General features: G+C 43.2%; 4 protein-coding genes across 7 annotated transcripts; 3 read left to right on the top strand and 1 right to left on the bottom strand.

Moving 5' to 3' along the window:
• Positions 1–9,768: 9,768 nt before the first annotated feature.
• Positions 9,769–24,739, top strand: LOC106570532 (coiled-coil domain-containing protein 126). 2 transcript variants are annotated; one of them, XM_014142964.3, is made up of 4 exons: positions 9,769–10,064; positions 20,801–20,916; positions 21,055–21,431; positions 21,605–24,739. In XM_014142964.3, exons 3-4 carry the CDS (start codon positions 21,206–21,208, stop codon positions 21,850–21,852), a joined length of 474 nt encoding a protein of 157 aa, XP_013998439.1. In that variant the 5' UTR covers positions 9,769–10,064; positions 20,801–20,916; positions 21,055–21,205; the 3' UTR covers positions 21,853–24,739. The 2 variants fall into 2 exon arrangements, with proteins under 2 accessions (XP_013998439.1, XP_013998438.1); XM_014142963.3 differs by lacking the exon at positions 9,769–10,064 and adding an exon at positions 10,092–10,591 and having other exon boundaries at positions 20,801–21,431.
• Positions 24,740–25,867: 1,128 nt separating this feature from the next.
• On the top strand, positions 25,868–36,373 carry LOC106570531 (transformer-2 protein homolog alpha). Its single transcript, XM_014142960.3, has 9 exons — positions 25,868–26,039; positions 27,547–27,674; positions 27,794–27,938; positions 28,449–28,508; positions 28,687–28,875; positions 29,919–30,034; positions 34,871–35,053; positions 35,534–35,604; positions 35,747–36,373. The coding sequence occupies exons 1-9, from the start codon at positions 26,004–26,006 to the stop codon at positions 35,755–35,757; spliced, it is 939 nt and encodes a 312-aa protein (XP_013998435.1). The 5' UTR covers positions 25,868–26,003; the 3' UTR covers positions 35,758–36,373.
• Positions 36,374–50,788: 14,415 nt separating this feature from the next.
• LOC106570533 (insulin-like growth factor 2 mRNA-binding protein 3) lies at positions 50,789–91,152 on the top strand. Of its 2 annotated transcripts, XM_014142965.3 has the most exons (17): positions 50,789–51,634; positions 52,562–52,622; positions 61,059–61,107; positions 65,926–65,977; positions 66,142–66,205; positions 70,303–70,584; positions 71,108–71,242; positions 71,418–71,540; positions 80,071–80,206; positions 80,475–80,609; positions 80,841–80,909; positions 83,229–83,354; positions 83,460–83,498; positions 83,727–83,801; positions 84,081–84,212; positions 84,347–84,460; positions 88,027–91,152. In XM_014142965.3, the coding sequence occupies exons 1-17, from the start codon at positions 51,460–51,462 to the stop codon at positions 88,129–88,131; spliced, it is 1,872 nt and encodes a 623-aa protein (XP_013998440.1). In that variant the 5' UTR covers positions 50,789–51,459; the 3' UTR covers positions 88,132–91,152. The 2 variants fall into 2 exon arrangements, with proteins under 2 accessions (XP_013998440.1, XP_013998441.1); XM_014142966.3 differs by lacking the exon at positions 80,841–80,909 and having other exon boundaries at positions 50,791–51,634.
• A 2,896-nt stretch (positions 91,153–94,048) lies between these two features.
• Positions 94,049–114,910, bottom strand: LOC100380457 (glycoprotein (transmembrane) nmb). 2 transcript variants are annotated; one of them, XM_014142929.3, is made up of 12 exons: positions 114,714–114,910; positions 113,835–113,972; positions 113,566–113,730; positions 110,391–110,564; positions 109,437–109,598; positions 102,584–102,874; positions 102,293–102,358; positions 101,833–102,162; positions 101,419–101,524; positions 101,035–101,261; positions 95,126–95,216; positions 94,049–94,785 (listed from the first exon to the last, which is right to left on the bottom strand). In XM_014142929.3, the coding sequence occupies exons 1-12, from the start codon at positions 114,781–114,783 to the stop codon at positions 94,632–94,634; spliced, it is 1,974 nt and encodes a 657-aa protein (XP_013998404.1). In that variant the 5' UTR covers positions 114,784–114,910; the 3' UTR covers positions 94,049–94,631.
• Positions 114,911–116,286: the final 1,376 nt, after the last annotated feature.

The raw sequence follows: 116,286 nt of genomic DNA, 5'->3' as shown, positions 1-116,286 counted from the left end.
AGTGACACAGTGTTTGTTGGTAGTTTCAAACAAATCTACCACCTCACACATGGTTATGGGCTTCAAAAAAGAAGAGACTTGTACCATGTCAGATATAGAGTTGAAATGTATTACATTTTTATTTTGCATCCCGATATTGAACTTTATAACAAACGTTTGACAGAGAAACACAAGATGTTCTGCTTTTGTTTTAAAATAATGTTTATTAATTATGAAATTATGAATAATCTTAACATTCCACCAATGAGGCCACTAGGTCATTTGACTGCAGGAAAAGGCTGCAATGTAACTGACTCCCTAAAAATATTATTATTATTATTATTTATTTTTTAAACGGACCCCTATATCTGCCAGTGAGACACACAGGGAATACTGAGGGGTTCAGAGGTTGATGTATAGGGGGATGGTGTGTGTGCATGCAGACCTACGTGTGTCTATGTTCTATGTGTGTGAATATTCCAACCTGTGTGTCTCTTTGGTAAGGAATGTGTAGACTCTAGACAGTAAATGAATGTGTAGACAGATAGGTCTAGACTCTAGACAGTAAATGAATGTGTAGACACATAGGTCTAGACTCTAGACAGTAAATGAATGTGTAGACACATAGGTCTAGACTCTAGACAGTAAATGAATGTGTAGACACATAGGTCTAGACTCTAGACAGTAAATGAATGTGTAGACACATAGGTCTTGACTCCAGACACATTACACCTGAACAGAATTTATTTGAAGGTTAATGCATCTTTTTACAGAGTTATTCAAGGTGAATCAAAGCATTATAAAGCACTTTGTTATTTGCGTCAGTCCCAAGGGGCTTGAAGGAAGTGATTGGTTAGTGTTGGAGGTTTAACTACTACACGGAAGTTCCAGTGGTGTTTAAACACTCCATTGTGTGAGAATGGAAGGCTCGTGTTCGAGTCCAAGCATTTTACATTTTAGTGCCTTGCTCAAGCGCATATCAACAGATTCTTCACCCAGTCAGCTTGGGAATTCAAACCAGCGACCATTCAGTTACTGTCCCAATGCTCTTAACCTCTAGACTACCTGCTACCTACACATATACTTTTAAAGGTACTCCACTCCATCAACTTGACTTGTTTCTGTCTGTCTTCCACCCACTCATTGTCTATCCATTCTACACCCTCTTCTCCCGTATCCCTCAGTCCCAGCCTGCTGTCCCAGCTACTCCTCTGCAGAAGTGGGCAACAAAGATCGGGTCCCTCTCTTCTAGAATGTGCGTGCAGGAAACTGTTCCTCTCCTCCTCACTCCATGACTCAAACAATTGGGTCCAGAGGCGCAGTTGGCACTCTAAGAGTTTTGGTGGGCAGTCCTTAACCTGTAGCGTTTTGAGAGTGGCGGGGGCTCTCTGCCTGCCGCTGAGTTCAGAGAGGTACAAGATAGGTTCTCCAAGCTGGGAGGCACTGAACCCTGTGGTACTGACAGAAAGTCTGCCAGGCTGGGTGAAGACGAGCTGGACTGTGTGCAGAGCCAACCCTGTCCAGCAGTGTTAGCTGTTTCCAGTGTGTTGTTCGTGATATTGAGATAGCATGTGTTGCTGGACAGGGTACCAGCAGCTGGGGGCATCATGCCAGGGGGCTGCTGGTTTGAGCCTTGATTGACATGGAAGAACCAAGACATCTTGCACTGTTTTTTTACAACATTCTTCTTATTTGCAGCCTGTTGCAACATAAGACGTGAGGTTGAGTTGAGTTTCTGCACCACTGCCCTTAATCTTGACAAAATGCGCACAGACAGACGCACACACACACACACACACACACACACACACACACACACACACACACACACACACACACACACACACACACACACACACACACACACACACACACACACACACACACACACACACACACACACACTGATGCTGACATTGAGGTCTAATCATTAGTTCTTCCCAACACTAACATTATTATACTTGACTGCACAAACACACAGAACCTTATTCTGTGACTCACACCTTTATCACTCTCTCAAGTCTTCTTCCTCTCTTCTACATATTCCTGTCCTCATTCTCGCCTCTCTCCTTTGTGTGTTACTGTGTATTTTTAATTATTCATGTCCATATCTCTTCCTGTTCCTGTTACTCTCCTTTCTTGTTATTTAAAAAAAAAATTGAGGTTTTTAAGGAGAGAGGGGGCTTAGTATGCGTCTCAAATGGCACCCTATTTTCTACATAGTGCTCTACTTTTGATCAGAGCCCTATGGGCCGTATATGGCCCTGGTCAAAAATGTTGCACTTTATAGGGAATAGGGTGTCATTTGGGATGCAGACCTTCTGTGTGAGGTAGAGAATCGACAGAGATAGCAGTGGATCAACTGGCTTCTAATCTACAGGCTCAGTCTGGCACTAAGGAAACGCCACAGTGCCTGTCCTCTCTCTCTCTCACTCTCTCTCTCTCTGTCTCTCAACTTTCTCTCTCTCTCTAGCTCTGTCTTTCACCTTTTCTCTCTCTCTTTCTCTCTAGCGCTGACTTTCTGTCTCTTTTTCTCTCTCTCTATGTCTCTCTCTCTCTCCCCACCAGTCTGCCTCTCCCTTTACCTTACGTTCTCTCTCTCTCTCACTCTACTCTGTCTCACTCTCTATCATCTTTTTCTATCTCAAGTCAGAGAGCATCTCATTCCTTGATTTTGTGTCTACACATTTGAGTATCACCTCCAATCAGAGGTCGCATAATCATACTTCCTTACCGGTACTTTATTGTTTCTACCTGGTCCTTGTTTTCCAACTGTTGAGACGCTACCTTGATTGTCTGAGTAGAACTGAAGTGTGTATGTTGGTTTTGGCCTTCAGTCATACACAGTTTCTGCATATTCAACAAGCTCTCACAGTCTCACTGCAGAATTAGACGTTTATCCACATTCTCCAAACGTAAAATTCCAAAGTGTTTTTGTTGCTCCTGCTGCTCTGTATCTTTCCATTTCTCCAAATGTCCAATTTTTAAGTTAAGGGTTAAGTTTAGGCACTCATTCTGAATGGTTAAGGTAAGGGTTAAAGTTCGGCAAGGGTTAAAATATTCAGTTTAGGCACTCATTCTGAATGGTTAAGGTAAGGGTTAAAGTTCGGCAAGGGTTAAAATATTCAGTTTAGGCAGTCATTCTGAATGGTTAAGGTAAGGGTTAAAGTTCGGCAAGGGTTAAAATATTCAGTTTAGGCAGTCATTCTGAATGGTTACGGTAAGGGTTAAGGTGTGGGATAGGGTTAAAACCAGTGTCCACGACTGGGATCGAAAACGCAACCTTCTGATCCAGAGTCATGAGATCCAGATTCATGGGATTACGCCTATCCACCACCCCCGTCAAAACCCAAGCCACTGTTGCCCCTAGTGGCCAGTTTTGAAGGCATTTCCCGACATCCTCAGGACATGGATAGATGTCCAATTCTTAAGTCAATCTTGAACGATCTGGCTGTGCATACTAGGAGTGTTGTGGGTGGGTGGGAGTTTTGGGGGAGCTGTGTGTGTGTGTGTGTGTGTGTGTGTGTGTGTGTGTGTGTGTGTGTGTGTGTGTGTGGTGTGGTGTGTGTGTGTGTGTGTGTGTGTGTGTGTGTGTGTGTGTGCTCTTTGGTAGTCAGCCACTGTTTTTACACAGCTGGACGATGTAGCGTTCTCTTTAACTCCAGAACTTTCTTTAACTCCAGAACGCAGTGAATAAAAGAAACACTCCTTTAGTCCTCATCATTCCTTCACGCTTTTCCTCCATCCCTCCATCCCATTTTTTTACATTTACATTTGAGTCATTTAGCAGACGCTCTTATTCAGAGTGATTTACAGGAGCAATTAGGGTTACATTGCCTTCAGAAAGTATTCATACCCCTTGACTGATTCCACATTTTGTTGTGTTACAGCCTGAATTCAAAATGGATTAAATAATTTTTTTCTCTCACCCATTTACACTCAATACTCCGTAATGACAAACTGAGAACATGTTTTTAGACATTTTTGCTAATTTATTGGAAAGGAAATACAGAAATATCTCATTTACATAAGTATTCACACTCCTGCGTCAATAATTCCAGCTGTGAGTATTTTTGGGTAAGTCTCTAAGAGCTTTCCACACCTGGATTGGGCAACATTGGCCCATTACTCTCTTAGAAAATCTTCAAGCGCTGTCAAATTGGCTACCTGCAACCCTATCCTCCACCCCCTATCTCTACCCTCTCTCCTCCATCTATTCTCATATCCTTCAAAGATCCTGAAAACAGAGGTGGTGATCAACAGACTAAAGACAAGCAGCCCCCCCCCATGAAATTATAGCATTTTCGATTTTCAAGTTTCTTCATTACAAAATCTAAGCTTTGTGCAGGGGTTTTGATGTGTTGTCCTTTTGTTGTGACAAATCTATGTGTCTGAGAAAGAAATACAAACCAAAGTTTCTTAGACAGAGAAAGCATTGTAAAACATAAAATCATCCTGTCCCTACAATGTTGACATAGCCATGTTGGTCTCTTTCCTCAGAATAGAAAATAGATTAGGAGGACAGAAAATGGACAAGTCCCTCCTAAGATTTGGGATATGGGCTGAATTGTTCAAAGCAATGGCTTGATTAGTTGTGTGTTGCCTCACTTCATGAGGTTCTTTAATTCTGTAAGAGTGGAACATTGGAGTTGATGATCATTGGTTAGTGAGATGGTGGATGTTTCACGTATTATGACCTTTTTTATGCTGACTGTCAAGTCTTAACTATTCTTATAATTGATGTTACACTCTTCGAACCATCCAAACAGCACGTCAAATTATTTCCCTCAGCTTTCCCTCTCCTTTCTCTCCTCCATGTTAAAATGTCTCCAATTAAACCTGCATGTTACGGCATGTCGTGTTCTATGGAGTGTTTACCTTCTGAGTAATTGCCCTCTTAATCTCTTATTGTTGCTGTCTGTTTCCAGGTGAAGGGCCCTGTCAATCAAAATGGTTGTGGTTCCCATGGCAATAGGGGAGTAGAAGTAGTCATCCTCTTCTTCAGTTGATGACCAAAGTCAATACTCACCAATTAGCTTTCAGCCACGAGTAGGGTTGCTATGGCGAGCCAATTACACTTAACAGGGTAGGCCTAGCCATGCCAGACTCATTTTGTCCTCCCCGTTCCAAAATAACTTGGTTATCTTTTTCTCTCTCTCGCTCTTTCCCTTAAGTTTGTGATGTGGACAGGCACATTATGTTGATGTTAGGTCAAGTAGTCTTATTCTGTGATTGTTATTCGTAAGAGAAACATCTCTCTCTCTCTGTGTGTGTGTGTGTGTGTGTGTGTGTGTGTGTGTGTGTGTGTGTGTGTGTGTGTGTGTGTGTGTGTGTGTGTGTGTGTGTGTGTGTGTGTGTGTGTGTGTGTGTGTGTGTGTGTGTGTGTGTGTGTGTGGCAGATATTCCTGTCATCACACACATTAAATCAAAGTGGCAGCTTTCAGACAGGATCTCTTCCACCGGCTTCCTCTTCGGTCCCACACCAGGAGGACACAGGTGCAACCATACCATCCCACTAACACCCCCACCACACTACCCTCCACTAACACCTGTTCAACACACACACACACGAGAGACACAACTAAACAGGTGACTGCCAGGATGACGACACATGGACACGTGTGATGTGACCATGTTCAGTGTTGCAGCCGCACCAATCAGAGATTGATCCAGTGTGACTTGGCCCCACGCCTGACAAGTAGAGAACATTTGAGTGGGCGTCTGTGTTGTTGAGATCCTCGTTAATCTGAATCTTTACTAAAACCTTAAATGTTGCCTGTAAAGGAACATTGATTGTTTCTCCATTTAAACTTTGGATTAAACCTATTTTCATTAACACTGATCTGCCGAGAATAATTAGATTCATTAATCCTAACATCTATCTGCATATTGAAATTAACTGTATTGTCACGGTGGCTCTTCTGAAATACAGTATAATTTTCATTTTATTCTGTTTACCACATTTGTGTGTCATTGAATCTTTTAAATATTTCCAGAGCTGTGTGTGGATTCGTCATCAACTGGTCTGTGTGCAGTTTGATCTATTTAGAGAAACAGTATGAGATTTTTTGTATGTAGAGTATGCATATGGTCTACCTACTGTGTATACAGCGGCAAACTATAGGAATTTGTCAGACATTTTATGTAGAAACCTTTCTATATACTGTAGATTCCAAAGGACTGAACAAATCAATATCCCAAGATTTGTTTCCCAAATGGCTCCCTAAACCCTATATAGTGCACTACTTTTAACCAGAGCCCATAGGGCCCTATGGAAGACTATGGGCTTTGTTCATAAGTAGTGCACTATATAGGGAATAGGGTGCCATTTGGGACGCAGGATACGGTATCTATCAGAGTAGACAATACCGCCCCTATGGACTGGAGTACGGCATCCTGATAACCATGATCAATAAAATGAATGCATTCTCCATATCCTGGTTTTGAACAGTACAGCGCAGGTCAGTGGAGGCTGCTGAGGGGGATGACGGCTCTTAATAATGGCTGGAATGGAACAAATGGAATGGAATCAAACCATTTGATACCATTCCACTCATTAACATGAGCCCATCCTCCCCAAATAAGGTGCCACCAACCCCCTGTGGTGCAGGTAGAGACAGTGTTATTTTGTAAGGTGAAACTATCAAATGAAGGCAACAACAAAAAACGGAGAACGAGGTTGAAGTGGGAGGCGGGTAAGTTTAAGACTCAACATGGCTTTCAAACTTTATTCTGAATCGAACCAATTGTACGTCGCCCTATGGGACTCCCAATCACGGCCGGTTGTGATACAGCCTGGATTTGAACCAGGGTGTCTGTAGTGACGCCTCAAGCACCGAGATGCAGTGCCTTAGAATTTTTTTTATAAAAACATGTTTTTGCTTTGTCATTATGGGGTATTGTGTGTTGATTGATGAGGGGAAAAAACGATTTAATATGTTTTATAATCAGGCTGTAACATAACAAAATGCAGAAAAAGTAAAGTGGTCTGAGTATTTTCCGACGGCACTACATGTTGTGTAGTATGCTGTTAGTAGCCCATGTGCCTCACCATAATAATTTGGTCCCTTTTTCACCTCTTAATTTCACCAACTGTTCTCACTTGGTGGTGCACATGTAGTCTATAGCCTGTTTTAGAGAAATGTAATCATCAAATTTTGTAAGAGCTTTCATTGTCTGCTTATCTGCCCCCTTTATTTATCATACGGTTCTGACTTGGTGTACAATGAGAATACTGTAAGAACAGCCCATGTTCTGAATTCTGTCACTGTACATTTCAAATGTGCTGAACAAATAGTTATATTGATTGTGTCCATCCTAGCTCGCTCATTAAAGGCTTAATCGAAATTACGGATTGCCTCTTGTCCGCTCGTCGTCCCCTTATGCCATAGTTTGTACATCTCAATTGTCAGTAGAAACCACATTTGTTTAAAGAATTTAGACATATCAGCTGTGGGTTTTTTTAAAGGCAGAAAAGGAGGCTGAATGAACTGTTTTGCTGCCAGACTAGGCTCCGCTGAAAGCCAGGTGTAGCAGTGGTAAGGTGTTGGGACTGCTGTTGGGATTCTGCTGTTGGGACAGCTTTATGTAGGCCTTAACAGTTTGTGGGCACCGTTTATCACCGTTATAGTGAAATTAATGTACTGTTTAGTGTTGTGTAGTGGCTTTGCTGGCATGCATCTAAAAAAAAATGTTTTAGTTTGCCCCACCAAGATTTCCTTGCTAAAATCGCCACTGGATACAGAAACTGGATGAGTATCACATAACATTTTTCAGTCATTAATTTACATATCATGTGCTTATTTGAGTGCCACGTTTACAAAGAAGTAGTATATACTATTTGTCTGGGTAACAAGACCTGAGTAATTCAGCATCACAAGATATCTGTTGTACAACAAAAAGTGGCATCTGTAGTTAATAGATTGTCAATGAATTGTTCCGTTATTTGCTGTTTTGCACTGCTCACTCTAAATTCAACTACATACAGTATCAGTTAAAAGTTTGGACACACCTACTCATTCAAGGGTTTTTCTTTATTTGTACTATTTTCTACATTGTAGAATAATAGTGAAGACATCAAAACTATGAGATAACACATATGGAAGCATGTAGTAACCAAAAAAGTGTTTTAAAAAATCAAAATATATTTCATATTTGAGATTCTTCAAAGTAGCCACTCTTTTGCTTGATGACAGCTTTGCACACTCTTGGCATTCTCTCATTCTCTCTGCTTCCTTGATTTCTACTCTGGTCTAAACTTCACTTCTTTTCTATCTTTAAAGCAGTGTGCTACAGTTCTCTGCTGCACTCCAGTGTTTCATTAGAGAATTGTACTCCTCTCCCTCTCCTGGTAGCGTCTCTCGAAGTAGGCCATGTGTTCCTCCTCTCTGGTCCTCAGGTCAGACAGAGCCCTGGTCAGAGAGCTCTCCTCTACACATCAGAGGGAAACATGCACCATTAAATGAACGGAATACATCTATAATGAGACTAATTTAATCTCTGTTTAGGATCTCTATAGGATATATATGATCTATAACAGGAAACCCTGTTATATATCCAATAGGAGCGGCAGGTAGCCTAGTGGTTAGAGCGTTGGACTGGTAACCGAAAGATTGCAAGATTGAATCCCCGAGGTGACAAGTTAAAAATCAGTCGTTCTGCCCCTGAACAAGGCAGTTAACCCACTGTTCCTAGGCTGTCATTGAAAATAAGAATTTGTTCTTAACTGACTTGCCTAGTTAAATAAAGGTAAAATTAAAAAATATGGTAGACTATTAGACATTCACACCACAGGAGGCTGCTGAGGGGAGAGCAGCTCATGTGAATGGCTGTTTATGAGCTGTTCTTCCCTCAGCAGCCTCCTCTGGTGTGAATGTCTAATAGTCCACCATATAGGATAGTACTTTGGCATCAGTATTCTATTCCACTGATTCCGCTCCAGCCATTACCACGAGCTCGTTCTCCCCAATTAAGGTGCCACCAAACTCCTGTGATTCACTCTCCAAAGCTCATGATCTCAACTTCATAATTATTCACCTATGTAGTCCAATTAGATTGATCTGCTGATAAAGGGAAGGAAACAAGGAATGGAGGGAGGAAGGCTGTAAAATACACTGACTCCAAACAAAATGGACTTGGTGAAATTTTACATACAAGGGATGTGTGCACTTTCTAAATTGTCTGAACTGAAGGCAAACATAACAAAGCAAATAGCCTTATAAAGTCAGTGAGGTGACAGAAGGAAATTCCAGCAGTAATCCAGGATGAATATAATCCTAGAATAAATGTTATTTGGCAAAACAAACATTCTGTACTCCAGATAGTCCTCCACTGCCTTCGATGGAGTCTTGTCAAGACATCCTCTCCATCACTCAAGTTTTTAGATACTGTTTTAGCTAGATTTTGTTGTAAAATCCATCTGCTCCTCGAATGAAGTCCTGTGCTCACATACCTTCAGCACATGACGTTCACGTTGTTAAGCAATGGCAACGGTCTCTACCAATGGTCTCTGCACCTTTCCCCCTTTCCTTTCTCCCACCATTGATTTAGGATTGTGGGCGCAGGTACCTTGGTTTACCTATACCTCATCTACCAGTCTGTCAAATAAACCATCTAACAATTTCTTTCCAAAACGCTTACACTTTTGAATTTGAACTTGTTTAATGTTTTTTTTCTCAATTTAGCACCGTGATGATAAGGGTGGATGAGCACACTGGACACATTGACCACACACTTGCATGCATGTTTATGAGCAATACATTTCCCACAAATCCCTACAGCAAACAGTGACTCGTGATGACGCAGAACACAACACGAGGAGAAACCGGCTGAACTCGCGAACGAATAAAAAAAAATCCTAGACATGCAAACAATTATACAATGTCATTTTTACTTCAGAACTGGCTATTTGTTTCAGTTACATTGCTTATGAAGATTATTGAATTGTTAGAACCCGTGCTAGCAGAAGCATAATCTTGATAGTGGCATTTCGGTATCTGCCCGGTGCACTCATCTGTTCTCCGTTTTGGAATGGGATTGCAGACTGACGTTTTGAACAGCACAGTGACTCAAATTAACATATCCAGGTAATATAACGTTCATTTATTTTTATAAGGATTTGATAAAAGGCAATGAAATACTGTTTGAGGTGTGAGCCAACTTTGTGGATGTCTGATTTGACACTGGGGCACCTATCCTGTTCGATGAACTATGTCAAGACTAGCTAGCGCCAGCCATGTTGACGTCAGGCACGCTAGCAACAAGCTAGGCTAGCAGCTAACTCTGAGCACTGGAAGCTAGTTATCTATAGTTTTCTAGAAATCTAGCTGTCTGACTAACGGTTAAGCTATCTCTACTAATATCAAGCTGAAACGTATGTCTTTGTCAAACGGTTGTGAAGTATGAGTTATTAGTTAACATGCGAGTTGGGTAGCTATGTCTTCGGACTCAAAGTTGAGTCTTGAGGCTCAACGTCTAGTTATTTTATATCAAGTTGAGTCATCAAATTTGTTACTCGAGTCCACACCTCTGGGAAATACTAATATTAAAGGTTGATGGCAGTGGGTAACCAACAAATAGACTGCAGTCTCCTTGTCCATAGACTGCTTTCAAGGTAAGGACACAAATATTTTGTGAACTCTCTCTTTAAAATAGGTCTGGAAGAAAATCCTGCTTGTTCTCCAGGAGGTTTGGCCAACCCTGATCAATGTTTCTAGTGCTGGGTGTTTGAAAATGTTCTTGTTATAACAATTCATTTGTCAAAATTACCCATCCTTAAAGAACAGTCTAATGAATATCAATATTCAGGTGGTTTCTGCCCACTAGTTGAAGATCCTTGCTGTCATCTGACTCTACATAGACCAAGTATGATGTGTATATGAGTTGAGTCCACCTACCATCTCTACCTAGCATGTGCACACTATTAAAATGTCAAATTATATTTGAGGCCTGGGGCATTTAATATCCAATGCTTATTTGTAGGACTTATTCAAAACTGTCTGTGAATGGCTGCTAAAAACAGCCTCATATAATTCATTTTCAAAGACAAGTTGGCATATCAGATTTCATATATGTGATTACACTGGCTAAATTGGGAAGAAGTGGAATAATAAAATACTGTAAGTGTAGGGAATAACAGTGTTATTGCTGACAAGTACACTGATTGCCCTTTTTATTGTAGCCCACTGTTAAGAATGAGAATTGTTCCACTGATCAAACTAAATAAAGTAAATTGTTAATAAAAGCTCCTGAAGATGACAAATCTGCCCCTATGCCCTAATCAAATATTTTTTTCTAGTTATTGTCCTCCCTCTAGAATCAAACTTACACTTTTGGGTTCTCAATCTGTTTGATTTTCATAGTTCCAAATCAGGTCACCCTACCAAACTTCCCTGCTAAAACAGACTGTAGGTCTGTCTGCTGCTTTTTCATTGTCACAGTCTAAATGGCAATCACCAAAAGAGGGGACTAATGCAAGTGTGGACTTTAGTACATGCTATCAAAAGGCAGAATTCTGCAATAGGGATGGGAGTAACAGCAACCTCATTTTGTTGACAACATTGTACATAAAACAGCTCTACCGTGCTGTTTTTTTTTACAGTTTTATCAACTCAGCGGAGAATGTTCTCTCTCTCCATTCAGCTCCACTCTAATCTTGAGGAGTGTTTCTTTAAAATGCACATCCAATCCCATTGATCCCTTACATAACTAGACCAATCATATGCTTCATGTTCCACGGTTCATAGTGCTATGGCAAGACAGGACAATGATAGAGGTTCCACTCGTGGTGTTAAATTGCAGATGCTCCGATTTCAAAAATTATTTGGAGCACAGATGAAATGTTAACACAGTATACAAATGGACACATTAGAAAAATAAAAGCAGTACTTTTCAATGCATGAGAAGATGGTCAAATGCGTGTCTCACAGCCAATGAGTGAGAGTTGGCAGCTCTGATAACAATGCTTGACAGACAGATCAAATTGTATTTGTCACATGCTTTGTAGACTAACAGTGAAATGCTTACTTACTGGTCCTTTTACAACAATGTAGGGTTAAAGACCACAGTAAATTAGTTTTCAGTTTAGGATATTTAGAGTTTGCTCATCAATACCTCTTCGACGGAAGGTCCAAGGATGATTAGGGTGATAAATCTAGAATCGGATGACTATAGAGAGCAAGGTACAGCCAAAATGTTGTTGTTTTACTTCGTTTTCAAAGTGACTATGCTAGTTTCAGTGGTTGAATATTACACACTGGTGGCTAAGGGACTGTCTTAAAAGTGCAATCAGCCAAACCTGCTGTTTACAGAAACTACATTTTTGTCTCAATTAAATTATCTAGAGATCTTAAACCAACTATGTTTTTACCTTTTAAGAGCGGTCAAGGAACCCATCGCACTTGTCTGTAGATCTGTAGCTCATATCGACAGTGAACTATTGCAAATTAGACTTATTACAGGAAATAATGTAAAATTTGTGAAATGAAAAAGGGCAATTCTAATGGGTGTACTATGGAGGAGGGATGTCAGTGACCAACTAAGTTATTTTAGATGTATATGTCATTTGGATTGGCAGCTATTGAACATTAGATCTGTATATGAATTAATAACCACGGCTATAATAAGGGAAATATTTTTTTTATTTAAATCACAGGTGAGGAATTTTGAAAAAAAGAAAAGCTGTACCTTTGATAAGAGAGGTCAAGGAAACCAATACACTTGTTTGTTCATCTGTAACTCATAGACAGTGAGCTGTTGAATATATCAGGAAATATTCATGTCAAATTGAGCGAATTGACGAGCGAACTCCGAATATTGAAAGTAAAAACACATTTACTGTGGTGAGTTAAAGATGAGCTAAAAATATAAATAGTGACACGGTAAATAACGAATAAAAATAACATGACTATATATAGGGAGTACAAGCATTCAGTCGATTTGCAGGAGTACAAACAAGGTAATTGTGACTAGCAGCAGCATATGTGGTTAGGTGAAGTGGACAGCATATCTTATTGCATCCTTCCCCCTCACATGTCCACTTTTTGTATGAACACTAACATAAGTGGAACAGACTTGCTGTCCGAAGTTGATATTGTGCTTTTGTAAAGAACAATGTAGGATAGCCTATGGGTTTGTTTTAGTTGTGGACAATATTAACAAAAAAATTATCACGATATTTCCGGAAGATAACGATAGAATATCATGATATACCGTACAATTAAAAAGAAATTATGAGCACTTCAAATTTTAATGAATGACAAAATATTGCTTTTAACCTTATAGAAACAGAAAGGGGGCATTGCATATTTTTTTACTTCTGTGGTAAAACTGTGCAAACATGAAACATAAACAAAGCTACATGGAGTAAAATCAAATACAAAAATATTTTAAGTACTCAGGATGTAAAGAAAATGTAAACTTTTTTCACTTTTTCAGGCCAAATATAAGAAGTGCAGTCTTTTTTTCAGCATAACACTGGTCATTATGAATTCAAGTTGTAAACCTTTTCAAACTAACTTCTTCAAGCATTAACCAAACAGTCTGTATGTTTCTCAGTTCACCATGTAACAATTCACTGCAGTTCAGTGCCGTGTCAGGGACACCAGCCTTTTGACAGTTTCTGGCTTCAAAGTTGCCCTGTGAGCACATTGCCCCCAGTGCTAAATGCTCTCTGAGGGCCAACTTGTGGCAGGGAGGCATAGGTATTTCTTTGTGGGAAGTTGGATGCGTGGACTCGCCACCACTCCAAAGGCTCAGCCTCACTGTCTGCTGCCATCATCAGAGTGTAGCTGTCCAGCTCTTGCTCAATGACCTGTCTCTGGGTTCTTAAGACCGGTGCACTACTGGTTTTCTTAAAAAAGGCTCTTCTTGGACTTTATTTACTGATTGTGGAGCAGTGGCAGCTTCTTTCTCACTCTGGTCCTCTTCAAGAGAGAAGTCTCCCACAGTTGTGTTCCCCACCAGGAGGGCTTCTGTCTCGGAGGCAGCTCTCACGTTCACCTCCACCAGCTTCTCAGTGATCATGTAGGTGGTCATGAACCTTGGGTCCAGAAAGGTAGCCATGGTGAGCAGCTCTACTGTTTCAGGGTCGGTGTATTTGTCATTCAGGTAATTGAGGATCATCATCTTAATCTCTCGGGTCAGTTTGGCTTCGCCCTCATTTGATTTCAGAATCTCCGTCTTGACGAAATGGAGGCCCAGCTTCAGATAGGACACACCCACGTATGTCTCTCCTGACAGGGCATCTGGAATCCTGGAGGGGCGTAAGTGCTGCCGTGACAGATTCTAAGACCACAATGTCTTGCCAGGAGTGTGCAGGGTACCGTGTTTTTTTTGTCTGCTGCCAGGACTTGTGTGATTGTCTTTTCCTGCTCCAGGACACTTTCCATCATCTGCAGTGGAGATCCCCACCTTGTCGGGGATTCCGTGATGGGCTTGTGGAGGGCAGGCTCAGTTTATCCTGTGCACTTGTCAGGGCCTTCTGCTTCTTCCAACTATAGGAAAATGTGCTGACCACTTTCTCACACAGTCCTGTGGAAACCCGAGGTTTGTTTTGGACACTCCTCTCTAAAAAATAAAAAGGTGAACAATTATTACATATGAATCACAATTATTCAATAGAAATAACTTTACATCTGCTGTAATTACAATTTACAGCATGGACACTTGGCGTGATTACAAATTTAATCCATCTATAGATTTACATACAACTGTTGTGATTAAGAGAGCTATGTTCCTTTAGAAAATGGGATCATTTATTGAGTAGGCTATTTATTATTGAAAGAGGATAGATTCATATATTTAAACCCATAGGCCAATGTATCAATTCTAAATAAAAGGGAAAGGGGGATACCTAGTCAGTTGTACAACTGAATGCATTCGACTGAAATGTGAAAAGCAATGTAATCCATGTAATGTTTGGATATTGCACACATTTACAAAATATTATAGATTTGCATAGCTGTATATATTCGGCTTAACGTATAAGAAGGATCAGGCAGTGTAGTCAGCTATTTATATTTTTATTTTACCTTTATTTAACTAGGCAAGTCAGTTATTTTCAATGACGGCCTAGGAACAGTGGGTTAACTGCCTTGTTCAGGGGCAGAACGACAGATTTTTACCTTGTCAGCTCGGGGATTCGAGTTTGCAACCTTTCAATTACTAGTCCAATGCTCTAACCACTAGGCTTCCTGCCGCCCCAGCTAAAACTTTAAACAGAGATAAGGAATACAATAGTTTATCCCGCATTTTAAGTTGTTGTTTTTAAGTTATTTTATTTTTCTACCTAGCTCTGTGTTTTGGACGTTGAAACTTACCAATAACATTGTAGCCTGTGTCCGAAACACCCTAGTCTTGTCCATTTGTTCAGCTCCAATGCTTTGACCATGTTCGATCCGCTGTTGGTAGTCATACATACTTGACGCAACTCTTTTAAGCCCCAGGATGAAAGTGCCTCCCTCAGCCCAGCTGCAATTATTTCTCAGGTGTGGTCATCTGGGAAATAAGATGAATGTAATGTAATGAATTGTGAGGCTAATGTATGGCTCTGTGGTCCGGCTTGACCATAAGTCGGCAGTGATAGAGAAGAATGCAGCGTTACGGATTCCATTGGTAACTCTGTCACAACATTCTTTGAGTTCTGTCACAACATTCTTTGAGTTCTGGTAGACATGTTTTGCTGAAGTATTTACGGCTCGGGATCTCGTATCTTGGGTCCAGAGTTCGAATCAACTTTCTGAAACTGTCTTAATCCACAGTTTGAATTGGTTCCATGTCTTTCACAATGTGATATGTAATTGCACTCGTTATCTCATTCCACTTCTTGCTCTTCTTGTCAGGAAGTACCACTAACAAATTCTGCCTTGAGTGATATCTGAGTGCAGGTCTGTCTTGAAGATGTCTTGGGACTTGCTCCGCTGCTCCGGGGTTTGTTGCACGTATTCTGATCGATTCTTCATATTCGCGCACATGCAGGGTTTTTAGGTGGTGAAAAAGATTGCAGTTTCCACCTTTGGCTAGCACAATGCATCGACACAATTTACACAGAACCTTTTGTTGGTCGAGGTCGGATAACTTAAAGCCAACCCAGTTCCAAACGACAGAGGCCCCCTTTTCTCAAACCAATTGTTCTTCGCCGTCCTGCAAATCATCCTCAGTAGCGTTATTTTCCTTGTCTTCAGTCATCCTCAATTCTTGTTTACACTTTTGCGCTTGTTCTTCGGACACTTTTGCTAACGAAAGGAGTTTATTTCACTAAATGTTCGCTTACTCTGCAGTTGCGCATGCTTGTTTGTTGACTTTGATTGGCAGGCAGATAGCGTGTAACGACCATGTTTCTAGTTTGTTTTCTTTGCTAAAGAAGGCTATGTTTTTAGTAGGAGAGAGACTGAACTAGCCCACAAGGCTGTATCACTCGACTGAAATGTTCAACTAAACAAAAACGGCTTATTTCATAAATTAATAAATGTTTCATGATATGTACGATGTGGCAAAATCCATATCATGGCAGAACGTCATACTGATATTCACATTGATACCAGTATACCGCCCACCCCTAGTTTGGTTCTGAATTAATTTACTACTACAGTTGCATGATTACAATTTATTATGCCTTGATATCAACATGAAGTTCTCCCCTTCATCCAGGAAACCACATATTCCCATGAAAGCAGTAAGAGATGGATCAGGACTTTTGCACTCTCATCTATTGTCGTCAGGAACGTCATGCAATAAAATAGCCATGTCAAAAAGTCACAAAATGCTAGTTAGTCTCCTAGGATTTTGTGGTTGTAGGGCTTATAGCATGGCTATTCCAATGCGTTGCCTTTCCTAGCCCAATATTGGACTAAAGGAGCCAAACGTCAGTCCCAAGGACCTTACATGTTCTGTTTAAATGGCGAATCAGCTCTGGAAGCCAAAACAGCCAAATACTCCATCTAAACGTGGATGATTCTCAATTGCTGTACGGTTCAAGAAACATGAATCCCTGTACTTTCATATCACATTAAAATCATTTCACTAATGCAAAATGCACACTGTTTTAAAACAGTTGCTGCCGACGGTAGTTTTCAGTGACAACATGCTTGTGACGTCTGTCTTGCGTTTACACACAGATGTTCGGAGGCGCAAATAGCTAATTAGCACAGGTATATCAATTAGAGGTCGACCGATTAATCGGAATGGCGGAATGACGGAAGATAACATGTTTGGCCGAATCAAGAACGAAGATAATTTCGCCAAGTTTGGTTGAAAATTCTTTGTGCTAAGCCAAACAGTGCATATCTTTTAATGGCTAATGGACCATCACATTAGCCCGTTACAATCTGCTAGTCAGGCCGTTCCTGTTCCTATGGCCACCCTGTGAGGCCTCTGAAAGGGCTTAACGGTAGCTTGTCATCACCCCCCCAACCCAAGTTGTTTTGCCTGCTGTACTGTCTGTATCAGTGTGGCCGGTACCATAGAGGTCACAGGAAGGGCATGTGTGTAACAGTACACTGAACCTGAGCTTCTCTTGTTGTTTTCATCATTTATTCCCCTCCGTTCAGTGTCCCTTATCTACTCCCTCAATAGGATGTCACTCCCACACTCATGGAACCGCAGAGAAATAATTAAAGCATTGACAGAACTGCTGTGAAAAGTGAGAGATGATTATTTTATGTCAGTTTTACCTGCATGTATTATGCAGTCTTGATTTAGAAAATGAAAGTAACCTATATATATATATATATCACTGTCTGTATTAGAAAATAGGCCTACTGGGCTTCCCGAGTGGCGCAGTGGTCTAAGGCACTGCATCGCAGTGTTGCGGCATCACTACAGACTGGGGTTTGATCCCAGGCTGTGTCATTACCGGCTGTGACTTGAAGTCCTATAGGGCGGCGCACAATTGGCACAGCGTTGTCCAGGTTTGGGAGAGTTTGGCCAGGGGGGCTTTACTTGGCTCATCACGCTCTAGCGACTGCTTGTGCCTGCAGGCTGACCTCTGTCGTCAGTTGAACTGGGTTTTCTCCGACACATTGGCGTCCGGGTTAAGCGAGCGGGTGTTAAGAAGCGCCGTTTGACAGGTCATGTTTCAGAGGACACATGACTAGGACTGTGGCGGTCATGAAATGTTGTCAGTCGGTGATTGTCAAGCAAATAACTGTCGGTCTCATGGTAATTAACATAAACACATTTAGCATCTCCTGGCTTCCTCACAGCCTACCTTTGGAACAACTACACTTTAAAAAGTCTAATAAATCCATGTAATATAGCCTACACCATCACAATAAATACATTATTTATTTTAGACAGGTCTAAAGAAGCATGATATGAAGAAAATGTTGTCTATTTCAGAAGAACAGAATAGCGTACTCTGAGTTGTGCTTATGTTAGGTCCTGATCTGGCTATGCCAAATGGCTGTGGGCTACACTAGTTCATTTAGCAGACAAGATTTCCTTAGAGTCCAGTGGCATTATTTTATAGTATGAAGAATACAATTGAACAAAGCTGAATAAAATAAAGGGTATTTTCTCCAAACGGTTTAAGGAAGTGCGAGGTTGAGAGGTTAACAAAGTAATAAGTATTCCTATAAGTTTAATTTAGAGTTATTAATGTTATTAATATAACTTTAGTTATTGAACAAACGTTGGGCTATATGTTTATATGTTTAATACATTGGAAGGCTGCATGATGCGATGATTTGAAAAAAGTTGCTTGAAAGACAAGAACTCTGCTTTGTTTTTTGCACAGTCACTCATTCACAATTTGACAAGCACATGATAATGCCTAGAATTTCACGACGGCATCCCCTTCATGTGGCCGTAATGCACCCTAACAAATCCATGCCTTTTGCGGCCAGTGGCCGTTTTGCGCTTCTTCCTGAGTGCTGCGGTCTCCATCACGTGATCGGGTCTTTCTCACAGGCTACAAGTGAAGACGTACACATTGGGGACGCAGCTGCGTGGGTCCTTAATCCAATTCCGAGGTGCCTATTGAAGAACAGCAAAAGCACTAGCCTATGTCAATCTACTATCCCCCATAGTACAAAGGTCGACCTATTCTGTGCGAGAAATAAATATTCCAAACATAGTCTGGGACAGTTGTGGGATTCGATAGATCCCAAATTAATACAACCACTAGCATAAAAAAAATAACATTTTATGCAATGTGGCTGAAAAATGAATGTTTAGCTTAAAATGTTGATAAACTATTAGGCTATTTCGTCACGTTATAAGCACAGCAATGCGCACATAGTAGTAGGCTATAAGTGTGAATGTTCCATTATTATAAAGGTGCATTGTTATGGTGAAAATTGTCTTCCCCAAACTTGACTTACACTCTGCTTATATATGCCAGTTAGGCTCTACACTCCTTGTAAAGCAGATTAATGTGCTTAAAGTTATTTGGCCACTTTAGTTGTGATACAAACCTTATTAATTTAAAACATATAAGCCTATGGGCTAGGCTACATGAGCTGTACGACTATGATTCGAAAAGTCGCAAAGAAAGGCATTGTTTTTTATGCTGGGCATCATTCACAAGTGATAGGCTAATACTGTCACCCATCAGACTATTCTTGATTTAAACTTGTCTTTACATATACTAAATATATGTGTGAAATGTGTCTTGATTTAGAATTGACCATTATCACGCACCTGTATCGAAACAGGATCAGCGGGGAAAAATACATGTCATCTATGCACTTAAATAGCGAAATGGTGGGCGCTTTTCCCCGTGAATTAGTTTCATGCCAGCCAGGTAGGCTATACTCCTGTTGTGAATATAAGCAATGTGCTTAATAGGAAAGTTGAGAATTTAATATAGTAGGCCTAGCCTATATAAAGCTGATCCTCCTATTTCTAGTAGAGGCCATCACTCTGTTTTCTCCTGCAATTGCATAGCCTATTGGAATGTTGCGCAACATGAGCTCATGGGCTCTCATGAAGTGTTTGATTAGATTTTTTTTTCGAAGACATTTGCATTGATGTCAGAGTGATTTAGAGGGACAATAGAGTGCTGAATACCAGGCAGTTAGCACGTTTGGTAGGCCACTAATGACCATTTGCAGCATCAGAGCTTGAGAAGCCTAATTACCGTGACTAAACGGTCACTTGGAATTTGACTGCCTTCATGACTCGTGACCGCCAATGTGTGGCAGTAATACGGTCACCGCAACAGCCCTACGCATGACCCGACCTTCGTCTCCCCCAAGCCCAAGTTGCAGTGATGAGACAATCACGAAATTGGGAAGAAAAAGTGGTAAAATAGGCCTACTACAGAGAGAGGTGATTTTGCCCTGTTCATAATCCATAGATCTAGGCCAGGGGTTTATGCTATGGGGAGAAACATTTAGAATGTAGGCTAAATATAATGTATAGTGCGGCTGTCATGAATTCCAAGTCCGCACAACAGAGCATCGTTTAAGTTCTACTACATTCATTTATTTCTACAGCCTCATGAGTGGTGCAATACAGATAAAAATGCCATTAACTGAGTTGTTTCTTCTACATTTTAGTCATTTAGCAGACGCTCTTGTCCAGAGCGACTTACAGGAGCAATTAGGGTTAAGTGCCTTTCTGGACAGATTTTTCACCCAGTCGGCTCGGGGATTCGAAACAGCTACCTTTCGGTTACTGGCCCAACGCTCTTAACCACTAGGCTACCTGCCTGTCAAAGACATCTGTTCAACACAGTGCTTTCTTTCTGAAGTACGTTACACAACATTGATGTGCCCTTCTGAACCCGGCCCAGATTTCTGATTGTGTCTTGGTGTCATAAATTCTCCACAGATTGAAACATGACACGGATGACTCGCGTGTTTCTGTCTCTCTCTTTCAGATCCTCCCTCTCTGAATGACTCAGGCAGCTATGTATGTGTTTGGGCCCCATGGTTGACTGCCAGGTTTGGGCCCCATGGTTGACTGCCAGGTTTGGGCCCCATGGTTGGCTGCTAGGTTTGTATAGTGTTCTACTCCTCCAACCCCAGCCCTATATCCCCCAGTCCTAACCCCTTAGCCCTGTGTCATTATTTTGCCTCACTAGCCTGAGCTCCACACACTACTAGCCCCAAACCCTTAACCCTTTGCCTCCAGATCGCTCTCCTTTCTTTCCTAACACCAGCCACCTCCAGACCCAGTACCAGCCCCAAGCCCCTCTCCCAACCCTGTTCTTCCAGTCCCACCCTCTATCACCCAGACCCCTACCCCTCTCCCCTGGCCCAGCCCCACATCCAGCCCCAGTACCATGCTGGGGAGGAACATGTCCCAGAAGCTGAGCGTGCTGCTGATCATCATGGGGCTGGCGTGGGGGCTCATGTTGCTGCTCTACACCGGGCAGCAGCCACACCACCAGAGCAGTGGCGAGCTGCATCAACAGATCCTGGAGCTGAGCCGGCGCTATGTCAAGGTGCTCACCGAGGAGAACCAGAATGCACCGGGAGGACCGCAGGGCACCTCCATGGCTGGTTACGGTAAGGGTTGCTTTAGAGCTAGAGAAAAGTCCAGAAGCCACCATTTACTGTTTTGTTGTGGCGCTGGAAATGAGGAAACACTCATCTACTACTTAAACAAAACTACTTACCACATTCTACTTGAACCAAACAAATTGTTTTATATTTTAATTATCTTTCTCTCACACACACAGCTGATCTGAAGAGGACCATAGCGGTGTTGTTGGACGACATCCTGACGCGCCTGGTCAAGCTGGAGGGGAAGATTGAGCTGGTGGCCAACACTTCAGTCACTAACTCCTCCCATCCTGCAGTGGGTGCCCTGGGCTCAGCTCCAGTTGCCTTACACAAAGCCAGCAAACAGGACACGCCAGGCAACCACCGTCTGGAAACCGCTCGCATCCCTCCACACACAGCCAACAGAGCTCGGCCAGGGGTATAGTAGGTTGGGTAGCGATTGAGGCCCTGTTCAAGTACTTTACAAGTACATCCTTTCTTCATAAGATGGTCACTGATCTAATAAGGTTGGTAGGGTGGTAACTCTCATTTCACTTGTCTATTAATTTACAGATCAGTGATTATCTCAAGGGAGCAAGGAAAGATATATATATATATATATATATATATATATATATATATATATATATATATATATATATATATATTCCAGATCATTTAAACCTAACCCTGAGAAAGGACTGACTGCCTGTTCATTTCCAATAACTACATGGCTGATTTCAATTTTTTTATGAAGACATTTTAGCACCTTTTTTAATACTTTCAGTCATGGACTCTCTTAGACTTGAATTTTAGCTTCCCTTTTTTAATGGTTTCATCATGGATGGGTCTAGAAACTGCGGATGTCTTTGAGGATGTCTGTGGGCAACAACATAGCATCAACAATAGTAGAGGAAATAGACAAAGGTCTATACTCTGTAGTGTCTTCAAGAAAGCTGATGAAGGTGAATGGCACTCCCACCCGGATATGACTTACCTCGGACATACTGCCTGCCAATTTGCAATACTGCTTCTAATCCCATCTATATCAGAATGCTGAACTCAAAAATGTTCTCATGGTAGTTTGGGAAATGTTTTGTAGTTTGCAGCAGCTCCTGGTGTGTGTGTGTGTGTGTAATCAAATAAAACATTTAAATAATAATTTAGCCGTTGTACAGTAGACTTTAAAAGGATAAAAGTGATGATCCAAAGAATGTTATTTGCACTCTCCTTGAAAGCTTGAGAAATGTGCTTTTACTTTGACTGAGTGATGATTTTAGAGTATGTGTATAACATGTCGAATGTAACTGTCGATAAGCGGATGATGACCAAGTGATTGCTATTGCTCAATTCCAACTCCAACTTTCCCCTTCGTCACTCCCCAGACTGTTAGTCCTTGTCGATTTCCCTTTGCAGATCAGAATGGTTAGGACCAGGGGGTTTTCTGACCTGACCAGTAAAAACTCCTATCCCAATCAATGTACAACCTGCTTTTGTCTCAATTTAGCCCTCTGAGGGAGTTGCTTGCCTATTGCTTACACATATCAGTTCCTTTAGTCTGAGATCACATTACACAGTGACTGTTTGGGGAAGCCCTAAAAGATAGTGGGCTAGCCCAATCTTTGTGTTTTTTTTACTTATGGGAGTGCCTTTCTATGGCACACGCGTACCCCTTTAATACAAACCATGGGCTGCCTCCAGATTCTCCACTGTTTCAGAAGCGTGCACTTGGAACACTCCCTGTCATGGATTTAAAAGCATTGGATTGGTTTAAGCAAAACCCAAGATCAGCATTCAGGGGCAACTTCACACAGCACCCTTGTTTGACAAGACAATGGCAAGTTGGCCAAAGCAGAAACCCACTGGAGATCCCAAATTATATTTTTAATAGATGGGTTTGTAGTTTAACAAAACTGACACGTGCACAATAGTTTACAATGTTTATTAAATGCATAAATAAAGTTTAACAATGAGCACTTGTCTATCAAATGCATAGTTACAGTTGTTGGTTAGCTAGCTAGTGAATTTGAGCCATATTAGCATAGACGTGACATCAGTGAAAACACCTCAAAACAAGACATGGTATCAAGAACAAGATAAAACTAGCTGAAACTAGCCACTTACGTTTCCCCACATGGTAGTTAATTGTCATTGTTGCGAGCTATCTGGCCATCCAGAATCGCAACGACACATGGACTTCTGTTTGGAGCGATTTCAGTGCCAACGGAAACTATTTGAATTCAATATTTTTTTATTTAGATATTGAATTTGAAGCCAATATTTTTGAATTTGTAATGCACAAATTGAATAATTGAATTCATAAATTGAACTTGTATTTCATGATTTGAAAGTTAATTGAATTAATATTGCATTCAGTTTTAAAATTCAATTGAATTCAAATTCAATATTTATATATTCAGTTTCAGTATCAATATGGTAAATATTGCATGCATTGTCTATCAAGTTTACAAACTATAATTTCTAGTTGACCAAAGTTTCATATTCAAATTCTCAGATTCAGTTCCCTCAATTCAGATTCAAACCAGAGACGACATCCAGTACTTTGCATGCAAGGAATGGTAGAAGAAAACAAATATAATCAAACACGCAAAACAATGTGATTATTGTGGACTACAGGAAAAGGAGGGCAGAACAGGCAGGGCTGTAGTGGAGCGGGTTGAGAGTTTCAAGTTCCTTGGTGTCCACATCACCAACAAACTATCATGGTCCAAACACACCAAGACAGTCGTGAAGAGGGCACGAAAACACATTTTCCCCTTCAGGAGACTGAAAAGATGTGGCATGGGTCCCCAGATCCTCAAAAAGTTATACAGGTGCACCGTCGAGAGCATCCTGACCGGTTGCTTCACCGCCTGGTATGGCAACTGCTTGGCATCTGAACGTAGGGAGCTACACAGGCTAGTGTGTATGGCCCAATACATTAATGGGGCCAAGCTTCCTGCCATCCAGGACCTATATACTAGGCGTGTCAGAGGAAGGCCCATAAAACTGTCAGACTCCAGTCACCCAAGTCATAGACTGTTCTCTCAGCTACCGCACGGCAAGCTGTACCGGAGCACCAAGTCTAGGTCTAAAAGGTTTCTTTACAGCTTCTACCCCCAAACCATAAGACTGCTGAACAATTAATCAAATGGCCATCCGGACTATTTACATTGAACCCCCTTTGTTTTTATACTGCTGCTACGTGCTGTTTATTATAACTTTACCCCTACCTGCGTGTACAAATTACCTCGACTAACCTGTACACCCATACATTGACTCATTATTGTTATGTAATTTTGTGTTACAATAAAAATATTTTTTTTACTTTAGTTAATACTTAACTCTATTTCTAGAACTGCATTGTTGGTTAAGGGCTTGTAAATAAGCATTTCACAGTAATACATATGTTGTATTTGACTCTTAAACATGTTTTGGGTGTTTTCTGAAGCCAATGTGGCATGTTGAATGAAATTTCTTAATATGAATTTGGCTCTGCCGTTTGGGCTATAAGCTATTATGTCCAATTCCTGAAAGTGAATCCTCTCTGGAACATGGTCGTGCCTTCTGTTCCCCTCTATATTAGAAGGGAGTGTGACAAAAATGTAAATTGACCGCATAACAGTATAGTTGAATAGCACTTCTAAGGATAGCTATTCCACTCCCTATTTAATCTTGCTCTTGTGAATGACTGGGTTCGAACCGGGTCTCCTACATGTCTCAAGACTGTGTTAGCCCATTTAGCTAATGGGCTAACACAGTCATTCACAAGAGCACTATAGGGATGAGATTCCCAACTGGTTGCAACCTTGTTCAGTCAATCCATGTGATAATTTGACCCCTTTTAATTATTTCATGTATTCATTAGACCCCGAGAATAAAATGAGGTGACATGAAATGCTTAGTAAAATACTTATCTGAAATGTGTCTTAACTGACTGATGTTTGCATTGTGTACTATTTTCCTGTTCCTATTTCTTGAGTTTTGTATTCAAAACTGAGAGACAAATATCCATCAATGGTCAAATGGGTAGAGTTGCAATGGCTTACTATGGTACACATTTGATGACCATGTGGGCCATACAGCAATGGACACTATTGTAATACCATAGCTACATCTCAAATCAAATTGTATTTGTCACATGCTTAAAAAAAAAGACTTGTTTTATTTATTTTTTAACTGCTTTGTTAGTTAGGGGCTCATAAGTTGTAGTCGGCGCATGTGACTAATACAATTTGATTTGATTTTGCTTCATAAACAATCGGTTTAGACTAACAGTGCAATGCTTACTTACGGGCCCTTCCCAACAATGCTGAGGAGAAAAATAATAACACGAGGAATTAGTACACAATGATTAGCGATAACTTGGCTAGTCAAGGTTCTCAGTTGATTGTCATTCATAGCTTGCATTTGGATGGACTACGTTTCAAAAAGGCGTGGCAGGAATCACGATGACGTCGGCACAGTCTTCAGTTTATAAACAAACTGCAGTCGCCGCCATCTTATTACACCGCGAGAAAGACAAGCACAAAGGAGGACGCTATTATTTTGTCTGAAAACGTAGCGCGCTATATCGTTAGCTATTCTAATTACAAAATGAGTGACCTAGAGGATGGACACTTTGATGGACGAGTAAGTATTAACTTGCAACGGAAACCAAAATCATGTCTTATCGTTCCTCTCTTTTGCTGACATAGCTAGCTAACGTTAGCTAGTTACGGTTATTATCAGTGTATTCGTTAGTAAGTTAACGCGGTGGCTTGCTAGATAATTTGCGAGTTGAGTTGGTAATTTAAAATAAAAAGTAGCTAGATGGCAACTTAAAATGTTCCTCACACAATTGTAAGATTGCTGGGCTAACGAGATGAACAACATATTTCTTCAAAATTAAACAGATTAGCTACCTAGCTAACGTTACCTTTAGCTATTTGTTGCCAGCTGAACAATACAATAGCTTGCAAGCTAACTTCCATAGCTAAGTGGCTAACGACGTTATCGGACATGACGCTACCGGTAGCGTCAATGCAACGTTATACACGTTACAAAGATACGCTAGCTAACGTTAGCTGTTGCTAGGTTCTAGCTAGCTCCCAGGTAAGTTTGGTGGAAGCCTTTGTCGCAAAAGTAAGTTGCAGTCAAGCAATCGGAGCTTCAAGCCACTTCCTGTAGTGTAACTAAATAAGTTAGCGGTAGCTAGTGGTGAGACAGAACTGTTATCTCACAATGTTAATTTACTCGGTGTGCTACAACTATGTATTGCAGAAAGAAAAAAATATGTATTGCAGTGTACCTCTTGAAAAGTTGTAGTCATCATTACTGAACCCTTCTGAGATGTAGGGTAATACAACATTTCTGCAAGTCAAGTACTTGTCCTGCTACAGATACTGTATACATTATTTAACGAAAGATCTTATTTTTCTATAAATTCATGATCTTTAATTTTATTAAATGTTCTTTTTTCATTAAGGTTAATGATCGTGAAGGATTTGAAGAGTTTTATCCAAGAATGTGGAAGAAAATATCCAAGAATAAACGAAGCCTTATGAAAAACAGTTACAGAGCAGAACATAGATGTGGGAAGGGGAAAATCAATGAAACTGGAAGATTGGTGGTCAGATATAGAAGCGCTTGCAGTATGTATGACTAAAGGTGAAAATTGTTTCTATTTGGGGAAGAGAGAACCCGGAATCAGAAAATGAAAACTGAAAAAAGAAGAACGACGAAGAACAGTAGAATTCCTGAGAGAAAGAAGTAGAGTATATAAAGAAACTGGAAGAAAGAATGAATGTGTCCCTAGGTTAAGTAAATGTATGGTATATGTTCCAAGTGTCTTTACACTACTATGCTCCCTTTCTATAGATAAAACATGCATGATGACTTTAGTTTGACCCAGGTAGAAGAAACGAGACATGGCATTTGTTAACATTATGACAGGGTTCTAGCAAATTATTATTCCAATTGAAGACTTTTTTTGTTGTTGCTTTTCTATCACATGTAATAGATGTGGTGGAGCGCTAACCTTTTCCTCCACAGTGTATGTGCTCTAGTTGTGTATGTCTGACTTTGAACAGTTGCTTGTCTGTTCCTGTGTGTGTAAGTAAGAGCGGGCCTTTTTAACATGCGGTTACTGTAACATTAGGACTCTCGCTCCCCATCCAAATCGGACCGTGGCAGTCCTGTTCGGGTCAAGTCGGAGAGCAGATCTGGCTCCCCGAGCCCATCCCGCGTTGCTAAACACTCAGAGTCTCGGTCCCGCTCTAAGTCCAGGTGAGCCTGTCCTCCTGTTATTGGAACCCCCACTTCCTATCTCATTGATTCCATTCTCTTTGTGAAGGGTAATGTCAAATTGTGCTTTTGCTTAACTTGACACTAAATCCTTTCTCCAGGTCTCACTCTCGTAGGCACTCTAACCGCCGGTACAGCCGCTCTCGCTCCCCCTCCAACCGGAAGAAGTCCCGCTCCTACAGCCCGGAATACCGAAAGAAGAAGAGCCAGAGTGCATCGCCTAACCGCCGCCGCCCCAGCAGCAGGGTGAGTGACACATCATTTACAGGTCAAAGGTCAGGGTCTGGCTGCTGATGGGGGTAAAGCAGTACTTCCCAACCTTCTCCTCCTGACGTTTCAGATATTTGTTGTAGCCCTAAACTGGCACACCTTATTCAACTAGTTAAGGGCTTGTTGAATAAGTTAACTGGTTAAACCAGGTGGGCCAGTTTAGGGATACAACAGGTATGTTAAACATCAGCTCGTTACCAAGAACACGGTTGGGAAACCCTGTGCTAGAGGGACCGCTGTGTTGTATAGAAAATACAATTGTCAGATGTGTTTTATGGCTTGCAGCTGCTTTATGGGATTTGATTAAGGTGTGTGTATGTAGTTTATGGTAGGAATGTTTGACACAGTTTGATGTATAGGTAGCATGTTAATTTACCAGTTAGTATTCCTATGCTGCTCCTGTCCTGACCCCTCTTGTATTGTTTGTTACAGGAAACAGAATGTGACGTATTTAATAACCCCTTTTATTAACTCACCCTCCAATAGAGCCATGACTTCAGAAAAGAGACATTCAGTCAGGGAGCAGGAGGTGGTGAGGATGCCAGGGTATGTACATCTTCTTACTGTAATACCTTCTGCCTTCTACATAGTGTTTTAACACAGTGGGCCACAGTGTGTGTGTGACAGAGAGACGAAGAGTGTGAGGGCAGAGATGGCATGCTACACCTAGTGGATGGTAATGTTCATATCAGCTGCTGTGAACTCTGATCCCTTTGACCTCCAGGCGAACCCTGACCCCAACCAGTGTCTGGGGGTGTTTGGACTGAGCTTGTACACCACGGAGAAGGACCTGAGGGAGGTATTTGGCCGGTACGGCCCTTTGGCTGGGGTTAATGTGGTCTATGACCAGCGCACCGGGCGCTCCCGTGGCTTCGCCTTCGTCTACTTCGAGAGGATCGCCGATTCCAAGGAGGTATGGGACAAACAGTCTGGGCCTCTTTCTCAGATTAGTTTTTCCTCGACTATTGCATTCTATCTCCTTGTCTTCTCAACTGTGTGTCCGAGGCCCTTCCACTCAGAACTTATCCAATGGATTTTGAGAAGGTGAGAATGCCAGGAATCAAGAAAAGATTGATTGAGAAAGAGCCATGGATTAGGAAGCATATGATGGGTCCTATTTAAAATGAATTTTGTTATAAGAAGTAATGCTGTTGATCATGTTGTGATACACCTAAGAACCGATGGTAACTTTGCTTTTGGTGCCATCAATGGCCTTATTCCTCGGTTCTTAAAGATGTAACATTTTCAATAAGCCTGTTATGCTAATTCGCCTGGAACCATTGATATTGTACACTGACTAGTCTGTACACTAGTTTTGTTTTCATGTTGTGTAAAGTGTGATTACTCATAAGCACCACCTGGTGTCAGTCTTGCCACTCACATGAAGTGGTACAAGTGACACGAGGAACTCATCACTGTAATGAAGGTTAATACCAGAGGCCCAACATGGCGAGACCTCTGGGAATGCTTGCGAAGCAGACTGGGGTTTGAGAAGTGAAGTTATTCCTTAGTTCTTCATTTTAACCATCTAAAGGCACAACCTAGGTTTGAGCCAATGTCTTAAGTAGCTGAACATGTTATTACTCCAACCTCCTAAAAGTTACACTGTCATCAAAAATGACTTTCTTGCGTGCCTTTGATGCGCAGTTCGGCGTGAGACAACCGTTTGCCCTGTTGACTTGTTTCTACACATGAGCTTAGCTAGCCACTGTCGCCTTGACATCGCCTACACTGCGTCTATTGGAGAAGCAGTGTCTACATATCTTCATACTGAATCATCTTTGGTTCAGCGTTGGACCAATGGGATGGTTCGATCTGTGCTCAGTATGAACACACATTAAACCGTTTCAATTTTTTACCTCAAACTTTCCCTGTACATGTAGAACCCATGAGATGGAGCTCATTTTCAGTGACTGATTTTTAAACCGCTGTCTTTTTGTACCTCTGTTTCCCTAGGCAATGGAGCGGGCCAACGGTATGGAGCTGGATGGGAGACGTATTAGAGTGGACTTCTCTATCACCAAGAGGGCCCACACCCCTACGCCTGGCATCTACATGGGCCGACCCACACAGTAAGTATAGGATGGTGAATCTCTGCTCATTGTGTGGTTTTATGCAGATTTCCATCTCTCTTGCTGTAACTATTTCTCTCGTGTGTATTGCTGTTTTATCTTCTTGGATGGCCTGGTGTGAAGTGGTGATATTGGGGGATGACTTAGTTTATTGTTCTGGTGTGAAGTGGTGATACTGGGGATAGGATGACTTAGTTTATTGTCCTGGTGTGAAGTGGTGATACTGGGGATAGGATGACTTAGTTTATTGTCCTGGTGTGAAGTGGTGATACTGGGGATAGGATGACTTAGTTTATTGTCCTGGTGTGAAGTGGTGATATTGGGGGATGACTTAGTTTATTGTTCTGGTGTGAAGTGGTGATACTGGGGATAGGATGACTTAGTTTATTGTTCTGGTGTGAAGTGGTGATACTGGGGATAGGATGACTTAGTTTATTGTTCTGGTGTGAAGTGGTGATACTGGGGATAGGATGACTTAGTTTATTGTCCTGGTGTGAAGTGGTGATACTGGGGATAGGATGACTTAGTTTATTGTCCTGGTGTGAAGTGGTGATACTGGGGATAGGATGACTTAGTTTATTGTCCTGGTGTGAAGTGGTGATACTGGGGATAGGATGACTTAGTTTATTGTCCTAGTGTGAAGTGGTGATACTGGGGATAGGATGACTTAGTTTATTGTCCTGGTGTGAAGTGGTGATACTGGGGATAGGATGACTTAGTTTATTGTCCTGGTGATACTGGGGGATAGGATGACTTAGTTTATTGTCCTGGTGATACTGGGGGATAGGATGACTTAGTTTATTGTCCTGGTGATACTGGGGGATAGGATGACTTAGTTTATTGTCCTGGTGTGAAGTGGTGATACTGGGGATAGGATGACTTAGTTTATTGTCCTGGTGTGAAGTGGTGATACTGGGGGGGATGACTTAGTTTATTGTCCTGGTGTGAAGTGGTGATACTGGGGGGGATGACTTAGTTTATTGTCCTGGTGTGAAATGGTGATACTGGGGGATGACTTAGTTTATTGTCCTGGTGATACTGGGGGGTGACTTAGTTTATTGTCCTGGTGATACTGGGGGATAGGATGACTTAGTTTAATGTCCTGGTGATACTGGGGGATAGGATGACTTAGTTTATTGTCCTGGTGATACTGGGGATAGGATGACTTAGTTTATTGTCCTGGTGTGAAGTGGTGATACTGGGGATAGGATGACTTAGTTTATTGTCCTGGTGATACTGGGGGATAGGATGACTTAGTTTATTGTCCTGGTGATACTGGGGGATAGGATGACTTAGTTTATTGTCCTGGTGATACTGGGGGATAGGATGACTTAGTTTATTGTCCTGGTGATACTGGGGGATAGGATGACTTAGTTTAATGTCCTGGTGATACTGGGGATAGGATGACTTAGTTTATTGTCCTGGTGTGAAGTGGTGATACTGGGGATAGGATGACTTAGTTTATTGTCCTGGTGATACTGGGGGATAGGATGACTTAGTTTATTGTCCTGGTGCGAAGTGGTGATACTGGGGGATGACTTAGTTTATTGTCCTGGTGTGAAGTGGTGATACTGGGGGATAGGATGACTTAGTTTATTGTCCTGGTGTGAAGTGGTGATACTGGGCATAGGATGACTTAGTTTATTGTCCTGGTGTGAAGTGGTGATACTGGGGGATGACTTAGTTTATTGTCCTGGTGTGAAGTGGCGATACTGGGGGATGACTTAGTTTATTGTCCTGGTGTGAAGTGGCGATACTGGGCATAGGATGACTTAGTTTATTGTCCTGGTGTGAAGTGGTGATACTGGGGATAGGATGACTTAGTTTATTGTCCTGGTGTGAAGTGGTGATACTGGGCATAGGATGACTTAGTTTATTGTCCTGGTGTGAAGTGGCGATACTGGGCATAGGATGACTTAGTTTATTGTCCTGGTGTGAAGTGGTGATACTGGGCATAGGATGACTTAGTTTATTGTCCTGGTGTGAAGTGGTGATACTGGGGGATAGGATGACTTAGTTTATTGTCCTGGTGTGAAGTGGCGATACTGGGCATAGGATGACTTAGTTTATTGTCCTGGTGTGAAGTGGTGATACTGGGGATAGGATGACTTAGTTTATTGTCCTGGTGTGAAGTGGTGATACTGGGGGGGATGACTTAGTTTATTGTCCTGGTGATACTGGGGGATAGGATGACTTAGTTTATTGTCCTGGTGTGAAGTGGTGATACTGGGGATAGGATGACTTAGTTTATTGTCCTGGTGTGAAGTGGTGATACTGGGGATAGGATGACTTAGTTTATTGTCCTGGTGATACTGGGGGATAGGATGACTTAGTTTATTGTCCTGGTGTGAAGTGGTGATACTGGGGGATGACTTAGTTTATTGTCCTGGTGCGAAGTGGTGATACTGGGGGATGACTTAGTTTATTGTCCTGGTGTGAAGGGGTGATACTGGGGGATGACTTAGTTTATTGTCCTGGTGTGAAGTGGTGATACTGGGGGATAGGATGACTTAGTTTATTGTCCTGGTGTGAAGTGGTGATACTGGGCATAGGATGACTTAGTTTATTGTCCTGGTGTGAAGTGGTGATACTGGGGATAGGATGACTTAGTTTATTGTCCTGGTGATACTGGGGGATAGGATGACTTAGTTTATTGTCCTGGTGTGAAGTGGTGATACTGGGGATAGGATGACTTAGTTTATTGTCCTGGTGTGAAGTGGTGATACTGGGGGATAGGATGACTTAGTTTATTGTCCTGGTGAAGTGGTGATACTGGGGATAGGATGACTTAGTTTATTGTCCTGGTGATACTGGGGGATAGGATGACTTAGTTTATTGTCCTGGTGTGAAGTGGTGATCCTGGGGGATGACTTAGTTTATTGTCCTGGTGCGAAGTGGTGATACTGGGGGATGACTTAGTTTATTGTCCTGGTGTGAAGTGGTGATACTGGGGGATAGGATGACTTAGTTTATTGTCCTGGTGTGAAGTGGTGATACTGGGCATAGGATGACTTGGTTTATTGTCCTGGTGTGAAGTGGTGATACTGGGCATAGGATGACTTAGTTTATTGTCCTGGTGTGAAGTGGTGATACTGGGGGATAGGATGACTTAGTTTATTGTCCTGGTGTGAAGTGGTGATACTGGGGATAGGATGACTTAGTTTATTGTCCTGGTGTGAAGTGGTGATACTGGGCATAGGATGACTTAGTTTATTGTCCTGGTGTGAAGTGGCGATACTGGGCATAGGATGACTTAGTTTATTGTCCTGGTGTGAAGTGGTGATACTGGGGGATAGGATGACTTAGTTTATTGTCCTGGTGTGAAGTGGTGATACTGGGCATAGGATGACTTAGTTTATTGTCCTGGTGTGAAGTGGTGATACTGGGGATAGGATGACTTAGTTTATTGTCCTGGTGTGAAGTGGCGATACTGGGCATAGGATGACTTAGTTTATTGTCCTGGTGTGAAGTGGTGATACTGGGGGATAGGATGACTTAGTTTATTGTCCTGGTGTGAAGTGGTGATACTGGGGGATAGGATGACTTAGTTTATTGTCCTGGTGTGAAGTGGTGATACTGGGGATAGGATGACTTAGTTTATTGTCCTGGTGTGAAGTGGTGATACTGGGGATAGGATGACTTAGTTTATTGTCCTGGTGATACTGGGGGATAGGATGACTTAGTTTATTGTCCTGGTGTGAAGTGGTGATACTGGGGGATAGGATGACTTAGTTTATTGTCCTGGTGTGAAGTGGCGATACTGGGCATAGGATGACTTAGTTTATTGTCCTGGTGTGAAGTGGTGATACTGGGGATAGGATGACTTAGTTTATTGTCCTGGTGATACTGGGGGATAGGATGACTTAGTTTATTGTCCTGGTGTGAAGTGGTGATACTGGGGGATGACTTAGTTTATTGTCCTGGTGCGAAGTGGTGATACTGGGGATGACTTAGTTTATTGTCCTGGTGTGAAGTGGTGATACTGGGGGATGACTTAGTTTATTGTCCTGGTGTGAAGTGGTGATACTGGGGGATGACTTAGTTTATTGTCCTGGTGTGAAGTGGTGATACTGGGGGATAGGATGACTTAGTTTATTGTCCTGGTGTGAAGTGGTGATACTGGGCATAGGATGACTTAGTTTATTGTCCTGGTGTGAAGTGGCGATACTGGGCATAGGATGACTTAGTTTATTGTCCTGGTGTGAAGTGGTGATACTGGGGATAGGATGACTTAGTTTATTGTCCTGGTGTGAAGTGGTGATACTGGGCATAGGATGACTTAGTTTATTGTCCTGGTGTGAAGTGGTGATACTGGGGATAGGATGACTTAGTTTATTGTCCTGGTGTGAAGTGGTGATACTGGGGATAGGATGACTTAGTTTATTGTTCTGGTGTGAAGTGGCGATACTGGGGATAGGATGACTTAGTTTATTGTCCTGGTGTGAAGTGGCGATACTGGGCATAGGATGACTTAGTTTATTGTCCTGGTGTGAAGTGGTGATACTGGGCATAGGATGACTTAGTTTATTGTCCTGGTGTGAAGTGGTGATACTGGGGATAGGATGACTTAGTTTATTGTCCTGGTGTGAAGTGGCGATACTGGGGATAGGATGACTTAGTTTATTGTCCTGGTGTGAAGTGGTGATACTGGGGATAGGATGACTTAGTTTATTGTCCTGGTGTGAAGTGGTGATACTGGGGGATGACTTAGTTTATTGGGAGTTATGAGCTGTGTGAAGTGGCACCCCATCCCCTACATAGAGAATCTGGTGCCATTTGGATGTAGCCAGTGATTCTGTTTGAGGAAATCTTAACTCTTGTTGTCCCTTTCCTCAGTAATGGTGGTGGTGGGGGGGAACGAAACAATGGCGGCAACAGCGGTGGTGGAGGGAGGAGGGGACGGGACTCGTACGACCGATACGACGATCGACGCGGTGGTGGCTACGACCGTGGATATGACCGTGGATACGATCGTGGAGACCGGGGATACGACAGATATGACGAGTACGACAAGTACAGGTGAGTGATACTCAAGATGTTGAATTCTTTCAATAGATTCACATTCACCTCGGAGATAACCTTGGTTAGCTATGAATATACAGTACCAGTCAAAAGTTTGGACACCTACTCATTCAAGGTTTTTATTTTTACTATTTTCTACATTGTAGAATAATAGTGAAGATATCAAAACTATGAAATAACACATGGAATCATGTAGTAACCAAAAGTGTTAAATGAATCAATATATTTTTGATTCTTCAAAGTAGCCTGCCTTTGACAGATTTGCACTCTTGGCATAGTAAAAATAAAAACCCTGGAATGAGTAGGTGTCAACTTTTGACTGGTACTGTATTTGGAATAAGAATGAACATATTTAACTCGTTAACACTGTTGTTCTTCAGGTTAAATATGAGGGGATGAATGGGGTTACTAGTCCTGTTGGGGTATGGTGAGTTATTCCTCACACTAGTATAAATCTGTTCTCTCTCCGTCCTTCAGTCGCAGACGCTCTCCCTCACCCTACTACAGTAGATACAGGTCGCGCTCCAGGTCTCGCTCATACAGCCCACGTAAGTACACACACACACACACACGCATGTCCACACACACCTCAAAAGCCATTGTTCAACTCTTAACTATACTTTGTTTGTCTGAGGGACTCACAATTACATGAAGCCTATCACACTAACATGGATCCTTGTCTCTTTACAGGTCGATACTAACAAACTTTCATCAAGGTCAAGTTTTTATTTTTCTCCGTTAAACACATTGGAGCAGAGCGGGTCAGGAGCGTTGTCAAGCTAACTAAAGTGTATCAACAGACGAAGCGCCTCTGCAAGAAAGTCAGTTTGTAAGAAGTCTTGTTTACGTGCTGTAGATGTCTTTATTTTTTTACTTTGACGCATCCATGTAGTGTCTGTGCTGAAGACCCAGAGGGGAGTAATGAAACTATTTGTGCCCATTTGAGTATCTTTAATAACACTCCCTTCTCTTCAGCTTGTCACTGATCTATAAGTGACTGGATAAATTGTTGTGTCCGTTGTATTGCTTTCACCAATCCAGCCTTGTCAGATCAGTGGTTACCTCAAGGAAAGAAGGATGTTTAGTATTCAAACAGGCTCATTGGTTTTGGCAGTAAATGTGAAATTGATCTCGAAAGTATCACTGGTTTGAGGAGGGTCTTTGTTATTAAGTGACATCTTTTAGTTTCAGACGTTATTGGGATACCCTCCAGAGATGTTTATTTTGATGTTATTTTGTTTTTATGGAAATAAATTTAAAAAATCCCTAAATGTAAATTTTTTTGAATTCTGAATTAAACATGAAGCTTTTAAGGTATCATTCAGCAGAGTTGTCTCTGGGATCCGCATGGCAATGCAGATCTTTGAACAAAAGATTTCATGTACTTGTTCACCACAGTGCAAGTCCTAATCACCATGCATCTATCAGCCTAATGAAAAATACAAAACAAGATACGTTTGTTTAACCTGTTTAAGCAACATGCAACAATTTCACTGAGTTAGTTCATAAGGAAATCTGTCAATTGAAAAATTCATTAGGCCCAAATCTATAGATTTCACATGACGGAATAGATACCTCAACAAAAAAAGTAGAGGCGAGGATCAGAATACCAGTCAGTGTCTGGTGTGAGCACCATTTGCCTCATGCAGAGTGACATCTCCTTTGCATAGTTGATCGGGCTGATTGTGGCCTTCGGAATGTTGTCCCACTCTTCAATGGCTGTGCGAAGTTGCTGAATATTGGTGGGAACTGGAACACGCAGTTAGTACACATTGATCCAGAGCATCCCAAACATGCTCAACGGGTGGTGATATGTCTGCCATGGAAGAATGACATTTTCAGCTTCTTAGAATTGTGTATAGATCCTTGCGGCAGTGCATTATGCTTAAACACGGTGACGGATAAATGGCACGACAGTGGGCCTCAGGATCTCATCACAGCATCTCTGCATTCAAATTGCCGTTTATTGTCCACAGCCTATGCCTGCCCATACCATAACCCCACCTTGGGGCACTTTGTTCACAACAGCAAACCGCTTGCCCACACGCTGCCATCTGCCCGGTACAGTTGAAACCGGGATTAATCCATAAAGAGCACACTTCTCCAGTGGCAATCAAAGGTGAGCATTTGCTCACCGAAGTCTGTTACAACACCCAACTGTAGTCAGGTCAAGACAATGAGTACGCAGATGAGCTTCCCTGAGATGGTTTCTGACAGTTTGTGCAGAAATTCTTTCGTTGTGCAAACCCACAGTTTCATCAGCTGTCCGGGTGGCTGGTCTTAGACGATCCCGCAGGTGAAGAACTCGGAAGTGGAGGTCCTGGGCTGGTTACACATGTTGTGAGGATGGTTGGACTTACTCCCAAATTCTCTAAAATGATGACGGCGGCGTATGGTAGAGAAATTAACATTCAATCTTCTGGCAACAGCTCTGGTGGACATTTCCGCAGTCAGTATTCCAATTGCACGCCCCCTCAACTTGAGACATCTGTGGTATTGTGTGTTACAAAACTGCACATTTTAGAGGGGGCTTTTATTGTCCCCACCATAATGTGCACCTGTGTAACTATCATGCTGTTTAATCAGTTTCTTGATATGCCACACCTGTCAGGTGGATGGATTATGTTGGCAAAGGAGAAATGCTCACTAACAGGGATGTAAACAAAATTGTGCACACAATGAGAGAAAGCCTGTGCATATGTAAAATGTATGGGATCTTTTATTTCAGCTCATAAAACATGGGACCAACACTTTACATGTTGCATTTATATTTTTGTTCATTGTATTTGCCAATGACTTGCTCGTAAGAACAGTATAAGCACACATGATTGATAAATGAAACTGCTGCTTTTGACATTCATCCCTTCACTGAAATGTGCCTACTTCTCAAGGTAATTATCCCTGACTGACGACTATTGTATTCAGCCCATCTGATCAAACAAGCTAAATTCACACCTCTTTGCTCCTGTTTTTGATAATACTTGTTAATGTTTACACTAGTCAGACATTCCTTAATAGTGTATGTTCAGCAGGGGGAACCATACCCAACACTGTAGATAGCAATACACTACATACTGTAGAAAGAACCAGTTCTCCACATAAAATGTGAATTACTGCTCTATTTTCTATGTGCAATCCTCAAGAGGGCCGGCAGACTTCACTCAAGAGGACATAGCGTTCAGATAAATGTGGTGTAGAAGAGCAGATCACAGGGATTGTCAGCTCTATGCATTGTGTTTCTGCCATGCTGGATAATCCAATCAGTCCAAGAGTGAGTGACACACCTTGTCTAAGTAAACACTGATTGGGATGGGTGTGATCCATACGGTCGATGGTGTGATCGGGGGGAGGGGTCAATGTAAGTAACACAGATTGGTTTGGAGAGAAGTAAAAAAAGTGCCAATGAAGATCATTGTGATTCAGGCAGGCTAGGTGACTGATCAGAGACAATGGTGTAATAGAAGGGAGATAACAAATGTTTATCTGGAGACCTTGGCCCTAATGACAGCGGAGCCCACTGGGTAATGGCTACCATCACACTACTGGGGCCGTGGGGTCAGGAACATAAACTATAGAAGATAATGCTACAGATTCATAAGAAACCATTAGTTCTAGAACAAAGTCTTTTCTCAAGATCAAAACAATTTTTATTCCAAGATGCACTTACTATGGAAAATATAAGTAAGGAGACCTACTCCACTAGTCAATGTTGACCAGTGGTCAAAAAAGTACCCAATTGTCATGCATACTATCAAAGTATAGATACCTTCATAGAAAATGACTCAAGTAAAAGTGAAAGTCACCCAGTAAAAAACTACGAGTAATAGTCTAAAAGTATTTGGTTTAAGTATACTTACAGTTGAAGTCGGAAGTTTACAGGGGGTGGCCAGTCCTCTTCTGGCTGTGCCGAGTGGAGATTATAACAGAAGATGGTCAAGATGTTCAAACGTTCATAGATGACCTGCAGGGTCAAATAATAATAATCACAGTAGTTGTCGAGGGTGCAACAGGTCAGCACCTCAAGAGTAAATGTCAGTTGTCTTTTCATAGCCGAGCATTCAGAGGTCGAAACAGCAGGTGTGGTAGAGAGAGAGAGAGTCCGGTGAACAGGTCAGGGTTCCATAGCCGCAGGCAGAACAGCAGCAGCACGACCAGGTGGACTGGGGACAGCAAGGAGTCATCAGGCCAGGTAGTCCTGAGGCATGGTCCTAGGGCTCAGGTCCTCCAGGAGGACAGGGAGAGGGACATTGTGCATGTATCTGTGTGTTTGTTTGACTGTGTGCATGTCTATGCGTAATTGACTGTGTTTGAGTGAGACTCTTACCCATGGAGTGCCATACGTAGACGTAGCCCTTGTGTCTCCAGTCGTTGCTCTGAGGGAAGGGTTTCCCGTCTGGGAAGACGTTACATCTCTTCAGGTCAGTACACTTTCCAAAGCCGTAGTCATCTAGCCAGGAGGTCCAGTTAAAGACATAGCCAGTCTTAAGCTGACTGTTAGCTGACCAGGGCAGTGGAGGGGAGAATTACAGTCAATTCACAGAATGTAGTACACCCTACCCTATTTCATGTCTCAATGTTGAGTTATTCAGTTTTTGTGAATGCTTAATTGCTAACTGTATAATGAACTTGTTATCAGCTGTCGTGGTGTTGTAAAGTGTGTGTGTGTGTGTTTTATGTGCAGGGGCGTACTTAGTGATTTCACAATCCCCAAGTGAAGAACAGACTATGGGAAGCGGACAGTACTACATAGAGCCATGGCTACATGGAACTCTATTCCACATCAAGTAACTGATGCAAGCAGTAGAATCAGAATTTAAAAACAGATAAAAATACACCTTATGGAACAGAGGGTCTGTGAAGAGACACACAGACACACACATACAGTTTAAGTGGGAAGTTTACATACACTTAGGTTGGAGTCATTAAAACTCGTTTTTCAACCACTCCACAAATTTCTTGTTAACAGACTGTAGTTTTGGCAAGTTGGTTAGGACATCTACTTTGTGCATGACACAAGTAATTTTTCCAACAATTGTTGGCAGACAGATTATTTCACTTATAATTCACTGTACCACAATTCCAGTGGGTCAGAAGTTTACATACACTAAGCTGATTGTACCTTTAAACAGCTTGGAAAATTCCAGAAAATGATGTCATGGCTTTATAAGCTTCTGATAGTCTAATTGACATAATTTGTGTCAATTGGAGGTGTACCTGCGGATGTATTTCAAGGCCTACCTTCAAACTCAGTGCCTCTTTGCTTGACATCATGGGGAAATCAAAAGAAATCAGCCAAGACCTCAGAAAAAAAAGTGTAGACCTCCACAAGTCTGGTTCATCCTTGGGAGCAATTTCCAAACGCCTGAAGGCACCACGTTCATCTGTACAAACAATAGTACGCAAGTATAAACACCATGGGACCACGCAGCCGTCATACCGCTCAGGAAGGAGACGCGTTCTGTCTCCTAGAGATAAACGTACTTTGGTGCGAAAGTGCAAATCAATCCCAGAACAACAGCAAAGGACCTTGTGAAGATGCTGGAGGAAATAGATACTTTTGTATCTAAACTCAGCAAAAAAAGAAATGTCCCTTTTTCAGGACCCTGTCTTTCAAAGAATTTGTAAAAATCCAAATAACTTCACAGATCTTCATTGTAAAGGGTTTAAACACTGTTTCCCATGCTTGTTCAATGAACCATAAACAATTAATGAACATGCACCTGTGGAAAGGTCGTTAAGACACTAACAGTTTACAGACGGTAGACAATTAAGGTCACAGTCGTGAAAACATAGGACACTAAAGAGGCCTTTCTACTGACTCTAAAAAACACCAAAAGAAAGATGCCCAGGGTCCCTGCTCATCTGCGGGAACATGCCTTAGGCATGCTGCAAGGAGGCATGATGACTGCAGATGTGGCCAAGGCAATAAATTGCTATGTCCGTACTGTGAGATGCCTAAGACAGCGCTAAAGGGAGACAGGACGGACAGCTGATCGTCCTTGCAGTGGCAGACCGCGTATAACAACACCTGCACAGGATCGGTACATCCGAACATCACACCTGCGGGACAGGTACAGGATGGCAACAACAACTGCCCGAGTTACACCAGGAACGCACAATCCCTCCATCAGTGCTCAGACTGTCCGCAATAGGCTGAGAGAGGCTGGACCGAAGGTTTGTAGGCCTGTTGTAAGGCAGGTCCTCGCAAGACATCACCGGCAACAACGTCGCCTATGGGCACAAACCCACCGTCGCTGGACCAGACAGGACTGGCAAAAGTGCTCTTCACTGACGCATTGCGGTTTTGTCTCACCAGGGGTGATGGTCGGATTCGCGTTTATCGTTGAAGGAATGAGCGTTACACCGGGGCTTGTACTCTGCAGCGGGATCGATTTGGAGGTGGAGGGTCCGTCATGGTCCGGGGCGGTGTGACTCTAGCTTGTCCGATGACCCAGTGGGTCACAAGTTTACATACACCTAGTTGACTGTGCCTTTAAACATCTTGGAAAATTCCAGAAAATGATGTCATGGCCTTAGAAGCTTCTGATAGGCGAATTGACATAATTTGAGTCAATTGTAAGTGTACCTGTGGATATATTTCAATGCCTACCTTCAAACTCAGTGCCTCTTTGCTTGACGTCATGGTAAAATCAAAAGAAATCAGCCAAGACCTCAGAAAAAAGATTGTAGACCTCCACAAGTCTGGTTCATCCTTGGGAGCAATTTCCAAACCCCTGAAGGCACCACGTTCATCTGTACAAACAATAGTCCGCAGGTATAAACACCATGGGACCACGCAGCCGTCATACCGCTCAGGAAGGAGATGCGTTCTGTCTCCTAGATATGAACGTACTTTAGTGCGAAAAGTGCAAATCAATCCCAGAACAGCAAAGGACCTTGTGAAAATGCTGGAGGAAACAGGTACAAAAGTATCTATATCCACAGTAAAACAAGTCCTATATCGACATAACCTAAAAGGCCGCTCAGCAAGGAAGAAGCCACTGCTCAAAAACCGCCATAAAAAAGCCAGACTACGGTTTGCAACTGCACATGGGGATAAAGATTGTACTTTTTGGAGAAATGCTCTGATGAAACAAAAATATAACTGTTTGGCCATAATGACCATCGTTATGTTTGGAGGAAAAAGGGGGAGGCTTGCAAGCTGAGGAACACCATTCCAACCGTGAAGCACGGGGGTGGCAGCATCATGTTGTGGGGGTGCTTTGCTGCAGGAGGGACTGGTGCACTTCACAAAATAGATGGCATCATGAGGGAGGAAAATGACGTGGATATAATGAAGCAACATCTCAAGACATCAGTCACGAAGTTAAAGCTTCGTCGCAAATGGGTCTTCCAAATGGACAATGACCCCAAGCACGTTTCCAAAGCTGTGGCAAAATGGCTTAAGGACAAAGTCAAAGTATTGGAGTGGCCATCACAAAACCCTGACCTCGATTCTATAGAAAATTTGTGGGCAGAACTGAAAAAGCGTGTGCGAGCAAGGAGGCCTACAAACCTGACTCTGTTACACCAGCTCTGTCAGGAGGAATGGGCCAAAATTCACCCAACTTATTGTGGGAAGCTTGTGGAAGGCTACCCGAAACGTTTGACCCAAGTTAAACAATTTAAAAGGCAATACACTCAATTAGTATTTTGTAGCATGTAAACTTCTGACCCCAATAATGAAATAAATAAAAGCTGAAATAAATCACTCTCTACTATTATTCTGACATTTCAGTCTTAAAATAAAGTGGCGATCCTAACTGACCCAAGACAGGGAATTTTTACTAGGATTAAATTAAACTGAGTTTAAATGTATTTGGCTAAGGTGTATGTAAACTTCCGACTTCAACTGTAAGTATAACAATTGAATTGCTAAAATATACTTAAATATAATATTTAATATACTTAAATATTATAAATCATTTCAAATTTCTTATATTAAGCAAAGCAGCCAGCACCATTTTCTTGTTTTTTTAATTTATGGATAGCCAGGGGCACACTCCAACACTCAGACATTATTTACAAAAGATGCTGTTGTGTTAATAAGTCAGTCCGCCAGAACATAGGCAGTAGGGATGACCATGTGTTCTCTTGATAAGTGTGTGAATTTCACAATTTTACTGTTCTGCTAAGCATTCAAAATGTAACGAGTACTTTGGGTTGTCAAGGAAAATGTATGGAGTAAAAAGTACAATTTTTTCTTTAGGAATGTAGTGAAGTAAAAGTTGTCAAAAATATAAATAGTAAAGTACAGATACCCCAAAAAACGACTTAAGTACTTTACACCACTGATGTTGACCTATAGAGTTTCATCTTCCTCATGTAAAGAGGAATAGCTACAGTGAAAGAGGTCGTACGTTGAGGTTTCCTGGGGACCAGACAGTGAATATCTTAATACATCGTCTGGAACATGACAGTGTTTGATTCTGGAAATGGGCCTCTCAGGTCCTCTACAAGCCGGATTGTTAAATACAATTATATTTGGATTTATAGATCCAACAGCTCGAAATTTATGACAAAATATTCACAGGAAAGTATTATTTTCCTGACTTTTTAGAGAACCGGTACTGAAGTTGTCACAGTATCCACAGAAAATGGTGCCCCTCCTCGGCCGGGCGGCGCTCGCCGGTCGTCGTCGCCGGTCTACTAGTTGCCGCCGATCTGTGTTTCTGTGTTCATTGTGTTTTGTCTGTCTAGGTCCGCACCTGTTGTCATTTCTGTCATTAGTGGGGGGTATTTAGTTTGTTCCTTTGGGGTTGTGTGTTGTGCGGGATTGTTTGTTTGTCAGCGGGTTTACGCTGTGGCCGTTTCTTCTCTATCGTTTTTATATTGGAGGATTTATTTTCTCGCCGGGCTGCGCCCCGTGCGTGATTTTCCCTTTGTGGATTACCTGTTTCCCTTTTGGGTATTGTGCACTCCCAGTGCCTTTTGATCACCTAGTGTGTGGGTGTGAATAAACTTCGAGCTACTGGATGATATCTCCTGCATTTGACTCTACTCCTTCCTCCTGCCCTAAGTACCCGTGACAGAAGTAGAAATGTATATCACCTGGCACATGCGCAAAACCATGTAAACACCTGCAAGACTTTGGTTAGTATGCATGGTTCGCGTGCGTGTACTTCCATTTTGTGCTCATGCATTCGGTCATGAGCAAAAGACAATCTTGATTGTCACATAAATAGATCCCGGTTTTATAATACTTTCCTGTGGCTATTTTCTCTCAAATTTCAACCAGATGAGGGACCAAAACCACAGACAATTGGCAGAGTAAGTTTAAATACACAGAACAAAAATATAAAACGCAACATGTAAAGTCTTGGTCCCATGTTTCATGAGCTGAACTAAAAGATCTCAGAAATGTTCCATCTGCACAAAAATCTTATTTCTCTCAAATTTTGAGCACAAGTTGGTTTACATTCCTGTAAGTGAGCATTTCTCCTTTGCCAAGATAATCCGTCCACCTGACAGGTGTGGCATATCAAGAAGCTGATTGAACAGCATTATCATTACACAGGTGCACCTTGTGCTGGTTACAATAAAAGGCCACACTAAAATGTGCAGTTCTCACACAATGCTGTTGCCAGTGAATACAATGTTTGTTTCTCTACCATAAGAGAATTCAACCAACGTCTTTCTAGAATTTGACAATGCGGCCAACCGGCCTCACAACCACAGACCATGTGGATGGCATCGTGTGGGCGAGCGGTTTGCTGATGTGAATGTTATAAACATGATGTGCCCCATGGTGGCGGTGGAGTTATGGTATGGGCAGGCATAAGCTACGGACCACAAACACAATTGCATTTTATTGAAGGCAATTTCAATACACAGAGATACTGTGGCCCATTGTCGTGCCATTCATCTGGCGTCATCACCTCATGTTTCAGCATGATAATTCATGGCCCCATGTCGCAAGGATCTGAACACAATTCCTGGAATCTGAAAATGTCCTAGTTCTTCCATGGCCTGCATACTCACCAGATATGTCACCCAATGAGCATGTTTGGGATGCTCTGGACTGACGTGTTCCAGTTCCCGACAATATCCAGCAACTTCGCACAGCCATTGAAACAGAGTGGGACAACATTCCACAGGTACAATCAACAGTCTGATCAACTCCATGTAAAGGAGATGTGTCGCGCTGCATGAGGCAAGTAGTAGTCACACCAGATACTGACTGGTTTTCTAAAAATGCATCTGTGACCACCACAGGTGCATATCTGTATTCCCAGTCATGTGAAAATGAACTATAACTCAGTAAAATCTTTGAAATAATTGCATGTTGCGTTTATCTTTTTGTTCAGTATATAAAATGACTCAACATTCGTGACAGACAAGGGATGCTAGGAATTTTTCGACGTAAATGTGCGTGGCATTGTCTACACAATTTGAAGACGTCACCACGTTTCGTAACTAACTTTGAGGCTATCTTTGAAAAGTAATGGTTGAATTAAAGTAGAGTAGCACGTTTGAAAGAGGGAAACAACTCAAAAGACCACTTTCACCTTTCTCTGACCACCTTTAAATCGGCATCACCATCTGTTACAGACACTTGTTGGTGAATAGTAATGTAAACATTGTAGAACATTGATCATCGATATATATACATAGTTCTTGATTACTTATTGAAAATTGATCATACATAGTTATTGATCACAACTATTTAACATTCAAAATACAGATGACCTCAGAACCATAAGCGTCACCTGCTTTTCACTGGATGAGACTGGGAAAACATAATCAACTAAATCATATCCAAACATTGGTGAATCAAACATTCACTGGTTAAACCAAAAAAACAAAGTTGTGTTAGGAAATGTAAAAGTGACTTTCACATGTGTGGAAACCAGATGAGTGGCCCTTGAGGTTGAACCCCGACACAACTGCACGGCTATCTCTGCTATATGTCTGCAAGGAGAAACAGTGGCACAAGGATATCCTCTTCCTCACAGTCAAGATGAGCTGATAGCCTATTCCCTGACCTCATGAGCAGAAACATAATGTGTCCCCCAAAGGGCACCCTATTCCCTAAATAGTGCATTACTAATGACTAGTTCCGCCCGGTTCCAAAACAACCCTAGCTCCTATCGCTTCTGTATCTGCAGATCTGAAAGAGACAGATAGGTGTAAGCAACTTGGTGATAGACCTCTAAAGTTTTCTCTGCCATATTGCTCAAACCTATCTGTCTCTTTCAGATCTACAAACACCAAATGAGTAGGTAAGGGTCTAGGGGTGGTTTTTGGACTGAGATGATAACTGTTCATCCTCCCTGATCTATCATGACTGTCTATAGACCTACTTTAACGGAGTTATTATTCAGTTGGTATGATTATGTAGTATCTAAATGAATCAGGCAAGATCTCTTTTCCATTGACCAAAGGTTTATTTTAAAGATTTTCCTCTTGTAGGACAACATATGTTATTCTGATTCTGGGTGCCAAGTTCACACCACGGCAGATGAAAATATGATGTCCAGAATATAGAACAGACATGATACTTTATCATGTAATACATAAGTCATTATACTCTATTCATCACACATTTATCTGCAACCTTCTGAAAGTTGCACTCTGCTAATTTGTCACTTGTTGTTAATTCAAATTTATTATCAAGTTGTATTTCTAGATGTGTTTGTTTTTTATTCATTTGAAAGCCTATACCAGCTGCCAGCTTGCATGCCAGTATAGTTTTTTTTTTATTGGTGAGAGGCGTTTTAATCTGTTTGGTTTTCAAACTTGCAGAGGCTAGATCTGAACTTAAGTACATTTTGTTGTCTTCTTATGAATGATCTTACCATTGGCACTAAGGGTGGCAGCTAGTCAAGCGGTTAGAGCATTAGGCCAGTAACCAAAAGGCTGGTGGTTCGAATAGCTGAGCAGACAAGGTGCAACAAATATGTTGATGTTCCCTTGAGCAATGCCCTTAACCATAATTTTATCCAGGGGTGCTGTACTACTATGTCTGACCCTGTAAAACCTATTTTTTTCTTACATTTCTTTGTACAGTTGCTTCAATACAACACCAATAAATAACTGTTTCAAATATGATTTCATAACACCATAATCAAACATTGATCACAAGTTAATTATATATATATTCCAAAGCAAATTGGAAATGTGTTAATAAATTAACATAGGCTAATCACTTGAAGAGTAGTTTGCATCAGAGCTTGGGTCAGTTCCATTTTACCTGAAGACCATTCAGGAAACTAATTTGATATCATTTAATATATAAAAAAAACATGTAGATATTTTTAAATCATGACGTTTACTGAAATAGAATTCAACTGCATAATATTCCCTGAGGTTATCATTCATAAATGTGTTTTTTTGTATTGAATTGGAGTAAATAAAATGTACCATGAAATGACAATATACTGCAACTTGATATTAGACAATTCATTTCTATCAAGAAAACAATTAGCTGACATTTAGAAATCATTTGATCTATTGTTTAATGTAATATTGTACAGTGTAATATATCAACATCTATTTTTCTGGACAAGTTAATTGCTGTTATCAAACAAATATTGAATTATTAAAACATTCCTAAAAAGTTCCTGTGAGTCACATTTCCTAAGCTATTTCTAAGTTCATTACAAGAAATCTTGAACATCTTCACCAGCAATACTATGAATCACTAATTAAAAAGATCACACTTACATTCACATAAAAGTAGGCCTAGGTCCAGAGGCTGACAAAAACGAGTCTTGAACAACAATTTGAATGCATAGTCCAATGCAAATCACTTCAGAAACAGTCTTTAACATCACACGTTTTTTTAAAGGACTATGTAAAGGGAACAAACAATGTTTAGAAAGTTAATGTTAATTCATGTCATATTTTGTCATTTGCTTAGAAACTTTCATTACCAATAGACGTTGTTTTCTAGAATGATTATTGAAATAGGCCTAGGCAGAATACCGCCATTTTCTGTGTGGAAGATATTAGTGGAAGTCTATAGGGGGACCTCACAGGGGAAAAGACCAATACAATTCTTTAAAAACATTTAAGGTACATTTAATGCAATTTAAGTGCCATATATGAATGTCAGTTTCAAAAAGCAATTTATCCAATATCACATCAATTATAAAAATCCTTAGAGAAAAGTTCTCAAACACGTTTTTTCGAAATTCACTACAACATGGCGTTCACGACAAGAATGTTCCATACGTTCTAGCTCAAGCAGTCAGCCATTGGAATGCATCGAGACTAACAAAGAGATGATTAGAGATAGTCGACTGAAGTATAAATAAATAGATATGGATTCGATTGTAGTTGTTAAGGGTTAGATTGTAGTTTCACCCAAAACGGTATCCCTTGTTTCCAAAACGGTATCCCTTGTTTCACTGAACAACCGGAACGAATGAGACATTGTTCGCCACAACACGATATATCACTTACTATATATATATTGTTTAAACTTCCTTATGGAAAGAAATATAATCCTATTTGATCTTAAAATCTCACCGATGTTTCCCGTGTGCTTTCCATTCATAACAATCTTTAAACATTCCACACAAGACGTAGTCTCGGGTATGAAACTTTCTTTATGGAAGCCTGTTTATCCCTATGGAATACAGCCATACCGAAGTTTCCCCCAAAGAATGGGGGCGGGGCTAATTATGTACATTCCTCACGGATATATTCACCCTTTCGCAGTCCCTGAGCGCCTTGTTCAAGCCTGAAGGACTGCGACTTTTGTTGGACGTAAACAAAGTGTAGACTCTAAGTCACACTGATAGTCCAATCTTTTATCTATATGAACACATAGTTTTCTGTAAATGTGTAATAGGCTGTCTCATATAAACATTTCGTTATTTCACAACGCATGTAACTAGAGTTGGGCTCATTTAATACATTGAATCAATATAGGCTATTGAACTGTAACGAATTCATAACGCGGTTGTTCATTGATTGTTTAAAGTTTAATAGGCTTTTACATGCTTAGGAAAAGATTACACATATCCTAATGTTCACCATTTAATCAGTTACAGGTGAATTTGCGAAGCAGAAGAACGTGTAGGCCTAATAGTGGTGTGTTTGAAACCATTTCATTTAGGACTTCCTTGTAATTCTATTTCCATTTTATATAAGATAATTTCCATCTCCAAATTTAACTCACTTTACCAACTCAAATAATGGGACTGCTTTTGTGGCGTAGCCTAACATGTATCTAGTTGCATCTTAATTATTTCGTTAGATTAATAATTGATTATCACCTTTATTCATAAGGAGAAAAACTACATTTTCTTTCGCGCGCTAATTCATATAGAATAGCGGTGCAAAAGAGCCAATGACTGAACACGCTGAGCTCGAGCCAGCCAGAGTGGTAGGGGAGTGAGAATGAGCTCTGTGATTGGTCAGTCTTTCCAACCAATAGAAGAGCACTCTGTTTGTCCAGCTCAGAGTACGTCAACTAAAGTGCTGCCAGTGTGCCATAGCAGAGGGCCTACCGTTTGAGGCTTTGACAAGTCACAATTTATTTCCTTATGCCTAACATGAACATGTCCATAAAACTGAAATCATCAATTGTTCTTAAAAAAAATACTAACTTTTCCTGCAGTATACATTTGAAGAAGGCATTTTATCAATACGGCATTAGGTGTTGCTCACACACATTTTCTAAAAGTTGAATAATCAGCTGAATAAACTCCATGCACTCCCATGCATATTGTGTAGTACTAAACAAGTTGTATAGGTACTGGCTAAACTATGAACTATCCAACTCTACTCAGGTATGTGTGCGTAAAATCACTAAAACGGTATTCAACAGTGGCCTTGCATGTGTTTCGAATGTGGGCCTATTGAGCCGATATAAATCCACTTTAGAACGTAGAATAATTAGACCAATTCTAATTTAATGGATTACACTTTTATTCTATTATTCCCTCAAAATGTCTTTAGCTGAACATCTTTTTTATTTTAGCCTGAATATCAGCATGGATATTTGACGGACTGAGATCTTACGTATGGTAAATGTAGCCTAGTAATTTGGTACTTGTCAATGAAGGTCCACGTTTGTGAATTTCATCTACCCATAACTACAATTATTTTACACTGGATACATATTAACAAGTGTAATTAATTGTCTCAATTAATGTACTAAGCCCAGCCAGACTGCATTTGAAAGAAACGTGCTTGCTTGTTGTCGCCAATTCGCTAGGGGCATTTCTCTGGATGACGAGACCTTCCCTCTCTGTACATAGCATATATATACCCATGCCGGAAATAGTAAGCCGTTCGCCATATGCAGTAGCTTCTACTATAGGTTTCTTCTCCAGATGAGTGTTTTCGAAAACAAACAAGTAATCTCGCCCCAAGACATCCTATTCCCCTCTCTGCCATTTCGTGTGGACATGGATACATCTGTATTGTAGACAAAAGCAGGGAACCACCTGAATCTTGTTAGAGAAGATGGATGCCGTCATGTGGTTGGTAGTAAGCGTGTCATTCCCATGTTGACCGGGCCATGGGCCTAGGGGAGGACGCATTCTAAACTTTCATTGATTCAATCCAATTCAAATGTGACTCACATGCATAAATTATAACATCGAGCGACATAATTTATGAATGGCACCTCCCCCTTCTTCCTCTCCCACCATAATGTTCTCTATAGTATCCCTACCCTACACCCACCGCAGTCTCGCGTGCGCGCAAACCTCCGCAACACTGTTGCCCCTTGCTATATCCGTGCGCGCACTGCTGTTTTACTACTTCGACCAGCGGCCAATGGGAAGCGAGGCTTTGCAGAGAAAGGCACACAAATGTGATTCTAGTAAAAGATACACTGGGTTCTCACGGAATCTCTTAACTCACATAGCTCGCCAGGTTTTTCCCCTCAACACCAATCCACTCTTCCCCTCATTTTCTCTCGACTCCACGGTCCCCACCCCAGATTCCCGTGACATTTTCCCAATCCAACACTTAATTGAGCGACTGGGATTCCTCACGTGCGGGGTTGATTTGTAGTTTGAACACGTGGCTCATTCAAAAAAGCCGGAATATCCTCGTTTTTTTCCTTCCCCTTCTTCATATTGGTTTTATTCAGAGGCGGGCACGAGCCTTAACGTGTGTGAATTTCTCTGTCTTTTTGCCAAGGGGTTTGGAGGAAGACAAAAAAGTCGTGTCTCCTCCTTTTTCACTCAGTCAGCTATCGTTTTGGAGAAACGGAATAAATAATTAAGAATTTTTTTTTTTTTTTTTTTTTCGCGATAGAGAAGGGCGAGTAAGCGCAAACGCGACGAGGTTGCCCGTCAAATATTTCTGTGGCTTCAACGACTGGGGGAAGCACGCCACCGCCACTCCGTTGAGTAGTAAGGCGATTTTGGCGACTCTAAACCCGAGAGAGCAAATCACGATTTCCTTCTGCGTAAAGATTGTCAATTTCAGCGCAGAACATGAATAAGCTGTACATTGGAAACGTGAGTGAAGAGGCGAGTGCCGAGGACTTGGAAACTATCTTTGAGCAGTGGAAGATTCCGCACAGTGGTCCGTTTCTCGTCAAAACTGGTTATGCGTTCGTGGATTGCCCCGATGAAAAGAATGCAATGATGGCCATCGACATTCTTTCAGGTGAGACAATAAAAAAGGCGTTCGAGCGGTGCGTAAACGGTGTTTTAATTGCGGAAATGGCTACGGGTTTACTTTAACCGCTGTAGATGGATGCATGGAGCCCAATAGGGTGGGGGTGTATCCAAGCTTGTCGCCTTGCCTCACACTTGGCTCCTGACACCGTAGAAGGATAGTCCATGCCTTTGATAAATTCAAAGTGTGAATTTTATCTAGTACAAAAACGTTGAAGTAACTTGTTTGAGTGAAGGAAGGAACGCCTGTCCTGTGTAACGCCAGTCAGAGCAATGGGGCACACAGGCAGTGGCCGCACATTGTAGGCTTGTGTCTAACATGGATCACTTCGATTAAATGTAACTCTGTAATGTTACTTTTGTTGCCGCCTTTGAGCTTACACTCTCTAAGTGGACCAACAAAGTCGCAATGGAAGTATGGCCTAACTTGTTAAATTATAGTACACAGTACATGTGCCCTATGCAGACACACCAGGTGGCTTAATTGTGTATTGGTCAAATGTAGGCCAACGAAATGCAAGACTAATGCAAACTACTTTTTATTTACAATTTAGAAACGACAACAAATGTACGCAATGTGGGACAAACAGTGACATTCAGCAAGCCACAATCTAGAAGAAAAAAAATTACGATTTTACGAAATTATCCTCGTATTGAGCTCAGGTGTCATGCTTGTCACCGATACCATATTTAACCTTTTAGAATAGACATTCACGTTACGTTGGGTGAAAATAAAGTAATTTGTGTAATTTGAATGGTCACACAATTGTGCCTCCGATTGAAATTAACGTAATATCGTGCCAGGCCTTTTTGGTCATAAACTATAGTTGAGGCCTACTTTTGGCTGCCTATGAGAACAGCTGAAGAGAACAAAACTAATTGTGAACTAAAATTGCATTTATTCTCCTCACTATAGGTAAAGTTGAACTACATGGAAAACTCCTAGAGGTGGAACACTCAGTCCCTAAACGTCAAAGGTAAATTCTGATTATAAACTCATGTATTGTCCAACTGATCCATTTACGCTATAAGGGGCTGCTGCTGTCCTCAGCCACATTGTACATATCTCCATCGACACTTCTGGAAACATGTTATTTTTGTAACGTTATTTGATTGAAGTCGTCTGATTGTGTCTTGTAGTCGGTGTGTTTGGGGCGTCAGCAGGAAGGGACATTTGTTCATTTGGGGCAAGCAGAAATTCATAGGGTGTGTGTAGAGGTCGAATTATAAGGGCATGAAGGATCTCATACCGTCACGCCTATGGCGACCTAAAATATGCTGCTACTTTTTTTTGGAATAATGTACCTTATTTTAGACACCATTCCCATCTGTGGAAGTAGTTAGCCTATATAGTGCAAATCTCCAAGTGTTTAACACTTGGAAACTGTAGGGCTATTTTAAGCAGCAATAGCATTCTGGGCCTACTTAGGTGTGTGTACATGTATGAATGTGTGTGTTGAGGCGTAGGCCCTCTGAAGTCGTCCATTTGAGAAGGATCTGGCCGTGATTCTCCCTTGCTGCCCCACGCTTCTGCTCTCATCGCGATGGTGCACGAGATGGACTCGGAAAACCCCCGGTCTGCTAAAGACCATGTAGCTCGGTGTAGGCTACAGTCAACAGGATTAAACTATGCTGAGTTATAGCCTTTAGTCTTGGGCGATATTGATCCTCATTTACGTGGACGAGGGACAAAAAAATTCAACAATTTGGCGTGGCGTTTAGGATATCCGCCACATGAAACATTTTGTCCTTTATTAAATCTTTCTTGGATTTTAATTGCTGTCATTGAAATGAGTAATTATTGGAATCATTTGAGGATTTGGAGGAAGAGGATTTAGAGCCGAAATGCACTTTAATGTGTTTAGATGTGCATTTTAATGATTTAAATAATTTGGGCTAAAAGCAGTAGATAAAGGCTGCTGCTATGTTTGTAAGGAATTAGAAACAAGCATCTGATCACAACTTTTAAAACTGTATATTGAAGTCAAGTTTAACAGAATTAGGATTTGTATAATTGCCGATACCACCATTTAGGCCTACTAAATCGAATAATCTGTTTTATTGACGTTCTGCACAAAATGGTGTTAACATATTTAAAATATACAATTATTATAGTGGATATATTTATTTGCATGTTTTGAATTGTCCATGCATTGAATTGTCGAGGTTAGGGCCAAAATGAACTTCCGCAAGGGCTTCCCCTAAATACGTTTACTGCTTTTAGCTCGTTCATTATTGGGATGGAATCATGAACCTATTTTTAAAAAATAAATAAAAAAAAAGCCTAATCACTCTGGTCAATTTGTTGACCTTTCCCCTCCCAAAGTGCTAGATATTTTTTGCTAAATTATTAGACTTAAACATGTGTAGGTTTACACACACTGGCGATCTGTAGTGGTAGGCCTTTATAGTGGGTAGGCCTTTTAACTGACTTGCCTAGTTAAATAAAATAAAAATATATAGTGAAGTGTAAGCCTGGTGCTTTTTGACCTCCACCTACAAAAAAAGAGAAAGATGAAGTCCCCCTTTTGCCACAGGAAAGGTTATAGGAGCGACTGGGAACAGTATCCTGCCCATCACACACACACACACACACACACACACACACACACACTGAAGTGTGCACTGGGGCCCCTCTGCATTCCAGCCCGCTGAGTGTCAGCTGGAGGCTCGGCCAATCACCACAACTTAACCTTTGAACTTGTGGGAAGGGGAAGTGCGAGCAAGGAGGCAGAGGCTCCTGGTGTCCTCCAGTGTTCCAGGGTGGGACCGTAGACATTAAAACCAGTAGATGGTGATAGCGCTGACGTCATCCACTTATTCCTGTGGAAAACTCCCAATGGCACGTGAAGCCGGAAGTATTTGAATTTGAAGCCCGCCATATTGCTGAATGGCACCAAAAAAATATTTAAGGATCATGGTGAAAGTGGCCTTTACTAGCAAAGGATTGTGGTCAATGCAGTCATTTTCATCCTGCCCGAGAGAGTCAACCTTAATGTCTAAGGCAGAGGTATTCAAGTCTTGCCCTACGAGGTCCAGAGCCTGCTGCTTTTCTATTCTACCTGATAATTAATTGCACCCACCTGGTGTCCCAGATCTAAATCGGTGCCTGATTAGAGGGGAACAATGGGGGGTTAGTGGAACTAGCTTTGAGGTCCAGAGTTGATGAGGGCATGAGCTTCATTGTAGCCTGCCGTCCCGTGGTTGGTCTGTCAGCACGTGGTCATGTATGACTACAAATGTAGTAGTCAGAATGGATCACTATTTCATTAAATATCTTGATTTATGGCGAACTTTTAAAGGATTCACCGTGGGAATCTAACTTGATCCTCATCAACAAATTTTAGATCCCAAAACGTCTCTCTATAAATTGTTTAGCGATTCTGGGGATCGTAATTTCCATATGCTTTCTAGGGCAGACCAGGGGCCTCATAACTGTTGTGTAAATTTCACACTATTTACGTCCGCCCTTTCTGAAAAGACTGCGCTCGTACAAAAATATCTAGAGATTTATGAACTTGTCGCACGCCATACATACGAATGTTTCTCATTTATAAATCAGAATGTCCTGAAATTCTGCGAACAAACATTACTACTCCACCTGAAAAATGCCCATTATTCACCTTTTTTATGGTGACAACAATAACCCCTATTTCTGCAAACTTTGCAAGTATTGGAATTAGGCCGAGGCAGTTTTCTGAAAGAAATGGCGAACTTGATCAAAGGTCTTTGGTGGTTTGATAGGCATGACATTTTCTGCACTCCTCGGCTACCTGACAGACAACGGTATTGAAAGACAAACACAATTGCAAATTGCTGTGGACCTGTAAACAGGTGTTTTGTAAACAGGTGTTACGCTTCACTGCCCACGACTTCTGACACGACGTCTACTTAGTGGTAGCCATACACACTTCAATGCAGAAGATGAGTTCTCTGTTCACCTGTTAAATTATACTGTTATAAACCACGCTCCATATCTTATAGAGCAAAAATTTGAAAAAATAGCCTGTCTAATGGGGCCCAATTAATTTGTTGTAGGATACCTCGGGACTATGAACCTATCAAGGCCAGAAAGGTGAGGAATTTATTTTGCAAAGGTTATGAAAATATATTATGTTTACAAATAAAATATGATCTACACACACACTTTGAAATGACAGTATTGAGATGTATGGAAGTAGCCTGTACTGCCCTACCAAGCAAAAAGGCAGTAACTGTTCATAGCTTGGAACTGAGAAATATGGGTTTAATTTACCTTGGTTTTACAGTAACTTTATGCAGTTAATGCTAACATGACCCCAATTTTCTCCAAAACACAAGAGGCAGGATACTTGTCCACACGATTAAGCATGTAGTCATTTTTGCTACAATAAATAACACATTTCTCACCAAATGAGCAGTTACTGCCTTTTTGCGTGGTAGGGCAGTGTAATCGTTCGTTCTACCGCTAAACTACGCTCCTGACCAGACGGCATCGAGCAACGCACTTGAAATAGTAGTAAATAAATAAGTTATCAAGTGTTCTATTAAACGAAAGATCAGAAGAATGGTATTGGAACTTGTTGTAGGCCTATAAGCTACCTGGTGAGTATGAAAACATCACAGAAAAGGTGAGGAATTTTTTTCTGCAATTGAATTAGTTTATTTAACTAGGCAAGTCAGTTAAGAACAAATTCTTATTTACAATGACTGCCTACCCCGGCCAAACCCTAACCTGGACCAATTGTGCGCCTCCCTATGGGACTGAAAATCACGGCCGCTTGTGTTAACAGCCTGGAATCGTAGTAACGCCTCGAGCACTGAGATACAATGTCTTATACCGCAGTGCCACTCTGGAGCCCGCAATTATCATGGACATAATATAATTAATATAGCCGAGCAAAATAGATGCCTATTTCTAAATATTTTAGAATGCCAAGATAAACTAAATTGATCTCACTTCTCACTAACGACAAACAATTGCATATTGTTATTAACCTGTTTTTTGTTATGAACGAGTCCATCTTATCCGCCATGTAACAAAATACTTGGCTGCTTGCAATGCAATAGTTCCACCACTAGAAACTGTGTACACATGGTCTAAAGTTTGTAGGAAGCTTCCCACAATCTCACTTCAACTTCAGTTTTTTTTAAAATAAATGGCAACTTTTGCGTGTGAACTAGCGCCCCCATGTTTAGGGTCATATTTTGTACATACACATGGTTTATAAATGAGGTCCCAGGGCTTTTGGTTGCTACGCATTAGCCGACCAGCAGAGCTCCAGACCAAACACTGGGGGCCTGGGTGGGATAGGCACATTGAGGGGTGCGTGCAGGTTGTTGGGGTGGGGGGGCTAGGTTTTGGTGCAAGTGTGCCATTTGCCTTAGTCCAACTCCAAGGTGACATTTTCCATAGTCGCTGTTCATCTTTGGCCTACATAATATAATCTCTGTAGCTTGATCATGAGGGGTTACAAGAGTTGAAAATGTAATAATGCAATAAGTTAAGGTTGTTTAGGGGCCAGCGGACAGCCACACAAATTTAGGGTGTAGGTGTATTTTGGCTACTTATAGTTGCTCACTAATTTGTTTTATTTCATGTTTACTCTCATGCCCTATTAGCTGTACTAGTCAGTTTGTAGGACACACACAAACCCTATAACATGTTACACTGTGACCTGATTAAAGCTATATTCATTACTTTGAGTAAAACACTGAAATAAAATATAACTCCCAACTGTTTGAAAAAAAGAATGGCGTGATTTGAGAGGTGGCCCGTGTGTGTCGGGGCATTCAGTCAGGTCAAGGGGCGAGTAGGAAGCTGCTGTGTAAGTGTTGATGAATCAGTGTTATTGAATGTCAGTAATGTAAAATTCCACAACTCGTACCAGTCTGCCTTGTGAAGATGGTTCAACTTGAACCTAGTTTAGTATTAGTCTAAGACCTTTTTTTAATATATTTTTTTTATACCAGGCAACAAATCTGAAGTTTTATTGGCACAGTAACTTTCTCACACGTTCTAAAGTCGCAGATGTAGATAAAATATTATCAATATTCTCATCAAATGGCGTAGGTCATTAAATCCTAACCATCGTCATTTAAACAAAGAAATACACCCATTGCTCTATTCCTTTAACTAACAGACAAAAAAATCCCAAGTCGTAAAAGCAAAGCCCACTTCCATGGTCATTCTAACCCAGTAACTGCGGCTTTGTGAGGAGTAGTAGCTCCCAGCTCATATTAAAGAATTTGGGGTCAGGAGGTCACTGTGGGGCCCAACCTGCAAAGAAGGGATTTTGGATGGAAGCACGGGGGTGCCCGAAATTCTCTATGGCCTCTTGTCCCATCTAGCTAGTGGGACTAAAGGTCCCTAAACTCCCTCATGCTTATCATGGCGCAAGAGACACTGATAGTGTGGATTTTTATGCTACAGAACCATTGCATACCATGCTGCAGGGAAAGTAAAATGTTTAGCTATTTATGTGTAAATCATCAGATTTAATTTAGAAATATTCAAATTCTTGCTCAAATGAATTTAGCTATTTTTTTGCTATACATTTTAGATTTTTTTTTACTGCAGAATGGACAGTTGTTGTGAACGGGAAGGACCCATGTAAGAGTGCAGCGGAAAGTGAGCAGTTTTGAGTTGAGTCATTCAGAACGCCTGCATGCTGAATAGTCAATGAGTGTGGATGGATGGGCGTTGAGCACAGACCTGGGTGTGAGTTTGTGTGTTTCCTGACATGGATGGGTTTTATAGTGTGGGTGCCAGTGTTTCTGTTGAGTATTGTTTGTATGATAAGATGGATGGTGGGGGGAGGGGTAGTGACATGGATGATCATGGTAGTGAGAAACGGGGATGGATGTGGGGAAGTCTGTTGCTCGACATGGGATTCCTCCTATGGGTTTTACACACACACACACTACATCACATGACAACTCAGCCCTCAGTCCCCACACCCCTCCATGTTTCTGTCAGTGGACTTTGTGTCCATGGAAACGGGACCCCACCCCTACAGGGCAGAGGGCCCTTGTGTGTGTGTGTGTGTGTGTGTGTGTGTGTGTCCCCAAACCTCCCCTTTTCCCAAATCAAAGGCTGGGACAGGGGAATGCACCCCCCCCCCCACCCCAATACCCTGGCTGACTTCGTCCGTGTGTGTGGAGCTATAGGTTAAACTGGCTTGAAGTGCTTGGTGCATTTGCACATTTTGCACAGCATTCCCACTGCAATGCAGAGCAACGCACACACGGAAAAAGGGGGCCGGATCAGCCAGGAATGGCACAGTAGACCGGAAAGGGCTGGAATTCCTCTCGGACGCCTAATGGTATTTTTTTCTACAATTCGCCATTTAGAACCTATCTTTATGGTCCAAATAAATGAATAAAATTCATTTGAGGCCCTGTCGGTGTGACAATGCTGAAAGTTCCTCCAGATTGAGAGTGCATGTTAAAGAATCTGTAAATCTTTGTGTTTGTACGTGGGGGTGATGGAAATAAATGAATACCAAGGGTAAATGTCATTGAACTTTCCCCTACTAAGTTTTCACTGTGGCCTAGTCCTGCATGCATGGAAGCCCACAAACCTTCTAGACTGCACATGTGGATTTCTGTGCATCACATTTTTAGTATGCTCCAACATAAAGCTTGTTTTCTCTCTGGGTCGTGTGTGTGTGTATATAATGAAGTGTGAGCTGGGCCGTGTGGGTGGCGGGCTCAGAAACATCTTTAAGGCTACCAACCAGCCTGTTCATCAAAACACTAACATTTGACTCACTCATTGACATGCACAGCTTAAAACCAGTTGAGTAGGAAAGCATGTTTTCAATTTGAACTCAATCATATTTCGATTGTATAGTCTATTAGACTTCTCTACTTTTTTAAACTTTTAAGTCCGTGAAGAGCAGGAGTGCGATATGCACATCCTAAACTTGAGGAACAAATAATACAGATGAAGAATTGAGGCCTGCTCATTGCTGCTCTGCAAAGCTTTAGTCCTGACCCACAAAATACAAAGTTTCCAACGTGTTTTCTGTCAGGTGTCAAAAGATCTTTTGACATTTCATGGTAACCACACCCAAGTCTTCATTTCCTGGTCAAAACTGTGCTTTTCGCCAATGATATGGATTTTTGTTGTTGGTCCTTGTGGAAGGTGTTTGTTGTTTTGGTGTCGTTTGGCTTGTCTAGATGTCAGTGGGAGAAGTTTACAGTAAGATTGTAGGGGTTAGGTTTTTGTTAGGAGTGTTGGATATCGTGTTTTGTGGGTGGGTGTACGGTCTGTGTAGAACTGAGTAGGGGTCAGTCTGTGCTGGAACTCCCAGCTGCATGTACATTGTGTTCCTTTAGTGTGTGGGAACAGGTGGTGGACTTTAGAGCAGCCTGGACACTTTTCCCACGTTTATATCTCCCTGGTCCAAACCATCGCCTTTTTATGAAACGTGTCACAAGTACACCAAATTACATAGTACATTTTAGTCATTTATCTGATGCTCTTATCCAGAGCGACATTTTTCATACTCCTTTCCAATACTGGTCCCCCATGAGAGTCGAAACCCACAACCCTGGCCTTACAAGCGCCATGCTGTACCACCTGAGCCACACGGGTCCTGTCTTGACGAGTTTATATCCAGACTCGTTACAATTCACTACTCCAATCAAGCATTTGTATGACCTCTAAAGTATTTGTGTCCTTGGTTTTCACAATGTTTTCATTGAAACCAAACGTTTTCAAAATGTGATTTGGAGTTTGAAATGCAGGACATTCTGAATACTAAGCCAGAGTTGTACAGTAATTGGTAGGATAGTCTGTTCTGCGCCACTGTGCTCCTGTTGACTGTGATGTGAGCGCTCCTTCGTTCTGAATCCCCATCTGTTCTCTCTGCTTTGACAGCTAGTGGAGGTACCCTCTTCCCTGGGCTTGGCATCCCTCCCTTTTCTGCGCTCACTCTCCTCCTCTGCCTTTCTCCTTTCTGCTCCTCTCTCCTCCATGCCCCTCCCCTCCTTTCTCCTTTCTTCCTGTCTCTTCCTCCCTCCTTACCTCTCCTCCCTCCCACGCCTCTCTTCCCTCCCTCTCTCCCACCCGATGCTTCTCATTATCAGCTGGTTTGAACAGTTTCTCCACACGATCAAGCTACCAGTCCAACAATGTAACAGCCTCTCTCTCCTTCCCTCCCTCCCGCTCTCCATCCATTCCTCCCTCCTCTGGTGCACACCCGCTGGGCTTGGGAGTGGTATTAAAACATTAGTCATGTCCACAGCTTGTGCACCTCTCCCCTCTTACAGAGCACAGAATGATGGAAGGAGGCATCTACTAGCTTGCTGTTTTATTACTTTTATTTTTTTGAACGGGTCAATTTGTCCGTTAGCCCAACCAACCCTTAATGCTCACTGACTCTCCCACTCTCTCTTCCCTTCTCTACCCCTCTGTTTCCTTTTAGGAGCTGTAAGCTGCAGATCAGGAACATCCCGCCTCATCTGCAGTGGGAGGTAAGTGTTAATTGGTCCATTGGTAAAGCTTTGGATCTAACGATCTATACTCGGTCCTGTTCAATGGGAACTAACGTTAAAAAAATACTTTGAAACAGGATGTGAATGTAAGGCTTTTTATTGGGTGTAAACGAGTCCACTGACGAGGTTCTTTGCCATCTTTGCGTTCCATTTTGGTTTTGGATTCACTCATTAGTTCTTTAGAACAGAGGCTGGTCTTGCATGTCGCCATTTTTCTTCTGGCTGTCCCATTATGGTACTTTTATACATTTACATTTTAGTCATTTAGCAGACGCTCTTATCCAGAGCGACTTACAGTAGTGGATGCATATATTTCATTTCATACATTTTGTTTTTGTACTGGCCCCCCGTGGGAATCGAACCCACAACCCTGGCGTTGCAAACACCATGCTCTACCAACTGAGCCACAGGGAAGACCCTATACTTAGGCTCACGCCCCAAATGGCACCCTATTCCTTATGTAGTGTGCTACTTTAGACCAGGTCCCATAGGGTCACTATGAAGGGAATAGTTTGTGTTTTGGTACTTAATTTACCTTTTTAGTACAGGTACTAATTTAGCAGTTGATTTGTCAGACTATTTCGTCCAGAAAAACCTGATAAGGAGGTAAGTGAGTAGCAGCATAAAACAAGCATAGAACAGTCTTTTTCAAGCTATTGTTGGTGGTAATGACAGTATCATATTTCAAATGTGCCTACATTACCTCATCTATTTCATTGCTGCAGACTTGTTGGTTGTTTTGCTCATGCCGTGTGTGTGTGATCATTGGAGCTGTGGTCGTCTGTATGGTCGTCTGTGTAACGCCAGAGGATTACCTTTTAGGCGGGTGACCTACTAATGCACTGCAGGTGTAGAGTAAGGTGTGTGTTGTGCAACAAGAGTGTGACATGCATGGCCTGTGTGACACGCATTGGCCTGTGTGACACGCATTGGCCTGTGTGACACGCGCATTGGCCTGTGTGACGCGCATTGGCCTGTGTGACGCGCATTGGCCTGTGTGACGCGCATCCCCGGCCTGTGTGACGCGCATCCCCGGCCTGTGTGACGCGCATCCCCGGCCTGTGTGACGCGCATCCCCGGCCTGTGTGACGCGCATCCCCGGCCTGTGTGACGCGCATCCCCGGCCTGTGTGACGCGCATCCCCGGCCTGTGTGACGCGCATCCCCGGCCTGTGTGACGCGCATCCCCGGCCTGTGTGACGCGCATCCCCGGCCTGTGCGACGCGCATCCCCGGCCTGTGTGACGCGCATCCCCGGCCTGTGTGACGCGCATCCCCGGCCTGTGTGACGCGCATCCCCGGCCTGTGTGACGCGCATCCCCGGCCTGTGCGAGAGATCAAACCTTGCTCATGCAGACATGGTCAGATCTGTTGTTATTTCCACACACAACCTACTCCCATTCATTATCAATTGGATATTGCCCTGCAGTACTGCCTTCAGAAAGGGATTTATACTAGTGGTCGTTTGTCTCGAGAATCAGACGCATTCTTAGTAGGCTTGGGAGATGTACCTTATACCAGGGTATTTCCAAATACTGTCGGTATGATTTAATACCCCTGCAGCAGGGTTGTGCTATGCCACTGCTTAGAACTATAAGTTTAGCAGAACTATAAGAAATGTAACGTCAAATGATATCCAGCGCTAGGCTCCAGCTGTGCATTTGGTTTGCTAACTTGCTAGCTAAGTACCTGATGTCAAGCTCAAGCTTCTTGTTTACAGCAGAGACATTCAAACCCCTCCTGGATCAACATCCCTGGTGTCTAAATTGTTTGTGCACAAAAAATGTTTATTTAGTTTTTTTATTGCGCCCCTGGTGTGCACTTCTGGTAATACTGTTTATCCCATTATAATACAGAAATGGTATGAACATTTACCGCTCAACCCTAAGTCATCTTCGGTATTTCCCACAGGTTGCTCATTTAGTTCCACTTGTCTAAGATAATCCTCGATCCTTTCTGCTCGCTGTCTAAATAAGATAATGGACTGGGTCTGTTTCACAGGAAACATCTACTTTACAAAAGGGTGGTTTGTCTAATTTTTACCAAATAGAATACAGTTAATGGACAACGTTCTCTTCCATTCTAAACTCGTAGTGCATAGGCCAAAGTATGACTGATTTGAGCCTCTCCACCTTTGACTTAACTGTTCTAAATTGACAAAAAGCATTTTGTGCTGGTTGTCTTGTGCTGTGTAAATGGGCGGTAGTCTATAGCATGTTATCTAGCTGATGGTTATTTGACCAGAATGGGGATAGGGTTGGAATGGGGGAGGGACTGACCACAGAACAGTCTTTGACATAAAGGAGACCTTGTATCTTATCAGGGAGATAACAACATGGTGCCTCAGCACACAGCCATGCAGGCAAAGAGCTGGCTTGTTCGCTAGGCTAGCTCGTGGTGGGTGGGTGGGCCTGCTCTGTGTTGCCTCCATGTGCTATGGACAGACACTCACAGAATGTGTAGCATTACTCCTGTCCCACCCCTCCCCCAACCCAACCACCGCTTCCTGCAGGAATGCACTCCACCCTTTCCTGAATGGCCTGGATTCTCATTGGCTGAGCCCTGGAGACGGGCAGATGTGGCAGCCAGTGAACATGCAGGTGCTCTTCACCACAGGGAACGTAGGATCAGTACTGGAACAGCCAATGGGACGGCTTTGAGATGGTTCAGGGGCGGGAAGGAAGGGGATTGGTGGGTTGGGAGAAAGGGGGCCGGGAGCGAATCTGATTGTTCAGAAAGGGGGGTTGTGAGTGCTCGGGGGTGTGGCTTTCAGTAAGCCTGGGCATGATTGGAGGTCCTCTCCCTGTAGGCTGTGTTTGGACTCCTGTCCCTCGCTCTCTCTCCCACCTTCTCATCCATGACTACACTTGAAGAGGAGCATTAGATCTAGCTAGTTGAAGTTTTCCAGATTGGTATGGCTCTGACAGATTTTTGGTCTCTTTCTCTATGGACTCACAAGTGGATAAAGATCAGTTCAGCTTGATAATGTGGGGAAATTAAAGATCATGAATTTAGAAAGATCTCTCTCTTGCTTGACTCGTACAGCCTGGTTGATGGGTGGTGTTGAAGGGCCAGTTGGATCACAGGGCTGATGACAACCTTGCCTTTTTGCTGTTGTCTGTGCCCAATGTTTGTACCATGTTCTGCTGCTGCTACCATGTTCTGCTGCTGCTATGTTGTCTTAGGTCTCCCTGGGGGGGGGGGGGGTGTGTGTGTGTGTGTGTGCGCGCGCTCATATATTTGTATTTTTAATCCCAGCCCCCTTCCCGCAGGAGGCCGTCATTGTAAATAAGAGTTTGCTCTTAACTGACTTGCCTAGTTAAATAAAAGTGTACAAATCTAGCTAGATGTACTCGGGCTTATTTGAAATTAGCTAGCTTCAGCATCACATTCCAGCTCAAGCTTCATCCATGTTACGATGGTAGATATAGGTTGTGCATCTGTTGCTTACTGGAGCCTGGTCCATCTGGGCTTGTAACTGCGTGTTCACGTCGCACATGGCTAGTCCAACGCCGAACTGTCAATGAGATGATGTTGAAACATCAACCCATGTCTGTGCCACAACTTCATTTTTGCCGAAATTTAAATGAAAGAAGTTTACCAGCAGATTTAGCAGGACATGTGAAATGGATTATTAGAAGGGCAGTTTTCCTTATCTTTCTTTGGTGTGCTTGTCAGAACAAATCTAATATTTTGTTTTTGAGCTGTTATCAATGCACAAGTCCCTTTTTTACAAAAGTTTTACTGCACGTTTTAGTTTGAAATGTCTATGTATTTGAACATGACTATTTTTAACTCATGAACATCTTGATGAATAAAATATTTAATCAGTCTTCCTCATTTGGTCTGGAGAATGAAGGAATTTGATTGGTCTTCAACTCACAGCTCAAACACTTCATTCAGGATAACTGGAGTTTAACCCTGAGTTAGCCTACCATGGAGCAGGTTAGTTCTGGAGGATTCGTTGCCATAGAAATGTACCTGGCTAAAAGGTGAGCCACATTGGTGGTACCGGTTATCCCGAGTTGAACTCCATTACCTGGCTAATTCCTCAGACCAGATTTGTAGTATAGGGCTCTGGTGTTACCCATGTGCACATGGATTTTGGACTGTGTGTGTGTGTGTGTGTGTGTGTGGAGTAGGGTCCTGAGGGCACACAGTCTGAATGTATTGTTTTTAAAAGTGTATAAACTGCCTTTAATTTTGCTGGACCCCAGGAAGCGTAGTGGGGATCCATAATAAATACAAATATTGATGAATGTGTTGTGGCTTAACTGTAAATGTTTTATCGTGATTGGCCCATGGGCTTGACATTGGGATGTGGCTGTAGTGCGTTGCCCCTTGACCCTTCGGTCAGTTTTGCATTTCCCCCACTAATAGTTACATTTAGAATTGGGAGGTAAATCTGATCCTAGATCTGTACCTAGGGGAAACCTATCCCCAGGGCATGTGTTCCTGATCACCTGCTGGGTGTTGACGAACGTTGGCGTTAACCTGTATAATCTTACGGAATTGAAGTAAAATTGCTCTGCTGTTTCCTGTTTTGCACTGAACTAATGTCCTGTCCAGGGTCCTGCCCAGGGTCCTGCCCTGTCCACTGATGCATCAAGCAGCCTCCCGCTACAGAAACAGGAGATGGACATGGGCTGTTCTCTCACACAAGGCTTACTTACTAAACTGTACTTACTAGAAAGCCAGTTTGAGTCTCCATGACAGTGTGAAAAATACATTGGTGTCTCACTGGAACTCCTCTCTGGTCTGGTTCTAATCACATTCTCTCCCCTGTGGTTCTGACTCAGGTTCTGGATGGCATGTTGGCTCAGTATGGTACAGTGGAGAACTGCGAGCAAGGTACACACACACACACACACACCATACCCTTTCTGTTTCTTCTGTATCTGCTGTTTCTAGTAGGTCTTTGTTCAAGTCTGTGACTGTTCAGTTGAAGTGCATGTTTAGTGTATAAACTTGTATTCCCTGTGGGTGTTGAGTCTGTGCTCTCCCTCCCTCCACAGTAAATACAGACACCGACACGGCAGTGGTCAACGTCCGATATGGTGCCAAGGACCAGGCCAGACAGTAAGCACACCTTTCCTTAGTTTAAGACTGCTCTTGTAGAATGCAGAGACTTGTTTAGGTGGTTTGCACCTTTCCCCACACTGCATTTGAATTGATCCCCTTTGATTTGTTAGTGCAGCGCATTCCTCGTCACCCTCCAAAGCAGTCCATTCTAAGTTGCTGCTATAGGAGTAACATGCTGGCTGAGAGAAGCAAGCTCACTGCTGCCCTCTGGTGTGTGGAGCCCTGACCATTCCTGATAAAGTGGGCGTGGACGGTGTATGAAAATGAATGGGATCATTTGAACAGTCAGTCCTGGCCTTGAAGAGCAACAGGGTTTTGTTCCACCCCTGCACTAATACACATGATTCTTCTAATGCTTTTATCATCCAGATCTTGTTTCAGTAGTGAGAGAGAAAATAAAATTGTCATTTGACTTTGGATCACAACTGACCTTGCATCAGTAGCCTATCCAGAGGGGTCAAGCAAGTTCCTGTGACAGACAGCTTTATATTATCAGTGCTGTGACACTAGCTATGTTTCTTTTAACTTGGAAACTGTCTCCTGGACTTCCTGACAGCCTCCTCCAGGTGGTAAGGGTAGGCAACAACACATCTAACACTCCGTTCCTCAGCACAGGGGCCCCTCAGGGGAACGTGCTTAGTCCCTTCCTGTACTCCCTGTTCACCCACGACTGCATGGCCAAGCACGACTCTAACACATCAAGTTTGCTGATGACACAACGGTGGTAGGCCTGATCAACGATGAGACAGCTTATAGGGAGGTCAGACGCCTCTCCCTCAACTTGAGCAAGACAAAGGAGATGCTCGTGGACTACAGGAAAGAGGGGAGGGGGGGGCGAGTATGCCACCATTCTCATCAACAGGGTTGTAGTGGAGCGGGTCGAGAGTTTGATGTTCCTTGGTGTCCACATCACCAACAAACTAACATGGTCCAAGCACACCAAGACAGTTGTGAAGAGGGCACTGAAAAGATTTGGCATGGGTCCCCAGATCCTCAAAAAGTTCTACAGCTGCACCGTCGAGAGCATCCTGACCGGCGGCATCACCGCCTGGTACGGCAACTACTCGGCATCTGACCGTAAAGGCACTGCAGAGGGTAGTGCGTACAGCTCAGTACATTACTGGGGTTAAGCTTCCTGCCATCCAGGACCTATATACTAGGTGGTGTCAGAGGAAGGCCCAAAAAATTGTCAGACTCCAGTCACCCTAGTCATAGACTGTTCTCTCTGCTACCGCATGGCATGCGTTACCTGAGCGCCAAGTCTAGGTCCAAAACGCTCCTTAACAGCTTCTACACACAAGCCATAAGACTGCTGAACAATTATTCAAGTGGCCACCGGACTACTTACATTGAAACCCCCCCCCCCCCCCCCCCCCTTTGTTTTTACACTGCTGCTACTTGCTGTTTATCTATGCGTAGTCACTTTACCCCTACCTACATGTACAAATTACCTCGACTAACCACTGACTCAGTACCGGTACCCCCTGTACAGTGCATTCAAAATATTCAGACACCCCTTGACTTTTTCCACATTTTGTGGAAAATGGATTCAATTGTTTTTTCCCCCTCATCAATCTACACATAATACCCCATAATGACTAAGCAGAAACAGGTTTTTAGGAATGTTAGCAAATATATAAAAAATAAACTGAAATATTACATTTACGTCAGTATTCATACCCTTTACTCAGTAATTTGTTTGGCAGGGATTACAGCCTCGAGTCTTCTTGGGTATGATGCTACAAGCTTGGCATACCTGTGTTTGGGGGAGTTTCTCCCATTCTTCTCTACAGATCCTCTCCAGCTCTGTCAGGTTGGATGGGGAGAATCTCTGTACAGAATCGCTGTATTTTCAGGTATCTACAGAGCTGTTCTTTCACGTTCAAGTCCGAGCTCTGGCTGGGCTACTCAAGGACATTCAGAGACTTGTCCCGAAGCCACTCCTGTGTTGTCTTGGCTGTGTGCTTAGGGTCATTGTCCTGTTGGAAGGTGAACCTTCGCCCAAGTCTGAGGTACTGAGTGCTCTGGAGAAGGTTTTCATCAAGGATCTCTCTGCACTTTCCCTCGATCCTAACTAGTCTCCCAGTCCCTGATGCTGAAAAACATCCCTACAGCATGATGCTGCCACCATGCTTCAGCGTAGGGATGGTGCCAGGTTTCCTCCAGATGTGATGCTTGGCATTCAGGGCTGAGAGTTAAATCTTGGTTTCATCAGACCAGAGAATCTTGTTTCTCATGGTCAGTCTTTAGGTGCCTTTTGGCAAACTCCTAAGTAACAGGCACATGACAACCTGCTTTGACTGGCTTCCATCTGGCCACTCTACCATAAATGTCTGATTGGTGGAGTGTTGCAGAGATGGTTTTTTCTTCTTGAAGGTTCTTCCATCTCCACAGAGGAACTCTGGAGCTCTGTCAGAGTGACCATCAGGTTCTTGGTCACCTCCCTGATCAAGGCCCTTCTCCCCCGATTGCTTATTTTAGCCTGCCGGCCAGCTCTAAGAAGTCTTGGTGGTTTCAAACTTCTTCCATTTAAGGCTCCCGAGTGGCGCAGCGGTCTAAGGCACCGCATCTCAGTGCTAGAGGCTTCACTACAGACCTGGTTCGATTCCAGGCTGTATCACAATCGGCCATGATTGGGAGTTCCATATGGCTGCGCACAATTGGCCCAGCGTTGTCCAGGTTAGGGCTTGGCCGGGGTAGGCCGTCATTGTAATTAAGATTTTGTTCTTAACTGGCTTGCCTAGTTAAATGAAGGTAAAATAAAAAAGAATGGAGGCCACTGTGTTCTTGGGAACCTTCAATGCTGCAGACATTTTTTTTGGTACCCTTCCCCAGATTTGTGCCTTGACACAATCTTGTCTCGGAGATCCACGGACAATTACTTTAACATCATGGCTTGGTTTTCACTCTGACATGCACTGTCAACTGTGGGACCTTATATAGACAGGTGTGCCTTTCCAAATCATGTCGAATCAATTGAATTTACCACAGATGGACTCTAATCAGGTTGTAGAAACATCTCAAGGATGATCAATGGAAACAGGATGCACCTGAGCTCAATTTCGAGTCTCATAGCAAAGGGTCTGAATACTTATGTAAAGGTGTTTCTGTTATTTATTTTTTTTAACAAAATTTGCCAACATTTCTAAAGTCGTTTTCACTTTGTCATTATGGAGTATTGTGTGTAGATTGAGAAACAACTTAATCCATTTTAGAATAAGGCTGTAATGTAACAAAATGTGGATAAAGTCAAGGTCTGAATACTTTCTGAATGCACTGTACATAACCTTGTTATTTTTATTTGATTTGATTTTTTTAATTAAAAAAAATTACTTTTTATTTAGTAAATATTTTCTTAACTCTATTTCTAGAACTGCATTGTTGGTTAAGGGCTTGTAAGTAAGCATTTCACGGTAAGTTTGTATTCGGTGCATGTGTATGTGGCGCATGTGACAAATAACATTTGTGTGGCTGGCCGGGCGCCTGCAGGCTGACTTCGGTCGTCAGTTGAATGGTGTTTCCTCTGACACATTGGTATGGCTGGCTTCCGGGTTAAGCGGGCGGGTGTTAAGCTGCGCGGTTTGGCGGGTCATGTATCGAAGGATGCATGACTGGACCTTCTCTCCTGAGCCCGTTGGGGAGTTGCAGCGATGAGACAAGATCCTAATTGGATATGATGATATGGGGGGTAAAAAAAGACCATTTATTTATGCCTAATAAGCCATTGTTAACTTCCCGTCTGGTTATTTAGCTAACAGCTCACGGTCACCCTATGTTAACATATAGGATATGGATTCCGTACAGAGAAATTATTTGTTTGAAAATGCAACTGGGGCCATGACGTACCTTCAAAATTATTGGGCAATCATTTTATTTGAAAAGCACAGTTTCCATCATTTGTCACAATAATTAATGTTCAACAAAATAAAAATCAACCCCATCGAACGGGTAAAAATTCTCTTTTAGAAAATGTATCCTATATCTGAAGTTTCCATTACACGTTTTATTTTTTTTGCCACATTGCTTTTTTCAAATAAACCTACATCAATGGAAACCTGCCTAGTGACTGACAGCTTTTTCTCTGTGGTTGCCAGGGCGATGGAAAAGCTGAATGGCTTCCTGATGGAGGACTTTGCCCTGAAGGTGTCGTACATCCCCGACGAGACGGCGGCTGCTGCCACCCCGAACCTGGGTGGGGGTAAGAGGGGCTTTGTCCCCCGTGGTCCTCTGCGATCGGGTTCCCCAGGCCTGGGGGCGCGCCCCAAACTGCAGTCGGACGTCCCTTTGCGCATACTCGTCCCCACACAGTTCGTAGGAGCCATCATCGGCAAGGAAGGAGCCACGATTCGCAATGTCACAAAACAGACACACTCAAAGTAGGACTGCTTCCCTGATCATGTACACATTCATGTACACAACATTCTAATGGGGTGCATTCAGCAGGACACAACGTTGTGCATGTACAACAAACACCCCTCTCTTAGATGTAGAATTAGGAATCATATTGGCTCTTAAGCTCTTAATGACATTTCTATCTGCTATGTTTGGCTACTGAACATGGCCTTCATTTATAACCATAAATATCAATACATTTTATGAGGCTTGGTAATATAAAGCTCACTCCCACAGAGTAAATGACTCACTGAGAAAATGTTAATTTTGGCTCCAACTACCTATTGATGAGATGCCTTGAGAGTTTCACAAGTTGATAACGATGGATGTTGACCGTTTCACCTATCTTTAGTGATTGTGTGAGATTGAGCCAGTACGGAAGGTGGACACGGGTATTGAACGACTGTCTCCGGTTGGGAGTAGTACGGGACCAGCCGGTAGCAGGTTTAGAGGGTGACAAAAACGACTCTTCCCTTCTAAATCAGTCTCTCTCTTGCCCCTCTCTAGGATCGACATCCACAGAAAGGAGAATGCGGGAGCTGCAGAGAAGCCCATCACGGTCCACTCCACCCCAGAGGGCTGCTCCAACGCCTGCAGAACCATCATGGAGATCATGCAGAAGGAGGCCCTTGACACCAAGTTGTGAGTTCAGCTGGAGAATGCATACATACACACACGCACATAACCAGCAGGCCTCCAAAACCAACTGCCCTAGTCAGTCATGTTAGGATACCCAACTTCTATTCTTAATTATTATTCTATAACTTGACCCATTGAGCCGTCTTCTCTCTTATCTCGGTGTCTCCTTTATCCACAGTACTGAGGAGATTCCACTGAAGATTCTGGCTCACAACAACTTTGTGGGCCGACTGATCGGGAAGGAAGGACGGAACCTAAAAAAGATTGAAGTGGACACAGAGACCAAGATCACCATCTCCCCGTAAATAGACCAACATCCCCATACAATCACCCATAAACTCAGATACACGAGCCACAGTTTTCAAACCAAGATTTCTGACTGGCTAACAATTCTGGGAAAGCATTGCAAAGTAGACTGTTTCTGGAGCTCTTAATCTATAGGTTCTTTGCACATACCATCAGAATGATTACTGCAAACAAGATGAATGTGTCATGACAAGGGTTACACATTTTGGGCAATATTCAGAGGAGGAAACTTTCGGTGCGAATTAACGGGAATATGTGCGAATTAATATTAATACCATTTAAATGTAGATGTTTTTTTACATTGAATATATTTACCATATTGTATGGAGACAAACACAAACCTTTTACCTTATCATAAGTAGACAAAATTGCAAATGATTAAATCCTTCCAATAGAAAGGGAAAAATGATTTAGTTACGATTTTAACTTTAATTAAATGAGTTCACTCTTCACATGGGATGATTTCACTGAACAACAGAAGAAAGGGAATATTGAATGATCCATCTCCCAAAAACGTTTTCAACATACATCTGTAAAAAGACAACCAAAGCTTTAGTTTCTAGACTGTCTTCCTCTCAGGCTTCCATGTCTTCTCCCTGGACCTCAATGTCCACCTCTTGAACATCAGACTCTGAGGCCTCATCTTCACTGTCTCTTGCCAACCTTGTTGAGGATGGCTTGTTGTTAGCCTCAAATTTGCCCGATGGCCACCAATTTTTCAACCCTTGTCTTGGTCAGCCTGTTGCGTGCTTGTGTGCTTGTGTGTGTGTGTGTGTGTGTGTGTGTGTGTGTGTGTGTGTGTGTGTGTGTGTGTGTGTGTGTGTGTGTGTGTGTGTGTGTGTGTGTGTGTGTGTGTGTGTGTCTTCCCAAACGAGGACCAGTAGCGCTCTGAGATGGCTGATGTTGGTGGGATTTGGAGTATGATGGAGGCAACAGGGGAAAGAGCCTCAGATCCACAAAGTCCCTTCCACCAGGTGGCTGATGAGATATGTTGGCACAACTGCCATATTACATCTCCATCCCAAAGCCCTTGCTTGGAAGTGTACTCTTCCAGACTGCCAAGAGCCTTGCCTTCATCCAGGCCAAGGTGGTGAGACACGGTAGTGATGACACCATAGGGTGTTGCTGGGCAGCTTCAATGTGGTGCTCTTATTCTTCCCACTTTGCTTGGTGAGGTAGATTGCTGCTATAATTTGATGACCCTTCACATACCTAACCATTTCCTTGACTCTCTTGTTGAGTGTATCCATTGTTTTCAGTGATATGTCCTTGAGCAGATTCAATGCATGAGCAGCACAGCCAATGGGCCTCCACTTTAGACCAAGCAGCCTTCATGTTCACAGCATTGTCTGCCACCAGTGCAAATACCTTCTGTGGTCCAAGGTCATTGACTGCCTTCAGCTCATCTGCAATGTAGAGACCGGTGTCTGTCCCTTGTCTGCTCTGGTAGAATACTGGTTGAGAAGTGGAGATTGATGTAGTGAATTATTCCTTGCCCATGAACATTCGACCACCTATCAGATAATTGCAATACATTCTGCTTTCTCTATGATTTGCTTGACCTTCACTTGAACTCTGTTGAACTGTGCATTCAGCAAATGAGTAGATAAAGCATGTCTGGTTGGAGGGGTGTATGCTGGGCGAAGAACATTCATAAATCTCTTCCAATACACATTGCCTGAGCATCAGAGGTGAACCAGTTGCATACTCAGCTCGAGCAAGACATTCATCAGCATTTCTCTGACTACGGTCCTCCATTGAGTCAAAAAAAGTTCTGATTCCAGGAGGACCATGGGCTGTTGCTATCGATAAGGTGTCTGATTCATAATTTTCACATCAAATAGAAGTAGAGGGACTTTTGTCAGAGGTTGCTTGTTGTGAGCGCTGAGGGAACTTTATGCACTTGGCCAGATGATTCTGCATCTTTGTTGCATTCTTCACATATGATTTGGCCTAGTATTTGCAAATGTACACAGCTTTTCCTTCTAAATTAGCTGCACTGAAATGTCTCCACACGTCATAGTGTCTGTGGCATTTTCCTGTGAAGATTAGGAAAAAAGAGTAAAACAAACAAATACAAATCCATGTACAGATAAGTAGTTAAGCAGTTAGATTAACCTGTTGGGGGTAGGGGGCAGTATTTGCACGGCCGGATAAAAAACGTCCCCAATTTTAATCTGGTTATTACTACTGCCCAGAAACTAGAATATGCATATAATTATTGGCTTTGGATAGAAAACACCCTAAAGTTTCTAAAACTGTTTGAATGGTGTCTGTGAGTATAACAGAACTCATATGGCAGGCAAAAACCTGAGAAGATTCCTTACAGGAAGTGACCTGTCTGACAAGTTCTTGTTCTTCTTGGCTTTGTTTATTGAAAACTGAGGATCTTTGCTGTAACGTGACACTTCCTACGGCTCCCATAGGCTCTCAGAAGGCGGGAAAGAGCTGAATGATGTAATTCCAGCCCCAGGCTGAAACACATTAGCGCCTTTGGTAAGTGCTCTATCAGAGGACAATGGGACGGAGGCGTGTGCACGAGTCGACCCCATGTTTTTATTTTCTCTCTCTTTGAACCTAAACACGCTTTCCCGGTCGGAATATTATCGCTTTTTTATGAGAAAAATGGCATAAAAATTGATTTTAAACATGCTTCGAAGTACGGTAATGGAATATTTAGAATTTTTTTGTCACAATGCGTCGTGCGCGTCACCCTTCTTTACCATTCGGATAGTGTCTTGAACGCACGAACAAAACAGAGGATATTTGAACATAACTATGGATTATTTTGAACCAAACCAACATTTGTTATTGAAGTAGAAGTCCTGGGAGTGCATTCTGACGAAGAACAGCAAAGGTAATAACATTTATCTTATAGTAAATCTGACTTTGGTCAGGGCTAAACTTGGTGGGTGTCTAAATAGTTAGCCTGGCATCACAGGGCTATCTACTTAGAATATTGCAAAATGTGCTTTCACCGAAAAGCTATTTTAAAATCGGACATAGCGAGTGCATAGAGGACTTCTGTATCTATAATTCTTAAAATAATTTGTTTTTTGTGAACGTTTATCGTGAGTAATTTAGTAAATTCGCCGGAAGTTTGCGGGGGTATGCTAGTTCTGAACGTCACATGCTAATGTAAAAAGCTGGTTTTTGATATACATATGAACTTGATTGAACAAAATATGCATGTATTGTATAACATAATGTCCTAGGGTTGTCATCTGATGAAGATCATCAAAGGTTAGTGCTGCATTTAGCTGTGGTTTGGGTTTATGTGACATTATATGCTAGCTTGAAAAAATGGGTGTCTGATTATTTCTGGCTGGGTACTCTGCTGACATAATCTAATGTTTTGCTTTCGTTGTAAAGCCTTTTTGAAATCGGACAGTGTGGTTAGATTAACGAGAGTCTTGTCTTTAAAATGGTGTAAAATAGTCATATGTTTGAGAAATTGAAGTAATAGCATTTCTAAGGTATTTGAATAACGCGCCACAGGATTCCACTGGCTGTTACGTAGGTGGGACGATTTCGTCCCGCCGACCCTAGAGGTTAAACAACTCCTTTGTCAGATAAATGTTTTAAAATGAAACATGTATGTAAACAGGTGAATTAACACTCCTCAGTTAGCCGCCTCAAGCAAGCTAAAACCCATATGGTAGCAAAAACTAACTAGCAAAAATGAGTAAGTTTAGAAATTATTTAACTTCTATGGGCTACCTGGGACGCTAGCGTCCCACCTGTGCCACACAGCCAGTGAAATATCAGGGCGGCAAATTCAAATTAACAAAATGTCATCATTCAAATTTCTCAAACATACAACTATTTTACACCATTTTAAAGATACACCTCTCCTTAATCCAACCACATTGTCTGATTTCAAAAAGGCTTTACGGTCAAAAGCATAAAGTTAGATTATGTTAGGACAGTGCCAACACAAGAAAAACCACACAGCCATTTTCCAAGCAGGAGAGGGGTCACAAAAAACAGAAATACAGCTAAAATTAAGCACTAACCTTTGACGATCTTCCTCAGATGACACTCCTAGGACTCAATGTTACACAATACATGTATGTTTTGTTCGATAAAGTTCATATTTATATAAAAAAAAAAAACATTTTACATTGGCGCGTGATGTTCAGAAAATATTTTGCCTCCAAAACTGCCGGTGAATTAGCACAACAATTTACAAAAATACTCATAAACGTTGATAAAATATTAAACATCTCCTTAATGCAACCGCTGTGACAGATTTTAAAAAGCTTCACGGGGAAAGCACACTTTGCAATAATGTGTGTACGGCGCTCAGAAAAATACATCAGGCAATACAGATACCCGCCATTTTGGAGTCATCTAAAATCATAAATAGCATTGTCATGTCAAACGTTGTATAGTATCAATCTTTAGGGCCTTTTTAACATAACTTAAATAATATTCCAACTGGACGATTCTAATGTCTTGAAAAACGTTATGGAACACAGTTACCTCATCACGTGAATGTGCACCAATGAACTCATGTCATTTTCTGAGTCACCAACTTCCCGGCCTTCTTGTTCACTCTGTTCACTGCAAAAGCCTGAAACAAGTTTCTAAAGACTGTTGACATCTAGTGGAAGGCTTAGGAAGTGCAGAATGAACCCTAAATCACTGTGGTAGATAGGCAATGACTTGAAGACTACAAGCATCAGATTTCCCACTTCCTGGTTGGATTTTTGTTATGTCTGTTATACTCACAGACATCATTCAAACAGTTTTAGAAACTTCAGTGTTTTCTATCCAAATCCACTAATAATATACAAATATTTGATTCTGGGCACGAAAATACTGCCCCCTATACCTTAAGTTAAACACACTTGGCTGTAGGCTACTATTTACTAGTTAACAAAAATAATTTTTCATATAAAATATATTCACCCCACCCAGTATTGTAATCAAATCTTACCAGAAAGCATGTAGTCCTTGTCTCCATTGTAGTAGTGTGGGCTCAATAGCATCTCAGTAGTGTGCAAGATCTTGAGAATCAGCTGTACATGTGATGGAGGAATGCACTGTGCATGCGGAGGGTTGCAATTCCATTGAATTGGGGATAGTTTAACCATAATATGCCACAAGTCCTAGAATTGCCTTGTGTATCCCCCCCAAAAAAGTAAACTGTTATAAGTGATCTTTTCTTTTTAATTTAAGCAAAATTCCCGGGCTTAACTTTTCAGAAAAATTCTGTACATTTACCGGAAAGTTTCCGACCCTTTGCAACCTTATTTGTGACTTGACTTCTAACATTAATCAGATTTATTTAATCCATGTTTAATTGTTATCCATTTTTTTATTTTTTTATTTATCATGCAACATTTAACTGATTAGGATTTGGGGCACCACAACAGCGGTTCTTTAGTTACCATCTCCCGAATTAAGCTCATATCTTTACCAATTTCATCGATAAACAGTAATCTTATTAATCATTACCTCGTATCATATCATCATTCTGAACAGTCGTAAACTCCTGAATCCGCACAAATCCCAGCCTTATTATTCAGTACTACACATTAGTTTAATTATTTATTTACTAGCTAACTAAATGGTAACAGGACAAACATGCAGACTGAATACATTTAAAAACAGGTCCCTAGCAGACGGACAATAATATGGCTGCTTGTTACAAAAGACATGGAGAGGGCAAGAGGGGCAAGAGGGACTGAGACTGACTTAACGTTGGTACATTTTATAAACTACTCTGACTTTTAGCACCTATACTTTACATACACACCGCCGCCCGCTTGGACTAACAAATCATGAATGTATTTACGTGAAAGGTTGTATCTCTCGGAACTGGCCTAATTGGGAAGGTGGTTGGGAATTTTCGCGGCACGCTTGTAAGGCTCTGATTGTCCAAAATGGTTCCAACAAGTTTCATACTGTTGTCCTCCTTTGTAGTTGTCTGTTATCCCGTGACTTGTCGTGTAGTCCTGAACAGAACTACAGAGTTGGATTTATTATTATTATTATTTTTCATTTGCTCCTGAAGCTGCCTCTTTGAAGATAGGCTGGCCAGCCGTGTAGATGGTTCCCAGTGGGGTGGTGAGAGTAGTGTAATACGATGGTTTGAAGGTAGGCTGGCCAGCCGTGTAGATGGTTCCCAGTGGGGTGGTGAGAGTAGTGTAATACGATGGTTTGAAGGTAGGCTGGCCAGCCGTGTAGATGGTTCCCAGTGGGGTGGTGAGAGTAGTGTAATACGATGGTTTGAAGGTAGGCTGGCCAGCCGTGTAGATGGTTCCCAGTGGGGTGGCGAGAGTAGTGTAATACGATGGTTTGAAGGTAGGCTGGCCAGCCGTGTAGATGGTTCCCAGTGGGGTGGCGAGAGTAGTGTAATACGATGGTTTGAAGGTAGGCTGGCCAGCCGTGTAGATGGTTCCCAGTGGGGTGGTGAGAGTAGTGTAATACGATGGTTTGAAGGTAGGCTGGCCAGCCGTGTAGATGGTTCCCAGTGGGGTGGTGAGAGTAGTGTAATACGATGGTTTGAAGGTAGGCTGGCCAGCCGTGTAGATGGTTCCCAGTGGGGTGGTGAGAGTAGTGTAATACGATGGTTTGAAGGTAGGCTGGCCAGCCGTGTAGATGGTTCCCAGTGGGGTGGTGAGAGTAGTGTAATACGATGGTTTGAAGGTAGGCTGGCCAGCCGTGTAGATGGTTCCCAGTGGGGTGGTGAGAGTAGTGTAATACGATGGTTTGAAGGTAGGCTGGCCAGCCGTGTAGATGGTTCCCAGTGGGGTGGTGAGAGTAGTGTAATACGATGGTTTGAAGGTAGGCTGGCCAGCCGTGTAGATGGTTCCCAGTGGGGTGGCGAGAGTAGTGTAATACGATGGTTTGAAGGTAGGCTGGCCAGCCGTGTAGATGGTTCCCAGTGGGGTGGCGAGAGTAGTGTAATACGATGGTTTGAAGGTAGGCTGGCCAGCCGTGTAGATGGTTCCCAGTGGGGTGGCGAGAGTAGTGTAATACGATGGTTTGAAGGTAGGCTGGCCAGCCGTGTAGATGGTTCCCAGTGGGGTGGCGAGAGTAGTGTAATACGATGGTTTGAAGGTAGGCTGGCCAGCCGTGTAGATGGTTCCCAGTGGGGTGGTGAGAGTAGTGTAATACGGTGGTTTGAAGGTAGGCTGGCCAGCCGTGTAGATGGTTCCCAGTGGGGTGGTGAGAGTAGTGTAATACGGTGGTTTGAAGGTAGGCTGGCCAGCCGTGTAGATGGTTCCCAGTGGGGTGGTGAGAGTAGTGTAATACGATGGTTTGAAGGTAGGCTGGCCAGCCGTGTAGATGGTTCCCAGTGGGGTGGTGAGAGTAGTGTAATACGATGGTTTGAAGGTAGGCTGGCCAGCCGTGTAGATGGTTCCCAGTGGGGTGGTGAGAGTAGTGTAATACGATGGTTTGAAGGTAGGCTGGCCAGCCGTGTAGATGGTTCCCAGTGGGGTGGTGAGAGTAGTGTAATACGATGGTTTGAAGGTAGGCTGGCCAGCCGTGTAGATGGTTCCCAGTGGGGTGGCGAGAGTAGTGTAATACGATGGTTTGAAGGTAGGCTGGCCAGCCGTGTAGATGGTTCCCAGTGGGGTGGCGAGAGTAGTGTAATACGATGGTTTGAAGGTAGGCTGGCCAGCCGTGTAGATGGTTCCCAGTGGGGTGGTGAGAGTAGTGTAATACGATGGTTTGAAGATAGGCTGGCCAGCCGTGTAGATGGTTCCCAGTGGGGTGGTGAGAGTAGTGTAATACGATGATTTTGAGCAGAGTAGTAGAATGGTCCCACTTCAATTCACTTTTCTAAACACTTAGGACAGATATTCAGCGTACCAGTGATTGTCTGGGAGGTGACTATCATCTCTACCCCAAGTTGAGATTCAGTTCAAACCACTTTAAATGTGAGCTGCAGCTCTACGTCTCGTCTGTTAATTCTTAACCCATTTTATACAGTTTGTTAAGGGGCGGTTCCGTCAGGCTGACACGCTCTCTGACCTCACTCAAGGGGGCAGTGACTACGTACTGTGCAGTTATAAAAACAATTTCTTCTTATAGTTTCTAAAATCATATTCCTCAACAAAAACTTTTTTCATATAGCATGCACAAGATGGAAACTTTGTACATGTAGTGTATACTTTTCAAGTTACAGTATTTCCTTTAACATTTTTTATTTCATCACCACAAAATAACAACCAAGACGACATTAGCCATCTTTTAGGTCACGTCTGCCCGTTCCCCACGTTCAATATTACAAATATTGTTCCAATAGTTGCTTTCGAACGTGTTTCATCAAAGTCTTAAAACAAAGCACATTCCTTGGGTGAATTTGGAGAGGAGTGTTCTGTCCTTGATTTACAAGGCATGAGGTGTTAACCCCCACCAGTCCCCCCCCCTGCGGGTGAGAGGTGGTCTGGTTGAAGTTATTTATTGCAAGCTGATCTGACCTATTTAGAGCCTCACGGGACAGTCATGACTAATGTCTCATAAGACACACACACATTAGAAACCAAGGTGGTAATGATGTCCTCCAGTCTCCAGGACCTGACGCTGTACAACCCTGAGAGGACCATCACAGTGAAGGGTTCCATCGAGGCGTGCTCCCGTGCTGAGGAGGAAGTGATGAAGAAGGTCAGGGAGTCGTATGAGAACGACGTGGCCGCAATGAACGTAGGTCCTTGTTCTAACCCACTGGGGGCACTCTGTTGGTGGAACCAAATAATCTGGAGTTGTTCAAAATGGCACCCTACATCAACTTTTGTGTACTATAGGGCATAGGGTGTCATTTGGGATGCAACCTGAGAGATCATGGCTTTTTTTTTAGGCTGTGCAGCTACCCACATAAAAAATTAACTTTATATTTGAGTGGTTTTATCCCAGAGAAATGTTTCTGTTCTTGGTTAATTTTGTCTGGTAGTAAATATTTCTCTCTACCCAGCTCCAGTCTAACCTGATTCCAGGACTCAACCTGAATGCCTTGGGTTTGTTCCCTGGTGGTGCTCCAGGAATGGGCCCCTCCATGGGACACAACGCCCCACCTCCCGGTGCCCAGGGGGGCTACTCCTCATTCGGGGTGAGTGTCTGGACCCCCACCTCCCTGTGTCTACACAGTGCCTTTTGGTGATGCTTAAAGATGTCCCCTCCTTACAGAGCAGTTCTGCAAGAAGAAACCAACAACAGACCAACCTCTGACTGAGAAGCCATTTTGGATCTTTCAGTGACCGTGTCTTTGTTCCTCTCTCCTTATAGAGCAGCCATTTGGGGGCAGGACAGTGACTTGGTTTTGTGTTATTCTCTCCTATAGAGCAGTTACTTCGGGGGCGAAGGGCCATTTTGGGCGTCTGTGCTGTCGGCGAGCAGCCAGCCCCTCTCTGTAAGTCTCCCTTCCCACAGTGCTTTGCACGGCTTCTGGCTGCTAGCTTCTGGATTGGGTAGAAAGGCAGGGCTTGCCACAGCTAAGCCCCTCCCAGTAACCTATGACCCCTAGGGATTGCCTAACTCATGTTTGTGTTCATTTGGCTAAAATCTGCTGGGTGGTGGCCACAGTTTCTACTGGGTTTAGTTTGGCCTCAAATCTTCAGCTGAAGAAAGTGCAGCAATTGAACACCATGGCATGTTTAGAAGGTTACAAATGGTCGCAGATGTTTCCAAACTATTAGACGATTTGATCTGGAACAGCCTCCTGGTGAAAAGGTTTGCTCCCATCTGGAGCCTTCTGAATGTGATCTCGGGTTGGATGACTTCACCCCCAACTGAAGTGTAATGACTTGGTGTCCTCTAGATTAAAACCAGCAGCGCTGTCCCAAACGGCACCCTATTCCCTATAGTGCACTACTTTTGACCAGAGTCCTATGCATGCACTAAATAGGGAATAGTAATCCCTCCAGGACCATGCCTCCTCCAGGACCATGCCTCCTCCAGGACCATGCCTCCTCCAGGACCATGCCTCCTCCAGGACCATGCCTCCTCCAGGACCATGCCTCCTCCAGGACCATGCCTCCTCCAGGACCATGCCTCCTCCAGGACCATGCCTCCTCCAGGACCATGCCTCCTCCAGGACCATGCCTCCTCCAGGACCATGCCTCCTCCAGGACCATGCCTCCTCCAGGACCATGCCTCCTCCAGGACCATGCCTCCTCCAGGACCATGCCTCCTCCAGGACCATGCCTCCTCCAGGACCATGCCTCCTCCAGGACCATGCCTCCTCCAGGACCATGCCTCCTCCAGGACCATGCCTCCTCCAGGACCATGCCTCCTCCAGGACCATGCCTCCTCCAGGACCATGCCTCCTCCAGGACCATGCCTCCTCCAGGACCATGCCTCCTCCAGGACCATGCCTCCCTGCCCCTTCATCTAAAAGATCTCACCCATTTCACTTCCCTCTAACACCAAGCATGTGCAGTGAGCCCACGCAGTTTGCTGCAGGTCATCCTTTTAATACAATAATCTGTTGTAATGTTTGTGTGTGTGTGTGGAATCGCTGGTGAGTGACTGAGCCGGGTCAAGCATTCTGAAAAGGATTATCTGAGTGGTCCATCCATATACTGTGGTTTAGTCGGATGTGTTCAGTTGCTACAGAGAAATGGAGATCCCTTTGGGAATGCTATTTACCTGAGCTAGGTGCTAGATTTTCTCATTTTTCTTGAGTCAGGGTCTCTTATAGCCTGGCTGCGTCCCAATAATCTCTCCTTCCTAACTCGTTCACTACTCTCCACTAATTTAAAAGCATTGTATTGTCATGGGCAGGAGGGAATGTCCATATACCAGTTTTTTTTTTTTTTTTTTTTAATTTTTTTTCAAAACCATGAAGGGAAGTGAGCAAGTGCTCACTTTGGGAGAGATAATTGGGACCCACTCCACATTCGGAAGTTCAGGATTTTGTTTAGTTGTATTCAACCTCTTCAAATATGTATGTACAGTTGTTTCATGGTTATGCAGTGATATTGTGATACTATATGTTACGGAGGGGATAAAGTTAAATTGGGATAGATTTGACTGGTTAACAAAGTTATACCTCATATTTAATAAAACACTTGGGAAGTTTCCTATCAGGTCTGCATCTGGTCTCCCTGGCAGTGTCTTAAAAGGCCCCCTATTCCCTCTATTTCACTGCTTTTGACCATGGCTCATAGGGCTCTGATCCAAAGTAGTGCACTGTGTCGCGACCGGGAGACCCATTGTCCCAGCGTCATCCGGGTTTGGTCGGATGTCCTTGTCCCATCGTGCTCTATCGACTCCTTGTGGCGGGCCGGGTGCCTTCTTCTGTCGCCAGTTGTACGGCGTTTCCTCTGACACAATTGTGTGGCTGGCTTTCAGGTTAAGCGAGAAGTGTCTAGAAACAGTGCAGCTTGGCAGGGTCGTGTTTCGGAGGATGCGTGGCTCTGGATCTTCGCCTCTCCCGAGTCCATACAGGAGTTTCAGCAATGGAACAAGACTGTAACGACCAATTTGGAAATTATGAAATTGGGGAGAAAAAGGGGTAAATAAAATCTAAATAAAGTAGTGCTCTAAAGAGGGAATGGGGAACCGTTTGGAACGCCAGCCCTGTGAGGCTTCTTCCTGTGTTGCTGCATCAGTTGCTTGGTCGTGGTCAACTGGGCTGCTATCGCTGTTTGCCTGGTGTGGTCTCCTTATGGTCAGACTGGCTCTGTTGTGTTCTCATTACGGTCGTGTGGCCTCTACTGTTCCACAGGGCCAGGGGCAGCCGGAGTCGGAGACGGTCCATCTGTTCATCCCGGCGCTGGCGGTCGGCGCGATCATCGGAAAACAGGGTCAACACATCAAGCAGCTGTCGCGCTACGCCGGAGCCTCCATCAAGGTGTGGGACTTAACTGACAGGAGGGGTTTGAGCTGCATCTCAATAACCTAAAATAGCTTCTCATATCATTTTTGTTCTTCACCTATTCTCCCCCCTCCATTTTAGATCAGTGCGGATGAAGTCCGTGTCGTAGATGCAAACCAGGTATTTTAATTTCAAACATTCAGATTCCTTTTTCGTCTTATATCCATCAATCCTCTCAGATCTCCACAACTGCATATTGAAGTAGAGCTCCAGTTCAGATTGGGTTTGGGTGACGCCCTCTTCAGGCTGTTATGATGCACCCCCGATGGGGTAAAGGGAAGCAGTGGGACCTGATTTAGATCAGGTAAAGTGTGTGGGTGTGTTAACGTGTTATGTCCCTCCCCTCAGGTAGCACCTCCAGACGGCATGGACGCCAAGCAGAGGATGGTGATCATCGCTGGACCACCGGAGGCCCAGTTCAAGGTAGGAGCCCTTGGGACCCCTCTCGCTTTCTCCACCAGCCATGCTGTGTCCAATACCCAGAACACCAGAGGAAAAGCGTTGTCTTTTTTGCTCACAGAAATCCATAGAACAAAATCGTAGTCTGTACAGTTAACTAGCTAGCTGACTAAATCTGGCACATTCACAGCTGTTGATCGATGCCTGTTGTCCCGGTCAAGTTAATTAAGATATTCTGAAGATGAAGACGCTTCAATCAAGGGTTGTGAAAATTCCTCTGACTGACTCTTGGCCCTTTTCCAGGCTCAGGGTCGTATCTTTGGGAAGCTAAAGGAGGAGAACTTCTTTGGGCCGAAGGAGGAGGTGAAACTGGAGGCTCACATCAAGGTGCCCTCCTTCGCTGCTGGGCGTGTCATCGGCAAGGGAGGCAAAACGGTACGCAGACTCCTGTGTGTGACTATGGTTGCCAGATGTAGTCTAATTCTGCTCCAGAATAATTGAAAGCACCACCTATTACCTAGGCTGTAATATAAAGTTGTTGTTTTCTCCACTTGTCGCCCTCCCCTCAGGTGAATGAGCTACAGAACTTGACCAGTGCTGAGGTGGTGGTCCCCAGAGACCAGACGCCTGATGAGAATGACCAGGTCATCGTCAAAATCACTGGACACTTCTATGCAAGCCAGGTATGTTACACTTCAAGTGAAGGTTGATTAGTGTATTTTAAAATTGCAACAGCAAATAATAATGTTGGTCAAACTGATGTTCTGAAAGATGAACCCATCTGATCCTATCATTTCAAGGATGTTCCTCCAGCCCTGTCACTGGGCAAGGCACTGTCTGCTAGTGGCACTGAGTCATATCTGGCAGGGGGATATCATCCCAGTCAGCTCTGGTCAATGGGCTAAAAGGCTGGTTCATGCTGAAACTGACCATTTACAATGTGCTGTAGGGATTAACATGGGTAACAAGGATCCTGGCACTGTTATGACAAGACTTGGGAAATTACAACATTTTGCACTAATGCAATTCCACAAAATACACAACATGAACAGCATCAGATAAGAAAATTTAAAAAAATGGCGTATTATCCAAACGGGTTGTCCCACGGAAGCCTTTAGCCTAGCATATTTAATTCACACAACGCCGGCATTAATTCGGAGGACACGCATTGACACTGCCGGACTGCACAAACAACCCAAATGCAGTTAATAATCCCTACAGGAAACCCCTGCAGTAGAACCTATAGCTGTCATTGTGACACTTCAAACAGTCACAAGTTTGATAGGTCTATGCTCAGTTCACGTCATATGCATCTCTGTCAAACATGAAGTCTGTTAGCATTTTCCCTCTGAATGATCTTCTCCTGTCGTACAGCCTACGCGCTTCCTATCCAATTCCACTGTAACCTAAAACCCTGACTCCTGTCTGACATGAAGATTCCTAACTTCATTCTGTAATATATAGGTTGCATTATCAAAGCACACTAATTGCCTACGCATGTCAAAATACCGCTGTAACATTTCCCCCATACTTGCTGCCCGTATGAGAGCTTCGGTAGAAAATGTGTGATCAACGAACGGTATGACTAGATATGGATATTTTTAAAACCGAGTTGGTCCCCATTAAAATACCTTGATATTTAAACTATTTTCACTTCCCAGTTATTCATGAGCTGATCTGTATAATCAACTAGATTTTGACAAATAGGAGATTGTCATTCGTTGGAGGTTATCTAACAAGCTTAGCAACTTTTGTCCTTTGACTGCTGTTATGTTTGATTGGCCAACGCTGTACTCTGGGTGAGTCTTCAGTGCGCGCTGTCGATGGCCTACTGCTGAAATGCTCTGAATTGAGGAACATGATAACGCTCAATTTATGAATGGCCTGTTTCGCAATTCATAACGTAATCAAAAATAGTTACTCTAGCATGACTGAATCTGTTTAATTTGCTGTTTAATCTTTCCATAGTGGTGCAGCCAAGCTGACAAGGTGGCACAGCACCCCTCTTATTTGGGGAGATCCCTGGCATGTCAGCCTTATCTTGATTTTTAAATGCTTTAAGTGGGTATTTCCCGGGGCTCTCGGGATAAATATGAATGTTTCCCGGTGTTGTAACTTGGTAGATTCTCTGTAAAATATGAATCCCTACTGTAGGGTAAAGGGAGTATAGTTGTGTGCTGTAGGGCAGGGGTTCCCAAACTTCTTCACTCTGGCCCCTTCCAGCATTGGGGAACATCCTGCACCCCCCCCCCCCCCCCGTGCGCGTGCATGCACCCCGTCTATCTATGGACACAAACTGTTCTCCCCCCCTCATGTTGCAGGTTCAAAGCTTATTTCCTGCAGTTCTATACATTTTGCCATGTCTAATGTGTGTTTGATATGAGTGACTCAATCATTACAACAAAATCTATGGGCTAAAAAACATTAGCTGACATGGGCTAGTTGATCTGGGCATTTCTGACAAGTTATAAATATCTCTAAGGTATGGAATGACTGACATGACAGGAAAACTGATGCTCTACCCAATTTACAAATGTACCTTGTGCATTCTACTATTACAACTTGTAAGTAAGTTGAAAGCTGGACTGAGTTCCTTCAAAAAATGTAATTGTGAACCACTGCTGTAGGGGAAAGGGAGTATAGTTGGGTTGTTGAACCTTGGTAAAGCCAACCGATGTGGTTTGAGTAAAATGTACAATGTCTGCTTCCTTATGTAATGATTGTCCACCATACTGCTTCACAGCTGTGTAGCATTAACCAATGTCTGCATCTGAAATGCCACCCTATTCCTTATCAAGGGCACTAGTTTTGACCAGGGTCGTGCTCCAAAGTATTCAGACCCTTTGGATTTCTTCACATTTTATTTTTACAAAGTGCTATTTAATTGTATTTTTTTGTCAAGCCTAAATTGGTTCAGGAGTAAAATGTGACTTAACAAATCACAAAGTGTACATGGACTCACTCTGTGGAATGATGGTGTTGACATGCTTTTTAAATGAGTAACCAAACATCTATAAGGTCCCTCAGTCAAGTAGTGAATGTCAAGCACAGATGAAACTACAAAGACCAGGGAGCTGTTTGAAAGCCTCATAAAGGGCCGTTATTGGTAGATGGGTAACAATAACAAATCAGACGTTGAATATCTCTTTAAGCATGATAAAGTGAACAGTTATGCTGTGGATGATGTATTAAACCACCCAGACATATCGAAGATGAAGTCGTCCTACTGAACTGAGCTGCAGGACCAGAATGAAGCTGCTCAGCGACGTCACCATGAGGCCGTTTGGTTCTAAGAGCTACAGATTTCAGAGGTTGTGACGGGAGAACTAAGGATGGATCAACATTGTAGTGGCTCTACAATAATGACCTCAATGACAGAGTGAAAAGAACACCAATTATCAAGTTACAATTATTCTGAACATGCATCTTGTATGCAACAAGGTACTAAAGTAATACTGAAAAAAGAACATGGCAAAGGAACACACTTTTTGGCCTAAATGCCAAACCCTACGTTTGTGGCAAACTGTCTCCTTATTTTGAAGCATGGTAGTAGTGGCTGCATCATGGTATGGGTCTGCTTGAAATCTGCAAATACTGGGTAGTTTTTCAAGATGAAAAGAAACGCGATGGAGCTAAGCACAGGCAAAATCCTAGAGGAAAACCTGCTTTCCACCAGACACTGGGAGATGAATTCACCCGTCAGGAGGTCAATAACCTACAACACAAAGCCAAATCTACACAAGTTACCTAACAAGAAGACTGTGAATGTTCTGAAGTGGCTAAGTTAGTTTTGACATAAATCTGATTGAAATACTATGGCAGTACTTCAAAATTGCTGTCTCGCAATGATCCCCAACATCTTGACAGAGCTTGAAGCATTTTGAAAAGAATAGGCAAATATTGTACAATCCCAAGAAGACAGCTGTAATGGCTACCAAAGGTGTCGGACCTGTATGGACTCAGGAAACTGAATACTAATGCAACAGACATTCAGCTTTAATATATGCTAGAGTATTTTGTGTAGATTGTTGATAAATCCATTTTAATCCCACTTTGTAACACAATGTGAAGAAATCCAAGGGATCTGAATACTTTTGCAAGGCACTGTATATAAGGAATAGGGTGCCGTTTCAGAAGCCTCCACAACCTTCTTGGTGAATTCTTTATTCTACTCACCTTAGAAGCAATGGATGTGTGCATGCCAGTGTTAGATGAGGTTCCTGACCTTTGCCCTTTGACCTCTCCCCAGCTGGCCCAGAGGAAGATCCAGGAGATATTGTCCCATGTGAGGCGGCAACAACAGCCAAAACCCTCGCCCCGTGGGGACGGGCTCGCCCGGCCCTCCCGGAAGTAGACCTGGGGGCCAGTGACTGAACCGCCCGAAGACAGAGCAGAGACCAGAGGGGTAACACGGGCAGGGACGACATGCTCATCTCAGGGGTTAAGGGTCATGGGTACCCGACTGTACACCCCATCCCCCTCAATGACCTCCTTGACCAACACCACAGTGTGGATAGACCTTAACCCCCCCCCCCCCCCCCATCACCTCACCTCTCTGTGAGATTATACTTCAGAGGGTTCCAATGTTGTCACACACCCTCTCACCACACGGATGGGTCCTGATTGGTTCCTCTTTTTATTTTATTTTTTTTGTTATTTTTTTGTAGAAAACACCAAGACATAAGAATTATCCCCCTCCCTGGTGTGGTAACACTCACCACCTCACATGTTGATGACAGGTGTTCATTTTGACACTCGTTTCAGTTTTTACTTTAGTTTTTTGCCCTGGATGAAGTGTTTGTTTAATTGGTTGAAGCTTTCTCTCCTGAGTTTTCTGTGGAAAGAAAAAGGCATTGCTCTGAGTCCTGGTAGGATGATGAAAGATTACGGGAAGGGGTTTAGACGGATGGGCAGGGCTAGGGGTAATACTCATGTTTGATTGGACAGGGGCCCCAGTGGTGGTTTAAAGGGGCGCCCCTGTGCTGGTATTGATAGTGGCATTTTATAAATTCGGATGCATTTTATAGATATATAAATATATATTTAGAGTTGAGGATAAGTTAACACTTAAGGGACGGGTTGAACAGTGTTGGCCAGGAAAACGAATTTAATATGCATTTTACTGAACTACCTCAGGATCTCTAGTACCTCAAGACGACGAGAAAAAAAATAAGAAAATTGATATATATAATATATATGAGAAAAAAAAAATCCTTTTTTTTTTTTAATTTGCTTTGTGGTATTTTGTATACTTTATAAAGCTAATAGTTCTTGAAAATTTTTATTTTTTTAAGAAAATTAACAATTTGGTCAGCTGCCAAATGACCTTGCCTTCAACTCTAGTGCTCTCCAGCAACATCAACATGATGACGGTGGCCCTGTACATAGTCTGTCTGTACATAGAGCCAAGGGCGAAGTTAGCGCTCAACTCAGTTGGCTGCTGATGGGAGTATCGAGAGAGAATACATCGCCTCAGTTTTCCTGAGGAATCCACCACCTTCTGAAAACTACAAAAAGCACGTCTATATTAGAGTAATGCCGATTCATGCCAACCGTACATACTGCAGTGACGCCGTTTAGTTTTGGGATTCTGACACTTATTGTTGACGGTACGTTTAAATGTTTTCTTTTCTTCTGTCTTCCTGGAAGGGCAATGGGAGGGGCCTGAGCACTGAGTTCTCTCTCTGTAGCCTTCATAGAAATGGACATGGCAGAGCAGCACGGTCTGTTTGTTGTATTTCTGTTACCTGCTTAGGCCTTGAACCATCATAGTCTCAAATTTGCTTATAGTGCAATACATGGGGAATAGGGTGAAATTTGGAAGTTTCTGACAAGCTAAAGTTCGGTCCACAGCCTGATGGTTTTTAAAACAAAAATTCTAGAGCGACTTTGCAGTGGCCCCAGTAGCCGCCGAGTCAGTCTGTTAGTGTAGTTTACTGCATGGTGACGGTAGGGGGAGTCACACTGATGGATGCTTTTATGGAATCTACTGTAACTGTTTAACCAGCAGCAGCAGCTGTAACCTTTGATTGAAGTGAGAGAAAGCAGTTCAAATTAGTATTCATTACAAAAAGCCAAGCGGCACACATTTTACTAAACAAACCCTGTTTGGGACGAGGAAGATCGGTTAAAAATCCAACGACAAAGAAATACTATACCAAGTTTATCCTTTTTTATTTTTTATGCAGAATGTAAATATGTTTTGATTTGTGGTAAAAGTGCTTGAGTGTATCCATTCTTCCACAATAGAACGCTGTCTACCTCAGCCGAGGGGGTGGGTTTGTGGCGGCGTGCGCCCTCACCCCTCCTAGCGCTCGCTCCCATACACCACCTAGCGCCCTTCACCCCTCCTAGCGCCCTCACCCCTCCTAGCGCCCCTCACCCCTCCTAGCGCCCCTCACCCCTCCTAGCGCCCTCACCCCTCCTAGCGCCCTCACCCCTCCTAGTGCCCTTCACCCCGCCTAGCGCCTGCGCCCTCACCCCCCCCTAGTGCCCACGCACTCGCTCCGACACTTCAGTACCCCCCCCCCCCCCCCCCCAACACTTCTCTGCATGGGCGCGTGCGTGCTCACGCGGTCCAACCTCGCGCTTACGTACATGAGGGGCACAAGTGACGTTTATCCCCCCCCCTCCTCATCTGTTTTTTGATCTACCTCTTTAGAAACACATTTTGAATTAGAGGCATACTTCTATTTATTAGATTTGGGTTCTTCTCCCGCTGTCCCCCCTTCTGCTGTCCCCCCCCTTCTGCTTTCCCAGATATAAATGAAAATAAACAAATCATGTTGTACTCTTTTAGAATTTAAAGGAAAAATTGAAAAGTGATCAGAAATATTTCCTTTGCTAGCATTTATATAATCTACTCCTGCTTAATTGATTGAAAATCCTCAAACGTTGCTTTTTCTGCTTTTATTTTTGGTAGTGTGGCTTCCATGTATTGAACTTTCTTGCTTGGGTTTTTTTGTGAAAAAAGGTGTTTTCACCCGTGCATTTTTTTGATTCAGTGAATGGACGATAAGTAAAACTTATAAACTGTAAAAAAAAAAGAAAAGGGGGGCCTGCCTTTTTGTTTCTGGTTTTAGACTAACAATAAATACGGTTTTTCTTACCTTTGTCTTCACGAATGCTACATTCATTTGATAGCGATTTGTTCTGTTAGTATTTTCTTCGATGTGTAACATGGAAATTCATGTTTTTGTGGGGAAAGTGGAGGGACTGGGTTAGGGAGTCCCTTTTTTTGGAAAAGTTGTCTGGTTTAGGCACGATACCCTCTCTTCCCTGCCCCCTCTGCGAACATGCTTGTGCCCCTTCACCCCCCCCCCCTCACACAGCTCAACTTGTCAAACGCCTCTGAATAAAAACAAAGTGAAATTGGCTCCTATGTCCTACACTTTATTTCTAATGTATTTTTCCATCTACTGTAAGATGCGCTTTTTCGAAATGTTTTGTGTAATTTAACCTTTTGTTTAAGCGGAAGTTCAGGATATTACAACTTGACGTTAATGGTCCCTCACCCTGAAAGTAGTTTATCGGCCAGGAGAAACTGTAATCTATGGTTTGGTTTTCTCTAAACGGCCAATACATACTCTAGCTACCGCTAGCAAAACATTTTATGGAGTGATATTGGCATGGGTGCAATTGTCAAAATTGTTAGTTGGTCCCTTACTACAACCGTGTAATAGTGTCCAGTCCAATTTTTATAAATTGTATTTAATCAGGTTACATCACTTGTGAGCCCCCAAAGAGACGCATGCAGGTAGGTAGGTTACACATTTGCAGTATATTCAAAACCGATCTTAAACTTTCCAGAATGAAATGTCAGTTTCACACCAAATCTAAAAAATATGGCTTTTCAGTAACTAGTAACTTTAGTACATTTTGTGCAACACATGTAGATGGCACAGAGAATGGACAGTAATGTCAAACTGATAAGTTTAACTTTTTATTTTTTACATTTTCTAAAAGTAAGCCATTAAGCTTGAAGCACAGCATAAAGATATTTTCATGAGTGAGAAAAATCAATACCTCTGAAGATCTGTCAAAACAACTTTCAGCCCAGCTTCATTTTGGTTCCTAGGCCCTTTCCCTTTAGTGTTCACAGATCTAAAAAGGCTAATGGAAGCGGCTAGGTATTGAAATGGGACTGGAACTTACTATTCCTCTCCCACCAGAGCTGCCTCAAACATTGCCCCACCCCAAACTGTTTGTCATTTGCCGTACAGTGCCTATTGAAAGTCAACACCCCTGGTAACTTCTACATTAAAAAAAAAAAAATGATACTGTCTTTAAGCATGATAAAGTGAATAATTTATGATGGATTAAACCACCCAGACACATCAGATGTTCTGAACTGAGCTGCAGGACTGGAATGAAACTGCTTAGGGATGTCACCATGAGGCCATTTGGGGATTTTTAAAAAGGCTACAGAGTTCAATGGCTGTGATGGGATAAAACTGAGGATGGATTAACATTGTAATGACTCCACAATAATGACATACATTGCATTTGGAAAGTATTCAGACCCCGTCACGCTTTCCACATTTTGTTAGGTTACAGCCTTATTCTAAAATGTATTTAATAAAACATTTAACTCACCAATCTACACCCAATACCATATAATGACAAAAAAAACTGGTTTTTAGACATTTTTCCAAATTTATAAAAAAATAAAATAATCACATTTACTTAAGTATTCAGACCCTTTACTCAATTCTTTGTTGAAACACCTTTGGCAGCGATTACAGCCTCAAGTCTTCTTGGGTGTGATGCTACAAGCTCAGCACACCTGTATTTCTAATTCTCTGCAGGTTGGAGGGGGAGTGTCGCTGCACAGCTATTTTCAGGTCTCTCCAGAGATGTACGATCGGGTTCAAGTCCAGGCTCTGGCTGGGCCGCTCAAGGACATTGAGACTTGTCCCGAAGACACTCCTGGCTGTGTGCTTAGGGTCATTGTCCTGTTGGAAGGTGAACCTTTGCCCTAGTCTGAGGTACTGAGTGCTCTGGAGGTTTTCATCAAGGACCTCTCTGTACTTTCCCTCGATCCTGACTAGTCTCCCAGTCCCTGCCGCTGAAAAACATCCCCACAGTATGATGCTGACACCATGCTTCACCATAGGGATGGTGCCAGGTTTCCTCCAGACGTGACGCTTGGCATTCAGGCCAAAGAGTTAAATCTTGGTTTCATCAGACAAGAGAATCTTTTTTCTCATGGTCAGAGTCCTTTAGGTGCCTTTTGGGAAAACTCCAAGCAGGCTGTTATGTGATTTACTGAGTGGCTTCCATCTGGCCACTACCATAAAGGCCTGATTGGTGGAGTGCTGCAGAAATGGTTATCCACAGAGGAACTCTGGAGCTCTGTCAGAGTGACCATCAGGTTCTTGGTCACTTCCCTGACCAAGGCCCTTCTCCCCGATTGCTCAGTTTGTCAGGGCGGCCATCTCTAGGACCAGACAGGTGTCTTTCCAAATTATGTCCAGTCAATTGAATTTACCACAGGTGGACTCCCAAGTTGAAGAAACATCTCAAGGATGATCAATGGAAACAGGATGCACCTGAGCGCACTTTTGAGTCTCATTGCAAAGGGTCTGAATACTTATGTAAATAAGATTTCATTTTTATTGCTAATACATTTGAAAAAAAGTCTAAACCTGTTCTCACTTTGTCATTATGGAGTATTGTGTGTAGATTGAGGGGGAAAATGTATTTAATCCATTGTAGAATAAGGCTGTAACTTAATGTGGAAAAAGTCAAGGGGTCTGAATACTTTCTGAATGCACTGTATAAGACCAGTGTAAAGAATACAAATATTCCTAAACATGCATCCTGTATGCAACTAAGAAATAAAATAATACAATAAAATACACTTTTTGGCCTAAATGCAAAGCCTTATGTTTGGAGCAAACACATCACTGAGGAACTGTCTCCTTATTTTTAAGCATGGTGGTGGCTGCATCATGTAATGGGTCTGCTTGACATCAGCAAATGCAGTGAAAAGAAACGGGATGGAGCTAAGTACAGGCGAAAACCTGCTTCAGTCTGCTTTCTACCAGACACTGGGAGATCAACTAACCTTTCAGCAGGACAATAAGCCCGAATGTACGCTGGAGTTACCAAGACGGTGAATGTTCCTGAGCTGCCAAGTTACACTTTTGACTTATCTGCTTGAAAATATTGCACTACAGGTGTGCAAAGCTGTTATGAGGCTTACCCAAGAAGACCCAGCTGTAATCACTGCTACAGGTGATTCTAACGTATTGACTCGGGGTGAATACTTAAGGTATGTTAGTGTTTTTATTTTTCATTCATCTTTAAAAGATATACCTTTTCTTCCACTTTGACATTACAGAGTATTTTGTGTAGGCTGTTGACAAAAAATTACAATGAAATCCATTTTAATCCCACTTTGTAACACAATATGTGAAGAAATCCAAGGAGGGTGTAGACTTCCTATAGACATACTTTTCTACAACAAAGTCAACTAAACAGAAAATGCATTAGTATTTTCATATTTATTATCAAAAGTTAAATGTTCCTCTTGCTATCTTATTAACAGTTGTTAGTTCACTTAGTTATTGGTATAGATATCTTATTTGTGATGCATTTATGAATGTGCTAAAATTAAACTTGGTACTGAAGAACCTCTGAGTAAAAATCCTGGGGCCTGTTAAGGATTATATAATGTCGCAGAACATTGAGATAGAAATGTATTGTGTAGAACAGATATGCTTGTCTGTCTGGTACGAAAGGGAATCCAGTAAGCTCTTTATTCTATTTCTATCTGCACCGTTCAAAACGTTTCACACCACTGAATACACCCCAAATTTGCAGCCTGTGGCTGTAGTACCATCGGTGGGTCTACAGGGGGTGTCTGTCCGACAGCAGGCGACTCCTCTCCTCGTTGGTGGGGAATATTACCTCCCTCAGCCGGCCCATACGACCCCCAACACCAACATGGCCACTGGCATCCTCCACCAGGGACCTCCTCACCCGCTTGTAGACTTTATAGCGCCTGGGAGGGGAGAGAGAGGAAATGAGAGGAGGGAGAGATGGATGGGAGGGGGAGGAGGAGAGATGAGATAACAGACAGAGGGGAGCGAGATATGGAGAGAAGGCGGAGAGATGGAGAGATGGAGGGTAGGGGGAGATGGGGTGGGGAAGTGAGGGAGGAGAGATGGAGGGCAGGGGGAGATGGAGGGGATGGGGGAGAGGGAGAGACGAGGAGGAGCGGACAGAGAGATGGAGGGGAGGAGGGAGAGATGTAGGGGAGGGGGATAGGGGAGAGAGATGAAGTGGGGGAGATCATGAGTAAGGGAAACTGTGCGCATGTAATACTGAGTGGCTTGACTTACTTGTAGACCATGAAGGCGATAAAGGCAAAGATGGCTACCAGAATAGCACTGGAGGAGAGGACAACCTCTGCAGCATGAGGAGCTTTAGACTCTACAAACAGATGGGGGGAGGGATGGACGGAGAGACAAAAATGTGAGGGAAATTGACAGTGATAGAGAGGTGGAATGGATCGAGGGGAGTCAAGAATCAAAGGGGGGTGGGGGGGTGGAAAGAAGTGGAGAGAGGTGGGATGAGATTAGGAGAGAAATAAACCACTTTAGTATCAGGTGTAAACTGTGCCTAAATACCATCAAACGAAACATAAACTTCAAAATTAAAATCCCATCTATGACTTTGGATTTATACACATTCACAACATTGTATCCCAAATGGCACCCTACTCCCTATATAGTGTACTACCTTGACCAGGGCCCATCCATACGGCAAACTATTCACTATATACAGTGCACAAGGAAAGTATTCAGACCACTTCATATTTCCCAAATATTGTTATGTTACAGCCTTAATCTAAAATGGATTAAAAAAAATTAAATCCTCATCATTCTCCACACAATAACTCAATAACAAAGTGAAAAAACAGGTTTTAAAATGTTTTGCAAATGTATTAAAATTAAAAAACAGAAATAACTTATTTACATAAGTATTCAGACTTTTTACTATGAGACTCGAAATTGAGCTCAGGTGCATCCTTTTTCATTTGATCATCGGGATGTTTCAACAACTTGATTTACCTGTGGTAAATTAAATTAATTGGACATGATTTGGAAATGCATACACCTGTCTACATAAGGTCCCACAGTTGACAGTGCATGTCAGATCAAAAGCCAAGTCATGAGATCGAAGGAACTGTCCGTAGAGCTCCGAGACAGGATTGTGTTGAGGCACGGATCTGGGGAAGGGTAGCAAATATGTTCTGCAGCGTTGAAGGTCCCCAAGAACACATTGGCCTCCATCATTCTTAAATGGAAGTTTGGAACCACCAAGACTCTTCCTAGAGCTGGCCGCCCAGCCAAACTGAGCAATCGGGGGAGAAGGGTCCAAGACTCCGATGGTCACTCTGACAGAGCTCCAGAGTTCCTCCAGAAGGACAACCGTCTCTACAGCACTCAACCAATCAGGCATTTATGGTAGAGTGGGCAGACGGAAGCCACTCCTCAGTAAAAGACACATGACAGCCTGCTTGGAATTTGCCAAAAGACACCTAAAGGAATCTCAGACCATGAGAAACAAGATTCTCTGGTCTGATGAAACCAAGAATTAACTCTTTGGCCTGAATGCCAAGCGTCACGTCTGGAGGAAACCTGGCACCATCACTACAGTGAAGCATGGTGATGGCAGCATCATGCTGTAGGGATGTTTTTCAGCGGCAGGGACTGGAAGACTAGTCAGGATCAAGGGAAAGATGAACGAAGAAAAGAACAGAGAGACCCTTGATGAAAACCTGTTCCAGAGCACTCAGCACCTCAGACTGGGGAGAAGGTTCACCTTTAAAGAGGACAACAACCCTAAGCACACAGCCAAGACAACACAGGAGTGGCTTCGGGACAAGTCTCTGAATGTCCTTGACTGGCCCAGCCAGAGCCTGGACTTGAACCCGATAGAACATCTCTGGAGAGACCTGAAAATAGCTGTGCAGCGATGCTCCCCATCCAACCTGACAGACCTTGAGAGGATTTATTTTATTTATTCATTTCACCTTTATTTAACCAGGTAGGCTAGTTGAGAACAAGTTCTCATTTGCAACTGCGACCTGGCCAAGATAAAGCATAGCAATTCGACACATACAACAACACAGAGTTACACATGGAATAAACAAAACATACAGTTAATAATACAGTAGAACAAAAGAAAACAAAAAGTCTATATACAGTGAGTGCAAATGAGGTAAGTTAAGGCAATAAATAGGCCATGGTGGTGAAGTAATTGCAATAGAGCAATTAAACTGGAATGGTAGATGTGCAGAAGATGAATGTGCAAGTAGAGATACTGGGGTGCAAAATAAATAAATACAGTATGGGGATGAGGTAGGTAGATAGATGGGCTATGTACAGGTGCAGTGATCTGTGAGCTCCTCTGACAGCTGGTGCTTAAAGCTAGTGAGGGAGATATGAGTTTCCAGCTAAAGAGATTTTTGCAGTTCGTTCCAGTCATTGGCAGCAGAGAACTGGAAGGAAAGACGACCAAAGGAGGAATTGGCTTTGGGGGTGACCAGTGAGATATACCTGCTGGAGCGCGTGCTACGAGTGGGTGCTGCTATGGTGACCAGTGAGCTGAGATAAGCCGGGGTTTTACCTAGCAGAGACTTGTAGATAACCTGTAGCCAGTGGGTTTGGCGACGAGTATGAAGCGAGGGCCAACCAACGAGAGCGTACAGGTCGCAATGGTGGGTAGTGTATGGGGCTTTGGTGACAAAACGGATGGCACTGTGATAGACTGCATCCAGTTTGTTGAGTAGAGTGTTGGAGGCTATTTTATAGATGACATCGCCGAAGTCGAGAATCGGTAGGATGGTCAGTTTTACGAGGGTATGTTTGGCAGCATGAGTGAAGGATGCTTTGTTGCGATATAGGAACCTGATTGTAGATTTAATTTTGGATTGGAGATGCTTAATGTGAGTCTGGAAGGAGAGTTTACAGTCTAACCAGACACCTAGGTATTTGTAGTTGTCCACGTATTCTAAGTCAGAGCCGTCCAGAGTAGTGATGCTGGACGGGCGAGCAGGGGCGGGCAGTGATCGATTGAATAGCATGCATTTAGTTTTACTTGCATTTAAGCATAGTTGGAGACCACGGAAGGAGAGTTGTATGGCATTGAAGCTTGTCTGGAGGTTAGTTAACACAGTGTCCAAAGAGGGGCCAGAAGTATACAGAATGGTGTCGTCTGCGTAGAGGTGGATCAGAGAATCACCAGCAGCAAGAGCAACATCAATGATGTATACAGAGAAGAGAGTCGGCTCGAGAATTGAACCCTGTGGCACACCCATAGAGACTGCCAGAGGTCCAGACAACAGGCCCTCTGATTTGACACACTGAACTCTATCAGAGAAGTAGTTGATAAACCAGGTGAGGCAATCATTTGAGAAACCAAGGCTGTCAAGTCTGCGAATAAGAATGTGGTGATTGACAGAGTCGAAAGCCTTGGCCAGGTCAATGAATACGGCTGCAGAGTAATGTCTCTTATCAATGGTGGTTATGATGTCGTTTAGGACCGTGAGCGTGGCTGAGGTGCACCCACGACCAGCTCTGAACCCAGGTTGCATAGCGGAGAAGGTACGGTGAGATTCAAAATGGTCGGTAATCTGTTTGTTAACTTGGCTTTCGAAGACCTTAGAAAGACAGGGTAGGATAGATATAGGTCTGCAGCAGTTTGGGTCTAGAGTGTCACCCCCTTTGAAGAGGGGGATGACCGCGGCTGCTTTCCAATCTTTGGGAATCTCAGACAATACGAAAGAGAGGTTGAACAGGCTAGTAATACGGGTTGCAACAATTTCGGCAGATCATTTTAGAAAGAGAGGGTCCAGATTGTCTAGCCCGGCCGATTTGTATGGGTCCAGGTTTTGCAGCTCTTTCAGAACATCAGCTATCTGGATTTGGGTGAAGGAGAGTTTACCGGGGTAGGGGTAGCCAGGTGGAAAGCATGGCCAGCCGTAGAGAAATGCTTATTGAAATTCTCAATTATAGTGGATTTATCGGTGGTAACAGTGTTTCCTAGCCTCAGAGCAGTGGGCAGCTGGGAGGAGGTGCTCTTATTCTCCATGGACTTTACAGTGTCCCAGAACTTTTTTGAGTTAGTACTACAGGATGCAAATTTCTGTTTGAAAAAGCTATCCTTAGCTTTTCTAACTGCCTGTGTATATTTGTTCCTAACTTCCCTGAAAAGTTGCATATCACGGGGGCTATTCGATGCTAATGCAGAACGCCACAGGATGTTTTTGTGCTGGTCAAGGGCAGACAGGTCTGGAGTGAACCAAGGACTATATCTATTCCTAGTTCAATTTTTTTTGAGTGGGGCATGCTTATTTAAGATGGTGAGGAAGGCACTTTTAAAGAATAGCCAGGCATCATCTACTTACGGGATGAGGTCAATGTCATTCCAGGATACCCCGGCCAGGTTGATTAGAAAGGCCTGCTCGCAGAAGTGTTTTAGGGAGCGTTTGACAGTGATGAGGGGTGGTTGTTTGGTCGCAGACCCATTACGGATGCAGGCAATGAGGCAGTGATCGCTGAGATCTTGATTGAAAACAGCAGAGGTTTATTTGGAGGGCGAGTTAGTCAGGATGACATCTATGAGGGTGCCCGTGTTTACAGATTTGGGGTTGTACCTGGTAGGTTAATTGATAATTTGTGTGAGATTGAGGGCATCAAGCTTAGATTGTAGGATGGCCGGGGTGTTAAGCATGTCCCAGTTTAGGTCACCTAGTAGCATGAGCTCAGAAGATAGATGGGGGGCAATCAATTCACATATGGTATCGAGGGCACAGCTGGGGGCAGAGGGAGGTCTATAGAAAGAGGCAACAGTGAGAGACTTGTTTCTGGAAAGGTGCATTTTTAGAAGTAGAAGCTCAAATTGTTTGGGTACAGACTTGGATAGTAATACAGAACTCTGCAGGCTATCTTTGCAGTAGATTTCAACACCGCCCCCTTTGGCAGTTCTATCTTGGTGGAAAATGTTATAGTTAGCGATGGAGATTTCACGGTTTTTGGTGGTTTTCCTAAGCCAGGATTCAGACACGGCTAAGACATCCGGGTTGGCAGAGTGTGCTAAAGCAGTGGCTCAGTTGGTAGAACATGGTGTTTGCAACGCCAGGGTTGTGGGTTCGATTCCCACGGGGGGCCAGTACGGAGGGAAAAAAAGGGGGAAAAAATGTATGAAATGAAATGTATGCATTCACTACTGTAAGTCGCTCTGGATAAGAGCGTCTGCTAAAATGACTCAAATGTAAAAAAATGTAAATGTAAAACAAACTTAGGGAGTAGGCTTCTAATGTTAACATGCATGAAACCAAGGCTTTTATGGTTACAGAAGTCAACAAATGAGAGCACCTGGGGAGTGGGAGTGAAGCTAGGCACTGCAGGACCTGGATTAACCTCTACATCACCAGAGGAACAGAGGAGAAGTAGGATAAGGGTACGGCTAAAGGCTATACGAACTGGCTGTCTGGCACGTTCGGAACAGAGAGTAAAAGGAGCAGGTTACTGGGCACGATAGCATAGATTCAAGGCATAGTGTACAGACAAAGGTAAGGTAGAATGTGAGTACATTGGAGGTAAACCTAGGCATTGAGTAATGATGAGAGAGATATAGTCTCTAGAGACGTTTAAACCAGGTGATGTCATCGCATATTTAGGAGGTGGAACAACATGGTTGGTTAAGGCATATTGAGCAGGGCTAGAGGCTCTACAGTGAAATAAGACAGTAATCACTAAGCAGGACAGTAATGGACAAGGCATATTGATATTAGAGAGAGGCATTCAGACAGTTAGCAGGCCAATGCTAACAAGCTAAGGATCTTCAGAGAAGAATGGCAGAAATACAGGTGTGCCAAGCTTGTAGCGTCATACCCAAGAAGACTCGAGGCTGTAATCGCTGTCAAAGGTGCTTCAACAAAGTACTGAGTAAAGGATCTGAATACTTATGTAAATGTCTAATTTCAGCATTTAATATTTTATAATACTTTTTAAAAAATGTTTTAAAGAAAGTCTAAAAACATGTTTTTGCTATGTCATTATGGGGTATTGTGTGTAGATTGATGAGGGGGAAAAAACTATTTAATCCATAAAAAAAATAAGGCTGTAATGTAAGAAAATTGGGGAAAAGTCCTGGGGTCTGAATACTTTCCGAATTGACTGTAGGGTGCCATTTGGGACTCAACTTGAATAAGACCCCAGGGTCTAGCCCTGTGACCTACTGGGTGTGTCAGGGTCAGTGTTGCTTATGGTGATGGTGGTGGTGGTGGTGAGGGCCAGACTGCTGGCGTCCTCCAGGGTGATGTTGACACAGTAGGTCCCTGGCTCCAGGAAGGTCCTCCGCAGGCGCACCTTGCACTCCGACGACGGGGGCACATCATCACACACGATGTTCCTCACCTGGTGGCAAGAGGGGTCCGAGACGATGGTGCAGGCTAAGGTGGGAGTGCTGGGGGAGAGGAGGAGAGAGGAGGGTGATTATGGTAGATGGATGGGGCAACTATGGAGTGGTTTGTGGGTTAATATTCATTACAAATGACATTTTTCACTAGTCCAAAAACATGTCTGAGGGTTGCCATAGCCACATCCAACTGTGTTCCACTCACCTGCCCAGGCACTTGACCAGGAAGCTGATGTCAGTGTTGGTGACCTTGGCAGCAGACACGTCCACGATCCGATTGGCTGGCTGGCTGTTGATTAAGTGCTTGGGTTCTGTGATTGGGTAAGGCATGGATGGAGTGATTAAAACACGCTTGGATTGAATACTTTTCACAACGGGGCAAATACTAACTTCCACTCCCATTGATATCAATGCATGATTAAGTGAACATTTGTGTAGACATTGGGCAGTGGAACTTAGTACTTGCCCCTATGAGAGTGTTTACGGACAAAATGGCACCCTATTCCCTATATAGGGCACTACTTTGACCAGAGACATATGGGCCTTATGGGCCCCAAAGTAGTGCACTATAAATGGAATATGATGCCATTTGAGACGCACAATATCCTCATCCACCCACCAATAATGGTGATGTTGGTCTGGAAGGTTCCGTAGAAGTAGCGGAAGCAGTCATTGGCTGCCAAATGTGCGTGGCGGAGCTGGGCCATGGGGGTGGGGCCAGTAGGCAGGGACATGGGGGTGGGGCCAGCCGGCAGGGACATTGGGGTAGGGCCAGTAGGCAGGGACATGGGGGTGGGGCCAGCTAACAAGAACTGGGCAAAAAGTTGTATCGGGTTGAACAGCGCCAAGGTCACGTCAGCAACCGTTGGGGGGAGGGGCTCTGTTGTCGGGAAGCCTGTAGTCATAGGAACAGGTGTGTTGGAGGCGGGTCTGGCAGTGGTGACTGGCACTGGAAACGAGACAGTGGAATTTGGACAGTTTATGTCAGCTGAATAGAACTAAACTCAGAAGAGAAAACACTTCCTCATACACTCTGGCAGACACTTCTATTCAACGCACATTACAGAGGTCATTCTTACCAAAACCATGGGTTGTCTCCATTTTGCGAGTGATGGCGTGAGTGCCAGGGGGAGGTGTGTGGGCCGCTGAAGGAGAGAAAAAGAGAGATATGACATAACGCTTCGAAGACGGAAATGGGGCTGCAGTGCAATCAGTTAAAACAACATTCCCCCAATGGTGCATACCTTATTCCAGGCTGGAGTGCCAGTAGTATGGTGAAAGATGGAGCTCATTAGTGTGTACTATGTACTTCTAGGTTTGTGTACCTGCAATATCCACTGAAGTGAAGTGTGTGACTCAAGTGTGCTTACCTGTAGTTTGCGTGGGCGGAGGACATGGGATCTTGAACGCTGCCTCCACCCTCAGCTTCACGTTGACATCTCCAACCGCACTGTAGGAGTGAGTGGCTACGTTGCTATGGGTGACCAGCTGGTTGCCGTCCTTGAAGTCCCAGATGTAGTTGACAGCGTCTGCGGTTTTCAGGTAGTTACTGGGGTCGTGAACCGACACACTGAACACAACGTCCTCGCCACGCACAAATACGCTGTCCGACAGGTTGGCTGATGCCTTCTGGGAAATATTCACAGTCACTGGGATCTTGTCTGTGGATGGGTAAAGGTTAACGAGAAACACTCAGACATGACACATCCGTTCATCTATACATTCATCTATCTGTATCCAGTGCTTCATTTGTAAATCGGGAGGTCCCGGAACACATAGCGTGCGTTTGTTAATCTGGGGGAGGTATGAGGTCCCGGAACACATAGGGTGCGTTTGTTAATCTGGGGGAGGTATGAGGTCCCGGAACACATAGGGTGCGTTTGTTAATCTAGGGGAGGTATGAGGTCCCGGAACACATAGGGTGCGTTTGTTAATCTGGGGGAGGTATGAGATCCCGGAACCTCATACCCGGGACCTCGATCCCGGGACCTCATACCTCCCCCAGATTAACAAACGCACCGTTTGTTAATCTGGGGGAGGTATGAGGTCCCGGAACACATAGGGTGCAACTACAGACCAGTATCCCTTCTTTCTTTTCTCTCCAAAACTCTTGAACGTGCCGTCCTTGGCCAGCTCTCTTGCCATCTCTCTCAGAATAATCAGTCAGGTTTCAAGACTGGGCATTCAACTGAGACTGCTCTTCTCTGTGTCACGGAGGCTCTCCGCACTGCTAAAGCTAACTCTCTCTCCTCTGCTCTCATCCTTCTAGACCTATCTGCTGCCTTTGATACTGTGAACCATCAGATCCTCCTCTCCACCCTCTCCGAGCTGGGCATCTCCGGCGCGGCCCACGCTTGGATTGCGTCCTACCTGACAGGTCGCTCCTACCAGGTGGCGTGGCGAGAATCTGTCTCCGCACCACGTGCTCTCACCACTGGTGTCCCCCAGGGCTCTGTTCTAGGCCCTCTCCTATTCTCGCTATACACCAAGTCTCTTGGCTCTGTCATATCCTCACATGGTCTCTCCTATCATTGCTATGCAGACAACACACAATTAATCTTCTCCTTTCCCCCTTCTGACAACCAGGTGGCGAATCGCATCTCTGCATGTCTGGCAGACATATCAGTGTGGATGACGGTTCACCACCTCAAGCTGAACCTCGGCAAGACGGAGCTGCTCTTCCTCCCGGGGAAGGACTGTCCGTTCCATGATCTCGCCATCACGGTTGACAACTCCCTTGTGTCCTCCTCCCAGAGTGCTAAGAGCCTCGGCGTGACCCTGGACAACACCCTGTCGTTCTCCACTAACATCAAGGCGGTGACCCGATCCTGTAGGTTCATGCTCCACAACATTCGCAGAGTACGACCCTGCCTCACACAGGAAGCGGTGCAGGTCCTAATCCAGGCACTTGTCATCTCCCGCCTGGATTACTGCAACTCGCTGTTGGCTGGGCTCCCTGCCTGTGCCACTAAACCCCTACAACTCATCCAGAACGCCGCAGCCCGTCTGGTGTTCAACCTTCCCAAGTTCTCTCACGTCACCCCGCTCCTCCGCTCTCTCCACTGGCTTCCAGTTGAAGCTCGCATCCGCTACAAGACCATGGTGCTTGCCTACGGCAGCTCCGTACCTTCAGGCTCTGATCAGACCCTACACCCAAACAAGGGCACTGCATTCATCCACCTCTGGCCTGCTCGCCTCCCTACCTCTGAGGAAGCACAGTTCCCGCTCAGCCCAGTCAAAACTGTTCGCTGCTCTGGCACCCCAATGGTGGAACAAGCTCCCTCACGACGCCAGGACAGAGGAGTCAATCACCACCTTCCGGAGACACCTGAAACCCCACCTCTTTAAGGAATACCTGGGATAGGATAAAGTAATCCTTCTAACCCCCCCCCCCCCCCCCCTGGCTATGGAACCCTGACCTGTTCACCGGACGTGCTTGTTGCACCCTCGACAACTACTATGATTATTATTATTTGACCATGCTGGTCATTTATGAACATTTTAACATCTTGACCATGTTCCGTTATAATATCCACCCGGCACAGCCAGAAGAGGACTGGCCACCCCTCATAGCCTGGTTCCTCTCTAGGTTTCTTCCTAGGTTTTTGCCTTTCTAGGGAGTTTTTCCTAGGGAGTTTTTCCTAGCCACCGTGCTTCTTTCACATGCATTGCTTGCTGTTTGGGGTTTTAGGCTGGGTTTCTGTACAGCACTTTGAGATATCAGCTGATGTACGAAGGGCTATATAAATACATTTGATTTGATTTGATTTGATAGGGTGCGTTTGTTAATCTGGGGGAGGTATGAGGTGCCGGAACACATAGGGTGCGTTTGTTAATCTGGGGGAGGTATGAGGTCCCGGAACACATAGGGTGCGTTTGTTAATCTGGGGGAGGTATGAGGTACTGGAACACATTGAGAAAAAAAAGTGACAAACTCCACATAGCACCGCAGCAGACAGAGTAAACAGCCAAGTAGCCTATTGGTGGTGAAATGGACAGCACTCTCCAAGGTGCTGATTAATTCAAAGCATTTTAGACGTCACTGCAGTAAGCCCACACACTTGAGTTTAGCTGTGGGGCTTACACAAGTCCGAAATTCTTATAGCCTCATTTTCTAGACATCAATGTACTGCGACATTTACGTCACTGTAGAACACACGTCATATGCATATGCACACACACTCAGCTGTGGGGCTTACAACACCCGAATGTCATATAATTTCCAAGATATCAATGTCGCAGTAGAGCAAATATCACAATATCAGAATGAAACTTCAAATAAAATAAATGAATATAGGCTACAGCAGAGCACACATATGAGAATATATAGGCCTCCTGCCTATGTGAAAACATGAAGTACATATTCAGATTAACTTCACAGTACAAAACAAGTTTGTAAAAAAAACATTTTCCTCCCTTAGTTTTCAAAACATCCCACAATGCCTTTCCCCATGTCAAGTCCATTTAACTCCTGACAGTCAATTTCTTGCTCAAAGCCATGAGCAGGCCTGTGGCTGTAACGTTTAGCCTCCTTCTAAGGCTGTTTGGATGATGTGTAAGAGAGACTATACTATGCCTGCGTTCCAATCAGCAAAATCCTTGACTCCCTACGGCTAGTCAGAATTGATTGAATAAGTGAAAGCAAAGTGCTAAAGCTCCACCTGACTAAGGGCTTGGTGTCCTATAAGATGTATATGGGGAAGGGCTTGGTGTCCTAGAAGATGTACAAGGGGAGGGGCTTGGTGTCCTATAAGATGTATATGGGGAGGGGCTTGGTGTCCTATAAGATGTATATGGGGAAGGGCTTGGTGTCCTATAAGATGTATATGGGGAAGGGCTTGGTGTCCTATAAGATGTATATGGGGAAGGGCTTGGTGTCCTATAAGATGTATATGGGGAAGGGCTTGGTGTCCTATAAGATGTATATGGGGAAGGGCTTGGTGTCCTATAAGATGTATATGGGGAAGGGCTTGGTGTCCTATAAGATGTATATGGGGAAGGGCTTGGTGTCCTATAAGATGTATATGGGGAAGGGCTTGGTGTCCTATAAGATGTATATGGGGAAGGGCTTGGTGTCCTATAAGATGTATATGGGGAAGGGCTTGGTGTCCTATAAGATGTATATGGGGAGGGGCTTGGTGTCCTATAAGATGTATATGGGGAAGGGCTTGGTGTCCTATAAGATGTATATGGGGAAGGGCTTGGTGTCCTATAAGATGTATATGGGGAAGGGCTTGGTGTCCTATAAGATGTATATGGGGAAGGGCTTGGTGTCCTAGAAGATGTACAAGGGGAGGGGCTTGGTGTCCTATAAGATGTATATGGGGAGGGGCTTGGTGTCCTATAAGATGTATATGGGGAAGGGCTTGGTGTCCTATAAGATGTATATGGGGAAGGGCTTGGTGTCCTATAAGATGTATATGGGGAAGGGCTTGGTGTCCTATAAGATGTATATGGGGAAGGGCTTGGTGTCCTATAAGATGTATATGGGGAAGGGCTTGGTGTCCTATAAGATGTATATGGGGAAGGGCTTGGTGTCCTATAAGATGTATATGGGGAAGGGCTTGGTGTCCTATAAGATGTATATGGGGAAGGGCTTGGTGTCCTATAAGATGTATATGGGGAGGGGCTTGGTGTCCTATAAGATGTATATGGGGAGGGGCTTGGTGTCCTATAAGATGTATATGGGGAAGGGCTTGGTGTCCTATAAGATGTATATGGGGAAGGGCTTGGTGTCCTATAAGATGTATATGGGGAGGGGCTTGGTGTCCTATAAGATGTATATGGGGAGGGGCTTGGTGTCCTATAAGATGTATATGGGGAAGGGCTTGGTGTCCTATAAGATGTATATGGGGAAGGGCTTGGTGTCCTATAAGATGTATATGGGGAAGGGCTTGGTGTCCTATAAGATGTATATGGGGAAGGGCTTGGTGTCCTATAAGATGTATATGGGGAGGGGCTTGGTGTCCTATAAGATGTACAAGGGGAAGGGCTTGGTGTCCTATAAGATGTATATGGGGAGGGGCTTGGTGTCCTATAAGATGTATATGGGGAAGGGCTTGGTGTCCTATAAGATGTATATGGGGAAGGGCTTGGTGTCCTATAAGATGTATATGGGGAAGGGCTTGGTGTCCTATAAGATGTATATGGGGAAGGGCTTGGTGTCCTATAAGATGTATATGGGGAAGGGCTTGGTGTCCTATAAGATGTATATGGGGAAGGGCTTGGTGTCCTATAAGATGTATATGGGGAAGGGCTTGGTGTCCTATAAGATGTATATGGGGAAGGGCTTGGTGTCCTATAAGATGTATATGGGGAAGGGCTTGGTGTCCTATAAGATGTATATGGGGAAGGGCTTGGTGTCCTATAAGATGTATATGGGGAAGGGCTTGGTGTCCTATAAGATGTATATGGGGAAGGGCTTGGTGTCCTATAAGATGTATATGGGGAAGGGCTTGGTGTCCTATAAGATGTATATGGGGAAGGGCTTGGTGTCCTATAAGATGTATATGGGGAAGGGCTTGGTGTCCTATAAGATGTATATGGGGAAGGGCTTGGTGTCCTATAAGATGTACAAGGGGAGGGGCTTGGTGTCCTATAAGATGTATATGGGGAAGGGCTTGGTGTCCTATAAGATGTATATGGGGAGGGGCTTGGTGTCCTATAAGATGTACAAGGGGAAGGGCTTGGTGTCCTATAAGATGTATATGGGGAAGGGCTTGGTGTCCTAGAAGATGTATATGGGGAAGGGCTTGGTGTCCTATAAGATGTATATGGGGAAGGGCTTGGTGTCCTATAAGATGTATATGGGGAGGGGCTTGGTGTCCTATAAGATGTATATGGGGAAGGGCTTGGTGTCCTATAAGATGTATATGGGGAAGGGCTTGGTGTCCTATAAGATGTATATGGGGAAGGGCTTGGTGTCCTATAAGATGTATATGGGGAAGGGCTTGGTGTCCTATAAGATGTATATGGGGAGGGGCTTGGTGTCCTATAAGATGTATATGGGGAAGGGCTTGGTGTCCTATAAGATGTATATGGGGAAGGGCTTGGTGTCCTATAAGATGTATATGGGGAAGGGCTTGGTGTCCTATAAGATGTATATGGGGAAGGGCTTGGTGTCCTATAAGATGTATATGGGGAAGGGCTTGGTGTCCTATAAGATGTATATGGGGAAGGGCTTGGTGTCCTATAAGATGTATATGGGGAAGGGCTTGGTGTCCTATAAGATGTATATGGGGAAGGGCTTGGTGTCCTATAAGATGTATATGGGGAAGGGCTTGGTGTCCTATAAGATGTACAAGGGGAGGGGCTTGGTGTCCTATAAGATGTATATGGGGAAGGGCTTGGTGTCCTATAAGATGTATATGGGGAAGGGCTTGGTGTCCTATAAGATGTATATGGGGAAGGGCTTGGTGTCCTATAAGATGTATATGGGGAGGGGCTTGGTGTCCTATAAGATGTATATGGGGAAGGGCTTGGTGTCCTATAAGATGTATATGGGGAAGGGCTTGGTGTCCTATAAGATGTATATGGGGAGGGGCTTGGTGTCCTATAAGATGTATATGGGGAAGGGCTTGGTGTCCTATAAGATGTATATGGGGAAGGGCTTGGTGTCCTATAAGATGTACAAGGGGAGGGGCTTGGTGTCCTATAAGATATATATGGGGAAGGGCTTGGTGTCCTATAAGATGTATATGGGGAAGGGCTTGGTGTCCTATAAGATGTACAAGGGGAGGGGCTTGGTGTCCTATAAGATGTATATGGGGAGGGGCTTGGTGTCCTATAAGATGTATATGGGGAAGGGCTTGGTGTCCTATAAGATGTACAAGGGGAGGGGCTTGGTGTCCTATAAGATGTACAAGGGGAGGGGCTTGGTGTCCTATAAGATGTATATGGGGAAGGGCTTGGTGTCCTATAAGATGTATATGGGGAAGGGCTTGGTGTCCTATAAGATGTATATGGGGAAGGGCTTGGTGTCCTATAAGATGTATATGGGGAAGGGCTTGGTGTCCTATAAGATGTATATGGGGAAGGGCTTGGTGTCCTATAAGATGTATATGGGGAAGGGCTTGGTGTCCTATAAGATGTATATGGGGAAGGGCTTGGTGTCCTATAAGATGTATATGGGGAAGGAAGAATAGTAGATGGGAGGAAGCAAGGTTGCTGATTGAGACACGTGATGCTTGGAGAGTAGACATGAAGTGTATACAGCGGACTCACCTGTGACAAAGAAGACGGCTTTGTCGGTGGCCAGGGGGCTGTACTTCCTGCGCTCACGTTTCCTGTACACCATGACCTCCATCAGCTCTGCCCCCAGAATGATGTCACTGGTGTTCACTGTCAGGGTGGAGGAGGAGCCATCACATGTCTCAGAGTACTGACCTGGGGGAGGGAGAGAGAAGGGAAGGAGAGATGGAGGGAGGAGGGAGGGAGGGAGGGAGGGAGGGAGGAAGGAAGGAGAGATTGAGGGAGGGAGGGAGGAATCAGAGTGCAGAAAGAGTTTGAGTAATAGCAGATCTCCATCTCTAAGCACCTGCCTCCTCACCTTTAATAGAGCTCATCTAATCAATCAAATTCAATCATCCACCGATGTGGCGGATGAAACCCCAAACAGCAAGCAATGCAGATGTAGAAGCACGGTGGCTAGGAAAAACTCCCTAGAAAGGCAGGAACCTAGAAATAAACCTAAAGAGGAAGCAGGCTCTGAGGGGTGGCCAGTCCTCTTCTGGCTGTGCCGGGTGGAGACTATAACAGAAGATGGCCAAGATGTGCAAGCGTTCATAGATGACCTGCAGGGTCAAATGATAATAATCACATTGGTTGTAGAGGGATGCAACAGGTCAGCACCTCAGGAGTAAATGTTAGTTGGCTTTTCATAGCCGAGCATTCAGAGCATTCAGGTCGAGACAGCAGGTGCGGTAGAGAGAGAGAGAGTCCGGTGAACAGGTCAGGGTTCCATAGCCGCAGGCAGAACAGTTGAAACAGGAGCAGCAGCACAACCAGGTGGACTGGGGACAGCAAGGAGTCATCAGGCCAGGTAGTCCTGAGGCATGGTCCTAGGGCTCAGGTCCTCCAGGAGGACAGGGAGAGGGACATTGTGCATGTATCTGTGTGTTTGTTTATGACTGTGTGCATGTCTATGCGTAATTGACTGTGTTTGAGTGAGACTCTTACCCATGGAGTGCCATACGTAGACGTAGCCCTTGTGTCTCCAGTCGTTGCTCTGAGGGAAGGGTTTCCCGTCTGGGAAGACGTTACATCTCTTCAGGTCAGTACACTTTCCAAAGCCGTAGTCATCTAGCCAGGAGGTCCAGTTAAACACATAGCCAGTCTTAAGCTGACTGTTAGCTGACCAGGGCAGTGGAGGGGAGAATTACAGTCAATTCACAGAATGTAGTACACCCTACCCTATTTCATGTCTCAATGTTGAGTTATTCAGTTTTTGTGAATGCTTAATTGCTAACTGTATAATGAACTTGTTATCAGCTGTCGTGGTGTTGTAAAGTGTGTGTGTGTGTGTGTGTGTGTGTGTGTGTGTGTGTGTGTGTGTGTGTGTGTGTGTGTGTGTGTGTGTGTGTGTGTGTGTGTGTGTGTGTGTGTGTGTGTGTGATTTATGTGCAGGGGCGTACTTAGTGATTTCACAATCCCCAAGTGAAGAACAGACTATGGGAAGCGGACAGTACTACATAGAGCCATGGCTACATGGAACTCTATTCCACATCAGGTAACTGATGCAAGCAGTAGAATCAGAATTTAAAAACAGATAGAAATCCACCTTATGGAACAGAGGGGACTGTGAAGAGACACACAGGCACACACATACAGTTGAAGTCGGAGGTTTACATACACTGAGGTTGGAGTCATTAAAACTCGTTTTTCAACCACTCCACAAATTTCATCTTAACAAACTATAGTTTTGGCAAGTCGATTAAGACATCTACTTTGTGCATGACACAAACAATTTTTCATACCGCTCAGGAAGGAGACGCGTTCTGTCTCCTAGAGATTAACGTACTTTGGTGCGAAAATTGCAAATCAATCCCAGAACAACAGCAAAGGACCTTGTGAAGATGCTGGAGGAAACAGGTACAAAGGTATTGATATTCCACAGTAAAATGAGTCCTATATCGACATAACCTGAAAGGCTGCTCAGCAAGGAAGAAGCCACTGCTCCAAAACCGCCATAAAAGGGCCAGACTACGGTTTGCAACTGCACATGGGGACAAAGATTGTACGTTTTGGAGAAATGTCCTCTGGTCTGATGAAACAAAAATAGAACTGTTTGGCCATAATCACCATCGTTATGTTTGGAGGAAAAAGAGGGAAGCTTGCTAGCCGAAGAACACCATCCCAACCGTGAAGCACAGGGGTGGCAGCATCATGTTGTGGGGGTGCTTTGCTGCAGGAGGGACTGGTGCACTTCACAAAATAGGTTCACAAAATAGATGGCATCATGAGGCAGGAAAATTATGTGCATATATTGAAGCAACATCTCAAGACATCAGTCAGGAAGTTAAAGCTTGGTCGCAAATGGGTCTTCCAAATGGACAATGACCCGAAGCATACTTCCAAAGTTGTGGCAAAATGGCTTAAGGACAACAAAGTCAAGGTATTGGAGTGGCTATCACAAAGCCCTGACCTCAAGCCTACAGAAAAGTTGTGGGCAGAACTGAAAAAGCGTGTGCGAGGAAGGAGGCCTACAAACCTGACTCAGTTACACCAGCTCTGTCAGGAGGAATGGGCCAGAATTCACCCAACTTATTGTGGGAAGCTTGTAGAAGGCTACCCGAAACATTTGACCCAAGTTAAACAATTTAAAGGCAATGCTACCAAATACTAATTGAGTGTATGTAAACTTCTGACCCACTTGGAATGTGATGAAAGAAATAAAAGCTGAAATAAATCATTCTCTCAACTATTATTCTGACATTTCACATTCTTAAAATAAAGTTGTGATCCTAACTGACCTAAGACAGGAAATTTTTACTAGGATTAAATGTCAGGAATTGTGAAAAACAGAGTTTAAACGTATTTGGCTAAGGTGCATGTAAACTTCCGACTTCAACTACACACGATACCTCACACACTCTACACATAGGTAGACATGGATTTTGTAATGTAGATATGTGGTAGTAGAGTAGTGGCCTGAGAGAACACACTTGATGTGTTGTGAAAAGTTTTATAAAATGTAATGTAATATTTTTATTGTATCTAACTGCCTTAATGTTGCAGGTCCCCAGGAAGAGTATTTGCTGCCTTGGCAGAAACTAATGGAGATCCTTAATAAATACAATACAATTTGGAGGCCCCAGGCAGAGGCCAGACTGAGGACACACTGAGGCACGTGCACACATTTTGAAAATGGGTTTTGTCATAGACATTTAATTTAACTGTAAAAATGTATGACCTTTTAATGTGCCATGAACACAACCAGCTTTCAGCTGATTTTCAAACAAATCACTTCAAAAAGTAGGTTACCTTTGCACGTTCTTCCAAAATAATTGCAGGATCCGAACAGTGCACTGTGTATCCGCCAACTTTCCAACTTTCCTTCAATTCGCAAGTGGCTGAAACTATCTCACAGGAGAACGCATCCTAGTGAGCGAAACAACGCCCCTCCCTCTTACTATGTGTAGCCCATGTATCTGATGCTGTCTGGCTGAAAATAGTATGACATACCAGTATGACATACCACTCATTATCAGATACATGGGCTATACATACCCCACTGAGCACAGACACAAATTCAACGTCTATTCTACCTTTGTTCAACGTAATTTCATTGAAATGATCTGGAACATTGATTCAACAAGTGTGTGCCCAGTGGGACATGTCCTCTGCCTCGATGACTATGGCAGTATTATCAGCAGCACCTTATTATCAGCAGTACATGTCGTTTTACTAAAGAACTTAGGTAATTTTACTGTTAAAAATTACATCTTTCTGTTTCTTCTCATTGCTGCAACTTAATCTCAGTGACAGTCACGTTTGCAATCATATCGCGTGAAACAATGCACGGGAACTCTGTCGGGATGGAATAGTCCTTTATTATGAACCAGTCCGTGGGTGATTAATGACACTTTCTAATATTAGGAGTAAAACTCGAGCGGAGCATGGGGGGGGGGGGGGGGTCTCATGGGGCCGCTTGATGATGAGAGGCCTGAGGTAATTACCTATTGCTCCTCATGGTAAGTCCACCACTGTGAATGTGTGTGTCTGTGTGTCTGGGTTTGTTCAGGCTAGGTGTGTGGTGTGTGTCTCTGGGTGGGAGTGTGTGGGTTTGTTTGTGCTAGGTGTGTGTGTGGGTGTGTTGTGACAGTGCGTGTGTAGAGTGGTTTGTGGGAAGCACCTGAGGCCTCCAGCTCCATACCATCTGGACAGCGCTCATCCCACACCAGCTCCCCGTTGGTGTCCTCCTTCTGACATGGCGGGTACTCTAGCTTGGCAGTGAATGACACCATAGAACCTTTGATTGCTGGACTGTCGCTGGTCAGGCGTACTTTGACGGGCTTACCTGGATCCAGAGGTGAAATTAGTTGATAAATGTTGTAATGTTTTAAAGTGAGAACGTTATAAACTTTCTTCGCATAATTTAACAAGGTCGCTGGTGGTGCTCACCTTTTCTCCGCGTTAGTTCCTTGGGACCAAAGGGTGGGTAGATATAGTCATCCCACGGGTTGCTGTCTGGGTTCCAACCGGGGATCGGCGGGAACTTCATCGACAATGAATGCTTGTGAGGGAACATGTCCCGGTAAACTGAGAGAAAGAGGAAGAGAGAGAGAGAGTACAATTTTGTTTTAAGACTTAGGCCTATAGATTTATGGTTAAAATTGCGCTTTTAAAAACTTTGGAAAATCTATCTAATGTGAGAGCCCTAATGTAAGTGTATCGTGTTAATTCGTTGAAAAAAAGCCTATTACCTTAACCATAATAAACTGTAATATTCTGGATATTGACTGACGAGTTCAATAGATTTTGTTTAAAGTCGTGTTATATACTGAATAAAAGTAGCCTTTGGAAAATGCAGAAGACAGATCTCCAAGTGCATGCGCGTAAATGGTGTAATTGGGCTCATGGGACTGTGACTGACAGGACAAGCGCACAGACGCTGGCAACGCAATAACAACTCGCGCTTCTCTGAAATTCTTATGAGATGAGCAAGGTCAGAAGAAAACAATTAAAGGAGCGTTGCCTTTTCCTTGTAAAGGATAATTAGAAAACCACAGGGTAAAATGAGAAAAAGGCATATAAATGTAAATTATTTCGACCTATAGTTATTTGAAATACTTGACTGAGTGCATTAATAAACCTTTACAGGCTGAAAATGACAAATGTAAAACAAACCGCATAGCAATTATCAATTAACAATGTAAAAAGTATTCCTATATCATTTTAGTTATTCATTTGCCAAAACCTAATACGTCATCTGCATCCTATACCGCAAACTTGATTGATGGGTAGAGCTAAAACCCAAAAAGCTAACAAAAATGTACTTACTTTTGAGTCCATTTGCTTGAGAAACGAAAACAGTGCAAGCCAGAACACACACATAATGTAAAGCTCCCATTTCGACTTGAATAAAAAGCTGCACCTGTAATATCCACAAAACCCCAAAGATAGTTGCTCCTCACGCAGACCCCACCAAAAACAGAACTGCACACACACGTATTCTCCCTTTCTTCCCCCGCGTGCCCCGAGTTCCATAATTTAATACAGGGCTGCATGCACGCGCAAACATGTGATGTTGATAACAAGACGCATCTCATCCTTCATTAGGTCGCGAGCCTCATGTGGACCGTCTCAGTCCCCACCCCCTCTGCTCTGTCCTGTCTCTTACACTTGAAACACCTAAAAAACGTCTCATGTTCTCTCGTCACCTAAACAACAACATAAATAATAATTTACCAGTATCCAGGAAGTGGAAGAATACTTGGAGGTCTGAAAGGGTAGAAGCTATACGCATGGAGTCCAAATCCTAGTCCAATTTGGTAGTTTTCAGAAGACTCCAGACGTGAACAAATTAGGATTTGTCTGGCTAAAAGGCCTATAGCCAGGTCTGGATTTGTATGAAGCATCGAAATTCAATGAAATAGAGACCCAAGCTATTTCACGAGTTATTGTAAAAATTAAAATATCGAATATTATTTTATCAAAATATTCACATATTCTACATAAAGCCTATTTTCAATCATGACAGTTCCTGTACATCTTGATCAAACAGAGCCTATTAATTTGAATTTTGCCTTATTACCGAGTTTTTTTTATTGATGCAGATAATATTTTCGAAATAGAGTATTGTGTTGTTCAAATCCTAACCATTTTTAAACAAAACTCAATAACAATTTAGGTAAAACTTCAAAAGAAAACATATTTCGATAGGCTAATAAATACATATTTGTTTAGGCCTATAGCCTTTTCCTTAAAGCCACATTCCTGTTGAAATGCTGCCTTTACGCACAAATTGCATAATCAAATAAATAACTTTATTCAACGTATAGCTGACGAATTTTACAGCATAGGTCTTGGGACATTGTCATCTAAAAAATGAGGAACTTTTCTCTTCTCCCAAATTCATGTCAACGCAGCGGTATAGGTCTATACTGCCCTATACAGTACTGCCCTATACAGTAACGAGCCGTCTCGTTAACTCAGCCCAACCTGTGACGATCATCGTGACCGGCCATCAGTCTGCTGTCACGAGAACAGCTCCAGCGAGTGCAAAAACAAGGCAATGATAAATCTGTCATGTAACCTACAGTTGGCTAGCCTATTGGTCTTCACAAATATATTATTTCGATTCTTATCAAAAGTGTGTTTTATTTAATAAAAAACGGCTGCAATTTGTTATGACATTTTGAGTAGTGCAGGGATTCTTTCTGTTAGCTACAAGTAGCTACAATTCTGTATTGTTTAGTGAGAAAATACTGGATTATCATGAGAGTAGCCTAACAGGCACGTGGGAGGCATATCAATGACAGGTGGTAAAGATGATTGGGTAAACCAGTGAAGTTGAGAACGCTGCTATACCTGTTCTAGCCGATATAGTCAATCATTTTGGTCCTGCCATCAC

Source organism: Salmo salar, chromosome 14, assembly GCF_965601325.2.
Source record: "Salmo salar chromosome 14, fSalSal1, whole genome shotgun sequence".
NCBI lineage: Eukaryota > Metazoa > Chordata > Actinopteri > Salmoniformes > Salmonidae > Salmo > Salmo salar.
This window is presented reverse-complemented; position numbering and strand designations above follow the sequence as displayed.

Coding starts and splice junctions, on each gene's coding strand:
- LOC106570532 (XM_014142964.3), top strand. CDS start 21,206: ATGCTGGGGAGGAACATGTCCCAGAAGCTGAGCGTGCTGCTGATCATC. Junction 21,432..21,604: donor CACCTCCATGGCTGGTTACG/GTAAGGGTTGCT, acceptor TCACACACACAG/CTGATCTGAAGAGGACCATA.
- LOC100380457 (XM_014142929.3), bottom strand. CDS start 114,783: ATGGGAGCTTTACATTATGTGTGTGTTCTGGCTTGCACTGTTTTCGTT. Junction 102,875..109,436: donor AGCCGTCTTCTTTGTCACAG/GTGAGTCCGCTG, acceptor ACCCATCCACAG/ACAAGATCCCAGTGACTGTG. Junction 102,163..102,292: donor GGAGACAACCCATGGTTTTG/GTAAGAATGACC, acceptor TCTCGTTTCCAG/TGCCAGTCACCACTGCCAGA.
- LOC106570533 (XM_014142965.3), top strand. CDS start 51,460: ATGAATAAGCTGTACATTGGAAACGTGAGTGAAGAGGCGAGTGCCGAG. Junction 65,978..66,141: donor AGTGGAGAACTGCGAGCAAG/GTACACACACAC, acceptor CTCCCTCCACAG/TAAATACAGACACCGACACG. Junction 80,910..83,228: donor CGAGCAGCCAGCCCCTCTCT/GTAAGTCTCCCT, acceptor ACTGTTCCACAG/GGCCAGGGGCAGCCGGAGTC.
- LOC106570531 (XM_014142960.3), top strand. CDS start 26,004: ATGAGTGACCTAGAGGATGGACACTTTGATGGACGA. Junction 27,939..28,448: donor GCCGCCGCCCCAGCAGCAGG/GTGAGTGACACA, acceptor ACCCTCCAATAG/AGCCATGACTTCAGAAAAGA. Junction 28,876..29,918: donor GGATCGCCGATTCCAAGGAG/GTATGGGACAAA, acceptor CTGTTTCCCTAG/GCAATGGAGCGGGCCAACGG.